Source organism: Pituophis catenifer, unplaced genomic scaffold, assembly GCF_029215685.1.
Source record: "Pituophis catenifer annectens isolate HBS135680 unplaced genomic scaffold, rPitCat1.0.hap2 SCAF_3, whole genome shotgun sequence".
NCBI lineage: Eukaryota > Metazoa > Chordata > Lepidosauria > Squamata > Colubridae > Pituophis > Pituophis catenifer.
The window spans coordinates 122,530,425-122,674,603 of NW_027256883.1; the positions used below are offsets into that span (position 1 = coordinate 122,530,425).

Genomic DNA, 144,179 nt, shown 5'->3' on the forward strand with positions numbered 1-144,179 from the left:
TAGTCACTATGTTGAAGAATGAAATAAGATTGGTTTGGCATGATCTGTTTTTAACAAACCCATGCTGACTGTTAGTTATTACTTTACTCGAATCTAGATGTTGGCTGTTCTGTTTTTTTATTATCTTTTCCAGTAACTTCCCAGGATGTTAAGCTGATTGGTCTGTAGCTTCCTGGCTCTGGTTTTTTGTTTTTTTCCTTTTCTAAAATGGGAACCTCATCAGCTCTTTTCCAGTCCTCTGGTAGCTCCCTGGTGCTTCAGTATTTTTGAAAGATGTGGATACTGGTTCTGAGATGACATCTGCCAGCTCCTTTAGAACACTGGGATGTAATCCATCAGGTCCCAGTGATTTGTATTCATCAAGATCAGACAGGTGTGTTCTCTCTCTCTCTCTCTCTCTCTCTCTCTTTTTTTTTTTTTTTTTGCTTATTTTAACATTTATTTCTAGTCTGTCTTTTATAATTATGTTTTTGGTAGGTTGGGCTATAGTTTCTTTTTGCGTGAAGACTGATGCAAAGAATGAGTTAAGCAGTTCTGCTTTCTCTCTGACTCTTAATAGGATGCCTGAATATAACAACTTTAGAAAAATGAAAAGCATGATGATTTATTGCAGGATGGATAAAGTAAGTCCTAGTCCAGTCTTGCAAGAATAACTTCAGTATTCAGTGTGAGAAGGACTTTGAGCCATAGCGTTAGTAAACATTGCAAAATTTATTCCAGGAACTGTCAAAAAAGGCTTTTTAACTGATATATTTGTATATGCATATGTATAGATAAATAGATAGATAGATAGATAGATAGATAGATAGATAGATAGATAGAGACAGACAGACAGACAGACAGACAGGACAGACAGACAGGACAGACGGATAGATATAGAGAGTGCAATAGCTCAGTGGTTATAGACTCTGAGCTTCTCACCTGGAGGGCTGACAGCCCGGGATTAGAGACCTGAGCTTTGTGCAATGGGTTGAGCTCTCGGTATTTGCCCCACTTAGCAGTTCAAAGCATGCAAATGTAAGCGGATTAATAGGTATCACTTTAGTGGGAAGGTAACGGCATTCCATGCACCTTTGACCTATACCCATGCTGGTCACATGACCACAGAAATTGTTTTCAGACAATGCTGCCTCCTTCAGCCAAGAAAGGGAAATGAGCATCATTGGCAGATATGACTGACAGGGAAATATTTACCTTTATATAAATTTCAATCAGCACACAGGGAAGTGAATGCTACCTGTGAATAAAAGTGTTGTGAAAGAACTTTGTAGGCATAAGCTACAGGACCTCAATTCGTCTTAGCTGATATCTGTGAGAATTTACATATCTAGACAGAAAATAAGAAATGAAAATGATTTTTACAGATGAGTTTTATTCATTTAATGAACTCAACACTTCATACTAAAATATCATTTTCAATGATATATTGTCATGGCTTTAAGAAGGGCTGATGATTGGTAATTCTCATTAATCAAATATTTGGGCTAAAAATTTATACATAAAGGTATACAATATTGACTTCTGGTACGTTTTGAAAAATGTATATCATAATAGTAAAAGATGATGTATGTTTTTGTTGAAAACTGCATTATCACTTTATTAATAATACTAAGTACTAAAATGTAGCTTTTAGAAAGGAGGCTTTTTATCTTCAAGATCTATTGTGAACAGTTGCAGACAATCCAGAGTTCACAATGAAGTTTCATGCAGAGTTACTAAAGAGAATTATCCATTATTAAAGAGAATTATCCATGATTTCTAATGTTCATACGCTGGTTAAAATGGGCTGCTGAATTCATTGTCTTAGACCTACAAAATAAAATGTGAGTTTGCAAGTTATATTTTAAAGAACTATGTTTTATACCTCTTCCTCTGTAGCAGAATTCACCCTTGATACTTTTGCAATATTAAACTGATTCCACACATGGGCAATATGAATGAAATATCAGGCTTGATTACAGGTAGTCCTCGATTTACAACCACAAATGAGCCCAACATTTCTGTTGTTAAGTGAGACATTTTTAAGTGAGTTTTGCCCCATTTTACGACTTTTCTTGCCATAGTTGTTCAGTGAATTGATGCAGTTGATTAGTTAATAACTAATAATCTGTCTTCCCCATTGATTTTGCTGATCAGAAGGTCGCAAAAGGGGATAACATGACCTTGTGACAAAGCAAAGGTCATTAATATGGACCAAGTTGCCAAGCATCTGAATTTTGACTATGTAATCATGGGGATGCCACAAAGGTTGTAACTGTGAAAACAGTCATAAGTTACATTTTTCAGTGCTGTTGTAACTTTGAATAGTCACTAAATAAACTGTTGCAAATTAAGGACTACCTGTATCTCTATCCATTACATCAAGTGAACAAAATGGAGGCTTGTTCTAGAGTAGATTGTAGAGCATTCTGTCACTAAGCAATTGTTTCCTTCTTTTCTTCATCTCTAAAATTACTGTTGATACAATAAAACCTCAAACATTTTAGGAATCTTGATGCTAATCGGGATTTTTAAAATATATTTTAGGATCTAAATTCTGGCAGGCAGCGTGAACCAGAAGAATAACATTTAGGATAAGTAAAGAACTTTACTGGACTGAATCCAAATTTAGTTTTGCTCAGAGTAGACCCTCTGAAATACCATTGGATAAATTGGACGAGTCATTACTAAATGAAACGTCTTTGATTGCAATGGACTATTGGCTCCAACCCAAGAATTTTACAGTGATAAATTCAGGCTGAATTCAGACTAAATTTGCTGTACTGGAGCTATTGAAATCAGTGAGAATATCCACTGAGGATAAATCAGTGGTAGGTTGTCCCCGGTTCGGACCGGTTCTATTAGAACCGGTAGTAAAACTGGCAGGAGGCTCTGCCCACTGACCCTGACGTCATCAGAAGCGATCTGCGCATCTGCAGAAGCTGCGCATGCGTGATCCAGTTGTGAACCAGTAGTAAAGGTAAGTAGAACCCATCCCTGGGATAAATTCGAGATTCTACTCACTACAGCCCCAGAAGAGAAATCTGCCAGGACTGAGGAAGAGAGAAATTATGGCAGTTCTTGTACCTCTCTGACCCAATCCTTGTTGTTTTAAAATACACCACTTACCACACAGAGAGAGAGACTTCTCCCCCTATTATTCTAAATGAAAGGAAACTGATTTAAATCATGGGATCCCTATGGATTTCCCTGGTTTAGAACAATTTCAGAAAGCCAAGTTGGTTTAGAATTCCATTTTATCCAGAGACATTTCTTTCGGTTTGTTAAATATTTCAGGTGTTTTTCAACCCATGAATACCCTTAAAATATATAAAAACTGTGTGAATTCATCCAGCCTTTCTCCTTTTCTATTATCTAAAGGAAACCTCTTGGTTCAAGATGATTGAGAAGCCATCTTCTTCCCTTTATGAGGCATATCAATGAAATAATTGTATATCAAATTTATTTTAATTTGGGTATGACCATCCATCTTTCTAAAAGAGTGATTCTCTCCAAAGTGGGATAAGGAAAGACACCTAGTAAGACAGTGATGGAAACTGTAAGGGAAAAGTATAAATATTAATGCAATACAGATAGGGGTGGGCTTCAAAAATTTTAGCAAGGGGTTCTCTGCTCAGTTGCTGGGTCGGCATGCCCATGGTGGGCATGGCCTAGTTGGCCTCCTGCACCACAGTGGGGAAGGGCGTTTTTGCCCTCCCCATGCTCTGGAGGCTTTCCTCAAGCCTCTGGGAGGATGAAAACAGCCATTTCTGGCCTTCCTGAACTGTTTTTCGTGGAGGAACCCTGCACTTACCTCGCATCTAAAAAGGGCCATGTGAGGACTCCTGGGAGGGGAGGGAGGGGCGGGGCCAACCAGGAGTGGGATTTAGGGGTTCTCCGAACTACACAGAATCTTAGCTAGAGGTTCTCCCAAACCCCTGCAAACCCCCAGCAGCCCACCTCTGAATACAGATAGTCCATTTTTCCATTTATGGAAGTCTAAATGGCCTGGAATATGAGTGTGGCTGATAGTCTCTTTTACATTGAAATTCAACTGTATTTCCATCTCTACAATATACTTTATTCCACTCCTTCCACCTCAGCTGTATATTGTGGCAGTTCAAATCTTCTTCCATTGTTATACAAGGAACTGCAAAAGCTGCCTAAATTGGATAAACTGAGAACTAACTTATATTGCTTTGGTCTTAAAAGAAAATGCTTCCCTCAGCTAATATTTTAAGAAATGACTCTTTCCAGTAAAAAAAAAACAAAACAAAACCCTACTATGATTGTCTCATCAGGAAAATTTGTGCAACCTTTTCTCTATGTCGTTTTTTCCTTCATCCTTATTTCTCTTTCCAGTTCTAAGCTTAAGGTTCAGAAACATCTGCCATTCAAATGCAAGGATATCATTCAATAGATAAAGAAATACTATTTCACTTTGTTACTATAGACGGTATAGCAGATTGCACCTCTGAAATACAATTCACAATTCAGTAGATATGATTTTGGTCCAATACTGAACGCCCATGACCACCCCTCACTTCCTGCTGGACGTCAGGAACGTTAACGTCTTAAGACAAAAAGTGGCACTAGACTGCAGGTTGTGAGAAGGGCTCCCATCTACCTAGCAGCCTCTCAAGAAAACTCAAGGAACCTTGAAAGACCTTGAGGACCCAGTTTGTGGGGGCAATAAGCTGACTTTGTATAAATATACAAAAGGATGAAGGCTATTGCTTAACGCATTGTAAGCCGCCCTGAGTCTCCGGAGAAGGGCGGCATATAAATCAAATAATAATAATAATAATAAAAAGAGAAGATGATTTGATTCAGATTTTGATTGTAAGAGGTAGAATGTCTAGCCAGGAATGTTTTAGGATTTAGATGTCCATTTTCTGGATGCTGCTGAGTTGCTTCGAAGTCACTGTACATATTAGGGAGATACAATGAAGGAATAACGAATAAATTCATTGCATGCATGCCTCAGGCAGCTTCACAAGATATAATTTTAAAAAGTATCTTGTGATCTCTAATGAGAACGTAAAACCTCACTAGTATCTTTGAAGAGATTTTCAACAGAGAGAACTTCATAATTTCTGGTTTGTCCATAGAAACAAACCCGTTTCTGTTTTTAAAAAAAATATTAAAAAGTTTTATACTTTTTCCACCAAAATTGCCAGTCATACTATACATACTACATCTATGGGCTAGGACTGAAGAGATTTATATTCCCTTTTTTCCATAAAACATGTTAGGTTAACCTTGATTCAATAGCTGGATATTGAAGCAGGATACAAATATAAGCAGAACCAAAAAACTACCACCACCCCAATATAACCCCACAGTATCTTTTTCTAAGCGACTCCATTCAGATAATGGTGTTGTCATAATATCATATGTCATATCTCAATGTGATTTAGTATAACAAGATAGCTCCTGATTTCAGAATTCTTTGTTTTTGAGAAGACCTGTGAAGTTACAGTTTTTGTGTTCAGGGTTAAGCAGGAAACTTGGAATGTTTTAGGAAGCTGCTGCCAAAGCTCAAATACTGGCCTACCTTCTGGCTAACTTATTTTTTCTTTGATTGTTGTTCCTTGCCTCTTTGATGTTATTTTTTTATTATGCTCAATTTTTATACAAAAATATTTTGGCATCAGAATTGTTAGGCATACCCATATCTCTGTTTAATTTCCCATTTACCACCTTTGGATAAGTCATAGTTGATTGACAATTTCTCGACAACATAGATTTTCAAAGTGCTTAAATATTTTGTGGCTTTTGACAAATTTTATAGAGACTGGTATGTGCCCATTGTGTTTCGCATGTGTCTATAAACCAAGCAAGACATGAGGCTGTTGTGTTTCCATTAATCACAGATTGAGACAGTCCTAACTTTTACTGTCTTTTCCTTTCCCTCTTTAAAACTGTCATTTCATTCCTGCAGCTACTTGCATGCAGCCTTTTTTGGTGTTCAGGCCTTCTGCCTCTCATTTCAGTACTATTCCCTCCATTCCTCATTTAATCAAAGTTAAACTCCTCAACTTATCTTTTTTCCCCCATTGTTGCAATCATTCTATTCACGTGCCATAAAAAAAAAAGTCAGTCTGCTCAACCACTTTTACCGATAATTTCTTGTTCTGTATCAAAGTGGTATTTGCTGATTTCTCCTATTACTCCAAGTGCTATGCAGTCTATCTGTGATGCTTCAATAGACAGAGAACCTTCACTTTTCCCAAAGAACTATTAGTTATCTTCCACAGCCATTTCACTTTGAGCTACCTGACTAGCTTCAGAAGGAAAAGTTCTCTGTAAAGTGGGCTACATGTTACCTAAGCCCAAGAAAACAAATCAAACAATGAGGTAATGAGTGATGAGGAAAATGCAAATCCCAAACACCAGGTAGGAGACCCGGGGGGGGGGGGGGGAACATGGACAGACATAAAGTTCTCAAATGCTTATATACAAACGCTCAAAGTTTGGCTAACAAACAGGGTGAATTACAAGCACTACTGCTAGCTCTAATAAAGTATAGTGTCACTATTATTATTTCATAATAAATCATTCATTTTCAATAAAGCAATTTACCACTCATAAAAAAATAAAGCAAATTCTATTTTAGAAAGAAACTAAAAACAAAGAAACTAAAAAAAAGCTGCTTACCTTAACAGAGAGGAGGTGGGCTCCAACCATTAGCAGTGCATTTAGAAAACTTTTTTCGGAAATATGCAATTGAATAACATACTATCTCGATTGCATCGTTATACATATATTGAGATTGCCTAGGTTGAAAGATCCCATGCTTCACTTCTGGAGAGGGACACTGAATTTCTATAGGGAAAGATGAACAGGGATACATAGTCAGTAAGTCACTGCCTATGAGATTAATATATTGCAAAATGAGGAGAGATACTCATGCTATAAGCCTTGCAGTGGACGTACAGAATGTGTTTTGTTTATGATCTTTACATATTATGCAGAGAAGGAAGGAACAGTAGATCATTTACTCAGCTCATGCAAGAAATCACACAAATGATTATAAACAACAAAATAACACAGTCGTCAAAATGATTCACTGAATTGTCAAAATTATCAGGTTCCAGAAACAAAAAAATGGATGGGAACATAGAGTTGGAAAAGTAATTGAAAATAAACAGGTTAAAATATTGCAGGATTTCCGAATACAAACAGATAATGTCTCAGCTCATAACACACCAGGTTTAACAGTGGTTGAAAATAAGAAAGTGTGGAATATTGATGGCAATATCAAAGGATAATAGAATCCAAAACAAGAATTGGAAAAGATCACAGTGTTAAGATCTGAAAATCAAAGTTGAAATATTTGATTTTTATCCTGCTTTATTGCTTTCTAAGTAATTCAAAGGGCCAAAATGCATAATATTCCTTCATACTCCTAACCTCAAAACAACCATATGATGTAGGTTGAGCTGAGATAAACTAATTGGTCCAAAGTCACCCAGCTGGCTTACATTATGGCATAATATTACCATGGTGGTCTTGGTCATTATTGGCATACTAGGTGTCATATCCCAAAATCTTGGATGGCATTTAAAACATCTGCACATTCACAAAATTTCCATCCATCTAGAAAAAGCCACACTACTTGGATTTACATGCTCCCCTAATACATTATGACATCTTAGGTTCTTGGGAAAAACTTGATACGAATGAAAGTAAACACTAGCTAAAAAACTGACAGCTGTGATTTCACATTGGTGTGTATTAGTAGCTAAAACAGTCCAATAGCATCTACTTAAAAACAAGCTCTTTCTGACTGAGTAGAAAGGAAACTACTCAAATAGCAGAGGAACAAAAGATCAATCTCCTAATTGATAAGATGATTATGGAAAACTGCAGGAAAAGGAAGTTGTCTAACTTGAACATAGCTTTGGTTGATTACAAGGAGGTATTCAACTCCCTTCCACATGATTGGATAATCAAGCGTCAAGAAATAATAGCAATCAGTAGAAACATCAGAAGGCTTGTGCAAGGATCTAAAGCACAATGGAAGACACAGTTGTTGGTCAATGGTGATAGGCTGGGAGAGGTAATATCAAGACAGAAATCCTTCAAGGAGATTCGGTATCATCACTACTATTTGTCAATGCACCAATTTTTCTTTCAACGATACTAAACAAGTCAGGGCATGGCTATAAAACATCAAAAACATCTGACAGACTATCTCACCTCTTTTACATGAACAATCTGAGGCTATATGGAAAAACATCATCTGAAATAGAATTGTTGAACACTATCTGTTGGCCAACTGATTTTCTGTTGCTTCATTCATCCCATGCTTCCAAAAATAGCTTGTTTTGCTGCCTTATGGGACTATCATCTATATTGTCCCTAAAGAAAACAAATGCTTTTTTTCTAAACTTTGAGTTAGACACAATCTGTCACATGTTTCCCATGTCCTAGAAATGTTACATGACACATTCACTCCTATTTGGGCCTACATTTATTGCTGAGTAAGACTATGTATGGTTGATTACAGACCCAAATAAATGTTTGTCCCAAATGATCATAGATTCAGAGGAAAACTGAACCAGCATTTTTAATTGTTAAATAAAAAAAAGATGATTCTTCTAAGACAATACTTGTTATTCATGTTGTCTGTAAGTATCTCTGGTGAAAATGAAATCAAATACAAACATACAAAGGCTTCTTTCCTAAACCACCAGAATTTTTTCAGATTGATTGGAACTGCAATCCTATGCATCCAGTATGTAATAAGATTTCAGGGTAACCATGACCATTAGAAACATACATACCTGTACATTGAAGTTTTGGACTCCATCCATACATAGTACATATGGCATCTGGTCTGTCAACGTATGTGTATCCTTCATTACAGGAGAATTGTATTCTCTCATCTTCCTTATAAATTGCCTTTGGAGATAATATGGTTCCATGTTCAATATAGTCTGCTTTGCAAGTTATTTCTACTATAAAACGCAAGCAAAAGTTCTTTTCATTAATATTCTCTATAATCATTGAAATAATAATTTTAAAAAGCTAAATAACAAATCTAAATGATTAGAGAAGGAAGAAGTCTATCTGTAATGCTAATCTCATTTTTCATCCTAACAGATTGAATAAATGACTCTTTTATCATACTTACTGGGAATGGACAATAATCAATCCTAATGCGGTCTACTATTCAGTTATTTTCACAATCAAATGAAATGCCTTCAACCTCATCCAATGTTTTCATGTTACTGTTGATATTGGGAAGTTTCAATGAAGTGGGAAGAGTGCTGAGCACTGAGATATTGTATTTTTCTGTCTATAAGATCCTCCATGTAGAAGACGCCCCCATGTTTCATGTAGTTTCTTGTAGCAAGCACTTTAGAAGCCATCACTGTGCAGAAGCCATCTTGTTAGAGTGAGTAATACAACAAGAACAGGAAATGCATCACAGGAACAATAGAGATGAAACCTAGAGTGGCAATGTGATATAGGAAACAACTACAATAGAGAGGAATGGTAGAGTTGCATATAAGAGAGAGGCTCATCCAGCATGTGTGGCCTTCTCTCTGCCTCCTGTGTATAAGACACCCCTCCATTTTCAAGTAAATATTTTAAAGAAAAAGTAGTGTCTTATACACAGGAAAATCTGGTAACCTGCAAAGCAAGAACAGTAGGCTAGACCTCTCTTCCCATCAACACTGATTAGAACTATTCCAGAGGAAGAAGGAGAACCAGTGTAACACAATGAAAACTTTAAGGACATTGGGTTCACTTAAAACCTTATTTTCTTAAGGACATTTGGATTAAAATTATTTTAAAGTTAAAGGGGGTTTTCAGAACAGCAAAACACTTGATGATTGAGCTTCATTGTGGATTAAACAAAATATTAAAATAATAATTTTAAAAATTTAAAGTCACTAGGAAAACGCTTGACAGGAATGTGATATAAGTTTTAAATGAATTAAAAGGACAGTCAAATTTGAAATATTATTTTTACAAATTTCTTCTTTAAAAAACCCTAAATGAGTGTTTCTCAAATTTGAAGTTGAAGGCAACTTGAAGTTGTGTGGGATTCAGTCCTTAGAATTCTGGGAGTTGAAATCCACTCATCCTCAACTTGCCAAGTTTGAGAAACACTGAAATAAATAAACCATACATACTTTAAAGGGGATGCAGATAGCTTAGAGTTGTAGTGAAGACAGAACTGGACTAAGGTGACCTAAGTTTGATTATGATGTTAGGTTTCTTGGTTTTAGCATTTTTTCATTATACAGAGATGTCTCTTTATATTTTGGTTGTGAGCCACTCAGCGCTTGGTACACAATCGGCAGCTATTTAAATGAAATAAATAAATATATGTCTGGGCACCAATCAGGAAGTGAGATTCTTTTCATTTCTGGAAGAAGGCAGTTGTAATAAATTATCCTCTGCCTTTTCTTCCACTCTCTAAAGCTATTCATTTCATACTGTAACATTCAACATTTCCAGCTATTTAGCAACTTTTAGACCTACTGTTTCTTCAGTTCAAAATTTAGGAAACATTAGGCTCCCCAATCTATAATTTGTATCCATAATTACAATAGCCCTACATATTTTGCTAACAGAAAGTAATACTGTCTGTGTTGTTTTTATGCTTTCTGACATGTGTATCTACCTGCCTATGAATGGCCTATAACTTTGGTTATTCCTTTTTATTTGAAAAGCAGATGTTCCACACTTTGTTAAAACACGTTTCTTGCACACATCCCATATGTATTTAGAAACTTTTCAAGGTGAATGAGTGAAATTGCAATTGTACAATTTTGTTTATTCTCTTCTGATGGAACATCTTCCTTTCATGTCTGCCTGTATCCTGTTGCAACTACATAAAAATTTTAAATATGTGCAAAATCTGCTAAACTGTGCTGGGTGAAATTTGTCCTTTAGAGAAAGACAAGCAGGCAGACAGGCAGGCAGGCAGGAAAAGGAAGGAAGGAAGGAAGGAAGGAAGGAAGGAAGGAAGGAAGGAAGGAAGGAAGGAAGGAAAAAAAAGAAAGGAAGGAAGGAAGGAAAGAAAGAAAGAAAGAAAGAAAGAAAGAAAGAAAGAAAGAAAGAAAGAAAGAAAGAAAGAGAAAAATTCATGTAAAATAATGTGAAAATGTACACTTGTGCAGTTAAATATATTGGCCCTAATCAGTAATATATGCAACCTCTACTTACAGACACATTTTGGTGAAGGTGACCATCTATTTTTTGTGCATTCAACCACCTTTCCTCCATAATCTGTTTCAAGTGTAAATCCACTGTCACACTGTATTCGAATTAGATCCCCGTCATGGTATATATTTTTTATAGGTCGGAAAGAACCATTTAATACTCTTGGAGAGTTGCATGTAATTTCTGGAAAAAATAAATCATCTGTTGTATTGAACAAGAAAATATATATAGGAGCAACATGATAGAGAAATGCCATGAATGCACAAACAAACAAACATCTCCATGAAGTTCTTCCTATGCCTGTATAGAAATTACTGGTTCTGGGAGATGTAAAACTACAAGAATTGTGAAATCCACTAATCTACTAGTCCCAAAATCAGAGGCAAAGCAATGTTTTCTAGCAGTAACAAAAAAAAAAAAAGTTCCTATATTCTTGTTAGTAACTGAGTTGCAATTTCTATTGTTACTGCTGTATGGATAGTATGGTAATAGATTATGAATTCTTTAAAAATATAAGTGTAGTAACTCAGCTGTGGGATTTGGTTTTGGCAAAAGCAATTACTGTAGCATTCGATGATATAAACCACAGGTGCCCAACTCATAGCGTCACATGACGTATCTTGACACTTTTTCCCTTCACGGAGCTGGGGTGGGCGTGGCCTGCACGTGACGCATCCAGCCCATGGGCCACCGGTTTGACATCCCTGCCATGCAGATATATTATCCTGCACTTATGAGTGAACAATCTTTTTGAAAAATTCTCAAGGATGAATGTGCTGGTTTTGCACTAATTTAGCCACAGTTTGTAAAATTAAACTTTTTGAATCACCTTCACAATTAGGAATTACAGGTGGTTTCCCATTACAATGGATTACAGAAGCTAATTGGGAAGCATTTGCTGCAAGGACATATCCTGTTTTACAGGTGAGCTCAATAGAATGACCACGTTGCACAAATGTATTTTCAGATGCATCCATTCCATCTTTAACTTCTATCTTCTGCCTTTCCAGTTCAGCCTTGGGAATCATACAGGGATCTCAGATGAAAAAGAAAATAAATCTGTTAGAGAAGAAGTCAGGGTCCAAATGTGTCATATTATCTTGTTGCCAAGGTCTACCAATAGAATTTAGCTTTCATCTACTAACCAGTTCATCTCAGATGTAGAACTAAGTCCATAGATAAAGGAGAGCTGCTGTAGGCAAGACCAATTGAAACATTTTTATGTGAGAAAGAAAGAAAGCAGTGAATGTATCCTAATGATTGAAAATGCTGAGGGAAATTGGATGAAGACTTGGATTTCTTTTCTGCTTACCGAGGCAAATGGGCACTTTTGTCCATGTTCCATTGTCACAGAAAGATCTGTTCTGACCTTCCATGGCATAATATTTTTGGCATCTGAATTCTACTGAAGAGCCAGATCTGTATTGCTTCTCAGATAAAGTAGAAATGTCTCCATTCTCAGTCCTGGGTGGACCACTGCAGTTTTGCCCTCTTTCTATTAAATATGAAAGCATGAAGGGTAAAGACTTTGGCCATATTCCAACCTAAAGCTTTGAGATTATCTGTATTTCTTGATTGATTGCAAAAGATGCCAATAAATCTGTTTTAATGAATATCCATTCAAGTTGTATGTGTTTATTGTATTTTTGAAATATACACAGAAAAAACAGCAATATACGTAGATCTATGGAACAGATAATCTAAGGAATGACTAATATAAAAGCATCTTAAAAATGGATAAGTTAACAATTCCTCCTCTAAGAATTAACATATTAAATTGATATAAATCACCAAAATATATTTCACATATGTTACTAATATTTTAAATTACACAAAAACATAATCTGTTCTTGTCATGAATCTATGAAAAAAATTATACAGTGTCATTTTTTCTTAGCAGAAAAAATAGCCTTTTCTAAAATGAATAATTATACATTTCTTGAATTCAGTTTTTGATATTTAAATAGTAGCAATTTTCCAAATTTACTTGGCTGGTCCACATATATGATATAGCCTTGCCGTTCCCCAAAAATGGTTAGATTTCTGGAATTAGAAGATGATTCAAAATAGCAAAATATCATAAGTTTCTTTAAATAAAACAATCAATTTAACTGTCTCAACTTTTTTTTCTTGCTGCAGAAAATAATATATATTTCAACTAGCAGTTATCATTAATATTAGCCAAATTAATCATTATATTTTTTCAGATTCTTTAATCTTAAAGAGAAAAAAATCTTTTCTTTAACATCCATTTTAAAACTTTAAACTTTTCTTTAAAAATATTAATAAAATCACTAAATTCTTATGTTTTTTAAATTTCCTCTTAACATAGATACTTTCAAATATACTTTCAATAATATTTTACAAGATTAAGGGATTACTCAAGCATTACATATACAGAAATAAAACACATTTTCAAACCCACTTTACAAATATAGAGTTACATTAAAACTTTCTTTCAGTTACATATACCCTGTTTTCCCGAAAATAAGACATCCTGTGATAATAAGCCCAATCGGGCTTTTGAGTGCATGAGCTAAAATAAGCCTCCCCCTGAAAATAAGCCCTCCTTGAAAATATTTAAATGCAGAGCTGGAAATAAGATAAGATGGCAAGAGGAGCCCCATTTTGCTCCACGTGCCCCAAAATAATAAGACCTCCCCGAAAATTAGGCAAAGCGCTTATTTTGGGGTTCAAAAAAATATAAGATAGGGTCTTATTTTTGGGAAAACACAGTAGCAGACTGGTAAACACCCATCCTAATTCCAATAAACTCATTAAATTTATGTCACTCCTTCCAGCTTATCTTCATAGATTAAAATCTTTTTGTTTCTCTGAGATATCTACCAAGTAATTATAAACTTCTCTTTTTCTCAAGGGGTTCTCAATCTCATTTATATTCATGAAGAAAAAGTCTGGAACTTGTCCTCTCCAAAGTTGTAAATTAGCTTGAAATTCTTCTTTCAATTGCACTGGGAAGTTTACAGTTAAATCATCATCATCATAAAGATTGGTGGCAGATTTTTATTCCAAAATTGCACTTGGGTCCTTTGCATTGTCAGCTACTCGTGAAATTGCCTCAATGGTTCAGCAACTTTCTACACATGATAGCATCTCTGAATTTCTCATCTTTCTTCCAACTACTTAAGTCGGTTTTTATAACATCTTTAGAACAGACTTGATCTATAAAGTGATGTTTCTACTGACTCCTGTTATTTCTAGGCACTGGATTATCTAGTCATGAGGCAGAGAGTTGAATGCCTTTTTGTAGTCAATTCATGCTACGTTCAGGTTCATCTTCCTTCTCTTGCAGTTTTCCAAAACATTTTGTCAATTAGGAATTGATCTTTTTCTCATCTGCGGTTTCCTTTCTGCTCAGGCAGAAATACAGTTGGCATTTTTGTCTACTTATCAAATCCTTACCAAGGACCTGGGATAGGCAGATTTGGATAGATGATGATGATGATGATGATGATGATGATGATGATGATGATGAATTAAGAGTTAATCTTCAATTCTATTCAGTCTGGGACTGCTAAGAAATGAAGTATTCTAAAGTATTCTAAATTCTAAAAATCAATGGAGAAGCCAGATTAACAACTGTGATACTAATTTAACAACTGCAATGACTTACTTGGCAAGAAAAACATAAAATGGGGCAAAATTCACTTTAAAACTGTCTCACTTAACAAGAGAAATGTTGGGCTCAATTGTCCTAAGTTGATATGTATATAATAACTGTATGATGACTGTATCTAATAAAGTCATCCAGCCAATTTCAAACAAAAGCGATTTTTCATCATGCAAAATATGGTTCTCCCCTAATTATATATCAACATATTTTTATATAACCCTTGCAATTTTTGAAACAAATTCCTATTCCTATCGATCTTATGCATATCTTCAATCACACAAAAGAATAATTCTTAGCTGAAATTCAAGATTTTGGATTGAACCTTAGAGGCAATTCATATCTTTGGGAAAATGCCAGAACATTCTTCTCCAAGTAGATGTATTTAAGATTTTTGTTTTAAATTACAGCTACTATGTGATTTAGAAGCATATTTATTGCTATATTAATTTCTTTAATTAGTTCTAATTTCAAAGGAATCAATCATATTTTGAGCACGCTTACCAGAGATACATAAAGGCAACTCCATGTAACCGTCAACACACTTTCTGACAGATGGAGCCACAAGGACATATCCTTCATTGCACTGAAATTGCAGGCTATGATTACTTTGAATAAACTGAGTTTTTCTCTGACCTCCAAACACAAATAATTTTTTTGCTGCTAGCTGTTGCCTTGTGATACGGCATGGTGCTAAAAAACAGAAAATAAGCAAGATCTTCTCAACGGAGGTAACTTGTCCATTGGTTTCCCTCTATTCCATGGTTGCACAGTGGCTAAAATGCAGTATTGCAGGCTAATTCTGCCAACTGCCAGAGTTCAATTCTAACCAGCTCAAGGTTGACTCAGCCTTGACTCAGTTGGTAATATGAGAACTCAGATTGTTGGGGGCAATATGCTGACTCTGTAAACCACTTAGAGAGGGCTGTAAAGCATTGTGAAGCAGTATATAAGTGCTATTGCTATTGCTAATACCATTAAAACATTTTCGGAGCTATCCAATAAATATTATAAATCCTTCATTCAATCAGTCCCATCCTATTAATTGTAATGAGAGAAAAATTAAACTTGGGGACCTGGAGGAACAGCCACTATTGAGACAACAATTCAGATAAAAGAAATCTGAGTCCTGGCCAGAAATGTTGACTCCATAGCAACAGAGATCACTTTTCTACCTTACGGATCATTGAATTTGAATCCAGATGTAACTAGATTTCTGGATTTCAAATGAAAGAAGCTGCAATTCTACATTTTCTTCCAGTTAAAGGAAGCATGATGGCTTACCCAAGCATTTTGGTGGATGTGGTGTCCATTCTTGTTCCTTACACTGAATCCATTCAGGTCCTTCCAAGACATAGCCAGGGTTGCACCTGTATTGTACTCGATCGTTTTCCAGGTACTTGACCTTCTCAGTAATCACAATTTCTCCAAAGTCAATTTCATCTGGTTCTTCACATACTGAAATTATATTTACATAAAATTATCTTACTTGCTTAAACAAGTTTATTTTGCTATTTAATTTATTTATTTTATTTTTAATTTGTATACCGCCCTTCTCCCTGAGGACTCAGGGCGGTGAACAGCCAAGTAAAAACATCAAATACAAATATTAAAATACAGTTAAAAATATATATAAATTTGGCCCCATTAATTAAAAACAATAAACAAAACAATTAAAAACACTTAAAAAATTAGGCCAGCCCGGCTTGCTGGAAAAAGAAGGTTTTAAGGGCACGGCGGAAGGCACTGAGGTCATGGATTCTCCTTATCTCTGGGGGCAACTGATTCCAGAGGGTAGGTGCCTCCACAGAGAAGGCCCTCCGCCTGGGGGTCACCAGCCTGCACTGTTTGGCTGATGGCACCCCGAGGAGGCCCTCTCTGTGGGAGCGCACGGGTCGATGGGAGGTCGTCGGTGGCAGCAGGCGGTCTCGAAAATAGCTAGGCCCTATGCCATGGAGCACTTTAAAGGTGATAACCAACACCTTGAAGCGCACCCGGAAGACCACCGGGAGCCAGTGCAGCTCACGCAGGAGCGGTGTTACATGGGAGCGCCATACTGCTCCCGTCACTACCCACGCTGCTGTGTTCTGGACCAGTTGGAGCCTCCGGGTGCTCTTCAAGGGGAGCCCCATGTAGAGAGTGTTGCAGTAGTCAAGGCGAGAGGTGACGAGGGCATGAGTGACTGTGCACAGGGAATCCCGATCAAGAAAGGGCCGCAACTGGCGAATCAGGCAAACCTGACAAAAGGTCCCTCTGGTTACAGCCGTCAGATGTTCCTCCAAGGACAGCTGCGTATCCAGGAGGACTCCCAGATTGCGAGCCCTCTCTGTGGGGGCCAAAAACTCTCATGAATGTGTCATGAACTGTGTGATAACAAACTTCCTGCTCTAAATCAAGTTACATAATTATTTCCCACTTTTGCCTTTACCAGAAACTAATACCTGCTGGGCACTTAATCTTCACTACAGGTAGTCCTCAATTTAGTGATCATTTGGACTTGCCAGGAACTTACCTGGAGAGGTGCTTATGACCCAGATTCCAACAGTCACCCTTCTCCGTGGTCATAAATGCACTTTGGTGCTGCAGAGATGAGCTGCATTTATGGCTGTTTGCTGCATCCCATGGTCACTTGACCTTGTTTTCTGACAGTTTTGTTGAAAACCAGTATTTACTTCCAATTTCCAGCAAAACATATCAACGTTGACCTACTTAACAACAATAGATTTGCTTATCTTACAGTGATTGCTGGAATCATGGTATTTACTTAATGGCCACCATGAAATGGGTATGGATAATCTAATCAGTCACGTGACCAATCCACTTTTTGGCCATAACAAGTTTTGACCATGATGAGCAGAGTCCAAGTGGATTGTAACTTTTGGGCTGTTTTTTGGGCTGCTTTTTGGGCCATTTTGGATGTTCAGTAGTAATAAAGAAATAGAGAAGGAAATTGAGTCAAAAGCCTCAACAAGGTACAATTTACATTTCTATTTATTTACTACTACTGAACATCCAAAACGGCCTGAAAAAGAGCCAGAAAACAGCCCAGAAAACAGTGACAGTGGCAGTGGCAATGGCCAGAGCCTTAGACTTATCTTTGTGTAGCAACAGCAATAGTGATTCTCTGGTGCCTCATCTCTTGCTGGGTCTTGCTTCCTGACAGTCAGGGTTTTAAAAAATATTTTTGCAGCAGAAAATGGTGGGTGGCTATTTCTGGCCTTTGTTGGTGCAGCTGGGCGTGACTCTGCTCTGAGACACTGGCCTGCCACCCCTGCTGCTGCCTCTTTGCCGGTGCAAGCGGCCTACCACCACCGCCTCTTTGCTAGTGCAAGTGGCCTGCCCCTCTCCCTCTTTGCTGGCATGAGAGGCCTGCAGCTGCTGCCGGAGCAAATGGCCTGCAGACACCGCCTATTTGCGGTGAGTGGCCTGCCACCACCTCTTTGCTGGTGTGGCCTGCCTGCCACTGCCACCCCTTTGCCAGTGCAAGCAGTCTGCCACTGCCACCTCTTTGCTGATGCAAGTGGCCTGCCGCCACCGCCTCTTTGCCGGTGTGAGCAGCCTGTGGCCTGCCACCTCTTTGCCAGAGTGAACAGCCTGCAGCCGCTGCCTCTTTGCCAGAGCAAATGGAGCAGAAGACCTCCAAGGTTACTTCCACCTCAATAGAGTACTCTATACTCTATTCTGTATTCTGTTCTGAAGTAAACTTTTACATCAGCTTTAATGTAGCATTATTAGACATGGGGATCACTTGGTTATTATTGTTTCATGGTCTTTATTAATTGAAACAAAATCCCTCAAAAGGGTGTGAATTTACAATACTGAAACAAAGTATTTTGCTGTTCACAAATCAGTTTGTAAATATAAATCTGCGATAATCTTAAATTATCTGCCATTACAAATTTCCCGAAAGCCACAGATGGAAAATGGAACTCTTTGGTTTTGCTAAAAATAACTGTTCCTTTAATGAATGCCATAAAAGAGGTTTCACTTAGTAACCCCTTGATTTCTCTTCTTCTTAACTTACCATTTTGAGAAGAGAAGCTTGGCCAGAGAAGAAAAGCAGCAACTAGGAGGAAACAGCTCTTCATGGCTCTTCAGGCAATGTTTGAACTACCAAACCTCAGTTCAGCAATTTGGATATCTCAGCACATTTCTTCCAGCTTGTTGCAATATTTTCAGGATCAGACTCAATAAATCATTTAAGAATTAAGAGTTCAAATATATCTCTCTTTATTTACATAAGGCATTCTATATTCACTGAATATTCACAGATAGAAGCAAGGAATGGGTGCGTGCAGCTCCTTATATATACAATGGGTGGAGCTAGATATGGGAGTGGTGAAGTATGAATACATTAAGAAGTGAAGAATAAATTAACCCCTGATATCCCGTTCATATACTATTTACATAATGGAGAATAAGGCATTTACTTGTGACAAATCCCCCTCTAAATGCCGATTCGATATGCTACACCAATTACATTCAGATTCAGAACAATACAAAACATATAATTTAGAAGTCAGGTATTTATGTTGTTTAGATGGCAAAGGTTTTGTTAATATGTCAGCCAATTGTTCTGATGTCTCACAATGCACCGCTTTAATAAATCCATCCTGAGATAACTGTCTCACATGTTTAAATTTTATGTCTATATGTCTGGACCTTTGTCCAATGGCGTCAGATCTAGATATTTCGATAGCTGCTTTATTATCTTCATGCATGATAAAAGGCAAGGTGGGTTTTTTCCAAATGTCAGAAATTAAGTCATTAAACCATACAAGGTTATTTGCTGCTTTAGATAGACAAACATATTCTGCTTCTGTTGTTGAAGTGGCCACTAAATCTTGTTTGCCAGTGTACCAGTAAACTGGACAACCGTTAAGAAGGAATATATAACCAGATGTACTTTTTCTGCATGAAGTGTCTCCAGCCCAATCCGCGTAACCCAATCTGCGTAACATGTGAGGTTTGGCTCTTTGACATTATTAGGCTCTAATATCAAACAAAAATCTAAGGTATTCTTTAAATATCTTAATATCCTTTTGACAGCTTCCCAATGGTACATTGTTGATTTGCTGACATGTCTGGACAATAAATTGAGGGGTAAAGCGATATCAGGTCTGGTCCAATTGGAAATGTAAAGAAGGGAACCTATGACTGATCTATAGAATGTGTTATCTTTGAACTCAGGGGATGATTCATCTGCATTCCTTAGAAAGTCAGTCTGCATAGGAGTGTCACAGGGTTTAGCATTGCTTAGATTACATTTGTTCAAGAGCTCTATGATCTTATCTCTCTGAGAAAGCTTGAATCCTCTTCTAGTTTTACTAATTTGAACACCAAGATACTTATTTACTTTGCCTAAAGATTTCAGTGAAAAATGTTCATTTAGCTTTGTTACAAATGTTTCTCTTCTTTCTTTATGTTTACCTATGTACAAAATGTCATCCACATAGATCAATACAAATTCTATGAAATCATCGCCCTTTTTAACAAAGAAACAGTTATCAGCAGTAGTAGCACTGAAATCCATAGTTTTAAGTACTTTTACTAAACAATCATACCATCGTTTACCAGATTGTTTTAACCCGTATAAACTTTTGTTTAATAACCAAGTCTCATTCTTGTTTGTATATTGACTGTGAGGTGCTCTTACATATATTTCCTTATCTAATTTTGCGTGTAAATACGCAGTCTGTATGTCATATTGGAATACATCGAGATTGAGTGCTGATGCTACAACTAGAGCTGTTTTGACACTCTCAGTTCTTACAGTGGGGGAATATGTGTCAGTATAATCCTCGGGATATTTCTGTGCATAACCTTGTGCAACTAATCTAGCCTTGTATAGAGTATTGCCTCCCTCTAAATTTTTAATTTTATATATCCACCTAGTGCCAATAATAGTTTTGTCCTTTGGTGCAATTGCAGGTGTAAATACATCTAATCCTCGTAAACTTTCCATCTCTTTTGTCATTGCTGATTCCCATTTTTCTTTTTCTTTAGGAGGAAGTTTTAACACTTCCTCATATGTATTAGGTGTCGTTGATTCTCCATTCATATGCATTATATAATCCTTGTACTTATTTGGCATTTGATTTCTGGTATTTCTAATTGTTTTTTCAGGTTTACTATTATTATCATGCAAATATCTTGCTTCCTTTTTTGTTAATGTATCTGTCTTTATTTTGTGTTGACTGTTTGTCCATGTTTTGGTTTTGTTTCTACTTTTGTTGTCATTTTGCTTTTCTATAGTTCTTTTCTCTTGGGGTTTTGTACCTGTGTTGTTGCTTGGGAATATTTCATTAAGATGTATTTTAGACCAGTTGGCCTGTTCATGGAACACAGCTGTTCTGGAAACTATAAATTTGTTATTATTATCAATGAATCTGTATCCTTTTGTACCTGTCTCATATCCCATAAATCTAAGTCTTCTAGACACATTTTCTCCTTTTCTTCTTAATTGTTTAGGTATGTGTACGTCTGCAGTGACTCCAAATATGTGCATGTGTGCTAATTTTGGTTTCCTATTATACATCACTTCATATGGTGTCTTATTTATAATGCTGGACCAAGTTCTATTTTGTGTGTAATTGGAATATTGTAGGGCTTCTGACCAGAATTGTTTGCTTAAGCCAGCATCTTCCAATGTGCATCTAATCATGGTTTGTAATGTTGAGTTTTTTCTCTCTACAATTCCGTTCTGGAATGCAGAAAATGGGCTAGATGTGTAATGTAACATTCCTTTGTCCTTCAGCCATTGGGAGAATTCCTTAGACATGAATTCACATCCCCTATCTGTCATGATTTGTTTTATTTTGATATTGTGTTGTGTTTCTACGCATTTGTAAAATTCTTTAAATTTCTGAAAAGTTTCATCTTTATGTTTTAATGTGTAAACAAATCCATAACGACTATAATCGTCCACAATGGTTAAGAAGTAACGTTTTTTATAAGTGATTGATGGAGTTAGTGGACCAACCAGGTCCATGTGTACCAAATCAAAAATTTTGTTGGTTGACCTTGTTGATTTTCTAGGCCTGGGACTAGTTTTTAGTTTTGTAGACTTACATACTGAGCATTCCAAATAGTTTTCACAATTTTTTATTTTAACACCTTCTGCGTGTTCAGTCATCTTTTGTACTACAGGAAAACTGGCATGTCCTAACTTCCTATGTAAAACATGAGCACACTCATCATGAATTGGCTTACCTATTTTTGGTTTTTTCTCATTATGTGTATCCTTGTGATTATGAGCTACTTTACATTCATCATTGTCACTGTTACTAATGTTTCCATTATCTAGTTCAATACAATCTTCCATATTTGAGTCAATGTTGTGTAACCATTTCTCCTTTGTTATTAAATAAGGTAGGCCTCCTTTAATCATTACTGTACCTATATCTATTTTATTTTTCTCCAAAGTCGCTTTTCCTTTTGAAAACACAATATTAATATCAGAATCTCTGCTTAGTTTTATGGCACTTAGTATGTTATGAGGTATTTCAGGTATTAGTAATACCCCCTCTATTTTTCCTAGGCCAGGTAAGGTTACATTCCCTCTACCTATTACTTGGACTTTTTCTTGGTTAGCTACCTTTATTACAAATTTATCTTCCACAAATGAAGATAATATACTTTTATTATTAGTGGTATGATTAGTTGCTCCAGAATCAATAAGCCAATTATTGTTCTCAGTTTGTTGTATGTTAGTGTTGTCTTGTTTGTTCAGTCCATTCAGTGAACCAGATTTTCTATCCTTTGAATTATCTCTGCCCCCTCTGTGCTCTTTATAATTTGGTGGGCTTCTATATCTATGTCTATCAATGGAAGACTGTCTATAGTTGTATTTATTTCTATGTTCTGACCTATGTCTTTCTTTTGGAATTTTGGGACAATCTCTCCTACACATCCTTGGATCCACAGTTGTGGCATCTAAATGTTTCATGATATCTTTCTTGAAAAGCTACCTTTCTATATGGTTTGTGTTCTATGTGGTTGTTAGAGCGACTCCTCCTTGAATTGTCTTCAGCTATTAACTTATTGGATAGACTTTCTATGGATAAGTATCCTAGATTGATTGTGTCTAAATGAGACATATAATTATCCCATGATGGGTCAAGTGAGTTGATGATAACACTTTTCATCGTTTGGTCTGAAATCACCTCCCCCCTTAAATGCAGTTCAGCTCTAATTTTGTTTAAAGATATTAAATGTTCACTTATGGAAACCCCTGGTTTTATCCTAGAAGAAAAGAAATCTTTAGACATTCTTGTGGTAGTAGCTACACTATCACTGTGAAATAAATTGAACATGCATTGAATAATTTCTGAGACGGTCAGATTTTGCTTAATGCTGTGATACATTGCAGGAGATACACTAGAAATTAATAAGAAAAATGCTCTATGGTGTAAGCAGTCTAACTTTAGAGTCCAAGGTCTTTTTGGGGGATTAGTGATAAAAAACAGTAAGTTTTCTTTCATAAAGACAACCTGGAGCTGCTGATACCATTCTTGTAAATTAATGCCATCTATTCTCAGCTTTGGGAAGTCACTGGGCAAGTTTCCGACATTATTGGGTCCATTACTTACAACCGGGGGTAGTCCGTGGTCTCGTAAATGCTGGAAATTACAAAACGGCGTGGGAATGCTCGCAACGAGTCTGCACGATCCTTTCAGCAACTCATGTCTTCCTGGACTGTCTGCGTAGTCTTGCGCATGCGCGTTGCTCATTTCATTCCTGGAGTCGTCGTGAGAGGTTCTCGTCGTTGCGGCTCGCTCGCTCTGCTCCTCCTCAGATGAATCGGTCTCCGGCTCGATCTTGGGAGTCCTGACGATAGCGGTTGTTCTTTTTCTTCTCTTGAGAGCGTTGGTCCTTGCATCGATCTGCGGTGTGGGGTGGTATCTGCAGGGCTCTCTGGGTTCAGGCGTCGGTGTTCTCGTCGTCTGGATGGGAGCGGGTAGATTTTGAAGCGTTGGCTTGCTCGTTTGCTTTCTAGTTGATTTTTTGGTAATCTTTAGTTTCGGTCCAAATGCAGCAAAAAGCGTTTTCATTGCTGACTTTATTTGTGTGTCTGTTGAATCACCTTCACTTTCCGATTCTGATCCTTCTGAGGTGTTTGACTTTTCTTTTTCATTTTCATTATCTAGTAATGTCTTTCGCGCCAGAAATTTTGAATCAAGTTTTCTGATTGGCTCTGCTTCGCTCACCCTGGAGGTCTGTTGAAACCAAGATGGCTGCCATTCGAAATTTTGCGTGGGATCACCGTTTTTCTTCTTCACAGCGTTTTTGTCTGTAATCGTATCACTCACTATTTTTGAATCTTTTGGCTTTTCAGTAGCGATGTGCTTCTCTCTCGCTGCTCCGCTGTTTTTCAGCATATCTTGGAGGTTTGCGATGAGGCTTTCATCGTTCTTCTGGCTTTTTAACAGTTTTAATATCTCTGACCTGAGTTCGTTGTTTTCTATTTTGTTTTCCTCTCGGTCATCATTTTCATTTATTATTTCTTCGTCTTCAGTGGTGTATTCTTCAGATTCTCTCGAAATCGCATTTGTGGACTCATCGATTATTTCTTGATCCATTTCTATTTCTTTGCTGTATGCCCTGGTGTTGGGCCTATCTCTCTTAGACATATTTAAGTTTTTATTGAGTCAATTCAACCATCCTCTGCTACCAGCTTGTTGCAATATTTTCAGGATCAGACTCAATAAATCATTTAAGAATTAAGAGTTCAAATATATCTCTCTTTATTTACATAAGGCATTCTATATTCACTGAATATTCACAGATAGAAGCAAGGAATGGGTGCGTGCAGCTCCTTATATATACAATGGGTGGAGCTAGATATGGGAGTGGTGAAGTATGAATACATTAAGAAGTGAAGAATAAATTAACCCCTGATATCCCGTTCATATACTATTTACATAATGGAGAATAAGGCATTTACTTGTGACACAGCTACTACCGTCCCTTCATCATTTTATGTTTATTTGTTGTCAAGGAACTTGGGAGGCAGAAATATTACTGGAATAATATAGCAACAAAGAAATGAAGCAAATAATTCAGTTTTTCTGGCAGTGCTTCAAACTGTTCAGAAGGAAAAATTGTCACTTGCTTTCCAGGGTTGATAAGTAGCAGAAGCTAACAGCAAAATTATTATGCAAATAGTTTTCTCATTCTTCCAGCTCTTAACACTGTATTTTTATTGTAAAGCACCCAGAATGACTCAGATGAAATAGGCAGTGTAGAAATTTGATGATTAATTAAATTACATTTTATATTCGACATACCTATTTTGCATTTATTCTGTCAATTATTATAGGAACCACAAGTTTGCAGCTATCCAATACTTTCCTTAAATGATTCTGAAGTTTAACAATCTTTAGCCAAATGTAGTTAACCATTAGCCAATCATATCAAGGAGAGTGTTTGTACACTTTGGTACCTGTTTTTTTCCCCACTAGATACTGCAGATCTAGGATAGGGTTGCACTTCTACGAATATTCAGAAGGGCAAAATAGTATCAACCCCCAGGTTGATAGAAGAACAGAGAAAATAACATTACCTCGTATCAGAAGGATGCAAAATCTACTCTTCTTCTCTTACTAACCAGGAAAATTCCCATGTACAAGGGAAAATGTGACTACATTTTATTTCCTTTTGGGGGGAGAGGTCTTTTAAAGAAAACATGGTGTCACTATTTTATAATATATTTTTCTTAAATTCAAAAGTCTCATTATTTTTACAAGTTTGTATAAGAAGTATTTTTTGCTGCTAATTCCATCTAACTTGTCCAAAGAAAACAATATATTTATATTAAATGTCTTATACATTTTGAATTGAGTCCTCAATATCGTGTATCATTAGTGGAAACACCTTTTATCTCCACCCAGGATCTATAAGATTCTATAACTGTAGCTAGTACAATAAATGTAGTACTAACCACCATGGCATTGGTTTCTCAGTCAGGTTTAATTTACAGGAGTAGAATCACCTTTAATATGAACTTTTCTGCATATTTTCCCCCTCTAGCCCCATGCAAACATCATCAAGCCACAAAATTAGCTAATGCAATATCAAAATACAACTGACATAAACCACAACTTATGCCACATATGTCAGGAGGGTGTTGTTCAGATGAAATAAATTGTTTACATAAAGGTTTGCATAATGGCATGCATTTGATATCACAGATTCTTTCCCTTTCTGCAGAAACTCTTCTGTCTTTGCCCATGATCAGCAACTACAAATTCTCTTCAGGGAACTTCTTACTCTTTGCACTTTGCATGTCCAAAGAATCTGCCCAGAACCACAGTTATCATCCATTTTTGTATCATGTAAAAGAGCTGAAGAAGCATCATGAGCTTTAACAGCTTTCAGAAGAAAAGCAATCCCTTCTTATAATGCTCTCTGGCTAGCCATCTTCATCACAGTTTTGGGTAATAGCGTGAGAAGTTAGAAGACTTTTTATTTTTTTTATTTTTTTTATTTTTGTCAAGCATATATAAGATTACAGATAAAAGTATAAACATGATTATGAATACATGAAATGTATAAACATTATGAATACATTAAATGGATACAAATAAAAAGGGACATTAGGACAGGAACGGCAGGCACGTTGGTGCATTCATGCACGCCCCTTACAGAGTTCTTAGGATCAATTAAATTTATAAATTTAGCTATCAAATTTATACATCATTGATCAATGATGTATAAAAGCGAATATCTCTTCAATGGTAGTTTTTACACTCTGACAATGTTAGCAGAGGCTGACAAAAGCTAAGTGATAATATATTTTAAGTTCTGGAGATTGTGATGTCTGGCTCTTCTTTTATAGCTACACCTGGAACTTGTATCTTTAGAATAGTTTGCATATGTATAAGTATAAGTGTAAGTGTAAGTATAAGTATAAGTATATCTATATCTGTATCTATCTGTGTACATATACACAACACACACTTACGACCACATAGAGCCCAACATTTCTGTTGGTGAGACATTTGTTAAGTGAGTTTTGCCCGTTTTACACCCTTTCTTGGTACTGTTATTAAGTGAATCACTGCAGTTGTTACATTAGTAGCATGGTTGTTAAATGAATCTGGCTTCCCCATTGACTTTGCTATGAGTCAGTTTCCAAACATCTGAATTTTGATCACATGACCAAGGGGATACTGCATTGGTCATAAATGTGAAAAACCATCGTAAGTCACTTCTTTCAGTGCCATTGTAACTTTGAATGGTCACTAAATAAACTGTTTTAAATTGAGGATTACATGTGTGTGTGTGTGTATCTATATGAATACACAAAAATAAATGATAGAAACAGAGATGAGCACCACCGCCTAGAGTCAGGATCAACTAGCACATATATGCAAGGGGAACCTTTACCTTTAAGTGGTTTACAGAGTCAGCATATTGCCCCCAACAATCTGCATCCTCATTTTACTGACCTCAGAAAGTTGGAAGGCTGAGTCAACCTTGAGCTGGTGAATTTTAAACTGCCAAATTGCTGGCAGTGGCAGTCAGTAGAAGTAGCCTGCATTACTGATTTCTAACCAAGTGAGCCACCACAGCTCATCAAATATGAGTGATTTCAGTGATTAGTAAATCACTCTTTTCAAAAAGGAAGTTTAGAAGCAAATGTTCATATTCATTATGATATATTAATTATTTTAATTAGTTACAATCCTAGAGGAATCCATCATATTGACAACATGCTTACCAGAGATACATAATGGCAACTCCATGTAACCGTTAGCACATTTTCTGACTGATGGAGCCACAAGCACATGTCCTTCATCGCATTGAAATTCAAGGCTATCATTACTTTGAATAAACTTTGTTTTTCTTTGGCCTCCAAACACAAACAAGTTTTTGGTTGCTAGTGATATGGCATGGCGCTAAAAAAAGAAAATAAGATAGATATTCTTTTTTATTTTTATTTTATTCAAAAGATTACAATACAAAATAGAAAGGAAATTTTTTAATAAAAATAAAACAAAATTAGACAAGAACATTAAAAAGAAAAGCATATTATCTTTCCCCCATTGAATATTGCCAAATATATTGCAGCAATAATAACTCGCCCCTCTTGCAAAACAAATCCAAAATTTATAAACTTGTACATCTATTTGCAATCTAATTTGACCTGTCATACACTATCTCTATGAAGAAAAAAATGGTTAACAGGTTAAGCAATAGCAAAGTTCAAGTTCAAGGCCCTTTGTTAATGATCTGTTATTGCATTTTACTCATAGAAAGTCTACAACAGTTTTTATATACCACAAATCACCAAAGAGCCTTGGTACTACAGTGGTTTAAAGCACCCTGTTATTAACACAGCTGCCTGCAATTTACTGCTGGTTCGAATCTCTCCAAGGCTCAAGGTTGACTCAGCCTTCCATCCTTTCTAAGGTAGGTTAAATGAGGACCCAGTTTGTGGGGGCAATAAGCTGACTTTGTATAAATATACAAAAGTATGAAGGCTATTGCTTAATGCACTGTAAGCCGCCCTGAGTCTCCGGAGAAGGGCGGCATATAAATCAAATTAAAAAAAAAAAATCATCATCTCTGGATCATATACCCTTGTTTGATTCTTAATAATAAAACTATTGGTGGACTTCTCCCAAGATGGCATGTTAAGTGGCTGGTGACTCTTTTTTCCCACTGATGAACAGCTGATTTTACCTCCAAAGCCAGTTATTTGGTGGCTTTGCTCCCTATTTTTTGAAGAGTAGAGTAGGAGAAGAGGAAGGACCCAACATGACCCTCTGATGATTGTGTACCTGCAGAGAAGAGGGATTCAATTCTCAATAAGGAGAGTCCAGAAAGTTGGGTCTCTTACCATATTTTCCTTTCAGTTGTTTGTTTTTCCTAACCAGGCCTGGGTTTTAATTGCACTTTTTAAAACTTTACCAACTTTTGATTTATGACTAATTGATTGCTGACCTATTTGATAATCCCTTCATGCACTTTTAACTTTTAAATTTTTTTCTGTTTTTTTCACTGTTTACTATCAAACTCCAAACCACTTTCATTTTTGCTGTAAGGAGAAAATACATTGTTTGGCAGTGAAAGTCATCTGATTGGATTTACATTTATATAGGATTATGATTTTTTTCTTTCTAGCTCTTTAAACAATATAAAGAGCTCTGGTCTTTATTTTTTAAATATTGATGGAAAAAATATCCGTTTTTTCAGCACTTTTGATTTTGGGAACAAAACTTTATCTCAATCTTTCTCTGTGGAGGCTGGATTATGATTTATCTGCTTCTTTTGTCCTTGGAAAGTACAGTGATTTTTTTTCAAAATGTCTCTAAAAGGAGATCAAATTTTCTGGGAAGCACTTGAAAAAAAGAATGCTGCCCAACTTATAGGTTGAAAATATAAATTAAAATATTGATGGGTCAACAATTGCTTTGAACCAAACCGAGGATGATATCCAAAAGCAAGAAATAACAAATGTATTTCATTTGCAACTTGATGTATTGGAATATGATCTCTTGCTGCCAGATCATATTCCAAGAAAGTGCTTGGTCTGAAAAGTATAGATCTGCCAGAATAGATTGAAAGGAATATGAGTACAAGAAATTCTGAGATAATGGAATTGGTGAAGGATAGACTGGACATTCATGGCAAGATGAATGCTGTGTTTTTAAGGAGAATTTTTAAACTGTGGATGCTGCAGAGATATTTACAACAGAGACTTATGAACTTTGGAAATGAGATGCAATTGTTGGGAAACTTCCCTATAAAAATTCTAAGAATAAATAAGGTAGATCTTCTCAAGTGAAGTAATTTGTCCATTGGTTTCCCTCTATTCCACCCCCAAGAAAATCAGCCTGGTTTACAAAACGCAATGGCTCGTAGGAGCATGCACAAACAGATGGTGTTCTTTATTTCAAGCTAAGAACAAACAGCTCAACTCAGAATCTTCTGCAAAGACATTATGAGTTTACTGAATTGTAATGGAAAAAAATTGAGACAGCTGGAGTGTTCCATTTGCTGTTGAAATGTAATGCAAAACTTCTCAGCATTTTTAAGTATGGAAGATTGGCCCCTGGCTCCTTAGAGATGATAGATAGATAGATAGATAGATAGATAGATAGATAGATAGATAGATAGATAGATAGATAGGCAGGCAGGCAGGCAGGCAGGCAGGCAGGCAGGCAGATAGGTAGGTAGGTAGGTAGGTAGGTAGATGATGGATGGATAGATGATGGATGGATAGAGATAGATAGATAGATGATAGATAGATAGATAGATAGATAGATAGATAGATAGACAGACAGACAGACAGACAGACAGACAGACAGACAGACAGATATTATTCTTATTGCTCATTTTAATGAGCTTATTGTTGTTAATAGTGAGGCAATCCTGTGTCATATGAGTCAGTGTCCTTCCACCTATTTAACTCTTCTACTATTATAGGTTTGATCAGCAAAGCCTTTAAAACATTTTCTGAGCTATCCAAAAATATTATAAAGTCCTTTGTTGAATTAATTCCATCCTAATATCTGTAATGAGCCTGAGAAATAAACTTGGGGAACTGGAGGAACAGCCAGAAATCTTGATCTCATAGCGACAGAATTCACTTTTCTACCTTATTAATCACTGAATTTCTGTCCAGATGTAACCTTACCCCCAGTTATTCAGCATTCCACATAAGTGAACATAAGCTTCCCATTGAATATCATGTAATTATATTCACTGACTTGCTTGCTTATTCAACAATTTAGATCAGTTTATTTTTTCCAGCTTTCAAATAAAAAAAAAAATCTGACACCAGGAAAATGTGTGGCTCCAGTGTAGAGGGAAAATGTGGATCCAAATCCAAGCTAATTCTCAAGGAATTTGGCAGCTGTAATTTTTCTCCTATTGGAAGATTTTTACATTTTCTCCCAGTTCTGCACTAGTCAAAGAAAGCATGATGGCTTACCCAAACATTTTGGTGGATGAGGTGTCCATTCTTGCCCCTGACACTGAATCCATTCAGGTCCCTCCAAGACATAGCCAGGGTAGCACCTGTATTGCACTCAGTCATTTTCCAGGTACTTGGTTTTCTCAGCGCTCACAATTTCCCCAAAGTCAATCTCATTTGGTTCTTCACATGCTGAAATTATATTTACATTAAATTATCTTACCTGCTTCAACAAGTTCACTGTTCCTATTACCATATTTTTACATCTATAAGACACCACCATGTATAGGATGCCCCCTCCCCCATTTTTTGTACCCAAAATTCAAAAATCAATATCAAAATAGAAGACATTTATTTTGCAGAGTAAGACATTCACTTACCAGTACTGGTATTTTTGTTTTGTTTTGTTTTCTGACATTTTTATGGGCTCAGAACGCTCCAACATTACCGCTCCCTGTCGCATCTGGGCACTGGCTACATGCTCTCCATAGCATCAGCTGATGTCAGTTACATAAGGCTCATGACTGGAAGAAACCTGTTAGCTTTTTTCTGCAATCGGAAGTTTCACTTGTGAGGCTAGTTTGCAGAGATAAGGTATCGGCAGTTTCGCAACCACGATTCTCCTCTCAACCCCCGTGTATAAGATGCCCCTTCATTTTTAGGTAAATATTTTTAAGAAAAAGTATCATCTTATACATTGAAAAATATGGTAACTCTTATGAACGACTCATGAATTGTGAGATAACAAACTTCCTGCTCTAAACCAAGTTACATAATCATGTCCCAGTTTTATCTTAATTGGAAACTAATACCTGCTAGGCACTTAATCCTCACTACAAGTAGTCCTTGATTTAGTGATTGTTTGAAGTTTCCAGGAATTTACCTGGGGAGGTAGTTATGACCCAGATTTGAAGTTTCAACAGTCATCTTTCACCATGGTCACATGAATACACTTTGGTGCTGGACAACTGGGCTGCATTTATGGTCATTTACAGCATTCCTGGTTACACAACCTTGTTTTCTAACAATTTTGCCCAAAAACCAGCATTTACTTCCAGTTTTCAACAAAACTGCATCAATAGTGAACCATTAGATCACTTAACAACTGTGGATTTGCTTAATGACCATGGTAATTTGTTTATGGCCACAACAAAAATGTTTATAAAAAATCTGATCAGTCCTGTGACCGACCCTCTTTAGGACTGTAACAAGTTATAACCATGATGGACAGAATCCAAGTGAGTCATAACTCAAGGACTATGTATAATATGTAACCTTCCCTTTCTGATGTTTAACCTGAGCAATGCTGGGTATGGGGAGCAATTTAGTTTATTAACCAATTGATTAAAAAGAAGAAACAAGAAAGCTCAGCCCTAGCAACTTGCTGGCAACCATCCAAAACAGTGATAAATAAATTACTGGCTCAAAGTTTTGATTAGTATGAATATAAGCAAATGCAGTCAAAGCTCCTGTGTCTTGTAAAGCAGTGGTGAGTTGCCCTGGTTTGCACCGGTTCTACAGAACCAGTAGTAAAACCGGCGGGAGTCTCTGCCCACCTACCCTGACGTCATCAAAATGCTTCTGCATATGCAGAAGAGAGCGCACGTGCGCGAGCGAAGAGAGAGAGAAAGTGCGGCCCTGTTGCGAACCGGTAGTAAAGGTAAGTAGAATCCACCCCTGTTGTAAAGTGAATATTATCTTACCTGTCTTCTCCTAAAGGATATTCTTACCATAAATTCAGATATTTATTAATTGATTTTATTTTTATCCTGATGTAAACCTAATTGAGATGCATCTCTAAAATTTCAAACTTCTGATTTATGAAGACTCATCTCCTTTACATAAAATGTTACACAAATTGCAGAGGGTCCCTGCATGATCGATGCTCTTATGGAGATATTATGTGCTGTAGCGGCAGAGCAGAGCATTAATAGAGGGCATCATAAAACAATCACCTCGTCTATAGGGAAGTATAGAGAAAAAGAACCTAGTCTAGTTAACCTAGTCTCTGATGGAGACTAGGAACCTAGTCTCTGATGGACTTGGGGGAAAGTATAGATAGCTGCAGTACTGACAACATGTTCTTCTACATATACACAGGGGAAAAAAAACTTGGGTCTGAAAGCTTCAGCAGGATTTATTGCTAGGAAAAGTCCTCTATTTCTGTAATCTCTGATTTTAGTACATTAGCATCTGAGTGGTTGAATGATGTGGAAATATATTCAATAAATATATTCCGTTTTTACACCTGTTCATTTCAACATTTAGGGATCCTTTTGTTTATAAGTAAAATAAACCATTAAACACAAATACTTCAATGAAATCAAAGAGTAAACTTTTACATCAGTTTTAAAGTAGCATTATTAGACATGGCAATCACTTGGTTATTATGGTATCAAGTTATTTGTTAACTGAAAGAAAATCCCCCCAAACAGGTGTGAATTTACAATACTGATGCTATTTGCTATTTTTGCAACAATCAGTTGCTGAAAAATTTTGCATATGATAAGGGGATTGTAATTATGAGTTTATGACATTCTTAAAGAATCTGGCATTACAAATTTCAAGAAAGCCACAAATGAAAAATAGAACTCTTTGCTTTTGCTAAAAGTAACCGTTCCTTTAATGACTGCAGCAGAAACTGTTTCCCTTAGCAACCCCTGATTTCTCATCTTCTTAACTTACCATTTTGAGAAGAGCAACCTGGCCAGAGAATAAAAGCAACTACCAGGAGCAGCCAGTTCTTCATAGTTCTTCAGGCAATGTCTGAACTACCAAACCTCTGCTCAGCAGTTTCATTATTTCATCTGATTTCTCCCAGCTACTACCTGTCACTTCCTCACTTTTGTTTGTTGGGTTGCTTTTTGTTCATGAAGAGGAAGTATTATCTGAATAAGAATATGGTCTTTGCAGCTAAGAGAGGACCTCACAAGAATTTTGGGAAGTTTGTGTTGCAATGTTATAACAAACAAATCAAGCAATATTTCAGCTTTTCCAGCAGTGATTCAAAATCTTCAAAAGAAAAAAAAAATCACCACTTGTTCCAGGGTTGATCAATTTTAAAACATTCCAAGGTCTTCACTTGTAGATTATTAGACATGAGAGTTATGAAAAATGCTTGTAAATGCAAACTCTCTTCTTATTCTTGCAGGGCTTAACACTGCAATTTTATGTAAATCACCCAGAGTGATTCAGGTGAAGTGGGCAGAATAGAAATTTGATAACTAATTAAATTAGTTATTGACATATCTATTTTGCATTTATTATGTCAATAGTTATAGGAATAATTACAGAAAGTTTCAGATATCCAATACTTTTCTTAAATTCCTCTAGATTTTTACAGTCTTCAGCCAAATGTAGTTAACCATTAGTCAATTATATCAGGGAAAGTGTTTGTACAGTTTAGGACTTATTTTTTTCTCCCCAGATTTTACAGATCTAGGATTAGGTTCCATTTATACAAATACTCCGAAGGTCAAAATAGTATCAGCTCCCAGGGCTAGAAGAAGAAAAAAAATAAGACATTGCTTCCTTATCAGAAGGATACAATATCTACCCTTCTCCTCTTACCAACCAGGAAAATTTCTTTTTAGAAAGGAAAATGTGATTTTACAAAAGGAAAGAAATTTCCTTTATTCCTTTTTAGTCTTTTAGAGAAAATATAAGTAGATTTCATTATAGAAAGATTTAATTTTTAAGATATTTAAATCCTCAAAATGGTAAATAAATAAAGCTTGCTGCTGTTTTTAACATATTTATTTCAGAAAATATATCTGTTTCTCACAAGACAAATTAACAATGTGTGTCTGTATATCTAAATACACATAATATAAAAACAGATGAGAATCTGTATATCAGTATTATTTAAATGCTGGTAAAGTTCACCTACTAAAACCTTCTTCTTCATTTATATGAATCTGTAGAATTGGAGGTGGGAAAAATGGCATAGGTTATACTATTCTGTAATTCAGCTTTTGTAAAGTCATCTTTCGGATGAGAATGGAATAAAACATTCACTGCAGGAGTTCTACAGAGTCCTAGTTTTATTTTACAAATAAAATTGTGCTTAGAGCTCACCATTATTTCAAGCGAATATTTGGCAGAATGCTCACACGTGCTTAATAGGAATAACAGCAAGTACCTTATATGTAGACTATATTATCTATAATTACAGAAGAGAAATGCATATATTGATATAGGACATTTAATAAATGTTCCAGGAGATTCATTAATTAGAAAAAGGCATTATAACATTTTGGTCCATTGATAAAAATCTAACATCCAAAGCTGGTTATTTCTTTATGTAACCAAAACGGCACAAAATAAAGATGATTTAATACATTTGAAAGCACTTCAGTGAATTCAGTTATTATTAAAACAAAGAGAAAGCAGTAAATAAAGATACAAATCGATGATACAAAGGATCAATGCATCTAGGACCTATTTGTTGTAAGTTGTAGCTTCTGTGCTGTATATCTCAGATTTATAAACCATGGATTGCCTTGAGTTTATTATACAGGAGTGACTAATCTTTTAAAGTTGAATCTTTCTCCAGTAGGATTCTGCATATGGCATCTATATAATAAGCTATCAAAATCATGCTAATAGAATTAGAAAGAGCAGGCTGGTACTCTCATTTTTCTAGAGTGTTTGGAGAAAAAAGAGGAGAAGGGTGAACTGTCTTTCACCCAGTTGATGGATGAATATCTGTAAAATAAACAATGCATACACAATTATTTAGGAATAGACACTTTGGAACTTAAATTCAGTAAGAATGATTCTAGCTGCTGTATTGCCCTTTATAACAGTGAAGTGGGAGAGAACTAGAAGTTTCACCATGGTAAAACTTCCTTCTATTTTGAAAACAGAAATAGCAAAATAAGGAACAACCATGCTGAAAAAGGAGATATTGCTGAATGCAAATGCAAATGAAATGAAAATGAAAACAATTAACAAATTTGGAATTATTTCTATATCCTACTATTATCCTATTACTCTTCTATATTAAGCTATACTTTTTTTTATGTAAAGTTTTTTTTTATTTTTTTTACACAAACACACACACAAACATACAATGTATTTTTGCTGAACAGAGTATTTGGCCGGTTAACAAATTTAAACAATTTTTAGTCCTTTCAACTAAAATTACAATTTCTATACCTCCTTTTTGCCATAATATTTATTTTCATCTATTTTTTTACCAATATTATCCTTCATTTTCATCTCTGATCTTAACTAAATTCCATTTTCCCTTCTATTCTATATTAAATCCCTTCCTATTATCATCTATTTTTATATCTATCATCAAATTAATTAATTATGTGGTGTTACAGTTATTTAATTTTTGTAGTAATAATAAAACCCACTTATTTTATAACATACATTTCCTTTACTAATACAATCCAACATTTTAATATAAATAAATTATGTAGATATCTTTTTCATTTATATATTTGAACCAGAAGGAAAAGATATATGTGTGTGTGTGTGTGTTTTCATGGGTTTTCACAGGTACAGGTATGCAAGTCTTGGCATATTCGGGTCTTTTCCCATGTAAGATTGAGAGTATCTTGGTGACATTTCGATGAGGTCCCACTCATCATCAGGCTGGTGTCTTCGGCTTTGTGCTTGTGTGAAGAAAGCGTGATCGGAGATGCCGTCTCTCTATAAATACTGGTGGGGAGGTGTGGAGTGTTGGCTTTGTTGTTGTAAGCAGGTTGGTTGGCTGTGTTGTTATATCTTGATTAGTTGATGGAGTTGATGTTTGCAGATTAGTTGGCTGTTTTGTAACATCCTGTGTGGGCGAGGTCCTAGCTGTGTGCCCATTAGTCTTTTGTGTTTTAACGTCTTGTCGGCAGCTCCGATCATGCTTTGCTCGCACAGGCATGAAGCCAAAGGCACCAGCCTGAAGATGACGAGTAGGACCTCGTTGAAACGTCACCAAGATACTCTCAATCTTACATGGGAAAAGATCCAAATACACAAAACTTGTGTGTGTGTGTGTGTGTGTGTGTGTGTGTGTGTGTGTATTCCAATTAGTTCCATTTTCATATATCAAATAATTTTCCCCATATCTTCCTCCAAGCCACATCTTAATCATTTCTACTTTCACCATGATATGCAATTAAAAATATTTCATTTATTAGTTTCCTTAAATTTAAAAATATTCTAGCTATTTATCCTCTAATCATATAGCTTTCTCCATATATTGTTCCAAATCATCACTTAATCATTTATACATGTACCACCGTAAACCATTAAAAATATTTCAATTATTACTCCAATTATTTTTCAGTTCATTTTCACCATCATATGATTTAACATTATTTCTTATTACAATTCATATTTCAATTCTAGTCATATACATCATATTCCTCTTTCATTTCTTTGCTTTTCTCCCTTTTCATTTTTATTTTTACCTTTTTCTTTCCCCTTTTTTCTTTTTGTGCCTTAAAATCCTGATCTCTCCTGTTTTGCCCTATATTTCCCATTGTTCCCCCTCTCTTTTCTCTCTCTTTTTTTTTTTTTTGGTTTCACCACTGTTTAGCCCACTGTTTATCCCAGTATTATCATTTTGTATTTCAAAGTCCAGAACTCTTCTATTTTGCCCTATATTTCCTGTTATTTTCACCCTTTTTCTCTCTTTTTTATTTTTTCACTGTAAATCCCAGTGTAATCATTTAAGTTCTTTATATTCTTTCTGCTCCACCCTTCCTTCCTTATTTGTCTCTTTCCATCCTCTTTATTTTTTTCATTGTTAATCCCAATATAATCTCTAAAAACCTCCTTTTTATTATTGCTATCCACATGTTCAGTTACTTTTTATATTTAATACATTGTCTTTGTCTTCTTTATTTTCAGCTTGCATACGTTCCATCTCAGCTTTTGTGTCCTTGGATTTTAATCCTCCATGTAACATTGTAGTTATTTCTCTTATTTCCATTTTCCATGACAAGTACATCAATTTAATCATTTCTCTAAATTCCTGCGCCATTTTATTCTTTTTGAGTTCCAATTTTAAAAATTCCGTTGTATTCCTTTTCTCCCCCTTTATTCCCAAAGTCAAGCCACTTGCAGACAGAGGAAACCTCCCCAAAAGTTCTCACGGCTGTTATCTGTAAAGTTCACAATTTTCCAGAACAAAGACCAAGTTGCTATATTCCTTTTTTTACTCCAGAAGGTGTCTCTCTGCAATCCACAATTTCTGATTGTCTAACAAATATCCATTTTGTTTCAATCTATATTAGCAATCTTACCTAGCTTCTCTTTTTCTTTTTAACTTTAAAAATATCAAATCAGTTTTATAGTCCAGTCTGAATTTAAACAGCTCTTTTCACTTCTTTTTTTTCTTTTGTTTATACAACACTTCTGTTATAAGGGTTTATTGTCCATTCTCTTTTGTTTTTCTTAAGATTCAAAAAAGAAAGGGGGAAAAAGGATTTATTTGTTTCTTTCCGATCCTTTAACCAATCTTGGGGTAATTTCTCTCATTTTTAAAATTTTCCAGATTATTTTCCAAGTAATTTTGTTCAAAAGTCAATTTTCCATTGGGTTTTTGTCCCTTTAAAATTGTGCTTCAAGATCTTCTTTTCTTCCTCCCATGCTCATTAGCTGCTGTTTTATTGCTAGGGGTCTTCAAGTTAAACATTTTTTCCCTTATTGTTGTTTCAACTATGGATTGGCTGTCACTCACCCGGCTTCAAAAAACTCCATTCCATTCACCACTCCTGCTCAGTGCGTAGTCCGGTTGCCCCAGCTTCATGACACCTGCAATGGCTGACACCCCCCGCCACTGAGTCATAGACAGTTTCTCTGACCTTCGAGGAACTTGCCTGTTCCTCTTGGTCTTCCGAGGTGCCTCTCCTTCTTCCCTGTCCCTGCAGGATGGTTCTGGTCCAAAGACCCCTCAGCAGTGGTTCGTCAGTCCGAGTTTTCACGGAGCTCATCAGAGCCCACTAATTTCCCGACTGTCCCGCCGTGATGCTTCCAGTCGAATCCTATATTAAGCTATGCTGAGGGGCACATGACATGGACTTTGTATTTTGTTAGCAACATAGTTATATTGTATTTTAAAATACGTTGTATTTTACTTGGTATTTTAAACATAGTTATTTTGTATTTTAATTTGACCTACTTCTGTGTCTTTTAAAATGGCATGATAAGGTGATACGGTTTTATAAAACCATTAGACTGGAATATATGAAAATTTCTTATCCTATGGCTGTATAGATTGATTGGATAGCTTCTAACATTCCTAAACTGAAAAGATAAGCTACAGAAGGATGGCTGGAGACTATATCCTGATAAGAAAAAAATTCTTAGTGTCAACTGGCATCTGGTTATCTAACTTCAAACAATCTTTGTAGTTGATTTACTGTGCACTTTTATGCTGTCCAATCAACTTCTCTCTTGCATTTTCTTTGTTGTGTTAACTATACAAAGGAATGTAATATAGGTCTCGGGGTTCTCCCTTTTCATAGGGAGATCTCACTTTACCAGGGTTCCCTAATAAACTGCTTTTAAATTATCTTCCGACTCGGTTGCTTATTGGGAAGGTAAACCAAAGCAGAACCTAGGACCAGATTTGGCTATCAATATTGTATCTCTTTTCTCTTCTAGTAAGTAACCTTTTCAGTTTCCGGAGGATACTTTCTCCCCTTCTTCCTATCAACTGTCATGATCTTTCTTTTCCCCACCGTGGTTATTTTCAACTAAATATTTTTTTGATCAGACCATTGAATAAGCCCTACATTAATCCAGACCTCTGCACAGAGGTAACCACTTTTTCATTCTGTAAATTCTGTTAAAACTTAAAATAAATCCTTCCTCAGATTCTAGCGGAAGAAGAAAAAGAGGACTCCCATATTGTTAAGACTCAATTTTGAGTCAATTTTGCCAAAGCAAAATTATTTCCTCAATTTAATTGCTGAACCATCATAAATAAAGTTTCAATGAGTAAAAGCTAATTAACTAGGCAGTTAGTTTTGATAGTTTTGTTCCCATTTTAAAAATAACTCTCTCTGGTCAATTAAAATATTAGTGCTTGGGAAAAGGAGCTACGTATATTATTTCAAGAAAGCAAAGAAAACCAGAGCTGAATTTTAGTTGTGCAACTGGAGGGAGTAGGCCAGATTAGGGAATGGAAGATGAATTGGATGGAATGTGTACTGCTCTCCAATAGTCAGAAATACATAGAAGGGATCTAAGTGATGTTTACCTGCAGAAACACAATTCAGAGTGGGAAACCAGTCATTATTTCTGCATGTGGCTATTGGTAAATGGTGTTCAGGATAATACCCCATATCGCAATTAAATGAAATCTCATCACCGTCTATGAAAGTACTCCCATAGTTATAAGTCACATGACCATGTGGCAAGTTTTTAGGAGGAATGCACTGTTCTAAAAAGAAAACAGATACATATATATATATAATATAATTGTTATTTAAAAATTTAAACACGACAACAAAAACTAACAAACTAATATAAAGTAAGGAAGAAAAAAATAAAAGAAATGTAAAAATTGCAAAAAAGGAAAAAACAAGAAAAATAGAAAGGAAAGAAAAAAGATACAATAAAAATAATTTGATTGAAATTTTTGTGGAAATTGAAAAAATGCTCAGGGTTTTTGGACTTTCTGGTAATTAACCAAGTGTAGCTTTTTTTACTACTCCAATTTCTAAAAATTGATAAATAAATGCAATATAACACATTCTTTTTTATTTTTCTTGTTAGATATCAGATAATAGAAAATATATAAGAAATCTAAAATATGTAATTCCTTGCAAAATTGTATTTAAAAATGTATAAAACTGGTTCATAAATTAACAAAGCAAAGATGTTTGAAGACTTCCTAAATTTGTTTTAAGAAGTTGCAAAAGAATTTTGCCTTTGAATTCTCTTCAGCCCTACCAATGCATTATAGAATGCTACTGGTAGTAGTTTTTAAAATAGATTAATGCTAATTATATTTTAAAATAAAGTTAATATTGTTGGGGCTTTCCAAACTCATAAAAGTGAAACTTAAACAATGATGCACTTACTATAACATCGTGGTTCTGGATCCCAGCCAAAATTAGTGCATTTGATTCTATCCCAATGTTTTTTATTTCTTGGCAGAAAACCATGATTACATTTGTAACCAATTATTTGTCCCACTTTTTTGGGAAAAGAGACATCACTATAATATATGTTGGACCAGGATAGTGCTCCATTCTCTATATGAGGAAAGTCACACTGTTTTCCTTTGAAGAAAGTAAAGACAAACAATTAATCCATTCCAAAACATCAACCTATTCCACCCATTTTCATCATTATTAGAAAGTTCTCTTGTGTGTCATTTCAAAATACTAGCTTAAAATAATAATCATCAAAATGGATTACCCAACTTTATACTCCATAATAAAAACTTAGTCTACTGATTGCAGGTGAACTTCTAAATACATTTAGGATTTCTGTCTTAAAGCTGAAGCCATAATGGGTTTGAATCAATCTTTGTTTTCACAAATGGAAGCATTCTGCAAGGAACACTCTGCAAGGACAATTCTACTCAGGGAATACTACTAGCAAGTAGTATTTGTCTGTTTCCCCTACTTTCATCTGGAAGTCCTCTCTCAAAAGCCAGAAAACTGAATAAAAATTCCTCCATGAATGGAAATCGTACTTAGGATCGGAATCCCTCACTCACCAATCTATCCATATTAAGGCTACCAAAACTGATTAATGACAATCTATCTATGGCAGCCATCATATTTAAAAAATATTTTTACTAGTTCAACATATTTTTTTTATTTAAACAGTTGAAACCTAGGGTATTTTATCAAATTCAACAACATGCAAAGTAATTTCCAAACTTCAGGAAATTTCTCACAAGGCTAAAAAGCTGATTTGAATAACTGCAATAACAAAAGATTTTTTTTCTGCATAAGTGATCAAAACTAATCACTTCTATACTTTGGAAATTCTGCAAGGTTGCATATTTGTCAATCTTACTGTGCATATTCTATCTCTCTACTAAAGACAGTAAAAGGAAAAATACAGTAGGACATAATACTAAACTTGACTGGAGCCATGATTATCAGAATTAATGAAAAATTAAGGTCCAATTAGGATGTCATATTTCTTGTTCAAGAAGCTGTTGTTTTTTATTGAGATTTGCATCAGATGTCTATATCAATTCAAAATGCTATCTTATAGGGATCACAAAAACCACTTTCCCAATTTAGACAGAGAAAATTTGTATCACAGGAGAGACTGAGGTTTTGCAGAGGGGTACTATGGCGTGAAATTGGGGGGAGGAGAGAACAGAAGTAGGAGCAGTTTTGTTTGTGGGATGCCATCAGGAACATTGGAAATTATGATCATGTTATCATGGCTCGTTGCAACATCATACTTGAGAGCCAGGCACCAGGCACTCGGATTGTGATCATGTGACTACAGGGATACCATAATACCTGCAACTTCACAGATCATAAATCCCTCTTGTTCAGTGCTGTTTTAATATTGAACAGTCACTGAACGAGTGGTTGTTACTCAAGAGCTATCTAAATTCATAAAGAAATTTTGTCACAAATATTTTAAAATGCCCGAAAATACCCTGTTTCCTTATTCTGACAAAAACTAGACTTGAATAAGTGTTTTATTTCTGGAACTTTGCAACACTTAGGAAAGGGGAATGATGTTACAGTTGTTTTACCTGTTTATATTCCTCTTTTTAGTCCTGTAGTTATAATGTCTTTACCTTACTACACAGCATCCTGCATTAATTGCTGTTTTGTAGCTTTTTTCAGCACTATTTTTTTTTGAAGCCTACATGATTCCTTTATGATAAAGGGTCAACTTTAAATTAACTCAACTCAGTGTTCAAATTGAGCACTTTTCAAATTAGCTAGAGAGCATGTGAGAGAAAATATGGATCTGAAAAACAGGAAGGAATATGAAGTCAGGCTAGAATCTTCACTGGTTGCCATATGCTGGCTAATGAATTCTGGGTGTTTATTTATTTATTTATTTTATGCAATTTATATGCCGCTCTATCTCCGAGGACTCAGGGCGGCTCACAAAGGTAAAATGCATAATTCCTTATTAAAACGATATAAAATTAAAATCCAATTTAAAACAGTTTAAAATTCATTAAAAAAAAACCATCAGTCCAGGCTACTGAACCACCAGGTCTTCAACTCACGGCGGAATGAGCAAAGGTCAGGGGCCATCCGGAGCTCCAATGGAAGTTGGTTCCAGAGGGTGAGTGCACCCACAGAGAAAGCTCTCCGCCTGGGGGTCACCAGCCGACACTGTCTGGCCGACGGCACCCTGAGGGGGCCCTGTCTGTGGGAATGCACCGGGCGATTGGGGATTGTCACTGGCTGCAGGGGGTCTGACAGATATCCCGGGCCTAGGTCATGAAGGGCTTTATAGGTGATAACCAGCACGTTGAACCTCACCTGAAGGGCAACCGGTAACCAATGCAAGCTGCACTAGAGGGGTGTAACATGGGAGTGTCGGGACGCTCCCATCACAACCCGCGCGGCTGCATTCTGCACCAGCTGAAGCCTTCAAGTGGTTTTCACGGGCAGACCTAGGTAGAGAGCATTGCAGTAGTCAAGACAGGAGGTGACCAGCGCATGAGTAACGGTGCGTAGGGCATCTTGGTGCAACTGTCACACAAGGCGAACCTGGGCAAATGCCCCCTGGTCACGGTCGTCACATGGTCTTCCAGAGACAACTGTGAATCCAGGAGGACCCCCAAGTTGCGAGCCCTATCCACAGGGGGTAACACCTCACCCCTGATGGTCAACGATGGAACATCTTGATCAGAACAAGATGCCAGTACCCACAGCCACTCGGTCTTGGCAGGGGTGAGTCGAAGCCTGTTCCTCCCCATCCAGGTCCATACCACTTCCAGGCAACAGGACATCACGTCGAGGGCATCACTGGGCTGGTTTGGAATGGATATAAAAAGCTGGGTATCATCAGGGTACTGATGATACCGCACCCCAAAACCACGGATGATCTTCCCAAGTGGCTTCATATAGATGTTGAACAGGAGAGGCGAGAGGACTGACCCCTGGGGCACCCCACAAGTGAAGGGCCTCATAGCCGACCTCTGCCCCCCTGCCAACACCGCTTGCGTACAGCCCGAGCGATAGGAGGAGAACCACCGTAGAACGGTGCCTCCCACTCCCAACCCCTCGAGCCATCACAGCAAGATACCATGGTTGATGGTATCAAACGCCGCCGAAAGATCCAAGAGGACCAGAACAGAGGAATATCCCCTGTCCCGAGCCCTCCAAAGATCATCCACCAGTGCGACCAATGCCGTCTCCGTGCTGTACCCCGGCCTGAAACCCGATTGGTATGGATCCAGGTAGTCTGTATCCTCCAGGGCCAATGTGGAGTTGAAGTCCACATGCCTTAAAGTTGCCATGATTGAGAAACACTGCCATATGGAATAGCATGTCATTTCTATTTTATCCATAATTAAATGAAAATAACAGTAAAAGACTAACTTTGAGTACTGCAGAAATATAGGTGTGTACAATTGAATATATTATCAGTCCTTTAAGATTTGGCATTGAATTAAAAAAATATGCACAGCCGCAGTATTGTGAAAACTACTTACTGACACATTTTGGATATGGCGACCAGCCATCTTTGGTGCATTTAGAGGAATTTTTATGACTTTCAAGCATATATCCTGGTTTACATGTTGTGTAGATTATATCTTCAATGTTGTAACGAGTCCACAGAGGAAAAAAGCTACCATTTTCTATTTGTGGAGCAGTGCAAATGACTTGTATTGAAAAATAGAAATATTGTTATGAAGTTATTATGTTCCTCTATTTTCTATCAGCATTCTATAGTTGCGGGTATCCTATATGATACCTATGCTCTGACAAAATTATGAGGACAATCTGTGGTTCCAATGCAGCTACATGTAATTGGAAAACAACATCTAGAAAGGTAATTAAATTTTTGCCCTGCTGCTTTCTTGGGCTGCTTCCCTGGCTTATTTTTGGACCAAGGTCATAAAATATATGTTTTTTCCCCCTCTCGGAGGATATAAAACAAATTGAACAAGTGATTTTGCTCACAAAAACATTGTTGAAAGATAATAATGCAGTTCCTCATTTAACGTCTTTGCAATTTGTTTTCCAAATTGTTATTACAGTTATGTTGCTTAAACTGGCATATGAAAAATGGTAAAGGTCTCCTAACAATTAGTTAAAAGCAAGGAATTCAGCAAATGTAGTCAGTTAACCTGAATAAGATTGTGGTTATTATTTTCAGTATGTTCAAATATCTATGTATGTATTTGATTAGAACTGATGCCAGGAAACTATATCTTTACTGAATACCACTTTTAGTTTTCCTAAAAAAAAATTCTCTCAAAATGTTTTATTGGCATCATACTATTTTAATACCTGGTGAAGAGGAATTCAATACTAGTGGTAACAGTCTCCTGGAAGTGGTAGAAGCAGTAATAGAAGTCTCTGCACCATTAGAAGGACACAATACATAACACATAAATCATTATGCAGGTTCTTTCCATTGATTATTAATGAATGTTGGTATCTTATTTCTTTCTCGTGCACCAAGTTCTAGTTTGGAATTGTAGCTATAGTTATAATTTATAATTATAAGTTTATAATTCCCCTGATTATAGTCAAAAATAATTTCATTGAAAAATAATTTCATTTTCTCCAGCTTGATTTAAACTAAGTTTGTGTTTAGAAATCACAATTGCCCTTCTATGAAATAGAAAGCTAACCCTATTATGACAGATTTTTGGAAACAGCAGATCCTAATTTTATAAAGAGTTGTTCAGGACCAGATGTTGTGTTCTTCTATTGTGTTTCTAAAAGGTAAATGGCCCAAAATTCTCCTCGATAAAACCAGTTATCATGTGAACTCAAGAAAATCTAAACAACAAATCATTTTCATTACACTATTCCTTATCTATGCGGAAAATATATTATATAAAAATATATTATCCTGTTACTTCTGAAAATCTTGGATAACTTTTATATCATTCTGCTCCTTTTAGAAGCAAATCATTACAGGTAGTCCTCGACTTACAACAGTTCACTTAATAACTGTTTGAAGTTACAACGGCAATGAAAAAGATGACTTATGATCATTTTTCACATAACCGTTGCAGCATCTCCATGGTCATATGATCAAAATTGGATGCTTGCTAACCAATTCATAATTAGGATGGTTGTGATCCCCTTTTGTGACCTTCTGACAAGCAAAATCAATGGGGAAGCCAGATTCACTTAACAACTGAGTTATTAACTTAACAACTGCAATGATTCACTTAACAGCTGTGGGAAGAAAAATCTTAAAATGGGGCAAAACTCACTTAACAAATTTCTCACTTAGCCAAATAAATTTTGGGCTCAATTATGGATGTAAGTTGAGGACTACCTGTATATAACTCTCAAAGTAGTAAAGTCTCTGCGGCTGCTGTGAAAACACACCAAATAATTCTCGAATGCCATACACATCTGTTAGAGCTTTGATGTGTTTAATTAATCTAGGTTTAGATCAGGACCTTTAATTGTAAAAAAAGAATATATAGATCACACCCAGTAATATAAAGTTAAATGGGAGAAGAACATAAAAAGCAGGATTGGGTCTGATAACAGTGAGACATCTGAGAAACAAATAGGTCAAGATATGGCAAACGGGAAACATTTTTAAATAGGATATGAATAACCCTAGGTCATATGTAAGGTATGTGGTGGTCCAAATATATAATCTAAATAGAAAGAAAACAACAATCCAGGGAAATGAAAAACACGAAAAAGAAAAAAAAATAGTGATTAATTTGTTAAGGTTAAAAAAAAGCCAAATGAAATTGATTCACAATAATAGTACATTTACCAGAAGGATTACAGGAAGGTAAAGTTAAATTCCCATCAACACACTTTCTGATAGAAGGAGATACAATGAAATATCCTTTCCTGCATGTAAATTCTATTGTATGCCCATTTCTTATCCATTCTGAATGTCGTTGTCCACCATTCAAAAGAAGATTTCTGTCACCCAGCTGCTGTTTTGTGAGAATACAGGGTGCTAAAAGAAAGTGAGAAAAAAATATAGATTGCCTTTGGGTTGGAAGCTGATATTCCTTTATTTTAATTATATTTCTTTACCTAATTATAAATTTATGTATGTACTTAAAAGTTATAGTATGTAAGAATGGCCAGCAGTGCCTCTGTTTTCATTCATTCATTATTTATTTATGCTAATTATCTGCTTTTCTTTATGACAGGTAGGTTTCACGTAGTATGGAAAATGATTCCCACAAAGTGGTCCTATTATAAGAATAGGGTAATTGGTTCCAGCTCAATGAAAATAGACAATTAAAATTTCAAAGCATAAATATTACAAAGTTATGAAATATTGTATAACCATAAAAAAAACCTATATCCAAAGTGTACCTGCTGTCTCCAGTATTCTGCTGTAGTTCTTCAAATGAACCTCTTATTTTTGAGCTTTCCTTGAACAGAATCTTTCTTTTCTCTATTTTGTATATACAATGGTTAGCATCTAAAATTCAACAGCTCTCCATATGTATTAGCCTCAACTGCCAATGTGCTAGTCTCAATTGTGTGCATGCTAGCCTTGCATTAACTGAATTTTAACTATGCAGTCTGATATCAATTTATAATTCACATTATTTGAACTCCTACCAATTGTGATCTACCTGTATGTCCAACTGGTAGCTCTCTCTCTTTCACTTTTGCTAAAAACTTTCCCACCTTCTTTATAGGGGACTGTTCAATTATTCCTCTACTTACATTACTCTCAAGCCAGGGTGAAATTCAGCAGGTTCTGAAAGGTTCTGGAGATCCGGTAGTGGAAATTTTGAGTAGTTCGGAGAACTGGCAAATACCACCTCTGGCTGGCCCCAGAGTGGGGTAGGAATGGGGATTTTGCAGTATCCTTCCTCTGCCACATCCATCAAGCCACACCATGCCCACCAAGCCACGCCCACAGAACCAGTAGTAAAAAAAATGTGAATTTCACCACTGTCTCAAGCTACATTGAAGCAATCATTTCATCACATAGCCCACTTACCAAAACACTTTGGTGGAGGTATCCAACCTTCTGCTTTACATGTTATCCAGTCAGACCCTTCCAGATCATATCCAGGGTGGCACTTATACTGTATTCTGTCATTTTCCAGATATTCCTTTTGTTTATTCATTTCAGTCTTTCCAAAATCAATTTCAGGTGGGCTGCAGACTGAAGTTACAGTTAGCAGCATGCAGACAATTGTATTTATTGTTTTTTTTTTCTTGGCAGCACAACAAATGCAGCATGATTTTCTTAAGTTAGATTCCAATTTTACATATTATTCCTTCTCCTAAAGTTCATTCATATTCCTGTGCTATCATTTTTCCTCAGAATAGCCACCTTTTTAAAGTAGCATCTAAATAATGACCCTGTTAGCTCACTGCATTCCAGTGTTTCTAATATTGACCACTCTGGGAGAATGGTATTGCTTTTAGTACTGATTAAACTAATAAAGATACGATATAAATAAATAAACAGATAAATATGTTTTGTTTTTGATAAAGAATGCAGTTGTTATTGTAACCATTAGCATGGGATTGCCAATATGTTATATGCTTATGAAGAATACATTTCTATGTATAGTAACACCAAATGTAAATGGCATGTCACAGCATTCTAAGAAGTATAATATTCTGCTGAACAACTTCATAAACATCTAACTGTGTACTAAACCACTGTTCTACAGTAACTGGAAAATTAATAATATAGCTGCCAGAATTTTACAATTTTAAATTTAAAAAATGCAAAACTGATTTTTTTCCCCCTGCAAATCTAATTCTTATAGGAATTTGTTCTACAATTCTGAAATAATTCATAGAATACTTTTTGTCATATATATATGAAAAAGTTATATTTTCATATAGCTATGTCCATATTAAAAATATTGAGAACTCACCATGGTCAGAAGTACATATTCCTAGAAGAAATGATACAACGCACAGCAGCCAATCCATCATTAGGCTTATAGTAATTTAATAATTATTTTCAGAATGAGATCTTCTATTTGTTCTAATTTTTCCAACAAATAATATCTTAAATATTCTTCTTCTCCTTTTACTTCACCAATTGTTTCCCTGTGTGTATGTTTTACTGTTTAGTACATAAAGTCCCCTTATTTTATATACTGTAACATAACTAGAATTTATTTCAGCTGTAAAATCCACTTAAAATTATCTGCTAAATTGATATATTAGTTCTGATTTACATTTTCAGTAATAAGGATTAACACAAGCAGACTTTTTGAATAATAGAATCCTATATGAAACTGTTTGGCAAAGAATATATTTAAAAATAGCCAATTCAGTAAAAGGTCATGAAGACAGAAGCAAGAAAAAAATTGATTTAAAGATCACAAGATTCAGTTATGGATCTTGGATCTGTGTTTTAAAAAGCAACCGGATTACCTTCTAACAAAAGGCAGACTGCCAAATTCAACAAAGAGCCTGTATCCAAATCTCAATTCTGAAATCTGCATGGGGAAAGGGGTAGTGACTACTGAAATGTTTAGGAAATATTAATTCAATGCTTTTCCCTGAAAAGGATCCTGCTAAAACTTTCACTGTAGTTAAAAGCTAAAATCTTCTCAAATCCTCATTCTTTCTCAGTGCTTTTACCACCTAGGAAATGTATTCATTTCTATTTTAAATAAAACAATCTATTGAAGAGTTCTAATATTATTTGTCCTGCTTTAGGAGCATTTCTTGAGTATTTCTAAATTAATTTAATTCTATACTTTGAATCAACTGAACCCTTCAGTCTGTACAAAAAGGATAAAATGTAATGAGACTGCAATTTTCTGAAAGAAGACAAAGCATTTTTCATCATATCATTGTGATGGCACCACATCAGAATGTTCAGAAGACTGACGGGTTTTTATATTTAACCTTATAGATACTATTTCTTCCAGGAGAAATAAATATTTTCTTTTGCTTTGCCGATTTGAAAATTACTGCTACTTTTTCTTTACTGAGGTAGAAACGCTTTCTTGATTCTTCTGCCAATCAGCTTTAGGAAAACCTTTGCAACCTAGAGTTAAGACTGCAAAACTAGAGGTTCCAGGTCATCACACATTATAATCTGGTACAAACATACCTCACAATCACTTTAACATTGTTTTCCCCTTCTTCCCACAGATATTACCAATGACTTATGAATTTGGGGCAGTGGTGTCCTAGAGTTGGCTTGCCCTGACTGGCAAGAGCTAATTATTTGGTTTCATAACTTTGTGAGCAGGTTAAAAACAATGCTTAGTGCATTGAACAACTGTTAGTCATCTAGTGACTTAGCACAGCACAGCAATGTGTTATCTTTACCAGCACACTAATGGTTTGGTGTTTGTTTATTACTGATAGCATGGCAGATTTTGTTTTCCTGCCTGTTTCATAATTTAAAAATTGCTTGGGACATGATTATCTTGTTTACTAATTAAATGGTTATATATTTTTTTTACTTTTTGTATATATTTTACAAATCATCCACTCATGGGAAACTACCAAATGTTGGATGCTTCCACATGGAGGGCTTCCAGTGCAATTAATCAGAAGACATTCACTTACTCTTTCCTTCCTGTCTAACAGATTTTCTGTGGGATAGGGAAAAGAAAAATGGCATGAAAAACAATGAGAAGCTACTAAGGGTAACAATTCCATGAATGAGACAAGTGATTGCATAATAAAACGCCCTTCTTCAATCCACTTTTTTTGCTGGTCCACTTTGCTCTGACTACAACTGAAATGGAGAAAATGAAGGATGAAATGTGATGTCATATGTGCAGCTTTTTGCCTTTTCCCACTCCTGGTATCCTTAAAATATGATTCATACTGTTGGAGTCTATTCTGGAGCTTGAAGATGAAGAGAAGATAATTCACTTTGCATCTATCCTGGTTGTCAGAAACAGTTCCTTTTTATCCCCTCAGTGGGTTTTACCTTTTACTTTATTACTGCAAGGGAATAAATAACCGTTATTCTATTTTGAAGAATTCTTCCTCCCCCACCCATTTCCATCTGGTTGCTAAGCAACTACTTTAGTAAATAACTGACAATCTTCTCAGAAGATGCTCATTGGCTGCCCCCACATGTGCAAAGCACAACTGTTGAAAAACTAGGTGAGGCATTTCCAAATTTCATAATCTGTTATGGTGACCGATACTGGTTGCAATTATAAGTAGTAGCATTTTTAAAATATTGATTTTATCTAACTTTCCTCAAAACTCAGACATCGCAAGTTTGACATGGCATTGATAAGAACTGGATCCCTGAATATGAGTGAGGGACTTTTACCTTTGTAATGGGTCTTCTTTGCCCTCCCGAAAATATGAATCACCAAGTAATTCAGGCAAAGTAAGCAGTCTTTATTCAAGGGGAGTTTTTTTGTACAATACAGAAACAAATGATACATACAAAATATATGTGATACATCAGGAATCAAGTGATCAAAGAATAAAAGACATTGATAATATGTGAGATTCAAACAATAAAGAATATTGATTCTACCTAACTTTCCACAAGTGACAAATTTATGGCTTACATTATTTCATCCCAGCAGGTTTGCTTCTTCCTTATATCTTCTTTAACATTAACATGTTAGAACAACTTAAGCAGTATGTAATTAGAATAACAATATACAGGATGCTTTTAAACATATTTCCCTTTATACAAATCCCAGCTTTCTAAAAATGAGAGTTTTTAACAAGGATAAAAACTCATGCGATGTTCTATGTATTGTATATAATTTGAATTAAACAGATTATAGCAAACACAGTCATCCTCACATTTTCTTGATGAATTGTAGCTTCTTTAATTACCACCTGGTAGCCTTAGAATTCTTTTCAGTACAATATGACCTGCTCTGTCAGTTGCTATCCTAGTAAACTCCTAAAAGTTTTAAAGCAATTAATTTAACATTCTTTGTTTTACAACTAAAGGCCTTGTTTTTAATTAATGGCTGAAAAAATAATTACACAAGTTATCTGTCACATGCACATTTTTAAAATAGAAACCACAGGCCAGAATGCTGAAAGGACAGTTTATATAGCAGTGCTGTAACACATAGCCCCATTAAACTAATGGGAGGCCACTACAGATTATATTGATAAGCTGGCAGGACTAAATCAATCTTTGGAAAAGTGTGTAAGTCCCAAACGTTCTTGGTTCATGGTGCCCATAGTATCTCAGTAGGTTTTTCACAATGCCCCTCAATTCATGAACTGGCTTTGATACCTTGCAGCATCATGGCACACAGTTTGGGAACTATGAGTTTAACAGAAACAATGAATTCACATAGGAGTGCTGTGGAATATTTTAAATTTTCAAGGAAACACAGTGATGCTCGATTAGCAGTTTCTGCGCTGTAGATGTTGAATATCATTGTGTTTCCCTTTAAAATATCCTGGTTCCTGTGAGTTTGCTATGGCAACCTGAAATGCCAGTTTGAAACAGCAGTTCTAGGTACTAGGATTCTTACAATGGTCTACAGTTGAAAGGTGGATTGGCAGAGTAATGTACTGTGATCCCTCCTTCAGATGGGATTTCAAGATGGCACACAATGTAAATCAATAAGGGGTGGGAATTATGATTAAATAGGAAACCTGATTAGTATTTGTTCTTCTGAACAGATGAAAACATATCACTTACTGTATTTTTCGGAGTATAAGACCTTTTTCCCCCTAAAAGGGGGTGAAACTTTAGGTGCATCTTATACACCGAATGTAGTCCCACCCACCCACTGGCCCCCACCCTTTGGTCTCTGCCTCGCAGCAGTTACCTCCTTGCAAGCAAACAGCAAGAAAAAACAGCTACTTTCAGCTTCAGCACAGCCTAATAAGCACAAGTTGATTGGATCGGCCTCCCGACTCTCAGCTGATTTGCTCTGAGCTGTTTTGCGCAGGGCTCTGCTGCTTGTTGCAAAGAGGTAAATTGCTGGAGCAGATTTTTTTCCCTTGTGCTAATCAAGCTATGCTGAAAAAGAAAATGAAAGTAGAGCAGGCTGTTTGCTGTTTGGTCCAACGAGGCAAAATTGCTCAGAGGCAGAGGGAGATTTATTTTTCTTCTTTTCCTCACCAAAAAAGGTAGGTGCGTCTTATACTCCGGTGTGTCTTATACTCCGAAAAATATGGTAAGTTTCACTTCTGAGGATTCTAAAGACCAAAGAGCTCACAAATAATCACCAATTACAGGAGATGTCAGCAGACAGGATAAGAATCAACACAATTTGCCGCTTCATTCTTTCTTTCTGATTTTTAAAAGTACCTTAAAGACAGGCAATTATACGCCAACATGCAAGGAAAAAGTTATGTGAATATGTGTGGATTTTTAATAGGCGAATTAAAAAATACTTAACTCTATTATACACATCTGGGATACACCCATCGTCCCTTTACACATTGTTTCATAAATGGTGATGATAATGGATGCTTATGGAATCCTGGTTTACACACAAACTCCATCCAATAATCAGATGATCTCATAGAGGTTGACTTGGTAATCCACCTCAGTTGAATATTGTTGCGGTCCATATCAACATCATCAGCTCTACAAGTTTCTGAAGAATAAATAAATGTACTTATATATTAAATTGATATAGCACACTAAAAATATTGCCGAATAATTAGAACAGAATAATTAATAAAGTTAAATTTTTTATTTAGGTCTTATGTTAAATAATGCACAGTGAACTTTTAAGTATAACATAGATAAATTGAAGGGGTAATAATCATATCAAACATGTTAATTTCATCAGACTAATAGAAATGCTATACCATGAGAGTCTTAGATTTTGGATACTGATTATAATGGTCTTAGACTCTGATCTTCTAAAAAAACTTAACTATTGAGCAAAAATTCCTAACTACCCTGCTGCAAATAAATAAATATATCCATTTATACTACAGAATGACAATTATTGTAACTATGTCCCAATTTTGAACTTGTAATTATTTATTTGCACATTTGTATACGTGTGTGTGTATATACATACAATGCATGCTCCGAGTAAGCGATCCTGCAGCTATTGACAAATAAAATCCAAAAATAAATACTAGATCCATCCGGAAAATTAAAAACAAATAATAAAATATATCCCAAATTATTTAAAAGCATTGCAAGCATCAAAATCTAGTACTCATAATATTATTTTAAAAAATAGAAAATGCATGAAGAATATATGGCATATTAAGATGTGATAGCAAAATGGGCATGACAATTATGGGAGAAATATAAAAATATGTTTTAAAATATAAAGTACACTAAAGTATAAAAATATGTCTTAAGGACAATAAAAATGAGGCTGACTATACTGAGTGGGGAAGAGAATTCTAAGGTATTGGTGCCGCTATAGAAAAATCCCTATCTAAAACACCCTTCTTTGCAGGGAAGCAAAAATATCAGAGAAAATAGCCATTTTTATGCTTTTTTTGGGTTATGATTAGTGTTTTTCTTAGAAGGATATTTTGCCAACACTACAGGATTTCTCAGTTTTAAACTGTATACTTACGAACACATCTCGGAACACCTCTCCAATGGCCATTCTCACACTTTGCAATTGGAGTGCCCTCCATTTCATACAGCCTGTAGCACTGATATATCACAGTTTCACCTGATAAGAATTCCTGTCTTCTGTTGTTTAGAAGCATTGCGTTACCAATAGCAGGTGGAGGACCACAACTTGCTGGAATCTCTACAATTAAAATATTTAATAAATGGATATAGTAGACTGACTAACAAGTCAGCCCTGGGTATAATTGTACTATATAAAAGCATGGAATAAACAGAATGATTGTTTTTTACTCTGAAAGCCAATTTCAAAAGACTTTCTGCTATTTATCATTGGATTCTATATTATATTCAGTGACTGTTATTGCTCCTGTTCAATTATTATGAGAGAGCACAGCCAAGTAATATCCTAATCATCATTATTAGACAAAAATATATTTTATTTCATTATAAACAGTGATAAATTCTAATAACCATAAGAAAATTTCCACAAAGTCATAAAACAATGAGCAAAAATTCTTGTTATTAAAATCAATCTTAATAAATTAGTTCCAATCCAGGCTGGTCATGAAGTAGACTGATTTCCTCTTTATATTGCAAGCAGTTTCTTTTGTGCCATTATGTCTCAAAATGCTTCCAGTTTTTGGTTTAAAAATACTCCAAAGGATACAATAATCTATCATATCTCAAAAAGTGAATCTTTCCAGAAGCTCTCCATTTCTAATACTTCTGATCTCCCACTTTACCCAGCATTTATCTTTGGAAGGTTAAGTAATAAGTTACAATTCCTATCTACCATTCCCCATTTTTTGTCCATCTCTGTTATTAATTCTGTATGATATTAGGATATATTTTTCTGATGAGGACCCATCACTTAGTTACAGAATTAGTTTCTGTTCCGAGAATCTTGGGTTAACAAGGTCACAGATTATAGGCTAGAAACACATCTGCTTGAGAATTAAAATAGATGTGCTACAGAAAACATGCAATTCTTTGGGTGTATGTGTAAATGTACATCTTTTTTGAATTAATATTGCCAGGTATAATATACGTTTGCCTCTGCATATTTTTTCCTAAAATCAAGATTTATTTTATTGTTTTAAGTAATTTTTACTTTAAAAAATAAAAATTAAAAAAGTATTTTTTTTAAAAAATGTAACTAATTAATAATATTAAATTAACATAATTAATTACACTTGTGAAAATTGAAACATTGAAGAGTTAGGATATTTTCATAAGATATAACAAGACTATTTTTCTTGACAATATACAAAGTTGATGTTATCAAGAGTTCCTAGATAAAGATAAAATTTCACACTTTCGAAGATGTATGATCCTAAGAAATCCACAATACTCGTAGCCCATTGATATTTTATTAGCATGAAACAATAATATTGTAATATGTACTTTAAAAATATGCTTCTCACATATTGAAAATATGTATCACATTGGGCTGGATTCAAATTTAGTGGAATTCTTTCAATAATTGGGATTCTACTGTAAAGTCCACCAGTAAACATTAAATGGAAATCGAGTTTGGTTTAGTAGTTACAATGATAGCCTAGAAAACAGGAGCCTGTGAGTTCTAGGCCTGCCTTAGGCATGAATGACAACTGAATGCTTTGTGCCAGTTATTCTTTCTTAGGCCAACACATCTCATAGGAGGAAAGAGTATCAGATATGTTTGCCATCTTGAGTTAGTATGTATATTTATATATAAATTTGTCCATGATATACAGTATGTGTATATATGCATGATAATCTGAGTTTGAGATGACTGAGTTTGAAATATTTTATTGTTTACTTGTTCATTTTTTTAAAAAAGCATACACAGATCTATCTCACCTAAGGTTTAATGACCTTCTCAAAATTCATTTTTTAATACATTACAGAGTTTGTATCTTACCTGGCTCAGTAAGTAGATTGACCAAGTCATCATATGGAACTTGCATCTGCTGGGATACTGAAAGAGCAATGCGGATTGCAAAAAGGAGGTAGTAAATTTCAATTGTATTAAGTTTTGCAGAGAGAAGAACTTAATTTCTATTAATGGAATAAGTTAATGATCTTTTTCTGCACTAATAAGCTCTGCCATTTCTTTGGGAGTAAAAATTCTTGCCTGTAAGTAATTCACTTTTTGCAAAATGTAGATGCAATGGCTACTTCGCATTCTCATTTATAGAACCATTTGTAAGTCCTTCTATGTATCACAAAGAAACATCAATTCATAGTAACTGATTCCTTCCTTCTCAATTTTTTTTTTCAGTTGGACTATTTTGCACCTACATTGAAATCAATGAATATAATTATTATGTAAAACTTAAGTTTCATTCATTTCAAGGTCTGGAACCCTTTCAATATTGGTTAAGCATTCTTTCTGTGAAACCACTTGCCTTTTTCTTTTATAGTGTAGTTTTTTTCCCCTCTAATTGTTTTGGAAAGGAGAAGATTGTAAGTCAGGAATAGTAATGGAGCTTTTTCATTTAGCATGATTCAGAGCTAGTAAATGTTGCATCAGCAGCTGTAATGGTGTGTTGGAAAGGCTTTGGGAGATTAGGCAGAAACTCAGCCAAGGGAATGGTCAGATAAGAGAAAGGGAGATTGCAAGATTGATGTTGGCACTACAGGATAAATCAGTTAGAAAAAACAACCAGATCAGCTGAATCTACTTTATTGTAATTGGCTACATTGGCAGAAACTTGTAAGTACAGGTAGTCCTTAATTTATGACCACAATTGGGATCAGAATTTCCATTGCTGAGCAAGGTCATTGTTGTGAGATGCATCCAATTTTATGATCTTTTTTCCATGGTTGCTAGGTGAATCACTGCAGGTGTTAAATAATCATGTAGTTGTTAAGTGAACCAGCCTTCCCACACTGAGTTTGCTTATTCTAAGAGGGCTGCTGGAAAGATCACAAATGGCAATCACATGATCCTGGGATGCTACAGCCATCATAAATACATGCCAGTTGCAAAGTGCCTGAATTTTGATCATGCAGCCATAGGGATGCTGCAATAGTCCTAAGTGCAAGGACCAGACGTAAATCACTTTTTCAGTGCTGTAGTACCATAGAACAGTCACTAAACAAATGGTTGTTAGTCAAGGGCTGTATGAAAATATAAACCTTCTCCATACCATCCACACTTGTCTCTTTTACAGCCAGAGAAGGGAGGATCTTTTCTGGGCCTCTTGCCTCTTGTACTATCTAGTTGTGGGCTAATCTGTCTCTTCCCTGACTATTCCCTTTGCGTGATCTTTTTGTCCAGCCTCCCAAGGCCTTTCTCACATACCATTATAGTTACATACTTGCCTGCCTACTGTTCTTAAGATATGAAGTATATTTGACCATGACCATGAAAGCTGCCTTATTGTTCAGACTTTTCCCCAGCACTTTTACAATGACTTCATACTTGTACACAACAAGTGTTGTGGTAGGGATCAAACAAGGAACCCCACGAGAAATGTTAATCTGTTAGCTAGCTCCAAAGCTGCACACCACAGCCCAACATTATGGTCAAAAGCAATATCTGGTTTTTCTATACATACTGAAACAATTATTCAAAAACTGAATAGGAAAAGAAAAAACAAACCACTCCCTACACATACACACAAAAAGATCCTGGCCCTTGACCACATGTGTGACATAGCACTTCACAAGTGCATTATTGTCCCACCAACTGTGTCACTTGTCTTCAGAGAAAATATTAAGTGCAGCCCTCAATCATGGATGCTATTAATATTCCTCAGTGGATAGCTGTTATAAGATTAACAATTCCATTGTAATGTGTTCAACTGGGAAACAATAGAAAAATATTGGTGACTACTTGAAGCTTCTTAATGCCTAGCAAAAGTTATTTTGCCATACATTTTTGCAAACTTTACCGACTTCTTCAAATGCACGGTTTTGTAACTGGAGGTTAGAGTATAATATGTGTGTTTGCCTTGTCAAAGTACAAAACTGGTGCTGAAACCCAGCCAAATAATTTTGGCACATGAAAAATTTTGCAACCAGTTTCCCCTGTCAACAACTATATACAAGTCCAAGAAATTATATAACAAATAATATGTTGGTCTTTCAAAATCTGTTAACTAAAATGACTTTCTCAATTGTACTAACAACTGAATTATTAATAATTGATTAATAAAAATCAGTGGATGATTATTGATGAGAACTGATAAGAATCTTCAACTAAGTCTTTCTGTTACTTACAACATAATATACCATCTGTATTTCATTTCCACCTAACCTCATTGTTTACGAATAATTTAATGATAAACCCACACATATTTGTCACAGGCAATTATTGCATCTCTTGAAGTGGAATACAGAATTCCAAATTTTAAAATAAGATAAAGGTGACTTTAGGGGCCACAACAGATGTACACATCCATCCTTAATGTAGAAGTTCCTGTGAATTCTGTAACTATTGCAAAATTCAGAAAGGGATATCAAGTACTATTATGTTATTACATTTCAGTACATAAGCTGAATAGACATGATTGAACATCTAACCACACTTACTTAGCCAATGGACATGAGCTGCAATATAAAGAACAATCCTATTATCTGATTTAGATACAAATATGATAAATCACAATTTTCTCATGACATGTTCTTGTTTTATAAGACTTAATTTAAAATAATTGATATTTTTCTCTAGTTTTCCTAAAAAGTACTAATAAAACTCTATTTGTCCTGCAAAAAAAAAGGACAACTTTTACTTCTCCTTGAATAAATCAAATTAAAAAAAAATAATAACTTACCCTTCTGAAGAATACAATTTGTCCATAATAGGACAAAAATTATATAGCCAAAACAGTGCATGTTGGTATTTCAGATTGTCAACATCGACACCATTCAGTTGGGGCTTTTTATCACTGACACCAATAACTGTCCTTGGGGAGGTTTTTCAGCTCTGGATCCACAAAACAGATTATTTACTTATTCATACTCCAAAGTCCACAAGACTTCTGTGTTTATTAGAAACCTGCATTATAAAGTATTAAGCAATATGCTTACCCAAGACAAATGTTCTTCAGAATTTGTCAAAGGAAAGGACAATGGTGAACAGACTTGAAATTCCTAACCTAATTCATTATACAACAAAACCCACATGGGATTTTCTGAGACCCACACATTAGTGTACAAACATATGAAATGATCTCTGCCAAGCAAGAGGGGGTGGGGATGTCATTTGAGCAAAGAATATTGAGAAAGACTGATTATCCTATATTTTGGAGAACTAATTCTTCGTTATATTTGAATGTTTACTGCTGCTTGGTAGATATAGTACACATACACATTCTAAATAGGAATCTTCTTCTGTTTTAAAAAGGGATCTGTTTTGCCTTTAAAGCTTCTCCCCACCTTTAGTTTAGGACTTCCCTTAAGTAAAAAAATAAATAAAAATAAAACAATGGAATAAGCCATAGCTGAGGGAGTAAAGCCAATTAGAGAATTATAAAGTGGGAGGGCCTAGCCAAGGTTTCCTACACAAAGGGGGAGGGGCAGAGTAATAAAATCATGTTGTAAGAAATAGTTTTAATATTATTTAGTACTATTCCTCCTCTTCCTCAGGGAAAAGTGGTAGGTTACCTAGAATTTTAGGCTTCATTTTTAGCATTTTAAAAGGTGATATTGGCATTTTTAGTCTAGTGCCCCCCCCCCCTTTTTTTTAATTTCCAAGGATTTTTTTTTTCTTAGTCCAGGCCATTTCTTTCAGCATGTGAGAACTTGTTTTTTCATCACTAAACAATAGAGAGTGTATAAATACAATTTTAAGTTTTAAGAAAGATAACAATCCCAGCTGGGAAAGAGAAATATAACCCATAAATATGCCACTTATGGAATGCTATGTAGAATAATGTTTTCTAGTGTTCTGACATGTAATCAATGTCTTTTATTCTTTGATCACTTGCCTTTTGACCTATTACGTAGAAAAATGTATATATCATTTGTTTTAATAATCATAATAATAATCAGAATAGAGCTGGAAGGGACTGTGGAGGTCTTCTAGTCCAACCCCCTACTCAAGCAGGAGACCCTATACCATTTCAGAGAAGTGGCTGCCCAATCTCTTCTTAAAAGCCTTCAGTGATGGAGCACCCACAACTTCTGAAGGCAAGCCATTCCTCTGATTTATTGTTCTCTGTTAGAAAGTTTCTCCTTAATTCCAGGTTGCTTTTCTCCTTAATTAGTTTCCATCAGTTGTTTGTCTTGCCTTTTGGTGCTTTGGAAAATAAGCTAACCTCCTTCTTCTTTATGGCAGCCCCTCAAATGCTGGAATACTGCTATCATGTCCTAGTCCTTTTTTTTCTCTAGTCTACCCTTACCTAATTCCTGCAAAGACTTGATCCTCCTTAATAAATCCTTTTGCTTTGCCTGAATTACTTGGTGATTTGCATTTTTGGGTGGGCAAAGAAGCCTATTTGGAAATGTAAATATGTTTCAAATTTAGGGATAAAGTTCATATTAGCTCCACAACAAACTTGAGGTCTCTTGAGTTTTGAGGAAACAATTCTATCAACTGATGGTGCAGTGGGTAAGGCTGAGGAAGGGACCAGCAGAATTCTTCACTCACACAAGTAAAGGAGATAGTGGTGTTTATGTTTCAGATACAGATAGTCCTCACTTAGTAACCACAATTGAGATTAGCATCTCTGCCACGGAATACGATCGCTAAACAGAAAATCATATGGATGGCAACTAGGCTTATGACCTTACTTCCCCTTTAGTCTTTAAACAATACCACTTTAAATGGTTACTAAGCAACAAAAATCATGATGTTCATTTATTATTTTAATTCTACCTTCTGTATTAATTCTGCTTGTCACAAGCTGGTTGTGAAGCACATGATTGGTGATTATGTGTCTGCTGGACTTCAAAAATTGTAATTATGAGGATTGATCACAAAGTTTTTTTTTTTCTAGAACTGTCATCACTTTGAATGGTTGCTGTGTGACACAATTGATAAGCGAGGACTTACCTGAAGTCAGTCTATTTCCTCCATTAGAAACCCTAGAGTTGAGGGCAAAAGTCAGGGTGAAGATGAAGAAGATTCTTTCTGTAACTGAGACAATGTAATGTGGTGGTACTGGGAACTGAGCAGACCTCCCATTACTGGAAAACTCTTAAGTTGTGCTTAAAAGACCAGTTCTGCGCTGTTTGCAATCACTGCAACATTGGGGGAAGGGGGGACAACTTTCCATCTTGGCAGCACTAAAACACCTGTTTTGTTTATCTCTGACATTACTACAGAATTACTACTACAGAGCCCATATTACTAGCAAAAAGTGATTGGCTCTCAAATAGCAAGATCCCTCCACAATTTGAAGCAGTCATTTGGCAGCAAGAGTGGTTAAAAAACACCAGATGGTACTTTTGAATGACCAGCTAGCTATTCTGTATGTTGGAGGATGATGGATTCTGCTACTTTCTCCATCTGATTACACCAACTGCTTTATCTTCTCACCCAGCAATTTTGCCAGCCAAGCAGGACCTACCCAAATCATGGATGCAGCAAGAAAGTGTTTTGAATAGCGTAGCAATAAGCTGAAGTCCTTATGTTTATTTTATCCTGGTCCAGTAGGAGTGGGCTCTGTCTTCTTACCTTTCCTTCAGCATGTACTGGTTTCAATGGGGTGAAAATAAAAGAATGAAGAGCCCTGGTGGCACAGTAGTTGGAATGTAGTATTGCAGGCAAACTTTGAGATGGATCCTGATGGAGCTCAGTTGATTCAGCCCTCCATCCTTCAGTAAAATGAGGGCCCAGATTGTTGAGGGCAATATGCAGACATTATAAATCACCCACAGAGTGCTGTAAAGCACAATGAGGCAGTATATAACTGTATGTGCTATTGCTAATACCTTCCACAATAAGCACAGCACTTCTCATGATGCAAAACCGCACCCCTAATAGGGACTGCTTTGTGGTGGGCAATGAATATGACTCACACAGCAGATGAGTTATTCATATTGAGTTGCTAAATTCAATCATAGCCAGGGACAATAGAACAACATGAAAAGTGCAACCCATTAAAAATCTTTGTTAGAGTCATCTATGTTGCTCACGAATTGAATCAGATTGTGAGGGATGGCCTTGGTATGAAGAGATTATCTGGAAAAGTGTGATTGCTCATTATTTCCAGTGATGTATAAAAGGGAGACAGATACCAGGTTGTCATTCATCTTGACATCTGATCTTCAAATATCCCCATCCAAAAAATACTATCTGTTGTTCAAGTAGTTGCTGAGGATGAAATAGCAAATCATTCAGATAGGTGTCTCCTTTATTCCTGGAAGTGGAGACTCGGTGTCACGGCAATCTCTCTACCTGAACTGTTGTTCTTGCAATGAACCTCTCAAATCCAATAGCCAAGGCTCTGCTCTTGACTTTTTTCATAATAGAGTCCTTAAATTTCTCTATGCACAATCATAGCAATTTGGGTTCCCACTGGAATTGTACAGTGGATAAAGGTACTTCATGGAAGGCCATTAAGATTTTTGTATGAGAAAGATTTTTGAATGAGGGGCCTAATATACACTTTTATTTTGTTAAGCAAATGTTTTTAACAGGCTTAAGCTCAGAGAATAAGCCTTCACCCTCAAAAGGCTTAATATATAAAATGTCAGTTGTTAAACCTGCTGTTACCGTGTCACATAAGAATACCTGAAGCATGTTGATTAATCTCAGATATGAAAAAGTCTTTTAAGGTGTATTATTAAGAAGAAAAATAAAAGAATAACTTGGAGGAATTTTGGTATTTTTTAAAAAAACTGAAGTGGGTAAATGCAAAGCTGTTTATTGTAATAAATATGAATATTTATTTATCTGAATCCAAATCAGAATTATTCTTCAAATGATGTTGCATGCTGAAGCCAACAGCTAATCCAATAAACCCGAGTAACTATATCTTCCAGCAGTAAAAAAAAAAAAAAAAGGTACTATAATGAAAGTTAATTTGCATGCTTCTTGCAACATGAAATGAGGCAGAGGAGTCACTCAAGGTGGTTTTTTTTTTCAATTTTCTTATCTAAAGAAAAACAAAATATGTTAAGCATTACTTACAAAGAGACACAGAGTATATAATTATAACCAGTACTTCTAAAACTTGGTTTAGAATATAAGATTAATTATTCATAAGTGAGAAAACAGCAGTACTGCTCAGCTCAAAAAAGAGATTATATAAACCATTGTAACTTCCAAATAACCTATTGCAAAATTTTGCATTTTCTGTCAACTGATCTCTCATCTAAAAAAAAAAGAGGAAGAATTTTATATCAATAAGGTTTTTTTTTCATATTCTTGAACAGACTGACACTATCTCCTGCTTTAATTTCATTTTATGTACCCATACTAGAATACCTTCCCTTTCTCTATTTTACAAGGTGCTTTATACAATTACAAGATACATTGTATAAATATCCATCAAGTCTTCTACATCAAGCTAAATCCTGTAAGAGATACTTAATTTAATAGAGTAGAACATATCTGTTTTTAATATTGCCAATAATTCAGGTTCAACGGAGCTTTGATAAATTAAAAAATAAAAAACTTCTATTTTTCTAATTATGGCAGAATGAAAGAAACCAAACAGGAAGTCCTTGGAAATTGATATTTTTGAGGTAGCAATAAATAAGTGCTTGAACACTTTGGATAAATATATTAAATATACATTGTCCCCAGGGGTCGGTTCTACTTACCTTTACTTCCGGTTCGCAACGGGAGCATGCGTGCGTGCTCCCTTTGCTCTCTCTTTCTCTCGTGCTTCTGCGCGTGCGCAGATCATCCCTTATGATGTCCGGCCGGGTAAGTGGAACCTCTCGCCAATTTTACTACCGGTTCGCAAGAACCAGACAGAACCAGGAGCAACCCACCACTGATTGTCCCAATATCATTTTTAGCCAATATACCCAAATCCTTAAAATACATTTGAATAAGGAAAACATAGGACTACATAAGTATGAAAATACGTTGCAGATAATGTTTTGCTTACCTTTGATTCCTAACACATTGTGGGTAAAATAGTTGTCCATTCTGGCATTGTACTCTAAATTCAGAGGGTGAATTTGATAGAGGTCCTGTAGAGTGATATGCTTTGCATACAAATTCAACAAATTCTCCATGAAGAAAATAAGGTCGATTGTCAAAACTCCATCTCAAAAGCAAATTATTTTTTGCCATCTCTTCCTGTGACAAGGTGCATGGCTCTTTAGAAAATAAACACAATATTATTATTTTTTACCATACCATGAAATTTAATAGAACATTTTCCTTAGATACCAGGATTCTTTTTATACTGCATCTGATAAAATGTAAATATTATTGAACTACAACTTCATAAATCAGAATTAATAAGAGCTTATTTTCACTCCATTAGATTGCTAATTTGAAGATAAAGTTAATATTCATTGTTCTGTTTCTTGTCTGGACTACCTCAAAGGGCTAACACCACTGCTGTGAGTCAGGCCTTAAAATAATCTAAGTGAGATCAGATCTATGATTTGCATCGTGGCTGTGAACTTCTGAGCTGCTTCCTGCTCCATATTTAGGAAGAGAAAGTTGAAGTCCCCCAAATAGAGTCTGGGGAACTCTAACACCAACATGCCTATTACATCGAGCAGCTCAGGCAGGGAATCTGAACAAGACAGTACAACAATTAAGTTGATCTCTAGAAATCAATCTTATCAGTGGGGCCTCACAGCTGATTATCTGTGGGGCAGTGCCTCTGAAAGTCAACAGCATCTCTCAGATGACAATAGTCATTCCATCACCAAGAGTGGCAACTGGAGCCATGCTTGAAACCCAGATAGTCTCATTTCTGAGATGGGAATATACTCCTCCATGCCCAAGCAGATTTCACTAATACATGGTAGATCAACCCTCTCATCCATTATCAAATCATGAATCAGGGAGACATTATTACAATCAGGGAGACATTATTACAAAACCCAGGTTACTGAAGCTTCAATAATTTAACATTCAAGCTGCATGCAGAATGAGAATCACATTTCTCAAGAGCAGTCTATTCTCACTGTTGTTATATACCAATTCTGAGCTTTCATTCCAGTGCTACAAAGGATGACTGCAACATCTAATTCATTGCCATGTAATACAATTGAGCAATTGGAAAACTTTACATTGAGGGCCCTCCATGAAGACAGCAATGCTTTTCTAAAATGTATTGAAACGCATTGAAGCTCCATGTTTATTTGGTATCTATTTGCATTGTGTTATAATGATAACACTACTATACAATACCTATACAAGCAGGTGGAGTAGTCCATTGGCTCCTTGAACAAAAGACTGTTATGGAACCTTGCAAAACATGATATTCATTGCAACTGTATTGTATTGTTGAACCATCTTCATAGTTTTCTGTTAATGAGCCCATAACAACCCCATTTTCTATGGAAGGTGGAGGGCCACAGTTAGCACTTAAGCCTGCAAAACACAGTAGAAAAAATAAAGGTAGCATAAGACAGTAATGTTTATGGATAAAATCAGTTTTAAAATTGAGAGAGGAAAGGTGCTTTTGCACAAATTTTCTCCTGCAATCCTTATTTTATAGAGTAGTAAACTATAAAATTGGGGTAAAATGCCTCCCCATTCAAAGTGAGAGGTAGAGTTATCATTCTGATTTTATATATATTATTATCAATGTTTTTTATATAAAAAAGTAACATTTAGATGCACATAACTGGTGAATCTCATTACTGTAATACAATGATTGAACTTTTAACCACCAAATGATATACTGGCAATCCATGTTTGCAATTGGTTCTGTCAACCAATTGCTTAAGCAATCTTTGCTTAAGCAAAATCACATTACTTGCTTGAAATTTTACTTTTTCTTTGCTTTGCAGCATAAGAAAGATATGGCCCCAAACAGCTGGATGAGCCCAAACAGCAAGGAAAGTTTTCAGAAATTGATTCCTGAGGAAGTCAGATAAAAGGGCAAATCCCTTTTCCGCATTCCCCCATCATTTCCAGCACTGGAAAAACGAGTAAGAACAGAATTGCTGTTTATATTTACATAAAAGAATAAGCATTCACACAGTGGGCAATATACATTGAAACAAATGCACTTGCATTGGCTGTTTGCCTAGAACACCATGCACCATGGATACCTTTTGTGACCACAGACCATGGCCATGGACCCCCAAGACATAACTCAAGATTTAAATCATAACATTTCTTTAAGTCTTCGCAGACCTCCTATGATAGTGCAGACCACCCAGAGATTTGCAGACCACAGGTTCAGAACCACTGGCCTAGCATGCTTGCAACTGCAAGCCACAAGCCCCTTAGGAGGCACGCAAACCTTTACTGTGAAACTGGTTAGGCATCCGCTGCCAACCAGCCCATGATTCTAATTAATTAATTAAGATCACAGAGCTGAGCTTATTATCTTGTGGTTAATACATTTTAGGGACATACTGCATGTCCCTAAGGAGAGGAAAGCAGCCCACTTATTTATGCAATCTCTTTGCTCTGCAAAGGGGCAGAAGAATGGTTAGGCACAGGACAATGCATAGTAACATTGTAATGGTGAACACATGAAAGAGAGGGTGGGGCTGCAAAAGTAATAAACATGGACATTGGTTGCATAATTAGAATAGAATAGAATAACAGAGTTGGAAGGGACCTTGGAAGTCTTCTAGTCCAACCCCCTGCTTAGGCAGGAAACCCTATACCATTTCAGACAAATGGTTATCCAATCTCTTTAAAACTTCCAGTGTTGGAACATTCACAACTTCTGGAGGCAAGTTGTTCCACTGATTAATTGTTCTAACTATCAGGAAATTTCTCCTTAGTTCTAGGTCTCCCATCCATTGTATCTTGTCTTGCCTTCTGTTGCTTTGGAAAATAAGTTGACTGCCTCTTCTTTGTGGCAGCCCCTGAGATACCGGAACACTGCTATCATGTCATCCCTAGTCCTTTTCATTAAACTAGACATACTCAATTCCAGCGACTGTTTCTTTATATGTTTTAGCCTCCAGTCCCCTAATCATCTTTGTTGCTCTTCTCTGTACTCTTTCTAGGGTCTAAACATCTTTTTTACATCATTACAAAACTGGATGCAGTAGTCCAAGTGTGGCCTTACCAAGGCATTATAAAGTGGTATTAACACTTCATGTGATCTTGATCCTATCTCTCTGTTTATGTAGCCTAGAACTGTGTTGGCTTCAGCACACTGCTGGCTCATATTTAAATAATTGTCCACTAGGATTCCAAGATCCCTCTCACAGTTACTATTATTGAGCCACGCACCATTTATACTGTACCTACACATTCTGTTTTTCTTGCCTAAATGTAGAACCTTACTTTTTTTTCACCATTGAATTTAATTTTGTTAGATAGTGCCCAATGTTCAAGTCTGTCAATATCCTTCTATATCTTAAGCCTATCTTCTGGAGTTTTGGCTATACCTGCAAGTTTGGTGTTGTCTGTTTGATGGGTTCCCCATCTATCCCCTCATCCAAATCATTGATGAAGATGTTGAAGAGTACTGTGCCTAAAACAGCTTTTTCATCATACTTTTTCATCACTGTCATAACTGTAAATAGTTGCTATCTGAGAATGTTGGAATTTGCCAAACTCCAGATAAAACTTTTGTTAAGAACAGCATCATTTTACCTTTGGAAATACACTGAGGGTATCTCAATTGTCCATCATTACATTGCACCAGCAATTTGGATTCTGACACTAAGGGTGGCAAAACATATCCTGGTTTACATACAAATTCAATAAAATCACCATGCATGAAATACCATTCTTCTTCAAGCTTCCATTTCATTTCTAGGTTGTAATTGCCAGCAATTTCTTCTCTAGCTAAACATGGCTCTGTAAGGCAAGAGTTAACAATAATGTATTAAGTTCTGTGATTAAAAAATTATTGATACTCAGTAGTTACCAAGGCACAAATCTAGTTGATTGTGGATATTGGGAGATGGGAAAGGGAAACATTCTTCATTTATGGTTAACAATGATTTGTTGCCTTTTATAGTCTCCTCCCTTAGAGAGTAAAGCTTTGTGGTAATCAACAGAATCATGATCCCCAGTATAAAAAAACAAACTGATTAATCCTTTCATGTATTATTCACATTGGAGTAGCTCAATCCATAACACAAAATGTATAATGGGCAGAGTTTATCTATTGTTAGCTATTTCTTATAAAATGAAGATATGTTAATTGGGATAACCAAACAGTATGTTCAGATACGTGTTGAATATTAATTATGCTGGTCAAATGTTGTGTTTTAATCACACTTAGAGCAATCAGTTTTCAAATGGTTTTGGAGAAGAAATTTTTGGAGAAAAACAACTATTATACTTTTAAAGAATAATTATCAGGTTTATAGAAACGTAATGCTGCATGTTTATTTAGCCTAATTTGTAAATAAACATTTCATAGAACAGTAATATGCTATAGTGGTCTTTCAATCTAATATCTTTCATCTGCAATATATAAGTAGGATTAGGCATCCAGGGATACACTGTTGATGCAGAATAATACAACATGTCATTTTATATAAAATAAAAAGATATATATGGCCATATGGGGGATGGGAACTTTTAATACAAAGTTCTGAGCTCATTCATCATATTTGGGGAAAATGTCCATGATAACCGGTTTTCAATATTCCTGTGGTACATATCTGCTGTCTAGAAATATTTCAGATTTTGAATGAAAGCTGGCAAATATGTTAAAATTTAAAAATATTATGATCTGGCATTACATCATTCATTTATTCAGGATTTCACAGAATTCTTCAATTTAATCATTTATATAAAATGTATCCTATTTATTCAAAGCTTACCTAAACAAGTTGGTGGCTCAGTCCAAGTTCCATGGATACAATGAACTGTACTGGATCCTTTCATTATATGTAAGGGACGACATGCATATTCCACTAAAGATCCAGGGCTGTAACTTGCCAACTGACCAATATCATTAACAGTAATACTATTTTTAACTACAGGAGGGGAATTGCAGTTCCCACCAGTTTCTACAGTCCGATAATCTTCTGTGGTCAATGCCCTGCCCACATCTGAGAAATAAAAATGATGGAAAGAGACGTACAACAATAACAATTTAATGATGTTCAACTATACTTTATCAAAATTATTACATACAGTAAATGGCATTTCAATCCTTTTGCATTTTTAAGTTACAAATTTCCTTTTTCTCTTTCTCAACATGTTAGCTTGAAGCTAACAAAGTCATAATTAGGAAAATTCAGAACTCAGCAAAAGGATGTGCTCAATTTTCTACTGCCTCTCTGTAGAAATCAGGGTCCAGTCATTTGCAAAGTGCGAAGATGTCTGACTGCCTTCGCAGCATTTATTGCTTTTATACAGTTTTTACAAGCAGAGAAAGGCAAACTAGTGACAGTGTTTTTATGGTAGTTACTACTCGCCCCCCTTAAGATGCCATCCTCCTGATGGTGAAAGCAAGGTGAGATAATACAGACCAGAGCCAGAATGAGATCATATAGGCATGCAAGATACATAGGCATCTGAGGTGCGGCAGTGTGCTACGCACAGCCTGATACCATGACCTTTAACCTCTACACCTCTCTGACATAGAAAAGGGACCGTTTTTAGTTCTGGGAATAAAGATATTCTTACAGAAATAATATCATCTGAATCTCTTGGATAGATAGAACTAGCTATCCAGAATGTCTGATATCTAGACTATTCTATTTTGGATGACTAAATATCCCTGAATGCATATCACATTTATATTTGAAGAGAAAATACACAACATAGGCATTACACTATATAGTAAAATTCCATCTTCCATTATATAATTATCTAACATCAATATTTAGAGTCAGACCTATGCACTTGGGAGGTGAAGTCCATTTCCCATTCTCACATCGGATTTCTCTAGTTCCATTAAGCTGGAAAGAACGCTCACACTGATAATGTATTACATCCCCCTGACGATAGGTTCTTAAATTGGTTAGCAATCTGGTATTTGGGGGCTGAGGTGGGGGAGGACATTTGTTTCTTCTTTCTGTAATCAGAATAATAAATAATAGCAAAATACCATTTTGTTTTAGTAAAAGTTTTACAGTATACTCTTTCAGAAAAGCCATGTCCAAGGGAAATCTGGACACAATAATCATTATTTTTATCTAGGAAAAAAAATCAAGACATCGCTTTTACTACACTTTTCAAAGATAATAAGCGAAGCAAAATCAAAGTAGCCATCACAGACCTCCAGGGAACCAAAATGTTAAACACACCTACTTGAAAAAAATAATTCTAAGGGTTAACATGCTGTATATAGAAAAGGAGCATTTGGTTTATGCTCTTCAGTTAATGATTCAGTATAATTTTTCCCTCCTAACTATTCTGCAACATATTTAAAGCAAATTACATAATTAGTGATTTTGGTGAAGTTCAGGGAAAAGGAATACATTGTATAATGAAAATATTAATGGAGGTTGTTCTACCAAATTGGAGGCTCACATATGGTTGGTAGACTTAACTCTATGGTTAAAGCTTAACTCTTGTCCAATAAACCAGATTGCTCTAACAACTTCTACTCTGTCCCCAGAGTTTTAACTGTTTGCAGGCTAGGCCTTTTGAGAAGCAAGTCCTTATTGATAATGGCAAAATGACTAAGGTGACCAGATTTTAACATTGGTAAAGCGGGACACCCACCATTTTGTGGGCGTGGCTTGGAGGTCATGTGACTGGGTGGGTGTGGCTAGCTGGTCATGTGACCGGGTGGCCATGGCTATGTGTATAGAAAAAAGTCATTTCTGACAGGTCCTCGCACTTTTGACTGGTCCTCACACTTATGACCATCCTCACATTTATGCCCGTGCAGCATTCTTAACAACCATGTCACTCATTTCACAACTGCTTCTCTTCACCATGGTGATAAGATAGGGCAAAAAACATAAAATGTGAGGACAGTCGTAAGTTTGAGGACTGGTCAAAAGTGCGAGGACCAGTCAAAAATAAATTTTTCAGCCCTCTGAGTAGTCCATATGCACAAAAGGACTAACCAGAGGGCTGAAAAAAGTCATTTCTGACAGGTCCTCGCACTTTTGACTGGTCCTCATACTGATGACCATCCTCACATTTATGCCCGTGCAGCATTCTTAACAACCATGTCACTCATTTCACAACTGCTTCTCTTCACCATGATGACAAGATAGGGCAAAAATGTAAAATGTGAGGACAGTCGTAAGTTCGAGGACTGGTCAAAAGTGTGAGGACCGGACCAGTCAAAAATAACTTTTTCAGCCCTCTGAGTAGTCCATATGCATAAAAGGATACAGCAATAGAGAGGGATGAAGGAAGGGAAGGGAAATTAGAGTAGGAGTGAGGGTAAGAGAGGGAGGAAGAGAGGAGGAGAAGGAGAAAGGAAGAGGAAGTAGGGAGGAGAAGAAGAGGGGGGAAGAGAAAGTAAGAAGGAAAGAAAAGAGAGAGGTGGTAGGTTTGAGGAGAAAGATTGCTGTACAAAAAAAAAAAGATGAAAGGGAAGAAAGCCAACCCCAAACAAATATAAAGATATTAAGATAACGAATGAATTGTTAAACTTTAAAGAATAAAAGAGAACAAATATGAATAAATAGCAATAATTAGAAACACACATACAAACATACAATGTATTTTCTTTGAACAGAATATTTGGCTGGTTCACAAATTTAAACAGTGTTTAGTCATTTCATTAAATTTACAATTTTTATATTTCCTTTTTGCCATATTTATTCCTCATCTATTTTTTAAAAAAACAATATTACCCTTCATCCTCATCTCTAATCTTAATCTTAATCAAATTCAATTTTTCCCTTATATTCTATATTATACCCCTTCCCATTGTCATCTATTTTTATATCCATCCTCACATTGGTTAATTATGTAATTATATAATACAGTTGTTTAATACAAATTCAACATTTTAATATAAATCAATTAGTTATATAACTGTCTTTTTTGTATATTAATCAATCTGAACATGAATATACCAATTATTTCCATGCTATCCAATTTCTTACAAATCAAATAATTATATTTACCAATAATAATAAACCGAATAATTTCCCCCATATATTCCTCCAAACCACAACTTAACCATTTCTGCTTTCAACACAATATACAATTAATAGTATCTCAATTATTACAATTCCCTAGTTAAATAGAGCTTTTTTTCTTTTGTGTTTTAAAATCTTGAACTCTCCTCTTTTGCCCTAAATTTCCCATTGTTTGCAGTTTTGCACCTACCTTTTTTGGTGAGGAAAAAGAAAAAGAAAAAGAAATCTCTTTCTGCCTCATTTTGCCATGTTGCACCCTGCTTTACTTTCAGTTTCGCTTTTAAAACATAGTTAGGGGGAAAAAATCTCCAGCATTCTGCAGCTAGCAACTACAGAGCCCTGAGCAAAACAGCTGAGAGCAAATCAGCTGAGAGTCGGGAAAGCCGCTCTAATCAACTTGTGCTAATTAACCTATGCTGAAGCTTTAAGGGGTTGTTTTTTCTATTTTTGCAGGCATTGGTCTACTCATTTGTTTTCTTTTAACACTGATCAGCTGTAGGACGGCCCTTTGAAGCCCTGCGGCAAGAGTTTAAACAGTTTTTTTCCCCTCTAGCCATAAGGTGGGACTCAGGAGGCAGCCGGGAGCAACCCACCACTGCGCTGTGCATTCTTTCTAAAAATCGGGACTTTTTTAAAACGCCGCGGGACGCGGGACAAATTGTTCAAAAGCGGGACTGTCCCGCCAAAAGTGGGACGTCTGGTCACCTTAAAAATGACCTACTTTTTAAATCCTGGAATCAAATCTGATTCTGAAGCTAGCAAAATATATTCCTGCCTGACTAATCTCAAAGTTGATTTAACATCTGCTCTGTTAGAAGGCAAATTTAAAAGGACATCCTATAAGGAGAGCACTTGCCTGTTTGAATTTTAAATATAGCATGGGACTGGGTTATTTGAGGGACTGTCCAGGGGTGGGCTCCTGGGGGTTCAGCAGGGTTCGGGTGATCCTCTAGCCAAGGATCTCTGGGGTTCAGTGAATCTCCAAATTCCACCCCTGGCAGGCCACCCCTCCCCTCCCCTCCCCTGAGTCTCCACATGGCCTATTCATCATTCCAGGTAACTGCAGGGGCTGCGCAGGGGGTCTGGGAGGGCAAAAAAGGGCCTGCTGGAGGTTCCAGAAGTCCAGAAACGGGCTTATTTCTGGCCTCTGGAGGGCCTCCGGATGCTGGGGGAAGCAGTTTTCACTTTCCCGGAGGCTCGAGAAGGTGAAAAGCCTCTGGAGGGTGAAAAACGCCCCATCCCCCATGCAGGCAGCCATCTAGGCCACACCCACCATGCCACACCCACCCAGCAACGGGGCAGTGAACCCATTGCTAAAGGATCTGAAGCCCACTCCTGGACTGTCTCTCCCCAATCACATCTACCCATCCCATCAGGACTGGCAAGAAAGGCATGTTGCAGATCCTATCCACAAAGCAAGTTCATCTGATGGGACCCAGTAGGAGAGCCTTTTCTGCTGTGGCACCCACCCTGTGAATGACCATTCCCCCTAAGATTGACCCTGGCCTTGCTGACTTTACTGAAGGGCCTGAAAACATGTGGCTGTGGGAATCCAGTAATGTGCAGTAGGTATGGAGCCTGCAAAGTGGCTCTGTTGCTAGGGAAATCGAATGAACTGTCTTGCAGATGGATTTCTAAATGACTTTCATTTTTTTTATTGTCTTTAATAGGTTTTTGTTAAGTATTTTTCTTGTTTTGTGTGCCAGAGTCATGTTTGTGAGATGGGCAATTACCGTATTTTTCGGAGTATAAGACGTACCTTTTCCCCCCAAAAAAGAGAGTGAAAATCTGGGTGCGTCTTATACTCCGAAAGTAGCCCCACCCAGCTTCTCAAATGGAGGTTTCAGAGGCTGAAAAAAGCATCAGAAACAAAGCTTCAGAAAAGAAGCCCCCAAACAGAGCTTCAGAGGCTTTTTTTCTGAAGCTCTGTTTCGGAGGTTTTCAGAGGCAGGAAAAAAAGTTTTTTCTGAAACAGAGTTTCAGAAGTTTCAGATGCAGAAAAAAAAAAAAGCAAAAAACAAAACAAAACACCAAGGCAGAGAGCTCACAACCAAGGAACCTGTTGCTAAAATTCAGCTGATTGGGAGTATTCTGGGAGGCTGATCCACCTGCCAATCAGCTTTTTTCTTATTTTCCTTCCCAAAAACTAAGGTGCGTCTTATATTCCAGTGTGCCTTATACTCCGAAAAATATGGTATACAAATTTACCAAACAAAGTTATAGGGATCTATGAATAGTACAAAAGAAGTACCTTCACATATTGGAAATTCTGGATACCAGCCAAAGTAATAACACTGAATTAACTCAGATCCTCTTAAAGTATAACCTTCCAAACAGATAATCTGAATTACATCTCCTTCTTCATAAGTGCTTTTCTTGGGATAAACTTTTCCATGTTCAACAGGATTTGGAGTTGAACACTCTAATTCTAAAAAGCAAGGCAAAATAAGAATGTACATGAATAAGTGATATATTTTTCATTGTTGACAGATAGCTCCTAGTTAGGAATGTTGTTTTTGGCCTAAAGCAAAGTCCTGTAAATTAACTTACTAGTACATTTGGGAACAAGCGACCACCCTTGAATCTGACACAGCACTTCTTCTGTTGTGTTTCCTCCGGCTGTAACATATCCATCCATGCATTCATATTTGAGCTTGTCATTCACATTGAACACTCTCTGCACTGTATGATACTGACCATATAACAGATCTGGAGCTAAGCAAGTCCCTGAAAACAAATGGCAGAAAAACCAAACAGGCATTGAAAAAAGGGAAGAGGAAAAATAGGTTGTGCAGAAAACAATACAAGATACAGATGTCATTATATTTGTTGTTGTTGATATTTTTAATTCACTGACACTTTAAGTTATTTTGAGAGAAGCCTAAATATGGAAGCAATGAGTTAGGCATAAATTAAGACAGGTATAGCAGAGTCAAAATAACTCAGAACACTTTTTTCCAGATTAATTGACTTCAGCTAATCAATTAAAGGTCAGATCTAATTCTATTGGTCTCTTGGGTTATTTGGCAGGTTCTGTGCAAGTAGCTCCAAGCCTGGCCAGAACTGCATCCTCAATCTTTGCAAGATTTTTTATCTTGGGGACAATGGGTGTTAAAGGATGAAAAGTTTTGCAACTTTCAGGAGGTGATGAAGGAAGGAAGGAAGGAAGGAAGGAAGGAAGGAAGGAAGGAAGGAAGGAAGGAAGGAAGGAAGGAAGGAAGGAAGGAAGGAAGGAAGGAAGGAAGGTTGGTTTTCCAGGTTTACTGCCAGCTTCCCACAAGGAAATTCATTGGGAAAGACAACAGGAAGTTGGAAGACTCTTCCAGTCTCATGATTTTTTTTATCCACCTCTGGTCATTCAGTTTTTTTTAACAAAATATCTTTGAAACAATGACCCAATGGGTCATGGGTTTAGTATTACCTAAAGGTTCTTTAGTGGCTTCCATACACTGTGGCTGAACTGACCATCCATCTTGAAGACATTGTATACTTGCATCCCTCTTGCCTTCTGGAGTTTGGTAGCCTGAATGGCAACTATATTTTAAGTTTTCCCAGATGTCGTAAGACAATTTTGTATCAGCAAAAACACCATTATCTAAAGTAGGTTGGACGCATTTCTCTTTAGTGCGTTAAAGAAAAAGAGGAGAAAAATGTTATATTTTTTCCTTTGTTCATAAAAATTAAACTCTTACATGGCAAGAATTATATTATAAAAAGGCGAAAGATTTATATGATCTGAAGAGAAACCAGAGTATAAGAGAATCCTGACGTTAGAAGGCCACGATCTACAGGCAGGTTGGCACGCTTATTTATGGGGCCCAAAGAATAAAAAGAACTCATATTTCCATAGACACAAATTAAGGGAGACCCTGATTCAAACATGGGAAGAAATTAGACAAAGATTTTATACGAAAGTACCGATTTGGCTCTCAATTATGGGGGCTTTGACTACCACTAATAAAAGGGATATCTTGAAATTTGGCACATACAAAGATATATTAGATGAAAATGGTATTCTTAGATCACGAGAAACACTAAGTAATCAAGGTTTTAATTTAGATTGGTGGAGCTACCTGCAGATAAGCTCTATACCAAAAAGATAGGGACCAATTTGGTATAGAGACGAAGTACAACAATTTAGATAAAATTATGTTGGGGATTGAAAAGAAAATGCTAGCGAGATTTTACAACCTCTTATTAGGCGAGGACAGAGCAGAAGGAATAGCTAGGAATCAACTAAGCATTTGGGAAAAAAATATTGGCTACAGACTAAATTTCAATGACTGGGAGGAGGCTTGGAATAGAAATTATAATCTTACTAAATCAGCAATTTACAGGGAGAACCACTATAAAATATTTCACAGATGGTATCTAGCCCCAGCTAGACTAGCAAAAATATTTCCCAGTGCCTCAGCAATTTGTTGGAAGTGTGGAAAGGAGGTCGGCACCTTCTTTCATATGTGGTGGTCCTGCCCGGAGACAAAAAAGTTTTGGACAAAAATACGAATTTGGCTATGAGAAATAGTGGATGAAGATATAAAACTTTCCCCCGAAATCTTTTTATTAGGAATGATGGGAGACGGACTCTCTAAGGACAAGATACAATTAATTATACATGTTATAACAGCGGCCAGATTAACCTTTGCAAAATACTGGAAGGATAAACAAACCCCTCCAGAGATGACAATAATAAATAAAATCCTAGAATGCGCAGAAATGGCAAAATTAACTAGTGTTCTTAAAGACGATGAGAATTCAAAATTTAAGGCAGTATGGGAAAGGTGGTACAAATGGTGGAATAATAGAACAAGACTATAAGGATATGTCTATTTCTAATAATGATAGATTTGAAGATACTTGATATGTACATAATGTAAATATGTAACTGCACGACACCTCAGATGTTAACTGAGATTTGATGTTTTCTTTTTAAAAAACTTTTTTAAAAATCAATAAAATATTATTAAAAAAAAAGAATTATATTATAAAAAGGACCCATAGTCACTTAACCAAATTCCATACATGAAGAAGCCATGTTAATAGCTTGAGAAATCTACAGAGTTTCCTTGCTTAATTACTCGATATTTAACAACTATTCAAAGTTACAACAAAACTCCCCCAAAAGGTACTTATCACCCATTCTGCCATATCCACCCATACTGTCAAGTGATTACATTTCAGATGCTTGGCATCTAGCTCACATTTGCAATCAGTTGCAGCATCCCATGGACACAACAGCAATCTGGAACTTTTTTGTCAGTTATTTAACTATCAAATTGTGTATACAGATTGCTCATTCTAGCTATACTTTATATATAACATTCACATTTTTTTATCATATGAAGAATACAACATTTCTTTTCTAACCAAACTAGAAAAATAAGGATGTAGACTTACTGTAACATTTGGGTACTGGTGTCCAGCCTTCATTGGTGCAATTTACCCTTCCATTTTGACTTCCAGTTTCAGCTGAATATCCAGCCAAGCAGGTATATGTGAGCTTTTCGCCTTTCTTCATTGGAAAATAATAATTTTTAAAACTATAATAATATAGTGCAATCCTTCCATTTTCTATATTGGGGAACTCACAAGCTTTGTCTAGAAGAAATATATTAATATTCAAGTAGGAAGAAATGAAAAATATACTCTTCAAACTACTTCATTTCAACCAAGGACAGTAGGCAAATGAAAAAAAAGACTGAAACTCATGTCTTTAAAATATGTTATCAGTGACTATGCTCAGAAGAATCCAGCTGAATACATCGTTTCTACTTCATGACTCAAATTTTGACAAAAACCCGCCTATATATATGTAGGTTTGTTCACTTTATAAGATCTAAACATTCTGGAAAGTGAAGTTTGTTAAAAGGATGTTAGAACCTAATGAATAAATACCAGTCCTTTAAAAAATCTTACAAAACAAGAATCTGTAAACAAAAAGAATTTAAACAGATGCTAGAAAAGGAACTAGAATTATTTTTCAAAATAAATAAAAAAGAGGACACTTCCTTACAGAACACTTGGGATACAGCAAAAGCATATATAAGAGGTCTGACCATAGCATATATAGGGAAAAAGAATAAAGAAAAGAAACAACAGGTAGATAATCTGTACCAAGAATTAAAAAATATAGAACATAAACTGCAACAATATCCGCATAGTAAAAAAATAAAAGAAGAATGGAAAATAATCAAACATAATTTAAATCTGATAAATCAAAAAGAATTAGCTTGGAAAATAAAAATGGCCAAACAGAATTACTTTGAGTTCGCGAACAAAACTGGGAGATGGCTGGCCTACAGACTGAAAAGAGATAAAGATAAAAGGATGATACACCAATTTAGAGATGCAAATGGAGAAATCCAATACAGTAGGAAAGTGAAAAAAGAAATTATTCAAACATTTTATGCAAACTTATATAAACAGGAAGAAGTAGAAGATGAAAAGATAAAACAATACATAAAAAGATCAGATATTCCAGTAAATACAGATGAACAGAGAGAAATGTTAAATAGGCCAATAACAAAGATGGAATTGGAAGCTGCTCTGAAAAAACAAAAAAATAACAAAACTCCAGGACCAGATGGCATACTGGAATTATACAAAACTGCACAAGATATATTAGGAGCGATCATGCTGGAACTATACAATGAGGCCTTAGAGAAGACAAAAATCCCATTAACTTGGACAGAAGCTATAATTACAATCATACCTAAAGACGATACTGATCACCAATTAATCCAAAACTATAGACCAATATCTCTATTGAACACAGATTATAAAGTATTTGCAATAATTATAGCGGAAAGAATTTAAAAAGTACTGAATAATTATATTCATATGGACCAAAATGGATTTCTGCCGGGTCGCCAAATTAAAAACAACATGAGAGTAATAATAAATGCACTTGAATATTACGAAGCACTTCCGGAAAACAAGCTTCGCTGGTTTTCCTTGATGCCCAAAAAGCATTTGACAATTTAAATTGGAAATTTTTAAAAGGGCAATTAGAGAGCATGCAATTCGGAACAAATTTCGACAAAATTATTGGAGAAATATATACCAAACAAACAGCAAAAGTAATTTTGAATGACGACATGACTGACCAATTTGATATAACAAAAGGGGTTAGACAAGGCTGCCCACTTTCTCCGCTCTGTATATTTTAACACTGGAAATTTTGCTAAAAAAAATTAGGGAAGACCAGGAAATTAAAGGGTTAAAAATAAGACGAGAGGAGTACAAGGTTCAGGCTTTTGCTGATGACCTTGTATTCATAGCGGAAGAGCCACTAGAAGTAGTGCCAAAGCTGTTTAAGAAAATTGAAGAATTTGGAGAGGTGGCCGGCCTAAAAATAAACAGGAATAAATCGAAACTATTATTAAAAAACCTTACGAAGTCCCAAGAGATAGAACTGGAGAACAAGATACAAATCCAAGCAACAAAAAAAAAATAAAAAATACTTAGGGATCTGGCTCTCACCAAAAACTTTATCAATAAGAGAAAATAATTATAAATTAGTGATACAGATAAAAGAAGATTTGGATAATTGGGAAAACCTACAGATCTCCTTAATGGGAAGAATCTCCACTATTAAAATGAACACCTTACCAAAACTGTTATATTTGTTCCAGGTTGCGCCAATAAAGTTAGAGAAAAAATTCTTTGAAACTTTAAATAAGATGATTTCTAAATTTATATGGCAGGGGAAATGACCACGAATAAAATTGAAGTTACTCCAGGACACCAAGAACAGAGGGGGAACAGCACTCCCAGATTGGGAACTTTACTATCAAGCGGCAGTGTTATCATGGGTCAAAGATTGGATGGATCTGAAAAACAGTGGAATATTAACAATAGAAGGCCACGATTTACAACTAGGCTGGCACTCCTTTTTATGGGACGAAAAACATAAAACACACACTTACTTCAAAAGACACACACTTAGGAACACATTACTATTAATCTGGCTCAAAATTAAAAAACAACAGTATACAAAAATCGCGACTTGGCTTTCACCATCAGAAGCATTAAGGCATCCAAACCTAATAGAACCCACAGATATAATTAGATACAAAGACTTAATTGATTACCAAGGGAAATTGAAAACTAAACAACAATTGGAAACAGACTTAAACAGAGAAATAGATTGGTGGACCTTCTCACAGATTCAATCGAAACATAAGGAATATATAAAGTCATATGAAATTTACAAAGAAAAACAAGAGTTAGATAAAATCATACTAGATTCAGAAGAGAAACTAATTAGTAAAATCTATAAATTCCTGTTGCGATATAAATTGGAGGAGGAAACAGTTAAGAATACGATGATTAAATGGATGCAAAACTTTAAATATACAATAGACTTGGAGAAATGGGAAGAACTTTGGCAACTGAACACAAAAATAACATTAGCGGTGGCATACAAGGAAAATCAGCTGAAGATGTTTTACAGGTGGCACATGTCGCCTACAAGACTAGCTAAAATACACCCGAATAATAGTGCGCTATGTTGGAAATGTAAAAACCCACAAGGTACCTTTTACCATCTATGATGGACATGCCCGGCAGCAAAGAAATTTTGGTCCAACATTAAGAAACGGCTGGAACAAATCACCAAACTACAAATAGAGAAGCCAGAAACTTTCCTGTTAGGAATTTTCACCAAAACATACCCTAAAGAAATAAAATATTTGCTGATACATATTCTAACGGCAGCGCGGATAACATATGCCAAGAACTGGAAACAGGAAAAAATTCCAATGAAAGAAGTAATGGACAAAATTACACAGTGTGCCGAAATGGATATGCTAACAAAGGAGTTAAAGGAAAAGGAAGAGACAGAGTACTATAAAATATGGAATAAGTGGTATCAATGGCATAACTCCACTAACAAAGGAATACATTTAGAAGAAGGATAGGATAAAAGTGTAAATATGTATATAAATAACTTCCTATGGGCAGACAAATCTGTAGAGGGAAACCTAAAATGAAAGGCATAATCCAAATATACAGTACATAGACTAATAAGGGGGAATTCTTAGGGGAAGAAGAGAATGGGGAGGGAGAAATAGAAAAAGAAAACTATCAGGTTAAGACCAAGGGAAATAAGTACAACTGTATTAACTGAAGAACCAATACGAAACAAAGCTTCAAAAGATTAATTTATTTACGTGTTGTTTGTTGTGTAAATGTTTTTATATATTTTTATATGTGTTTTAATAAAGTTTACAATTTTAAAAAAAAAAATCTTACAAAACAATGCAATTAAAATGCACGTTTGTAATGTGAGGCTTATTGTATAATGATGTTATATCCCGATAAATATGATCTTCTATTTACCATGTTTCCCTCACTCACACACACACACAAAACTTGGTTAAGATTAAATTGTTATCCAAAATCTTTTGATTGCTAGTACAACTTTCAGCCTCTCAGGATGCATGCAATTATACATTTTTACATATATTCTTAAAAATAAAGATGTACTCAGAAGGGGATGATACACACATCCCCTTTTAAGCTAGGACATCAGTATCTACTGCCTTACAATTCTTGAAAAAGTAGTGACATTTTAAGCACAACATATATTTGATTTTTACCTTCAGCAAGAAGTTTCCTTATTGCAGCAAACATTATTAGAAATGAAAACATCCACCTTTTATACCCCATCCCGAGTGCTTTCCTGGCAAGTTTGTATTATCCCACTTTTGGTAGTTTACTCCATTTTTGAAGTCAGTTCAGTTAATAATTTATAGGAGAGTATGACAGACCGGAAGGTTTCAGAAGATAAATTGAAAGATTATTTTTTAAACAGCTACTCAGTCTAGGTAATGACTGAGGCCTCAGATTCAATCAAAAATGACTCAGATTTAATCTTAATTAACTCACTTTCATCAAATTGGGACATTCATATTATACTTTCTTCTGTATTTATTCCTAGACTGGCATAAAATACTTTTATTGAAATCCATATCATTTTTACTTCTTTGGCTTTGCCAGCTATATGAAGTTTGACAGGTAAAAACTGTTCTTCTTTTCACTATGACTTTATTCCCCAAATAGAATTATGTATATCTACATCTAAGTTGTAGGAAGGCAGTATCTCCTTTAGGATATTTCACAATATACCATTCCAAGTTCTACAAATGTAACATTAAAAGTGTGGGAAAATATTTAATTACTAATTCATAATAATTAAACGTTAATTAATCAGATTGATTCAAATGTGAAAAAAATCTGCAACACTTATGTGATTTGTTAAAAGGTCTTTCATGTGACTGGATAGCTCTAGGCTAGGTTTTTAAACACCTATATATAATAATCTGCACTTTGTTAAACAGTATCTCCCCAACACTGAAGTGATTCATGCCTTAATAATCTCACTTGGATTATTGTAACCCACTATATATATAAGGCTATCATTCAAGGTCGGGCTTCAGGCCTGGGTACAGCACGGAAACGGCATTGGTCGCGTTGGTTGATGATCTCTGAAGGGCTCGGGACAGGGGTTGTTCCTCTGTCCTGGTCCCGTTAGATCTCTCAGCGGCTTTTGATACCATCGACCATGGTATCATGCTGCACCGGTTGGAAGAGTTGGGGGTAGGGGGCACTGTGTTGCAGTGGTTCTCCTCCTTTCTCTCCGACCGGTCACAGTCTGTGTTGGCAGGGGGGCAGAGGTCGACCCAGAGGCGCCTTATATGTGGGGTGCCACAGGGATTGGTCCTCTCGCCCCTTCTGTTCAACATTTATGTGAAGCCGCTGGGTGAGATCATCCGTGGTTTCGGGGTGAAGTACCATCAGTACGCTGATGACACTCAGCTGTACATCTCCACCCCAGACCACCCCAATGATACCCTTGAAGTGATGTCCCAGTGCCTGGAGGCCATGCGGATCTGGATGGGGAGAAACAGACTCAGGCTCAACCCATCCAAGACCGAGTGGCTGTGGTTTCCGGAGTCCCGATAGTCAGTTGGTGCCATCACTGACTATTGGGGACGAGTCATTACCCCCCATGGAGAGGGCTCGCAACTTGGGGTCCTCCTGGATTCACGGCTGTCTTTAGAAGAGCACTTGATGGCTATGACCGGGAGGACTTTTCATCAGGTTCGCCTGATTCACCAGTTGCGTCCCTTTCTAGATCGGGACTCCTTACGCACGGTCACTCATGTCCTCGTCACTTCCCGCCTGGACTACTGCAATGCTCTCTACATGGGGCTCCCCTTGAGGAGCACCCGGAGGCTCCAAGTGCAGAGTGCAGCCGCGCAGGTGGTTATGGGACCGACGTGGCCGCGCAGGTGGTTATGGGACCGACGTGGCGTTCCCATGTAACACCTCTCCTACGCGAGCTGCACTGGCTCCCGGTGGTCTTCCGGGTGCGCTTCAAGGTTTTGGTTACCACCTTTAAAGCGCTCCATGGCTTAGGACCTGGATACTTACAGGACCACCTGCTGCCACCAGTAGCCTCTCACTGGCCAGTACGGTCTCACAGAAAGGGGCTCCTCCGGGAGTGTCGACCGGCGGCCCCCAGGGGGAGAGCCTTCTCTGTGGGGGCACCTGCTATCTGGAATGAGCTCCCCCCTGGAGATACAGAGGATCCTGGATCTACAGACCTTCCACCGCACCCTCAAGACTTTTTTATTTCAACAGGCTGGCCTGGCCTAACTTTTTCCCTTTTAACTTTTTAAATTGTAAATTTTAAATTTCTCTTAAGTATTGGGGGTGTTTTAATTTGCCCCGGGCCAAATTATTTAATGTGGTTTTATACTTTTAAATTTTGTAATCTATGTTTTTTATTTTTTGGCTGTTCACCGCCCTGAGTCCTTGGGGAGTAGGGCGGTATATAAATTTAATAAAATAAATAAAATAATAAAATAAGGTGACATACTTTAACCAGTGAAGGATGGGGTTCCTAGTTAAACTGAAAGCTAAACAGGACTAAATAGCACTATTCCTAAAAATACTATGGTACAAGTTCATTGTAAACATTGACATTCAATTGCCCCTTAAACTATTTATGAATGTAAAGTAAAACAAATTGGGCTGGAATTGTTCAAAATCTCAGATGGTTCAATTTTTCCGCAGTTGCCAGCAGTAGAACATTTTCTAATTATAGAACTCTTCTGAAGGGATGTTAACTGCCTCCTCCCCATCATATATATAAATTTTTTAAAGTAAAATCATATTTACCAAGACAATTGCAAATAAGCATAACTTATAGATTAGCTATTACTTTGTTTCTGTTAAAATGAAATTTGCATTATTTTTGTATCCATTATTGAGTGTTGCTTTATTGTAGTAGCCTTGTTTTGTTTTCTTCTGGGCTCCTCTAGGATGAAGAAAATAAATAGGTCAAATCCTTGGGCTGATGCATTTTATTGAAAGGAAGCTTTGCAAATCAACTATTAAAAAAATAAAAGAAGTGTTTACTAAAAGGTTTGTTAGCCATACTCATTGACAGACAATACTACCACCAAACAGACCAAGGCATTTAAACATGTAGGAATTACTTTTAAATCTTTTGTGGTTGAAGGAAAATCAAAAGCTTATTTGAAGTCAATTTAGGAAAGGATTCTACCAACTTGTGTGTTCGTTCTATCTATCTATCTATCTATCTATCTATCTATCTATCTATCTATCTAATCTATCTATCTATCTCATTATATAAATGTTTGGGGTTTTAAATTTGTCGGGGCCAAAATTATTTGATTTTATTCTATTTTTTAAATTTTGTATTGTATGTGTTTTTATTGTTTGGCTGTGCACCGCCCTGAATCCTTCGGGAGTAGGGCGGTATAGAAATCTAATAAAATGAAATGAAAAAAAAATGAAAATGTGTGTGGATAGATAGATAGATAGATAATGTGTTTGTGTTAAAAACAATAAAAATCAAAGCATCTGATACAATTAAAAAGCCATAATAAACAAATGTTTTGAGTCTGTTACTAAGTTATGGGGAATGAGGTTTACTTAAACTCCAGTCAGTTTGTTTCACAATATGGGTCCAGCCACAGAAAAAGGAATATGTAGGCATCAAATATATCAGTGGAAGAAGATACAAAAGATGACAATAAAACTAGTAATTGAAGAGTGTGAGATGAACTGAATATGAATAGACTTGCAACTACTGATAGGGTTTTTTTTTTCATACTTTTGATGTTTCCATTTAGTAGTCATATCTTGTGAAAGAACTTATCATGAAGTAACAATAGGAAACTTAGGGTTCATAGTGGTAAAGCAAAACTAAGAATTCTACGGATAAGAAAAGCTACTTTCCATTTGTAAACCAGAAAATAATTTTATTAAGTAAAAACAAAATATAAAAAAATATTATTTTTAAAGTGTTGCAAAGAGGAAAAATGAATAATTTTTTGGGAAGTAATCCTATCAGAGCTTTAATTATTTTTTTCTGGTGTTGTCTTTCAATAATCCTGTTCAGTTCTTTAGAATGCAATTTCCCACAGACAAACCCTCAGTCTTAATCAAGTTTTACATGCTCATTTTATGCTATTAAGCTGTTAATATGTTTCAAATTTCTCTCTAAAACAACAAAAAAAACCACTTTACATTAACTAACAACCGTAGTTTTTCCGTTTTATTGTATAAAATAACAATCTATATTGTACACAGTATAAAATATATACTTTTCTTAGCTCTAAGTTATATAAAAGTAATATTTGAGATTTTATTAATTCAACAGATAAATGTCAATAAGAAGTTTAGTTTAACTGACAGATGAGTTCAAACACAGGTAAACAAGCTTTATGAAACAAATGCATAATATGTACATCGATAAAGAAGTCCAGGCCATTTCTTTCTGAAAATGTCATAATTGTAAACTCTTCCATGTTTTAATTGCAGGAAATTCCAAGTGTGTATACTACCATCTCAATGGCTTGCAATGGATCAACTATCTCTCTTATATTATCTTTCCTTAAATCCCAATCCGGCCTCTGCCTATAGGATGAAAAAAAAAATCCATAAAAATAAAAGTATAATTTGAAACAGAACATTTAAAGTTACAACAATTTAGACTTACCTTGAAACTATTTTTGTTTTTACAGGAATGGAACTCTGTCCATTTGTGTATGCAACTTTTTTTTGTTTGGCACGCATTCTTTGGACATCCATTTGATGTTTACGGGCTGTAAGTTTAAACAATCTCCGAAGGCTAGCAACTGTTTTATGATTGTTTCGAATCTCCTAAAAAAATAAACCAGAGTTGTTAAAATATAGTATTTTGTTCAATGAAACCTCATAGCTGTACATCTTTGAAAATCCTTTCAAATTTTCAATTGGACCAATTTAGTCAGTATGCCTCATTTACACCAAGTACTTCATTTTAAAGCTAGTCTCAGCTATATTACACAAAATTCAGGATTTACTCTACAGAAAAGGACAATTTCAAACACTTAAAATAAGACATATTTTGTTAAAACACAGAATTGTATAGAATGGGAAGAGCTAGTAATTTTTCAAAAAACATCCCCTAAAGTAGTATGGTCTATCAATTGTGAATAGTTTGAACTAAGTTGTACTTTTAAAGGCTGTTAAATATTGTGGGATCCAGTCAACCTGATTTATAATCTATATACTAAAAGGCAAAGTTCAGTAGAAATTGTCTACATTCAACTATATTCCCCAAAGAGGGAATGGGACAACTTGCCATAGCCAACTTTCTACAGCCAATTCACCATGGCCATCTCACCACAGCCAACCTGCTATGGGCCAACTCGTCATGGCCAACTCCCCGTGGGACAACTTGCCGCAAGACAATTTAACAATTACATTTAATTATTTAAAATAAATAAAAATATTTTAATTTTTGCCATTCACATTTCATTCTGTCCTTCCTTTTGCATCCTTTCTTTAATTATTCTATTCCACCATTTCTTTGATATTAGTGTAACTCTTGTCCTGCACCAAGTTGTCCTGTGGTGAATGGTCATGACAAGTTGCTGTGGTGAATTGTCAGAGCCCCCCCAAAGAAGCAACTTCCTATCTTCAGCATAGCTAAGAGAAGCAAATCCCATTATTAGAATCTAATAGCCAGGATTTACTTTTAACTATAAGGTAGTCCTAATTTAGTGACTGCCTCATTTAGTGCCTGAACAGTTACAGTCAATGAAATGATGAAAAAATAGCTTTGCAACCAGCCCTCAAATTTACAACCTCCACAGGTCTGAAAGCAAAGGAAAGCTGAAGTAAGCACATTCATGGTTTCACTTAGCAACTGCTTTGTTTAACAACCAAGTTATCAGTCCCAATTGTGGTTGCTAAATGAGGATTAGCTGTACTTAAGATGAATCAGCGACATCCTATATGAAACCATTATATATAAGCAAGTATTAGTTGGCCAGATATATGTGAAATAATAACATAGTAAACTTGTTATTTTGCCTACTCAGAAAATACATTTTAATTTAAAACAACCAATTTCACTGTGTGAGAGAGAGCAAGTAGGAATATTTGCTCACTATTCAGTTCTAAAATACTTTATTTTAGAATGTCTGTTTTTAAAAAACTTCCAGCAACTACACTGCTACCTCTTAAGTACTAGTTTCTGTATCTGAACCTGAAGGCTAGTTCTATTTTTTGGCATGCAGGTCCAAACAAGGAAAAAGAATTTGCATTCCAATTTTTGAATACATATACAACTCCAAGGTCCCTTTCAACTCTGTTATTCTATTCTATTCTATTCTATTCTATTCTATTCTATTCTATTCTATTCTATTCTATTCTATTCTATTCTATTCTATTCTATTCTATTTATATTTGAATATATACTTTGGCAATTCCTACAGAATGAAGACACAAAAAGTTAACAAAGAAAACCTACAGAAGCTCTTCTTGAGTCCTTTGAGAGATGAGCAAATAAGCAGCAGGTCTTGGTAAAAATGCTACCACTTTTTTCTGAAGTTTTGTCCCCAGGTCTTTCCCGGTACATCTGAAGTAAATCCAACAGTGTTTCTACTGAATTTTCCACTGAATAAACAGCATCAATAGTCCTTTCATACTAAACAGATGAGAAGAGTTGTAAGTTAATTCTCAAAAAAAATCCTAGGATTGTTCATCATTTGTGAAATCATTATGGAAACTGTAGAATGACAAACAAATGTCAATGATTACAGCATCAAAACTCATTCGTGTCTATTTGTTAGTTAAGTATAAACAATATAAGCAGAATCAACTAAGTTTATTCTAGCAAATATTTTAAATTCCAGATTGTACTTAGGCAGGACAATGACTATTATAATATATATTCGTATGAATTAACTATAACTTATGAATTGAGAGGACAGCAAGTGTCTTCTTTTACTAGCAAAAATAAGAACTTGCCCTCCCCGACCTCTAGGATATATAAATGTCTTACTACTTAAATGTTTTGAAAATTAACCTGAAGATTTTTTATTGCCTAATGAAATTCAATTTCTTTTCTAATGCTTAAACAGGGCTTTCTTTTCTTAACTTTCTCTCAAAATACAGTTTTTCCAAACCATATCTTGACAGTATAGGGAACTGCAACAGTGCTTCTAGATTGGTACTTTTTCATCATCTGCAAATCCACCCCCCCCCCCAAATACAAGACTAGATTCAACTAACACTCACTAAAGGTACATTATCATAAATTATTTGATAAGCAGTTCCAGTAACTATGTGGGACTAAGTAACGTCCTTAATTTAAAATATACTTTCCCTAATTTTTTGTAATGAAGTGTTTTGTACAAGGACTTTTAAACTATTTGGCAGATTGATACAAGCTACAAGAATAATGAGTAATTTTTTTTGCAATTTGAATCATTGCACATTACGTAAAATTCTAATCAATTTTAGACTGAAATATTTTTTTGAAAACCAGTATCACTGGTACTTTTCACAGCATAAATTATTTGGCAGTTTAGAATTGTGCTAAATTAAACTTGAAATAAGCTTCAATAGTGTAAATGAGTTTAGCTCTCATTTGCAATATAACCTGAAATTTAAATTCTGGCGCTTATTATAAATGAGAAAATAATAACAGTTGTAAACTTTGTAATACAAACTTACAAAAATAAGCTTAATTATTTTTAATTAAGCTTAAAGCTTAATTTCAACAAACATGAAAATAAATGAATACCTTTGATAAATTAAGCAAGACTTGGACAGAATATTTAATAACATCCATACTAGGGACACTTCTATTGCAGCTCCGTATCAAAGTAAAAATAATGCAGACTGCTTTACTTTGGGCCATATTTTCACAGCAAACAGGAGACAATCTTGAAACAACCTCTGACAAGAGAAAAATAGGAAAAATATTACATCTTTTCAAACTAATACCTAAATATATTGCAGAAAGAAATATAAATTCAGTGACCAATCTATTCCTCATATAACTGAAACCCCAGAACTGATTGCACATGTCAACTCTTAGTCTAGTGCTATAATATTCTATTTATTGCATCTTACAAAATTCAAATGCAACATTATTTAGAATTTAGAGTTACTACATTCTACATTGCTAGTCATACCATTATTTAAACCCCAGATTTCTATAGCCTGAGGACTTCTCAACTGCACAAATTTCAGCCTCACATGTGGAAGATGATCAGAAAACTATCAATAAGTCAAGATAAGTTATCAAAACATAAATATTCCCTCCCTTCCACACATATGAATCAAATTGCACCATATATTGCAATTGATTATGGGAACAACCCAGTGGTGAAATATTTCTTTCAGACACATTAATTTTGGCCCAGCTATCTCTCTGATTTTTTTTTATTTGAGACACCAATGCTTTTAAAGACGATAAAAAGAACTAGTTTTTAGTTTTTCCTGTTTTTCACTTTGTACATAGAAGAATGTTTGTATACTGATATTTAAAAATATGACTGCCCTTGAATCAAATTACTAACCTAGATCTTTTAGAGCTGCTAGAATATAAGAAAAATGTTTATATTTAAGAAGATAATCAATGGCAACTGCAGTTCTATTATAAAGCTTCTTCTCTTCTTTGCTTTCTTTATTGGCAATGATCAAACTGTCTCGCAGAGATCTGGTTTCTGGAGTATCAGTCTTCTTCCTCCAAGAATATCCTCTCCACAGTGCCTTATAAGGGGAGAAGGGAAAGTTACATGTTTAAGGAATAAAAGAGGCAGAAACTTCCCAGAAGATAGCTTTATTTAATAAGCTATATATAGCTTATTAAAAATAAATTCCACTATTTTTTCAGGCAATTGTTTTTCTCAAAAAAAAATTCTGAAAGTCACTTGATGAAAATTTGCAAATAGACAGTTTTAGGGAATGAGCTATTCATAAAACATTTCCAATTGCTCCAATGAGCAATATGCAAGATTTTAAATTTAGTTCACAGAATATCCTAGAGAAAGATAATTGTTTTCATGTTTGCAGTTTTTAGAGTAAGTTGTCTGAAACAGAATGAGCAATCATTTGACTATTTTTTATTCTTTTAAAATATTCATATAGCTGCCCATCTTAAAACTTACAATAGCTTACAAACAATAAAGCAATATAAACAATTATAAAAACCAACAATAACAATAAAAACAGAAAAACCCTATGCCTCAGCCCCATTTCTTTTATGCGCCGATATTCTCATCCTAACCTGGGCTTGCCCTATTCTATTGCCTTGAGAAAGAGCCAGGTTTTAAGTACTCTCTGGGAGAATAGAAGGATAGGGGTCTGTTAGACCTCAGTGTCAACTCACTAAACTTTCCTAATCTGCTCCCGAGTTGCCATAGGCAGGGGGATGGGGAATCGAGCCTCACAGCTGCATTGAGGAATTTGCCCCTCAGTCAAAACAACGTACATCCTAGCAGGCCAAAGTCAAAGTCATCTCCACAGAAACCAGGAACAGCCGGAGGGAGTGACTTCTATGACCCACAAAATTGCTTTGTTGACTGATGACACACCTTGGGAGGGAGGGGGAAACAGGGTCAAAGGCAAGGCGCAAACTGAGTGGGGTCAAAGCTGGCTTCAGCTAGGTCCGTACCGACATGGCGCTCCTAATAAATAACTGGATTTTCCGTGAAAACTGGCTTGAGGCTCCTGCTTTTATTAGGGCATTGGTAAGAACCCTGACACTCAGAAGAGAGGAGCTATTATAGAAATGGTACACTTCTGAAGTCCAACAAGATGGCAATATTTAAGTTAAATGAAACTTTGGGAAATACACTGCAGAGAGGGGAACCTCCCTCCCAAATATGCAGCTGGGTTTCATCAAATATAGGTCACATCAGCCCTCTTATTCATAATTAAATTATGAACAACAGAAACTTCATTACAAGCGATTTCGTTTATCTGGATCACTGCATGCCTAAGAAAAAAAATTCCAAAAGAAAATATTTGGGTTTGAAAATAAATTTGTTTGTCTTTTATGCACATTTCTAAACAGTATCATTTTTCTGAAAATTTACTTACCTGAAATTTAGTTATTCCAGTATTAACATTTTGGGGGGTTATGTCTTTTGGAATTCCACCTGTATTTGTATTTCTGTGGCTAATCCATCTTCTCACCATTCTTTGTATTGTAATAATTTTCTTACGATATTGCAGGTATTTCCTCCTCTGCCAGTTTCCTCGATACCATCTCTGTTTTAAAGGGATATAAATGAAACTTGAGCTCATAGCCTCATAATATAAAATTATGAAAGCAGCAGCCTAACATAGGTGAGGGACAGCTATAAAAGGATATTCCATATCTTAAAGGTAGTGGACTTACATAATTTTGCTTTTAATTTGTAGTTAAATTGTATCCAAGGAAATCTACAAGAGCCATAGTGGCACAGTTAGAATGCAGTACTGCAGGCTACTTCTGCTGATCACCAGCTGCCGCAGTTTGGCAGTTTGAATGTCACCAGGCTCAAGGTTGACTCAACCAGCCATCCTTCCGAGGTGGGTAAATTGAGGGCCCAGATTGTTGGGGGCAATATGCTGACTTTATAAACCACTTAGAGAGGGCTATCACTGTGAAGCAGTATATAAGTCTAAGTGCTATTGCTATTTATTCAAGCTTATTCTATTGTCACTGGAAACAATTAATGCTGGAGAAAACTGAATTTTTAAATACCTGTATTTTTATTGTACTTCTTTTCATTCTGGAAAACCTCTGCCGTTCAATGAAACCTCTCACTGTAGCTTGCAAAAGAACTATTCTCTTATGTGTTTGCAAGTAAACCGTTGAATGATGTTTCATAGTCGGGTAAGATCGGTAATGTTGTTGTATTAAAACTACAGCTTTCCAATATTTCTGGTATTGTTCTCCAACTTCATTTGTATAGCACTGACTCTTTGATTCAATAGCTTCAGTTCTATCATTCACAGCTATATGACACAACTGCCTGTTTCTTGCTGCACGCATTTTCTTTGTTTTTTTGCGTGCTATCATTCCACGATAGGCAGATTGAATAGTTATCACAGCCCAGCATATCAATTTGTAATGCTTTTGCTGTACATACATCCGATAAAGAGATTGGATGACAGTTGCCGAAATATGCATGATGTCCAATTCTGGCTGTATTTTTGTTCCTCTGCAAGTGACCTGGCTTATTATAGATTTCTGAATTTCCTGATGTGTATTTTTTTGTTTCTCCTTTAGATGTGATCGATAGTACTTCTGCATGGTGATAGTAGCATATCTCAGTTTCCGGTAAGCTAGTTTAACTTTATACATTTTAAATGTTGCTTGAATCACTGTTGCTGCTAAATGCTGGCATCTGATTTCTTTCCGTATTTTAAAGCCTCTATAGACAGACTGCAAAAAAATAATTTTTGTACGAACAGAAGCATATTCTTTAGTTTGTCTTCTCATCACAACCAATGCTCTGTACTTTCTCTGAAGAGATATAGCAGCCGCTTTTAAGGCAAGGTAATTTTTACGTGATCTTTGCATTTTAAAATTCCGCTGAAGTAAGATAGCAGCTTCCTGTCTTTTTTGGTTTCTTACCTTCATCCTGCGAAAAGCTTTCTGAATGCAGATGGTAGCTTTCTTAATGGAAGAATATTGCTGGGCTGCCATTTTGCTCTCTTGGTTGGCTCTGAATCTTGCCTGGATGAGTCTGACTGCCCATTGAATATTTTTGTAGGATTTCCATTGCCTGTGTTTTCTATAGTTACTTTGTAAGACTACTGCAGCTTCATGCTTTTTCTTTAACATATGCCTCACTTTCATTCCTCTATAAGCAGCCTGAAGAATTAGAGCAGAGCGACACTGTTTTAAGTACAAATCTCTGGTTTGCTTAGCTGTTTGATATGCTCTATAACGATGCTGTATTACAACACAAGCAGACTTAATTGTTCTGTATTGAGTATAGGTTGTGTGCATTCGAAAGGTTGCTTGGATAACTGCAGCAGCCAGATGCATTTGCTTTACACATCTCCTAACAAGCAGGCCTCTGATAGTAGATTGTATTACAATCACTGCTCTACGCAAATTAAGGAACTTCTCACGTTGCCGTTTTGAGAGTACTGTTGCTCGATACTTTCTCTGAAGAGATATAGCAACCACTTTTAAGGCAAGGTAATTTTTACGTGCTCTTTGCATTTTAAATTTCCGCTGAAGCAAGATAGCAGCTTCCTGTCTTCTTTGGTTTCTTGCCTTCATCCTGCGAAAAGCTTTCTGAATGCAGATGGTAGCTTTCTTAATGGAAGAATATTGCTGGGCTGCCATTTTGCTCTCTTGGTTGGCTCTGAATCTTGCCTGGATGAGTCTGACTGCCCATTGAATATTTTTGTAGGATTTCCATTGCCTGTGTTTTCTATAGTTACCTTGTATGACTACTGCAGCTTCATGCTTTTTCTTTAACATATGCCTAACTTTCATTCCTCTATAAGCAGCCTGAAGAATTAGAGCAGAGCGACACTGTTTTAAGTACAAATCTCTGGTTTGCTTAGCTGTTTGGTATGCTCTATAACGATGCTGTATTACAACACAAGCAGACTTCATTGTTCTATATTGAGTGTAGGTTGTGTGCATTCGAAAGGTTGCTTGGATAACTGTAGCAGCCAGATGCATTTGCTTTACACATCTCCTAACAAGCAGGCCTCTGATAGTAGATTGTATTATAATCACTGCTCTACGCAAATTAAGGAACTTCTCACGTTGCCGTTTTGAGAGTACTGTTGCTCGATACTTTCTCTGAAGAGATATAGCAACCACTTTTAAGGCAAGGTAATTTTTACGTGCTCTTTGCATTTTAAAATTCCGCTGAAGCAAGATAGCAGCTTCCTGTCTTCTTTGGTTTCTTGCCTTCATCCTGCGAAAAGCTTTCTGAATGCAGATGGTAGCTTTCTTAATGGAAGAATATTGCTGGGCTGCCATTTTGCTCTCTTGGTTGGCTCTGAATCTTGCCTGGATGAGTCTGACTGCCCATTGAATATTTTTGTAGGATTTCCATTGCCTGTGTTTTCTATAATTACTTTGTATGACTACTGCAGCTTCATGCTTTTTCTTTAACATATGCCTCACTTTCATTCCTCTATAAGCAGCCTGAAGAATTAGAGCAGAGTGACGCTGTTTTAAGTACAAATCTCTGGTTTGCTTAACTGTTTGGTATGCTCTATAATGGTGCTGTATTACAATACAAGCAGACTTAATTGTTCTGTATTGAGTGTAAGTTATGTGCATTCGAAAGGTTGCTTGGATAACTGCAGCAGCTAGATGCATTTGCTTTACATATCTCCTAACAAGCAGGCCTCTGATGGTAGACTGTATTACAATCACTGCTCTACGCAAATTAAGGAACTTCTCACGTTGCTGTTTTGAGAGTACTGTTGCTCGATACCTGCTCTGAATTGTCACAGCAGCTGATTTAAGAAAAATAAATTTACGCCTCTGAACAAAAGCTTTAAAATTCCTTTGAATGATGATAGCAGCCATGTGCATCTTTTTCAAAAGGACTCTAGTTTTCATACCTCGGAAAGCCGCCTGGATTTGGAGAGCAGAAACCTTCATCATTTTGTATTTATACATCTGAGCATTTGTATCTCTGGAAGCACGATACCATCGCTGAATTACTTTTGTTGCTGCAACTAGCTTTAAATAAGCTTTCCGTTCTCTGTACATTCGATAATATGACTGAATAACTAGTATGCACTGGTGACTACTTCTCAATTCCTGTCTAATTTTCGTGCTTCTGTAAGCTGCTTGAAGGATGAGAGATGACTTTCTAAGTGCCAGATATTTTTTCCGATCTTTCTGTCCTCTGCAGAAAGCTCTGTATCGTGCTTGAATTATAGTAGCTGAACTTTTCAAGGTCCTATATTGAACATTACATCGATGCATTTTAAACATGGCTTGGATACAAATAGCTGCTTGATTCATGCGCTGGATTTTTCGCCTTTCTCTCAAACCTCGGTAAATTGCCTGCATTTTAACAGTTGTTTCCTTTAAAGCAAGGTATTTTTGTCGTGTGTTACGGGCTTGAGTAACAGCATGATACCATCTCTGAATTGTAATTGCAGCTTTCTTGAAATGTTTAAATTTAGCTTGATTCACATGCATCCTATAATAGGACTGAATAGTCACTGCAGCCTGATGCTGTGTTTCTATTTGCTTCCTCACAATAATTCCTCTCCAAGTTGCCTGGAATAATAAAATGCTATTGTAAAGAACAATATATTCCTGTTGTTGTTTTTTACTTGAGATGTAAGCCCGATAATGTTGCTGTATAGTAAGAGCAGCACATCTCACCAGCCTGAATTTTTTCATAGCTTTATACTTTCTGTAGGCAGATTGAATAGTAATTGCAGCAGCATGCTGCCTCTGAAGCCATTTTCTCACTTGCCAACCACGCAAAACTGCCTGTAAGGAAATCACAGCTGCTTTTGTCTCCTGGAATGTTGTTCTTATTTTGGATCCACTTTTAGAAGTCCTGTACCATTTCTGAATCACAATGGAAGCTTGAATCAAACTTTGATATTTCATTCTAGCAGCATAAGCCCTGTACGTAGCCTGGATTTTAGTAGCAGCCATGTGTTGGTGTCTTAGCATTCTTCGTACTTTAAAGCCCCTGTAGCTTGCTTGCAAACATAAAGTTGCCTTTTTGATTTGCAAAAATTTCTGTCTCTGAAAGGTTTCTTCTCTATGTGCACGATAGTATGTTTGAATGACAGATGCTGCTCCACACATTTTTAAAAACCGCTGCCTCTCTCTCTTCATTCTGTACCAAGCTTGAAGGACAATTACAGCCTCTTGACATCTCTAAATAACAAGAAGAAAACACAAGTTATACATTTGTTTGTTCAAGGTTTTGTTTTATAAAGTATGAGGACCAACAAATGTTATATTAGTAAAACCTTTATTTACTTGAACTTGAAATCTAATGGCTTCAGGAATTAAAACTTAATATCTTAACTACCTTAAGTAAAAAATGGATTCATTTTGATCAAGTGGTTTTATACAAAGTCAATTATACCTGGATTGCAATTCTTTCAGTTTCTTCTTGCTTTGCCTTTTTTAATTTCTGAAGTTCCAGAACAGCCAAATATCTTCTCCAGTGCTTTTGAAGTATAACTACAGCATTAGATTTTTGCTTCTTGGTCTGAAAAAAATAATAATATAAACAATCCTCTTTCCTTCCATTAGCAGTAGTCTGAGTTGACAATAAAGAGCAAAATAGAATGCAACTGAATACCTCAGCAAATATTTTCAATCTGTATTTTCTCCAAGCAGATTGAATCAACTGAGCTGCTCGAATCTCTTTAGAAAGACTTATAAGTCTTGAACACAGAAATGACACATAAATAATGACTACCTAAAAAGAAAGAACATATAAACAGAAACTTACTATATGTTGTGAGGAAATAAAACAACTTTGAATTTTAATGATCCTACTGCTTACCTTCTCGTCAGGTATTGTATTAGACATGTCTGAATGCTGAATCATAGCTGGAACACCTCCCAGATCAGAAACTGCAGCATTGATCAATTGAAAATTTCTCTTTTCATTATCAAGGAGTTCTTTATAAAGCACAGAAGTACTTATATCTTTGTAAACAGAAACATGAAAAATGGAATATATTAAAGAAGAAATAGTAACTCATAATTCCAGCCTGCTTTGAAGCCAGCTCTGTTTCTAATGAACTCACTTTGATCAAAAGTTCCATTTATTAGATTTAGAGAAGCATCAGATTCAGAAGAAGAATTCATCCCAAGAGTGCCACTTCTGGTACATTCTACTGTTTGAGTAGTGTGTTTACATATAGCCTCCAAAGGTACATAACATGGGTGATAATGATGAATCAAATAACATAATACTCTTCCGTCTGAAAAGGACACTGTGAAATTTTCCACCTAGAATAAAGGAACATAAAAACAATGGTAGCTCTGTGATGGTTGTAAAAATCTAAATCTATAAATCTGAAAGTAAATAAATCTATGTTAAAACAGTTCTTGAAGGAGTTATTCTGAGATAAATAACTTCCGTGGGATGTATTCCTCTGGATATTTTTTTTACAAAGATCTTTTATTTTAAAAAAGTAATCTACCTTTTCTTACGTACTAGCCTAAAATTATTTTTTTCAGGCAGTTTAGGATTGGGAGACAAGCAAGCTGATAGGAAAGAAACAAGGCTGTATGAATAGTAAATTGTGGCAGAAAGGCTAGGTCAGCTGATGGGAAGGAGGAAGGAAGGGCAAATTCATTTTACTTCTACAAATATTGTCTGTTCAATTTTAACTATGAAAGAAAATTTGTTGTAAGTGGGTAGTCTTAAATGACAGCTAGGAAGATTTGTGCATTTTCTAAAAATAAATAAAAAATAAAAAACGTAATACCAAATGGTTTGGAAATTCTTGTGTCAGGTTTCTAGAGAATATTACTCTGAGATATTATTCCACAACTAGATGATGCCGTGGATTTGGGGAGGGGGGAGGACACAGTGAGACAGATCTTATCCTTGACTTTTGCTAAACTAAACTGAAGCATCAACTTTGTATTTAAGCTCTTCTTATTTAAAGATTTCAGATTTATCTTTAGTGTTTTTTAACAACTTATTGGAACTAAAACAGAATATATGAACATATTATAAGGCTATTTAAAAATTTAGATCAAGTTAAATAATTAACTTACCTTAAGAGAATACACATTTAGTAGTAGAAAATTTAATGTTTTTAAAAAGAATCAGTGTCACATAATCTCTTAACGAAAGTAATGTACAGACAAATGATTTAATGTAACAATATGGAATATATTTTTGAATAACATAGTATTATCTTTTATATATTAAGCCCAATCATACTGCCAGGCCATTATATTTATACCTTTTTTTCTGTGCCATAGGTTGCTTAAATCATCATCACCATCATCTTCCACCCACCAGCAAGCAACTATTCATATGATGCCATTTAGCATCAATGAAGTATACCAAGAAGAGACAAGGCAGTAGCAAATGCTATACTGTTATAAATAAATTATCATAATCAACTCTTACTTTAATATTTTAGTTTTCACAGCAGTAATAATCCACATAACAAATACTGTATATGATCAAAACATAAATATACTTGTCTCAACATTTCAATTCACGTTTATTACATTTGGTTAAGTTTAATAATTATCATACTCAGAACAGTGTGCTTTGTGAAATTGTTTAAGGAAATAATTATTTACCTTAATATTGTAAAATCCACAGACAACATTCACCCAGTCCATCAGCAGTTTTACATTTTCACCAAAGCTTTCATATGAATAAGTCCTGTTGGTGTCATTTCCCATGCTGTTAACACATTCCACATCAGGTCTTTTTAATTTTGTAACTTGCATGTTTTTTAAGAAAGCAATTTCTGCTTTTAACTGATCCACGTCAAGAGAAATATTCACCTAAACAAGGTCCAACCACAATTTTATTCATAACACATTCCTTATATAGTGAAATAATTAAACTGAGAGTATTACTGATGGAATTTTAAAAATCATTCTGAGTAATGTTTAGGATGTTAAAACATACCAACTCTTAACAAATTGCTAAGACAAATTATCAAAACTAAAATGGCAACAGGTTTTGGATATTACACATTTTCAAAAATGTTGATTTTGTTCAGGTTGTGAAAAGAGCCTACAGAAAGTTCTAATAATTCAGAGAGGCTATGAAAATAATGTCTTAATCTAGGAAACCAGTCCTATATAGCTATATGTGTATACATATATGTGTATACATATGTATACATTATTTAAAAATTAATCAGGACTCTGCAGTGCTTTGTTCTCAATTCTAAAAAGATGCTCCGAAATATGAAAGAGCACTACAGTTGACTCTACCTGTAATGCTTTAAAGCAATTGTTTTTTCCCCCTTGGAATTATGCAGCTACCTTTCACAGTTGCCATATGGTTATAAGATATGGTTGCTTTAAAAAGTTGCACACAGTGCTGAAAAATGATTGAAAATTAAGATCTAAATAACGATAGCACTCAATTTCTTGATAATTTATATGTATATTTTAAAGGTTTCAAATCTTAATATCTATAGTTGCTACTTTGTATGACAGCTTTTCATGAATGCCCTCCAAATGTAAATAAATATACCCTCATCGGTGCTGTCATCTATTTTGAATTTTTCCCCTCAAATTCTATGTATAGCACATCTACTTTTATACATCGGCTTTATGCATGAAGCAGACGTAATACCATGTTAAGTTTCATGCACAGACTATTTATTGTTTGCTGAAATTCTGAAGATAGAGAATATACTTTTTTATTTTATGCTCTAAAGATAAATTAAACCAATGATTATGCAGTACCTGAAAAGCGAACACTATTTTCCATAACAAAGCAAATGTTTTCTCTCTATGTCGATCTACAATATCCTTTGTGTCAATGGTTGAACCTATAAACCAATGAAACAGATTAATGAAAAGCAAAATCAACAGACTTATAGGATACCACTCCACATTACTGTCTGGTACTTACCATGTTCATCTTTCAACTGAATTCCCTGATTATTCAATGCCTCAAAAGCAAGTTTAACATTATGCATCTTCTGAAGTCTGCTGATTGCGGGCACTCTTAATTTTTCAGAAAGAGTCCAATCTGATGACAGCAGTTCTAAAGTTCTCCTTAAATACATTAATATTTCATATTAAAAAGTAATTAATTTCTTCATGCAATATATTTTTATAATTTTAATGACAAAATTCAGCAAAAACTTACACAAGACGAATGCCACATTGTAAGTCTGTAGCTAAATTTGTAACAGCAAAGTCAAATTCATCAAGCGGAGTCTGTACGTGATTAACAGGGAAACCCATGAAGCCAAGGTGACGTGAAAGATCACCTTCTCCACTTAAAAAGTCACGGGAAAATGCTAGTAATATTTCTTTACTAGACTAGGAAAAAAAAAAGGGGGGGGAGGGAATCAGTACACATATACAATAATTTATTATCCTACATAATTAAGTCACTGAACTATAATATAAATATTACTGCTAGCTGTATACTTTGTTTTTAATATTATGGACATCAATTACAATCATTAATGAAACTGCCAGTTACATATTATCAAAAACTTGTAATAAACCCATTGTTGATTAAATTTTAATCAGCCCTGAAAAATTCTTGTACCGGATATCTATTATTTTTAAAAAATATTCTAAAGAAATAAGCATGGCTTGTGTCTTTCAAACACACAAATGCATACAGATTATAGGCAAACATAATTCAAGACAAGTTTAAGTGAGAATACCTTAAATTCTGCATTTTTGAAGAATAAGCAAGGGTCGTGTTCAATAATTCGAGACACTTTGGCACGATCAAGGAAACAAACCAGTAGTAGAAGTTTTTTCAGTGTAAATTTGGACAATGCTTCTTCATGACCTATAAATGCAATATTTTATATAGAGATGCTTCTTGTAACTATTTTTTTACCTTTGTTCTTTCAGTCAATCTGGATTTGTACATGGATTTTTTAAAACATTTTTGGAAATGTTTGCCATTTCCTTCTTAGGATAAAGACAATGACTGACCCAAGGACACCTGGCTAGATTCATGGCTAAGGCAGCACTAAAACTCATAATCTTCCAGTTTCTAACCTGGTGCCTTTAACCACTATACCAAACTTGCTCTCAATTTTGAAATACTACTATTATAATAGCGAAGAAAAAGTTTACCATCTCGATAAAGGTGAGGCACAGTTGGGTGTCGGTATTCAGCTGCTATATCTGGGTTCCACAACAAGCGATTTAGTATAAATACTGCCAAACCCATCACATCACTGTTACTTTCCAAAGCAATCAGTTCACCAAAGATTGTCTGACAAAGATAAAAGGGTGAAAATAATTCAAAATATGAATAAAACTATTGTAGCAATAGGATGACATTCAAATTTTTGCAACAATTTGGAACTTGAACATATTCACTAAGTCTGCATTGCTATATTATCCTCACAGAATATTTTAGGAAGCAATAGAACAATGTATGGGAAAGGAAGAAAACAATATACTATATTATTATGTTAATGCAGCTGTTCTCATCACTGAAAATCAACTTAATGAGCCACAAAATACTGCGCTTGTTTTGGCCACTGATGCCTATTTAAGCATTATGTTCTCAAGCAGAAGAATTTTGCATTAAAGAATATCATATCCTGATATCTGATCTTGAACAGTTCCTTATAACACAATAATCATTAGACTTTACAGAATAGCATATTGCTTACAGAATAATCATTACAAAGTACAAACTCACTTCTAGGCCGATGCGCAACCACAGTGGATTGTAACATAAAAGCCAGTTGAGGATTTTCTGTCGTTCTCCTGAAAGAAAGACAAACGCAAAAGAATTATGTAGTGAAAGCATTTCTTAATATTGTTACAGAAAGATATTGATCACATCAGTAGCAGAGGCACGATCAATTTATTCATCAATTTTCTTAAGCCAACCCTGCCCCCTCCTAAAACAGCAGTCCCCAACCTTTTGGACACCAGGGACCAGTTCCATGAAGAAATATTTTTCCTGTATCCCGCGGATGGAGCTTCATTTGTTTGCACAGCCTGGTTGTTGGCATGCCGTGGACGGGTGCCAGTCCATGAACTGGAGATTGGGGACCCCTGCTCTAAAACAGTTATATTCTTACCAATATCCTTCCACAGGTGTCTGTCTTTTCGAACTAGCAAACGTTTCACTTCAATTTCAATCTCCAGCCTTTTTATTGCTTTCACCATTTCATCACAGGTAAACAAGCGGCAAGCTGACCTACGAAGTTTGTTTAATTTGCATCGAGTTGTATATGATCTTAATGATGCTTCTTCTTTTGTTGGTGCTTTAGGAACACTGGTTTTATAAGTCTCTGTTCCCAGGATGAGACATGCTGTATTAACTAATAAAGAGAAAATGGTTGTGAGTTTAAAACTTACTTTAAATCTCATCTTAAAAATAATTGAATTACCATTAGAAGGATGGCCAGATGGCTAAAGTTTGCTGAGCACAAATGACACCAAATCCTAAGAAAGTCCAGCAATCAAGAGAAAAGACTTTTAATCTGATTGCTAGGCTGACTTCAGATAATAGTACCAGGTCCAACACAACTATATTTCTAGCTGATTGTAATAAATGTGCAGATGCATGAAAGAACTATAATGAAAAGTTTTTGTGCATATATACACACAGCTAATTTCTGGAACACAGGACAGTTCTTAACTACTCTTAACCCTTGAAATAATAAGATGCCATTGATCAACTTTACCTTGTGAAATGTCTGTTTTCAGAGTAAAATCATCAGGAGTAAGTACAAAATTCAACCACCATGTAAAACCTCGTTGTTGTTTTTCTTTCCACTGCTCATCATAAAACATATTCTTTGCTGCAAAAGGCATTGGATGCCTAGGAATATCTTTTAAAATAATTAAAAGTTATATTATTGTTTTTGCTGAAACATTGAAATCCTTATCACCTAATGAGAATATATCAAAGCTCCATTTCTAACTGTAAATGGAGACTAGGAGTACTGAGCAAAGGATTGGAAATTGACATTTCTTGAAGTACATAAACCCTTCCACTGTAACTGGCTCTTCTATCTAGTGTGACTGCTTTGCATGCTTCTCGGCCTTTTGGCTACAATCAAATGTAATGCACAAAAAGTTGTGGAGACAAACTCGCAAAGGAGCAGTACAAGCCTTTCAAATCACATGGTTGCTTTAACACTGATAAATGTTGATTTGCTTATGTTAAATAAGATTGTGAAGTGTCTCTTTCCAATGTTTTGTACAGTACCACAAAATATGAGATAACGGAACAGATGAACAATTGTAATGGAACAATTGTTTTAAGATTTCACATAATTCTCCATTATTCTCCAAAAATTTTCAAGCTTGAGGTGAATTCTGTTTAAATTCTTCCTTTTTTATTACACTTAGCTTTCTTGTTCAAACTGTGTATGCAACCAATAGTTCTACATATGGAACTCATCAGGTTGTACACTATGTCTACGCTCATATGAATATATATTATTGTAAGCAGGAATTACCCATTTTGGATTGAAAATGGCATCTTTAGCACATCTTTCACTCTCCCAAATCAGTCTTCACTCTACTTCTTCGTGGGTCTAAATCACTACACAATAATTTTTTGATCTCTGCCATATCATTCACGGAGTTCAGAGGATGAGCACCAAAAAATTCCAGCATCAGTAACATGGAACAATCTCCCCCTTCCACAAGCCATGAAAACCTGGCTTTTTTCAGAAGCCCTGAGATAGTCTAAAGTTGGAGCCCAGAAAGGTTTTTTATATACCATATTTTTCGCACTATAAAGATGCACTTTCCCGCCCCAAAAAAGTGAGTGGAAATATCTGTGCATCTTAGCGAGTGTTGCTGAAGCCCCGCCCACCCACCCCCACCCTTCAGCCGTTTTTGGCCTCCATGAGCCCCATTTTCAGCCTCTGCACATCCTGTTTTTGGCCCTTTCAGGCAGCGAGCAGTGGCAATTGCCGCTGCCTGGAACGGGCCGAAAATGGGACGTGGGGAGGCGGCGGCGATCCCCACACCTGGAACAGCTGATTGGCAGTATGCCGGGAGGCGGATCCAACCGTCAATCAGCTGCTCCTGCTAAATCAGGCTGCGATAACATGCTGAAGCTGACCAGGCTGTTTGCTGCAAGGATGCTAGCCAGATAAATACTGATGGATGCTGGAAGGCTGCCTACGCTATAGAAGAACCTACTGGAGCAGAAGTTAAATTCCATATATCAGAATTACCATCTAGGCAAGGAAATAAGGAGGCTAATTATGTGGCAATTTATTAACTCATCAATTCATGCTGAAGACTATGAAACTTGGTATGTAATGTTAGTTTAATAAGACAAATTAAAATTAATGCCACATATTTCCCAAAAAAGAACTATTCTTCATTAAATATTTGAACCACTGTGAAAATATTATTAAATTTATTTGGCACCTATCTCCCAGTTCAAGGGGTTCTGAACAGCTTACAGTGAGATAAAATATACAAATATTCAAAGTTATAAATATAAAAACAGATTAAAATTACAAAAAAAAAAAAATTAAATGGGTTTGAAATGGAGATGTGGTGTTGCCTTCTCTGTTGAGCACCAACCACTCCAGTCAACAGCTTCTCCTTCAGGACCTCATGCCAGTCACCACAGCTGTTTTAAGGCTTTTCCTAAAAGGCTAAAAAACAGGGTGTGGCTCTTTATCTCCTGTAGTACGAAAATGAAAAGAATGCAAACCATATAATTCTACTAACTTTTGCTATTTTTACTATTTTACTCAATGTATTTTAGATAAACTTTATGAAAATTATTTCAAATGATATATTTTTTAAAAAATCCTCTTTCTTTCAAAGTGCAAAATGCCAGGAATTTATGTTTACCTGTTTTTAAAGGCTTCACAAAAGTCAGTTGAGACTGTGCAACAGGAACAATATTTTTTGTCCTTTTAAAATTCTTAGATTTTTGTGATGCAGAACCTGGGGGGTAAAAATTCATGTAAACATGAAATTGAAGCAAAAGATCAATAATTTATATAAGCAAATTATTCTATCACTTTATAATCACAAAAGACAGAATGCGAACCAAAGATTGCCTCACTCTGAGCTTCATAAAATACTATTTTTTCTAACAGAATACCAATTGAAAATTAAATGCTTTTTTTTTTTTACATTACCATGTCTCTTCTTTTGCTTATCTCCATTCTGAGATTTGGAAACTGATAATTTCAAAGCACTCTTGCTTCCATTTCCGTCACAGGATTTCAAAGTTCTTTTTCTTCTTAAATTTTCTGCATATTCTTCTCTTCCATTCTTAACATCCTCTAAATATTCTCCACTTTTTCTTTTACGATTATGAGATGATTCCAAATAAATGAATCCGGCTTTATCTTTGATACATTTAGTTTCATTTGAAACACTTTCTATAACTGGAAGTCTTGGCAATGTGTCCAGGTCTGCATTTTTAGGGACAATGTCCACACAATGCTCGATTGCACTAGAAAGACTTTTTTTAGATTTTAGTTTTAACATCTTTGTTTCTTTTCCTTCAGGATTAGGTTTAGTTTTGATAACAGTGCTAGAAAGCAAAGGCTTTTTTTTGTTCTGAAGGCAGCAAACTTGATCACTTGCCTTGGATTTGACATTTTGTTCAATCTTATCATAGCAATGTGTTGTAGGATTTCTTTCATTTATATTGTTGGGAGCTTTGGTGGAAAGCTGAGGTTCCATAAAAAAGGAAACTTGCACCTTTTCTTTCTGTTTCAAAAATTTTGCTGTTGACATACATGATTTCACATCTGAAGAAAAGGATACTGTTTTACATTCTGAGTTTGGCTGAATAACCATTTGATTTTCTCTTAAAAACTGATCAGGCGAAAGAATAGGTATTGCTATAGCTGCATCTTCTGTCACTTCATAACTATTGTTTATAAAAGAATCAGGACTTAAAATCTTCCTATGATTCAAAGATATATTCAATTGTTCTGGTCTACCAATGGATTTTGCATTCATTTCTGCTGAGTTAATAATATTATGTTGGCATACTTTCTTTTTTTCCAAAACATTATCATATAGAGTTGTAACAGTAGGGGTTTCTGTTACATTATTTAATAACTTAAGACATGCTGGTGCTTCTGGAACAGAATATGTAGTTGATAGGGGAGTATAAATGACATGTTGGTTTTTCTGACTGATGGGACTAATAGGGGAAAGAGATAGGTTATGTTCGGAAATGATTAAGGAATTTCCATTAGGTGAAATTCTGTTTGAATTCACTTCCAGATTCTCACAAGACTGAAGAGGGCTTCTATTTTTCTCTATTTTTTCAGACATCTGAAATGTTTTATTTATATTTTTAATGACTGGCACTCTTTTTCGTGATTGCTGTGCAGGTGTTCTTCTTTTAATAGTATCCCAAAGATTTTTCTGAAATGACATTAAATACACATAGGCAAGTATTATACTTTTCCTTATTTTCCCTATAAAATTAAAAGCTCATACTTCCTGACATATTTAGAAATAAATATAAAGGAACACTGATTCTCATTTTTAAAATTGGCATCAGGATTGCAACATTTTAACTCTACTATGTTTGTATCTCTACTGCATATTTTATTTACAATAGCTATTTTTTCATTTTGTTGAATCCAATGTTGGGGGAAATTCAAGATGCTTAAAACCAAGGGAGATATATTCAAAATTTTAGAGGACAGACAAGAATACGTATATAGCAGGTGTAAGTGTTGTGGAGACTTTAAATATTTATAAAACTCATAGACCTATGACATTTCTGCGTCGTTAATTACATTGGTATATGATTTTGTGCTTTCAATAAAACCAAACATGCCTTTTCAAATATTCTAACAATTTATGCAGAAAAGCTTATTACATAAATGGATATCCTGCCTGCAAATGAAGAGACTGACTTTATTAAAAATCAGAACAAGAAAGATTTTAAAGAGCTGTTGGAAGAAAAATCTGGTCCTGTTTCAAACTGGGAGAAGGACATTGTAGTAATGAACTGGAGGCAGGCTGCATTTTGGAAAGGAGGTCTCTATTTATTTGGTAGCCAGGAACCAATTACAGCAGTATGTTTCTGGGGTGGCTGATAAAAAGGGTTGAGAGAGAGTAGGTGGGCTTTTATACATTCTTTGGACTTTGTGATTGAGATGCATGTTCCTGTGCAAGAACATGCCCTTTAATATTTTAATGGCTGTTGCCAAATTCCTATGGGGTCATGGTCCAGCTTTCTGAATGGATACAAAATATCCATTCGTAAAGCCTAGCCTCTTCAGGCTTCTGCTTGAGACTGTTTTCCTATAGCAGGAAGAGTGGGGCTGCTTTCTGCCTTTAAGATGTTTCTCCTCCTTTAGGGAAAATATTCTATTCTGCCTCTTTTTAATATTAAGAATAAAGAATATTTTATTCAGGATGGGGGGTGGGCTTTCCTACAGAGCATCTTACCTTTTTCTTTATAGGTTGCTCAGCATTCCCCAGCAAAACTGCTTGATGTTTTACAACATCATTTACAATAAAAGTTATGAGCTCTCGAACTTTGCCGCCTTCTAGTGGTGTCCATGTTATTAATATATAGATCCTCTCTCCAGGCTGCAAAAGAAAAACATGAAACAAGCAGTTGGCATAGTGTCTGTGACAAATACATGATGAATATATCCAGTTACAAGTGCAATCTTGTATGAACCTAATTTCCTTGAATGCTAAAAATTATATTCCAGGAGTATATTTAATTGTATCATTCTCCAGAAAAGTAGGGCTCACTAATAGATCAAATTTTGCTTTGTGTACAATCTCCAAATTTGCTTTGAAACTTAGGAGCTTTCCATAGCAGAACTGTGGCTTTCATAGTGTAGCCCTAAATATAGTCAAATTATAGCTCTTTAAAATATTGTACGAGAATAAAATCATGCTTATATATTTTGCGGGTATGGCACAATGTTTCCCAATAGGTAGCAACAAAATGTCAAAATCAATCACTTGGAATAGAGTTGGAAGAAACCTTGGAGGTCTTCTAGCCCAGGGGTCTCCAACCTTGGCAACTTTAAGCCTTGTGGACTTCAACTCCCAGAATTGGAGCTTTGCTGGCTGAGGAATTCTGGGAGTTGAAATCCACAAGGCTTAAAGTTGCCAAGGTTGGAGACCCCTGTTCTAGCTTAACCCCTTGCTCAAGCAGGAGACTTTGTATCATTTCAGATAGGTGGCTGTCCAGACTTTTCTTAAAAACCTCCAGTGATGAAGCCCCTACAATTTCTGAAAGCAAGCTGTTCCACTGGTTAATTGTTCTTACTGTTAGGAATAGGGTGGGTTTGATTTGAATCAACTCAACTCGATTTAAATCAAAATTTTTAAAGACCAACTGTCATATCTGTCCCGCAGCGGCTCCTCCTCTGACCTGTTGTTGACTCACCCAATATTGCAGAATATATAGCCCCATGCTACATAAGTCCATTTCATGATGAATAAACTAAATTATTAATGTATCTTAAATAGAAAACTATCTTTAGATAGATTTTTACTCCAAAATCATTTTATTAAAATAAATGATAAAAATTTTTAAAAATACAATTTAAATTTTAAAAATCCATCATTCCTAGTCCTTCTTTTCTTAAGACTGCCCATATGCAATTCCTGCAACTGTTCTTCATATGTTCTTGTCTCCATGCCTTTAATCATCTTAGTTGCTCTTATTTGCACTTTTTCCAAAGTCCCAACATCTTTTTTTAATGTGGTGACCAAAATGATGCAGTATTCCAGGTGTGGCCTTATAAAGGCTTTATAAAGCAGTCCTAATACTTCACGTTCTTTTGATTTTATGCCTCTATTTATACAACCAAAACCCTGCTGGCTCATGTTTAAGTGATTGTCCACTAGGACTCCTCTCACAGTTACTGTTTTTGAGCCAGGATTCACCTACTCTGTACTTACATCTTTAGTTTTTCCTGCCTAGGTGTAAAACCTTGCTTTTCTCCACATTAAATTTCATATTATTGGAAAGGGCTCATTGTTCAAGTCTGTCAGGATCTTTTTGGATCCTGAACTTGTCTTCTGGGGTGTTGGCTATTCCTGCCAGCTTAGTGTCATCTGCAAATTTGATAAGTTCTGATTTCTATGCCACTCAATTCCAAAAACAAAAAAGGCCTTCTGAAACAAGATCTTGACAACTTTGTCACAATTAATATCTTTATAATACCACGTATTCATATAAATTCAGACCAAGACTGTGCTCTATAAATAATATTTGTAACAACATTAGTTTACAAAAAGAAAAAAAAACCCACTAAAAGCACACTTAATTCTTAATAACCTATACAAGCCTCCAAAGTTCAAATAATTTACCAGCCACTAACATATACATTTGTGAAAAGGTTGATAGCAGTTTAAAAAGCTTCTGATCTGTTCCCCCCACCATGCCTTTTAACAGCCTTATCTAGAATGTGTCCTTAAAGGCAATTGAACCCTGAAAGGCAGCCTGGAATCAACACTTAAAAGATTTGGGAATTTTGACACCTATGCCCATGCTCTTTTCACCATGCCCTGGCCAGGAAGAATTTTTTTGATAAAGGAGATAACAAGGATATTTCCTATAACTATAGAAAGCCACGTTTCCTTTTTTTTTCTTTCTCCCAGTCATAAAACCATATATTTTCCTCACAGCATGTCTTTCACCAAAGGTTTAAAATCATATCAAAAACTTGCTGGTGGGCCAGTCTGTTGCCAGTTGCCCCCAAAGCAGCCATACTCCACGTCTTGATTTTGGGGATGGTTATACTTTCCCAGGAAAACTGCTAATGCTCTTCCAGCTCAAGAAAGGAACCCAGGGAAATTCTCCCAACAAGGGCAAAGAGAAAAAGGAAAGGAAGGAAAAGAGGATTATTCTATAAGCAAATTGAAATTGATTTTCTTCATCTTGAAGTGAAGATCAAGGTTACAGAAAGACCATATGTATAGCAGTTTTCTTGACAATATTATATGCAGAAATGGTATTATGACATTGCCTTCTTCACATTTTTTTCAACTTCCCAACTTTTCTCCCATTGTAGTGAGATTTTCTGACAGATTTCTATCCATGCAAAAACTGCTTAGCTTTTGGAGATTCATCATTGTAACTATGTACTGCATTCTAGCTAGAAAAATAGATAGACCTACTTTTGACTCTTACTCTCAATATCTGATATTATAAGTTAAGTTGTATAGTAAAAACCACTTTGGTGTAAATGGTTTAGTCATCAGGCTAGAGACTGGGAAACCATGAATTCTAGTCAATAGGCACTAAGATAGCTTGGGTCAGTCACTCTTGTTCAGCCTAGGAAAAGACAATGGTAAACTTCTGAAATCTTGCCAATAAAACTGCACGCACTGTATCCATCCATTCTGCCCAAGTAGTGGGCAGGAATCAATACTGAGTTGAAGGCAACCCCTCCCCACACACACCAAATTGCATGTTTATGTTAACTGTTAAATGTTCATGTTAACTGTTAGTCTCTGTAAAGTATTTTATTTTAATAATCATAATTATATATATTCTTTACACCACAATTATCTCTTAGTCAACACAAATCCATGATTCACTGAGACTGGAAACTATGGGAAATTGGCAAATTGCACCTCTGCTATCAACTGACAATAGTAAAACCAAGTACCTGAGCAAAAATTATCAAGAACCTATTCAATCACCTTCCCCATATCCACAAATAGGCTGTCCAGACACAGCAAAAGGCAAGTCAACAGATACTAATTAAGACTGACATTTTGATACACTGAAGCACTAGAACCAGCTCATATATATACTCCCGCCTTCTCTAAGTCCACACCAAGGACCAGTAGCCCTATAAAAGTAGCCCATTTTCTCTGCAGCCTACCACCAAGAACAAGCCTCTTTGCTTTGGGGAATAAATGGATCTCCTTTTCACCTGCCAGATACCTTGCATCTTATTTTTATTCCGGCTTGGAAAAGGGATCCGAAAAATTCTTTTAACAAGCCCTAATATAAGAAGTAATATTTTAATATTTGTATTATCTGTATTTTATCTTGGCTGTTCACCGCCCTGAGTCCTTCGGGAGTAGGGCGGTATAGAAATTTGATTAAATAAATAAAAAAAATAAATAAGTACAGGTAGTCCTTGATTTACAACCACAACTGAGCCCCAAAATTTAGTTTAAAATTTAGTAACAAACTTCCCGATTGACTTTGCTTGTCAGGAGGTCACAAAAGGTGATCACATGATCTTGGGACACAGCAACAGTCCTAAATATGAATCAGTTGCCATCATCTGAATTTTGATCAGATGATAATGGGGATGCTGGAAAGGTCATAAGTGTGAAAAGCTGTGGTAAGTCACTTTTTTTCAATGCCATTCTAACTTTGAACAGTCACTAAACAGACCGTTGTAAGTCGAGGACTACCTGTATTCATGAAGTTTACATCCAGCAAAAAACCATCCTCATAGAAGGAGCCTCGTTTGGGGAGGCTATACATTAGTGTTAATGTTAATTACCTATTAACCATTAACATACCCCAAGGTTCCCTTTCCTAGAAACAGTAAACAAGAAGTTAATTTACCACACCCTTTAAAAATAAGTAGGATTTTGGGAGAGCATCAGCAGACGGCATCCATAAACTAAAGATTATTCAGTACCTGATCAATTGAAATTTATGGAGCAAAACCTACAAATAAGTGCGGAGTATTGCTACATTTGTCGTTGACATTTAACCGTTCCTGCATACCGGGCAATCTTTCAGGCTACCAATGCTACATGAACATTAACAACCGTCCGCCTTCGGCTTAGACTTCAGCATTAGCATTTGAGCCGACCCCTCCCAGACCACATCGCCGCCTCGCCTTCCCCTGCTTAAAAAAAAAAAAGCACCTGAAGGAGGAAACCGTCCTGCTGCACCGTGAAGCCTTTGGAGGCGGGCGGCGGGCGGTAGACGGCCCCGTGGATAGCCTCTGCGTTGGGGTTCTCCACGGCCAGGCGGCGAACGCACGAAGTACCGACGCGGACGGAGCCGAAACTGAGGAAGGGAGGCCGGGAGAAGTGGCCGAGTAATAGCACGGCGTCGTTTCCATCCTCGCAGCCTGGGGAGGCAGCGCTGCGCTTGCTCCGCTCCGGAGGACACGGTTCCTGAAGCCCGGCTGGTCCCACAGCCTGCCTTCTTTCGTCCATACGGGGAAAACGACCGTCGTCAACGTGTCCCGTTGACAACCAGAAGGCTCTTCGCCCGTCCGAAATGAATTCACAAATTCCTTACCCCTCCCCCCGCAAAAAAAATCGGATTCGCAACCGCCGTTCGAGAATTCAAACAAGCAGCCTCCGCCAATCAGGTGAGATTGACAAAAAAAAAAAAACCCGCAGCCAGTTGTCACGTAACATTTTTTTTTCCTCCAATCGCCAAGCGGCTCTGAACATTCGACCAATAACTTGAGATGTTTGGTTTTGTTTTTTGCCATCCTGGTTTCATGCCTTTTTCCCACTTCAATGCTGCCGAACTCATCATGTAATGCACCAATAACAAAGCGAGCGCTCAATTTAAAACCGTCTCTCTCTCGAGAAAATGACTTGTCTTGTTTCGGTTGTTCCAATTGTGTTTTTTCAAGAGGCAACTGGACTTTCTGGTTTTTTTCTCTGAAGACGTTTTGCTTCTTATCCAAGAAGCTTCTCCAGCTCTGACTGGATCCCACCATTCCCCACCATCCATTCAAGAGCTGAAGAAGCTTCCTGGATGAGAATGTCTTCAAAGAAAAAAACAAAGTCCAGTTGCCTCTAGAAAAAGCACCCTTGGGACAACCACGTCTTAGATGACAAAGAATCTCCATATAAACACTCTTCTTTTGGTTGTTTATTGCGCTCAAGTCCGCCTTCTGCTCCAGCTTCATCCTGAAATAAGTTCGGAAATCGTTTTTTCCCCCGTCTGAATTGCCAGTGAAGAGCCACCAATGCCGTCTGGGAAAGATCTTTTTTCTTGAAAGCCTCCCGAAATTTTATTTATGTTAGTAAATAAATAAACCTTGGAAATATTCGTGGTGATTTGGAATCCGTGCTCAAATGTTTGGCCCCTCCCTTTTTTAAAAAAACTTGGTTCTCTTTGAACGTTTATCAAAGTCATTTATTTCTGGGACTAGAGAATAGAAACGTATCTTGTCAAAATACCCATAAGGCCAATTTACTGTGACTTAACACAAAACATACCAGTCACTTATCGTTAACATAAATCAGGGGTCCCGGCGGGACAGCGGTCCGTTCTGAACCGGGCGGGCGAACGCCTTCGCAGCTCCATTTGCGCAAATAAGAGCTGCGAGCGCGCTCGCCCGCTGCCTTCGCGGAACCATTCCCTCTCTCATCTCTCCGCCCCACCCCGCCGCCGCTGCTGTCGCCGCCGATTCGCCAAGTCGGAAAAGGTTGGGCACCGCTGTTATTACAGTAGTACTCGCTTCTGGGGCGGCTGACGGTTTTGCAGTGAACATTCCGCAAACGCCCATTGGGAGCCGGAGGGCAAAGAGAAAAAAAAAATTCCCCGCGTATTCGCCATCCCTCCGTTTTTCCTCTTGCTCCGCCTCCTTTTTCCACCCACGTGCCATAGAGCCGGAACGACAAACCTGCCCAGCTTCCTGTCAAAAAAACTCGGTCTGAGTGACGTCACCCTTTACTCACCCACCCTCCCCCCTCCTGCATGGAACCCGGAAGTGATGGCGAAACCTGAGGGGGGTTAACGGTGCGCGACGGTGGGGTTTTTTTTTTTTGTTTTTGGTGTTTTTTTTTTGAGGGGGGGAGGTGTATTTTTTTTTCTTTCCTCTTTTTTGCCACGGCTGCCTTTCGGAATCTGGAGGCCGGCCTGGCGACGGCAAATGGGGAAGAAGCGCGTTTTCCCAGAGCGCGCGCCTGGGACCGTTATTTGCCCCTTTCCTCGGCGAGGGGAGGAAGGTAGGTAAGAGGCTCCTCCCCTCGTTGGAGGCCGGGTGGGTTCAGGGGGTTTCCGAGGGGCGCAGTTTTACTCTCGCCATCCCGGTCGGGGGTGGGGGTGGTTTGAAGAGGGAGGCGACAGTCCGACGTGCCTGAGGCTCGGCTTTAATTTGCTGGCCGCTTCTGAGCGAATCTGACCTGTTAGATCTAGTTTAAACCTAGTTTTATCAGCCTTGAAGGCCGGATCATGATTAAAGGTTGTTGTGGGTGAAGGAAAGGGGGACGCTGTCACTACCTCGTTGAGAAAGGAAAGGCACCTGGCAATTTCTTCTGCCGCCCACCCTGCGACAGAGGTCGGGGAAGCAGCGATGGAGAGGGTTCCCCTCATATGGAAGTCCCCTGAAGCCCGTTCCCCCCCCCCTTTCCAGTTGTGTTGCATCGGTATGCAGGCTAAACAAAATGTTTTTACGCTCCTGCCGCCTTTCTCCTTGCTCAATCTCTGCTAGCACAATGGAAGGAAGGATTAGGCCCAGGAAGGATAAAACTTAAAACAGTCCCGCTAGCCTTTTTTTTTTTTCCCCCTCCTGTCCAAGTTGCTTCCTAGAGCAGGGGTCACCAGCCTTTCGGACCTCAGGGACCACTAAAATCATAATTTTAAATCCTGCAGACCACTAATATGATTTTTTTAAAAAAAGATAAATATAATATAAAAAATGCAAATAATTTTTCTGCGGAACACCAGTGGTCCACAGACCACAAGTTTGTGACAGCTGTCCTAGAGGACTGTGATGGAAGTTGCTTCCTCTCTGATCTGCTCCTTACACTAATAATGTGACAGTTGGGCCGGGTATTATGTTCATCACCCACTGAAAGAGCAAAGGAGCAGCTACTTGCAGATAAGGCTGATTTTGCTTGTTTAAGGCCACCTATCACATCTCACTTGCTCATCTAAGCATAGCAGGGAAGATAGGACCAATAATATCTAGGGTGAGGATGATGGTGAACATGTTCCCATTCCTTTATGTGGCTAAGGCTATGTTTCTGGAATCGTGCAGACAAAAGGCATTAGATAAAACACTGAAAAGGAGAAAAAACGAGCAGTTATGTGAGGGGCAGGTAATAATAACAGTTGAGCAGTCATGGTAACATGCTGTCTGGGTGGTATTCTAGACCTAGAGCAATAGCATTTAAGCAAAAGAGCAAAAGAACCTGAATAGAGGAAATAACAATTGCAGCCTGGAAAAAAGAAACAGCTGTTTTTATACACTGAGTCTTCCTTATCAGGAATGACTAAGTTGGTTCACATAACACACTAAATTATAAGGTAGTTTCTTTGGTTCTGGGTTGTGTGAACCCAGCCCTTGTTTGTAAAGCATAGTTATTACTTTGATATTATTATGGGCCATCAAATCATTGCAGCTGTTAGCATAGACACAGATTTTATCCATGATCTCTTCTTAACCAGGTATTTCAGGTTTTCCAAGGATGCAGTCATTGCCACTTCAGTTGAGTTCATCCATGTTGCTGCTGGTCATCTTCTTTTTCTCTTTCCTTCCATCTTTCCCAGCATTAGAGTTTTCTCCAGAGAGTTAGATCTTCATGTAATGTGTACATGAGTAGAATAATTTGATAATTATTATTGGTAATTTGTGCCTCAAGGGATAAGTCTGCGTTGATTTGTTTGATGAGTCATGTGTAAACCCACTAATTGTGGTTTAATAATTTAATATGTATTAAATCATAGTTTAGCAAGATATGTGATGCTATTCACATTTACTGCTTATTAGCTCTCTTGCAACTTTCTCTCTTGGTGATAAATCACATGCACTCCATTTTATTGCTTGCATATGTTAATTTTTAAGTACAAGAAAAAGGATTAGAATTAAGTCATATACTCATTTGCATCTGTCTTGGGCAATTATAACTAGTCAAACAGATCAGTGAGTAGAGATGACTGCTTTTTAAGTGACCAACTGTTTATTCTGCAGTGAATAAAAATAAATATCTTTGTGCATTCAAGCCCTGGTCATTTCATGCCTGACTGTTTCAATGCACTCCACATGGGGTTACCCTTGAAGAGTATTTGGAAGGTACAATCAGTGCAGGATGCAGCACCACAAGCAGTTCTTGGGACCCCTAATTCCAGTGTAACATTGGCTGCCAGCTTGCTTCCAGTTGCAGTTCAACAGGTTGGTTATCATCTTTAAAGCCCTTCATGGCTCGGCCCGTTTTCTGAAGAGCCATCCTATCCCAATGGGATTGGCTCACCCTACTAGTACTGATAGAGCAGGCAGGCTGCAGACCCCACTAGTCAAGAATTTTTGACTGATGAGGTCCAGGAGAAGAGCCTTTTCTGCTATGGTTCCTGCCTCATACACTTCAAGGTGAGATCTGCACCCACTCTTTTGATCTTCCATAAGAGCCTGAAAATCTGGTTCTGCCAGTTGACCTGGGGCTCCAGTGGGGTATCCCATTTTGGAGGTAGCTATTGGGTTAGGAAAGAACTCACCTCTCCCCATGTGCTTCATGTTCCCCTCCTCCCCATCTTTTAACAGTATTGTTTTTATTTATTGTCCTACTGCTTTAATATTTGTAAGCAGCCCAGAGTAATATTACTCTGATGAGATGAATGGCACACAAATTGATCACCTTGCAGTCCAAGGTACATTGAATAATGTTACTAGTGGCAACATTTGAAAGAGATGATGCAGCTGGAGACGGATCTAAATGCTTCCTGGTACAATAGCTTTTCTTGGCTATTTTTCTGATTACTTCTGTTGACAAATAAAGGAATAAGTACTATTTACAATTTGATATCATGCATGTGACTTAAATGTTTTGGTTCAATTCAAGGTGAATTTTTGCTTTCTAGAAAGAGAGGGAGGATGCCAATTCGTAGGACCTCATCAAATGTGGAAGTAAATTAACTGGTGTTAAACTGGAATGAATCAATTTTTTTCATTAGTTTCAAAGAAAACTATTTGATCCATTTGCAGGTCATAACTTCAAGTATCACTGAAGCAACTATTCGTTTGGAAAAGTTTGGCTTATTGATAACAGTTCTGATTTTAACGTGGCACAATTGCAATGAAGAAGAGAAGAAGGCTTAATGTAAATGTAGATGACAAAATACATCTTGGTCACCCAAGGGAGCAAACTGATAAGATTCCTGTAACAGACTCTGAACAGGAAGCTCATGTTGATCCTGCAGAAGTTGCTACTGCAGACCAGCTCGTATATTCCAAAGAACTTTCTCTGCTGCCTGATCAAAGAAAGCTTTTAACTTCTTTGCAATACAATAAAAATCTACTTAAATATTTAAATGATGATCGACAGAAGCAGACGTCTTTTTGTGATCTTCTTATAATTGTTGATGGAAAAGAATTTAGCTCCCATAAAGTAGTAGTTGCTGTTGGGAGCAGTTACTTTCATGCTTATTTGAGCAAAAATCCAAATACAAATGTTATTACCTTGGATCATGTAACACATTCAGTTTTCCATCATCTGCTTGAGTTTCTTTACACATCACAGTTTTTCTTAAATAAAAATGAAATACCTTTAATTTTAGAAGCAGCAAAATTTTTAGATATTATTGATGCAGTTAAATTGCTAAATAGTGAAAATGTTTCCATTTCACAAACTGAAAAGAAAACAAAAAACCCATCTCGGATAGAAAAGACAATTGAACAAACACCTAAAATAGCCAACAATCATCAATGCACTTTATGCAATCGTAATTTTTGTTACAAGAAATCATTAGAAAATCATTTGTCCAAAGCACACAAATCTTCTGCACGGGAAAAAGAACATGGGCTAAAAATGGTTGAGAAGTCAGGGATTTGTACTAGACGATCAGTGCGAAATCGTAAATGCCCAGCCAAGTTTGATCAGAGTGACAATGAAAGTGGCAATGCATCAGATACCAATTTAGATACAATTGCTGCTAATAAGGAGAGCAATGAATCCGAGAACAGTGGAAGTGAATACAACACTGATGGGCAGGAAGAGGACACTTTGGGAGATGATACAGAGTCTGAACAACACAGTGAAAAAGAATGTGGTGGAGAGGTCCATGAGCCAGAAGGTCCAGCAGGAAATATTTCTGAAGATAATCTTTCCACATGTATTCCACCTATTCTTCAGAACAGCAGCAAAAAATGTTTGCAGTGTCCTAAGTGTGATAAAATATTTGATCGACCAGGTAAATCAGAATATGTTTTGTCTTTTACCTTTGCAGGGTGGCTGAGAAAGGTTTAAAAGCAATCAAAAAGTCAATCTTGGGTTAACATCCAGGGCCAGATTCAATGTATAGAATTGCGATTAGATCTGAAATATATCCATGGTGCACTTAACAGTACATGCAAAACTTTAGGCATCCCTTGTAAAAATGCTTCACTGAATCCTTAAATCAACAGAAGCTGACACAATATCTCTGTACCATTCAAGGCAGCATACATAATGCTCCTTCCTATTTTACCCACAGTAACAATCCTGCAGTTAATTGAGCTGAGGAAGACCCATCTGGCTATCAGATTGCTAGTTGGAAGAGGTTAGATTTTTTTTACAGCTTTTCCTGCTTTATAAGAGTCATTTTTCAAACGCTCAGAAAGCAATTAGAGAAACTCCTAGCTGCTGAAATAACAGACAGTCACAGCCTGGGAAGTTAGATTATTTAATGACCACATGTGTACAGTTGTCTTGACCTAATTGAACTGTAGGTCTAGTAAATGAATCACTTCATTAGGCCTTATTAACAAATACAATAAAAATGAACTGTAAGGTATCTACATTGTGTCACATTAAATGTTATCTTATTTTGAATCTGCCTACAAGTAGATTTCAAGAACACTGCGTGCTCTCACACATATGCCCAAATTGCAGGCAAACAGTATTCAGATTAATAGGTAATGTTAAATTAGAAAGACCTCAGAAATATAGACAAATATATATTTGTCTATATAATTCAAATATAGACAAATATTTCAAATATTTGTCTATATTTGTCTATATTGAAATACTTCAAATATTTCATCTCCACTCAAATTCTACCTGTGCCATTTGGGGCCTTCAATCAATGTAGGAATGTGTCCCTACATTTTGTGAAAATATATTAGTATTGTGATATACACTATAAGCATTACTAAATTCTATGCATTGTGAAACCTAATTAACTTCACTGGTATATAAACTCCATGCAAAGTAAAATGCATATAGCTCCTTTCAAACACTGCAGCAGACTTGCACATTTTTGGTACTATTTAGTTGTAGAAATTTTTGGCTGTTATACTACTGAATTGTATAATTTTTTACCCATCACCATTGGTTGTACTAACGGATTGTTCGGAACTACAATTGAACAGTAACTGGAGAGCCTACAGATTATTGGCCTGCCCTTTAAATTATTGCTTCTCAACTGGTATGTGGTAACTTTGGTAACCTTATCAATTTATTATTGTATCAATAGAAGCATAGCAAGAGAAGAAAGAGAGAAGAAAAAGTCTAGCCTTGATTCTGGATACCCTTTTGCCCAATATGCAATTTTAGGCTTGCTGTTCAATTGAACCTTTATTTTATTTATTTAATTTTTATAACTGCCCTTCTCAATCAATAACTCTAGGCAGTTTAACAATTCAAAAAATATGCTACAATTAAAATATTTTTGAACAATACAAAAACATGAAATCATTTGCCTTTTATGGCTGCCAAAGCTCATGTACCTGGTAATATCAAATATAAACACCTACATGAAGACTAACCAAACTGCATTCTCCTATGGATGATCAAACATTTGAACAATTCAAGATAAAAATAAAGTTGCATTGGCTTATCATCGTATTGTGGTATGGCCTTAGAATCTTAGTTTATTTAAAGTTAAATTAAATCTTAATATAGTTCTAGACACATTTATACAATCATATTCAGATAATGATCTTCAATCCTTAGTCGCTTTGTGTTCCAGGACTATAGGAATAGGAATGTGTAAGATTATAGTAAGAAAAAGAATCCCAGACATTCTTTAGCAACTTGTTTTAAGACAAGAATGGTTCCACCTTTATGAAAATAATGTTGTGTATACACAACAGTAACAACTCACTGTGTATTCCAGCCCTTTATATAAGTCTCCTTTGTATAGATTGAGAGCTAGTGTTAAATGATACAGTAGGATGGCAGTTTCCGTATTTTTCGGAGTATAAGAATGGCAGTTTTTCCTCCCTAAAAGGGGGTGAAAATTTAGGTGCATCTTATACACCGAATGTAGCCCCGCCCACCCACTGGCCCCCATCCTTTGGCCTCTGCCTCTCAGCAGTTACCTCCTTGCAGCAAGCAGCAAGAAAAAACAGCTCCTTTCAGCTTCAGCACAGCCTAATTTGCACAAGTTGATTGGATCAGCCTCCCAACTCAGTTGTTTTGCGTGGGCCTCTGCTCTTGCTGCAAGGGGGTAAATTGCTGGAGCAGATTTTTTTTTTCCTTGTGCTAATCAAGCTATGCTGAAAACGAAAATGAAAGTAAAGCAGGCTGTTTGCTGGGCAAACGAGGCAAAATTGCTGGGAGGCAGAGGCAGATTTCTTGTTTTCCTCGCCAAAAAAGGTAGGTGTGTCTTATACTCCAAAAAATACGGTATATATCATCACATTCCTATCACTATATGCTATATGAAAAAAGGTGATGTTCCAGCCAGTAATTAGAAAGGCTTCTTTAAAAAATAATACATTATAAAATAATCTGTATTAAAACTTTCTCACAGACTTCATATAGCACATACTATTATTGTGATAATATTAGAGGTTAATATTTATCAGCTGTTTTTCATTTTAAAATATATATCTTTTATTTTGTAGGAAAATTTGAAAGCCATGCTCGAGTACATACGGGTGAAAAGCCTTTTGAATGTGATATTTGCCAGCAGCGTTATTCAACCAAATCTAACTTAACAGTACACAGAAAAAAACACAACAGTGAATTGGAATTTCATAAAAAGGAACACAAATGTTCATATTGTAACAAACTGCACGCCACCAAAAAGACCCTGATAAAGCATGTAAAAAGGCAAGTATCATTGAATCATATTACATTTTGGGTAATACAGAATGATCATTTGGTTTCCTTTTATTATAAAATTATATAACTGAATGCTGCAGGATATTAGGTATAAACAATAATCCAGTTAAATACATGGCAACTTATTTTAAATGTGTAGGATGTTAAAAGCATGCATAACATACATGATCCTTTCCCAATCATACCCTGCCTGGAGTCGATGAAAATCTAGAGGACTTCAGGCTGGGTAAAATTGTGTATATTTATAAAGTAGTATATCAGTAGTGTAGGCACCTTGAATCAAATCAGGATAATGCTCTCCACCAAACATGTACACATGTGAAATGAGATATCAGTATGTTCAGTAGTATTACATATTCTTTTTAATGTATGTCCTGCTATTTGGTGAATATTGAAAGGTGGTTTAAGTAAATTGGGGCAAAAAGTGCTTAAAGAGGATGACTAAAAGCACATTAAAAAAACAGTTAACATTTGTGCTGATGCCGAATTATAAATTTCAGCTTGGGTTATATACATAATTTTTCAAATGGGAATATAGATTAAGAAATTTCAAATATTTTGCTTTCTTTATACGCAGTACAGGATAATATTTCTTTTTAATAATTATACAATTAGGCCAGCAAGCAGTAACAAAATGCAAACTAGTGATTTTCTTGTTGTGTTATATTTATTAAATAAATAATGTCTTAGTAGATTTCCTCCTCAGATTTCATCCTGAAAATGTACAAGAGTTTCTGTCTACCAGGAAGAAAAAAAGTGAAGGATGGAAATGTGAGGTATGTTTTTGGTTTCACTGAAATTATTTGATTCTTCTGCTTTTTTTTATCTATGACTTGAATTCAGATCAGAGGCTGTGCATTTATTTACTGAAGTTCTTGAATTTTCTGTTTTAACTGCTATTTAGAATTATTGTAAATTGTTTTAGAATGTTTGTCAAGGAGCTGCAGTAGGAAAAGAATCTCTGAAATTCTTGAGCATGGACAAAAGCTTTGCTCCATGCTCTTCATTATGTTGCTGTTTTTATGCTGTGAGAGTAATATGTAGATATTGTTTGAGTACATGGACCTAATAAGTAATAAGTGCCTAAAACAATTTATGTTAAAGTTACTAAATCATAACGTTAGGGATAAATGGGAAATCCTACATTTCATTATGTGCTTTAGTGTGTAAATAGTGCATGGTGCAGTTGGGTTCAGGATAATAAAAATAAAAAGTACTGTAATATGATTTAGTGGTTTATTGATGCATGGTCTTTTTTGGTCAATGGTTTAATAAGGTAACTTTAATGGAGAAAATAGTATGTAGCAATCCACACTGTATATGCTAAAGTTATGATAAAACTTGAAATTAACAAGATTAACAGAGAAGCAAATAGTCATAACTATGCAATTGGATAGTACAGTTATTTCTAGAAAGCTGCCATATGTATGCATACATATACAACTATCAGTAGATAAGCCAACCCTCAAATTTTTAACCAAAAGATTATGAAAAATGCATTATCTATGGATAAACCAATCCACATTTTTCATTGTATTGTGGTTAAAATATTTGAGAGTCAATTTATTTACAGATAGATTCATGTGAGTATATACAAGAATTACAGGTACTTTTAAAATATTACTGTATATATCTATGGATAAGCCTATACTTGGATAAGGCAAACCCAACTTTTTGGTACATTTTGGCACCTAAAATTCTCAGCTTATTTGCAAATGTAAATGTAATATGCTGATTTATAATTCATTCCTTTGAGTGATAAGATTGGATTTGTGTATATATTTTCACAGATAACTTGACTTTTTTCAGAAAGCTCAAGATTGTGTATTTTACTTAATCATTGCATATTGTTGTTGCTACAGATTTGCAATAAGTCTTTCACACGAAGACCTCACTTGGAAGAACACAGAATTCTTCACACTCAGAATAAGCCTTTCAAATGTACCTATTGTGAAGAGCATTTTAAATCCCGCTTTACGAGATTGAAACATCAAGAAAAGTTCCATTTAGGTAAGAAAATATTCAGTGCATATATGTTTTCAATTCATTAGCTGAATTGAATTCTGTATACCAATTTCCCAAATCTCTATTCACAGTGTTTGAACAATTCTTTAAACTGCTTGAAGATATGAGGTTCAATTTTTGGACAAATTAATTAAACGAATCCTTCTTTAGAGGTGTTTGAGTAAAAACCCCAGAAAATTTCAGTTAATCTAGTTATAGTTAGGGATTTACAATACATGTTTTGTAGCTCACAGGGTATTTTTCCCATCCTCCACTTCAGCTTATCTATTTGATTTCACCACTTCATTCTGAAGTTGGTGGAAGGCCAATTTTCCATGAACCTGACCAATTACTTGATTTTTAACACTAGTTTAAAATTACAAAAACTGTTTTTCAATGCATTCTGAAAAATGCAAAAAAATAAAAGCCCAACAACAGAAGAGAGGTGGGGAAACTTATCAGGGTCACTTCCTGTTTGTTTAAAAAAAAGCTTTAGTAGCTTTGTGAGCTACTAAACCTTTGGACATATTGTTTTCCCACTTTTCTTGAAACAGTAAACTTTGACCAGAAATGATTAAAAATTTTCTCCTAAACCATTTTCTTCATTGCTGAGAACTAAGTAACATATGAAACATTGACCTGTTTATATTTCATTATTTGTTTAATCGCATGTAATAAATTTGTGCATTTACTGAATAATCAGACAAGTAAAAGAACATTGACATTTTTTTGTCAATTTTGTCATTAAAATCTATTAGGAAAAAAATTGCTGCAATTCTATTTAATGCATCTGTCAGCACTTCAACCTGCATTTACTCTAGTGCTGACATAAGAAGGAGAAGAGGGACCAGCTGGCAAGAGGACGCTTGACACTTCACCTACTTATTTTCCTTGAAGATAATATCCCCTAGGAGATGAGAGGGAGGGGGGGCATTCCTGGGAGCTTAGGTAGTAGATATGGGGAGAGTGATTTGGGAGAAGGCCAATGAGACGCAGAGATTTGGGGAACGGAAAGGGAGGGTTTGGGGTCAGGAAACCAGAGCTGGCTACGCCACGATCGGGGCCAGATTGTCGTGCTTAATAAAATGAAAGATTTCTTCAAAGACTATCTGTTTGGAAATGCAATTTATTTTATTTGAAGACGATATCGAAACCTGACAGCATCAGCACAACTATATTACATTTGAAATAGAAATATTAGATGACATTTATTTTTTGAAGTACCTCTCAATATAAAAAAATAACAGAGAAGGACTTAGAGTTATTGGCCTTCTACAATACATGTAACTTGGAAGATATAACTGCACTTCCTAGCATTTTTCCACTCTCCTTGTTTTTGGAGCTTTAAAAGCTGTAGTTGTGATGTTGACATAGAAACATCAGATTTGCTTGGATTCACAGGCTACAGAAGAGGGGATAACCATTTCCAATTTTTTCTCTATTGTAATGTCTTCTACTTATCCCTTCATCATGGTACTAGAATACCTGTTTCAAGAATGGTAATTTTCATAAAGAAAAATATAAACTCTGCTTTCCAGCAGGACTTTGATATTTTTAAGACAAATGATACTGGAAAGTACCATCATACATTCTGCAATTTGGTAAATCTACTGGCCCTTAGAAAATCAAGCAGAATTGAATCAAAGAATGTGGGATTTGCACTATGAAGCTTAAGGGATGTTTTCCCTAGCTTTTCAAATAATATTTAAGAAAGTGACCACTTACCCAGTGCATGAATAGCTATCGTATTTCTAATTTTGTTTAAGGATAAATGGATTTTATAAAGATAAATCATGCCTCTGCTTTTCAAGAGCCATCTTCAATCTGGCATTTCTTTTCTGCAAGTCACTATTGGTAATTTGGTACATTTTGAAGGAAATTGTTCATTTAATAAACATCTGTTAAAACAATTGCTTTCTCCTTTCCAAGAAGACTTCAAGAGGCAGCATGGCTGTTTTTCCTAATATAATGCTAAACGATTATTTGAGTCATACAATCAAGTTTTAAAAATCTTAGTGGCAGATCATCCCACTTTGGCTATGTCAGACCTATAGTTTTAGATATTGGCAAAAAATATAGAAAACAATCACATGGCAGACAATTCATAGATAAACTGGTCCAGGGAGTCACTCTTGGTAGTTATGACGCCATAATTTAATGGCTTACCAAGTTGTCCATAAAAATGTAGTATCAATATGTTTATGCTTAAGTTTTACAAAAAATAAGAGAATGCAAAAAAATACAAATCTGTACAAAATATTTTCCTTTTTGGTAGTTAAGTTTTGGTAAACTTGTGTCAGAATTATCAATAGCAACTTCTGGGGAAGAAATGATGGACTGTTTAAAAATGAAATATTAATGTGCTTGTGGTTAGGTTTTTCAAAATAAGAGAGTATTTTGTTCAGTTTTGTATTTTTGTGTTCCAAAATATGTGTTTGTTAATTATTCGAATCACTTGCTCAAATTGCATAAATGTAAAATTGAATCCCTGTGTCTTTTTAGGACCTTTTCCATGTGATATTTGTGGTCGTCAGTTTAATGACACTGGAAATCTGAAGCGCCATATTGAATGCACTCATGGCGGAAAGAGAAAATGGACTTGCTTTATTTGTGGAAAATCAGTTAGAGAAAGGTATGCTGAATACACATGCTGTGTTTTATATAAATTAAACAGAAAGTAGATCAATGAATTCACCAATATTTTAAAAAAAATATTGTAAAGGTAGTTGATCAGCACCTATATGTTTCTCAGAATATTTCATACCATTTACTTCCCAAGTCTTTACTCATCAATCATCATTTGTATCTACTGAGCCGAGGGAAACTCGAATGACTTTTAGGGTTTCAGGTGTATGTTTTTATTTGATGTACATACCTTCTTTATTTTGTATAACTCAAGGCAGAATGCATAATGCTCCTTCCTCCTATGATCTTCACAACAACCTTTGAAATAGGTTGGGCTAAAAAAGAGAGACTGCCTAAAATCATCCAGCCAGTTTCTGTACCTAAGGGAAGACCAGAGTTCAGGATCTCCCAGTTTCTAATCCAGCATTTACTGCACCAAACTGGCTCTCCATTTTTATATCAGTGAATTTTTTGTCTTTCTCCTATTTAGGTTATATCAAATGAGTGTTGTACAGCACTTTGAATTAAAAAAGAAAGAGTGCTTTGCAGTTTAGAAGACACTCATTAATATGTCAGCAACCTGTTCTGGGATTATACAGTTGAAGAATGATCCTGAAGAAAGATGCATTTTATTTTGGGAAACGCTATCCAAATCATCATTTTCTTCTTTGTATCGAAGGCTTTGCCTACTTAATAAAGATAGACTTGACTATTGGTACATACTAAGAAAGGCTAAAAGACAGAACCCAAATAAAGACTCTTCAGATCAGCAGAGGCTTGATTCTCAATAGAATTAGACAAGAATATGGACAGGCAGAGGCCTAGCCTTTGATCAATGTGTTAAACGGCCTTTTTCAGATTCTTCCTCTTCTCACATTTTATGTGCTATAGGCACACTTACTAAGTTTATTTTATATGCCATGTATTTACATATTCAACTATATAGCATAGCAGAATTCTCAACTTTGTGACTCCATGGGACTTAAAATGATAAATAAGGTAGTGTTCTCCTGTACTTCTATCAATATGAACAGTGATTTTATTAGGAATGGGATTGAACAACAGATTGATTTTTAAAATTAAAATTTAATCTATTCACCAAATAAAATGACAGAATCTTATAACTTTAAATTTTTTAAATAAAAATACTTATCTTCATTAACACAGACACTTCTACAGTGACCCCAGAGACTGGATGTACAGTACATGGTGTCCCAAAGTATTGCACTAAAACTTTTAGAATGTCCTGGGTGCTACATACTATGATGGCAGAAATGCCAGAACCATACATGTATTTCTGAAAAAAAAGCCAAATCCGGTGATCATTGGCAATGGATTGACAGTGTCTGGTAACAGTTTGTCCATTATCAATAGATGTCAGTTATACTTTGCAGAAAATCAGATTGTGGCCATTTTAAATGTATTAGAATGAAATGTATTATTGTATCGTAAAAGCATTAGGAAATAATTTCCTCCTTATATTTGAATTTCTTCCTTACAGAACAACTTTAAAAGAACATTTGAGAATTCACAGTGGAGAAAAACCACATCTATGTAGCATTTGTGGGCAGAGTTTTCGTCATGGAAGCTCCTATAGGTAATACTTTCTATTCTGTTATGCCACAATCAGTTATGCTTTGAAATGACATTGTTATACAATTTATAGCTAGCTTGTCATTAAAGAGTAGAATTAAAATTCAGTACTAATTACTACAATAAGAGAAATCCCTATGGAAGTTATTTTTAGATTTTAGCAAAAAATGGACTATTGATGAGCAATCTTTACCAAAGTTTGCTCATCTGAATGGTCATCTATTTCCAAGTAGACAAGTACAAAATTTAAATATAATTTTTACCCATCTACTTGGAAATAAGACAACTAGATTCCATGACCCATTTTTTCCAAAATTTAAAACTATTTAGACTTAATAAAATCAGTAGCGGCATACAGTATCTACTCAGAAATACTATAGCAACCTCTCAGAGTAGATGGTGTCATTATTGAGTTATACTAATTTAGATTTTCAGATTTAAGTTATAGTTAATATAAGTTATGTAACCTTAGTGTAAGTTATACTAATTTAGATTTTCAAATTTGAATATCATGGCACATTAAGCATGCAGATGCTAATCTTGTATTCCTGTTAATACTGGCTTCATCTGCGAGTCCACCATGATGATAAGAGATATGAATGTGAAGAATGTGGAAAAACATTTATTCGCCATGATCACCTTACAAAACACAAAAAGATACATTCAGGTAAGGAGTGGCATTGACATTACCTTTTTCAATCAAAGAATCTAGGAACATAGCGTTCGTTTATATTTCACAAAATAATGGCTTATTGAAAGAAAGGATATCTGTTTTCACCATGACTGGTTAGAGATGAAGAGGATGTATGCCAATATATGTGGCCAGACTGTTATTCCATGAATGAAAAGGCTCCTACTCATGGAAAACACTGAGGTATACTAGAATGCAACTGTTTTCTCATGGAGGAACTGCACATTTTAAAGTTATTTTTTCAACAGCCAAGGGTCACAGAAGGGAGATCAGTGGTGGAATCAGGACACAGTAATCTCAATTCCATCCCTTCCCGCCCCCCCCCCCCCCACACACACACACCTACCTTCGGGATAATAAATTTAATTTTAAAAGACATGTTAAGCCTATCCGCAGTTTATTTATTATTATATTTTTTGACAAATCCTACTTTTTCCCCCTGCTCCCAGTCTTGGTGACACATATATCATCACATACTGGCGAGCCGTGGACATTGATCCCTAATTTATTTATTTTATTTATATCCTGCTTTACTTTATACAGCTCAAGGTGACCTCCTCTCCCCCCCCCCCCAATAATCTTGTATAGGTAGGTTAGACTGAGCGAGAGTGACTGGCCCAAAATCAGAAATAGTTGGATGTCTCTGACATTTTTTGGGATGCTTCCTGGAACTTTTATTAAATTAATTCAGTATATTTAATTGCTTCACCTTAGGAGAGAAAGCCCATCAATGTGAGGAATGTGGAAAATGCTTTGGCCGAAGAGATCATCTCACTGTTCATTATAAAAGTGTTCATCTAGGAGAAAAAGTGTGGCAAAAGTAAGTTTAATTTAATATTGAAATATATTCAATATTGATATATTGTTGTAACATATCCAACATCTGAGGATATGTTAGATTGATTTGTACCAAATAGAACCAGGGTCAGGTTCTGGTTAAATCATGGTTTAATTGATCCAAAAATAGTCTTATATGAATGCATTCTTTTTACCCCTTGAATACTAATGTTGAAAAAATATAGTGTATTATGGTATGATAAGATATAATTTTCAATTATTATAAAAATATGAAAATATAATTTAGATATCACATATAAAGCAAAATATGCATACCTACAGGTGGGACATTTCAAGTCAGGGAAAACTTCATTGGGAGAAAAGGTTTCAATAATACATGACATCTGTTTCTTCATATCCAAAACAGTGAGAAGCAAACAGAGAAGATACTAATTATAGATCTAAATGCCTTATCTAATTTGATTTTCTATGGGGTTTTTTACTTTAGATGTATGAATTTTTATCCTAAACGGGTGTGTATTAGACAGCTGAAAGGGGACATGAAATTGAAAACAACAAGGCCAAGGAAAATAAGATATAGAAAGTGTACTTCAATATTTAATTAATAATAACACTCATTCTTCTCCAACTGTTGTGATAGGTAGCCTTTGAGTCATGAAGTTCCTAAATCAGCATAGAATAGCTGGATTTTGCATTAATCCTTTACCTTTGTACTGGAGAATATGAATGTTTACAACCCTATATACAACCCTATATATGATTAACAGAATAGCAGAGTTGAAAGGGACCTTGGAGGTCTTCTACTCCAACCCCCTGCTCAAGCAGGAAACCCTATATCATTTCAGAAAATGAAAAATGAAAAACATAACAGAGTGGTTTACTCCTAGGCAGTGTTATATATAGTACATAGAATCACAGCATCATTAAGGGTCTTTTTCTTTCTTTAAAATGTTCCATTTACAAGAGATAGAACCAGAACTAGTAAATGTTTAAGGACCAGCTCTGCCAGCGCCATTGCTGCCACCATGCTGCTAGCCATCAAAATCTGATTAATACATGTGGCTCAGCTCTGCCTTCAAGTTGACTCACAGATTTGCCCCAAAATTTTAACAACTGGCTACTGTGACTCCAGCCCCATCACTGGATAGAACTGAATTTCTTGATGGGTTACACATTTATTTGTGTTAACACTCCTTGTGAAGGCATTGAAATTGTCCACAAGCAAACAATTAAATGCACATATATTTCTAAGAAACAATTTAAAAACAGGGGAAAATGAGAATAAGCCTATAATAGTAACTTAGTTTATGTAAGCCTGAAAACATTCCTTGGTAAAAAAATCTATTTTCTAATATATTTTATTTACTTGCTTTTCTTCAAAGGTACAAAGCAACATTTCATCAATGTGAAGTCTGCAAGAAAGTTTTTAAGGGGAAATCAAGTTTAGAAATGCATTTTAGGACACATTCAGGTAAACAATCAGAGTAGCCTAAAAACTCAGTTGTGATCTCTTCTATTTTTAAAAACTTGCTTGCAGCAGAAGAGAATGCTTGCATTTCTTTGTTTTTCAGTTTCCTCTATTTTGGGTAGTGAAAATAATTAATCCAGAACATTTTGAGCATTGTTCTTAATTCTCACAGTTCAACGATTTGCTAAAGAATCTCTTGGATTCTTAATCTATCCCAATTCCCTTCCTTGCTTTATGCTATATTCCATGTTGTTGGACTCTCCAAGTTTCCCCAGTTAACTAAATATTTTTCCCAATCCAATGCTTTCATTAAAGAATGTTGTCAAAATGTTTTAAAACAGTTCTTTTGGCCCACCTTCCTGCAAGTTGAGTGGCTGATACTATTCAGCATGAATTTCTATCCCCTCTGTCATCATTAAGATAAGAAGCTATTTTGACTTCTCATTCATAACCCTAATGCAAGACACAAAACAATCAAGCACACTAAATCACACAATCAAGCAAACACTAACAAAACTAATAAACTGTGTGATTATTGAGGTGTGAATTTTAAAGTTATTTTTTATTTGATGAACTTTTGAGGGGGGAAAAAATCCTCTTGAAGTAAAACTACAAAATTAAAACCTCACTTCCCACCCATCCTTGCCTCCCCATGCCCTACAATGCTTTCTGTTAAACTAAGTAGCTCAGCACATTTTTTATCTAAGTCTGGCAATCAGCGTGCATCAGCTTGTCTGAATGTATTGCAAGTCACAGAGTATCAATTAATGACGTTGTATATCAGTTTTGCATATCTCAATGCTTTGTTCTCACCTGAAACAAAGTTTGGAATAAATGGAAGGTTTCCTGTATTTTTAAAATTAATTATGTATTTTTTAAAAAATGAAATAATAAACTTTAAAATGACTTGCGTTTTTTTCTCAGTGTCAGATGTTCTGTATTCTATAGAAATTATTTGAAAAAATGTTTTGCTATATAACAAAGATTAAAAATGATAGATAAGATATAAAAGATAGCACATTTATTCTATTAATATTGACTTTTTAATGCAGGTGAGAAACCATACAAATGCCAAATTTGTAACCAGTCCTTCAGGATTAAGAAGACATTAACTAAACACATGGTTATTCATTCAGATGCTCGCCCTTTCAACTGTCAATACTGCAATTCAACATTTAAACGAAAAGATAAACTAAAATACCATACTGATCACGTACATGGAGGGAAGTCTGCAGATGAACTGCAAAATTCATTGTCAGATGAAAAAATTGTGTCATTACCAGCTCAGTACACATCAGATGATAAGGCTTTTCAAGGTGATTCTAAACCATTTGTGGATCAGAACACAACTTATCAAGTGGATACCAAGGCAATGCTACAGAATGTACCATCAGACACATGTGTGCCAGTGACACTGATATCTGTTCGAATGCGTGAAACTCAGTCTGATCTTGTACAACCGCAGCCTCCTGTTACAACTTCATCTCACTCAGTTCTTCCTTCACAACCCCCTCCAACAGATTATCAGCAAACAACAGATCTGGAATTTCTTGAAAAATATACTCTTACTCCACAACCAGCAAATATAGTTCATCCAGTTAAACCTGAACAAATATTGGATCCTAGAGAACAAACTTACCTTGGAACGTTACTGGGTCTTGATTCAGCTCCTGTACAGAACATTTCAAATAATGAACATTAATGATCATGTCTGTGAAATGTGATATTTCATTAGTCTTCAGCTGTTAGGCATTTTGAAGGCTAACAGTATTATATAAGCTGTTGTCTATTTCATTAAATGAATGGGGTATTATGTTGAAATAGGTGTGTGTGTGTGTATGGAGAGAGAGAGGAAGAGAGGGGAAATGAAATGCAGAGAATAGAGATTGTGACAAGTGTCTTCTTGTCAGGGATCCTAGCATTCTTTTGTATGACAGAAGACAAAAAAATACTGGATATATGAAAATAATTATACAAACTATTTAGTTAACTAATTTAGATTTTAAAATCATTTAAATGAAATAAGTTCAATTTTTGTTTAATCACTAAATGGAGACCAAATTCCATTATCACACTCTTAAAAGAGCCACATTTTTATTCAGATTTGGTCAAAAATGTGAAAAAGAAGCAGCTGCTTTTAATGAACAGTGTAAAAGTGCTGTGCTTATCTGAGATCAAAAACACTTATTCTAAATCATTTTTAAGACATGCACAGCTGTTGTAAAGAAAATTATTTATAATTTCTCTAATGAATTTTTTTCTGACTGCAGTATATGCTATTCTGTGTGAATGTGGGCGTATAGAGAGACCAAGAGAGAGAATTAATATTCCGTTCATTACATGAAGAAAGCTACAGTGCAAAAAATTTATAACACAGTTGGCCTTTATGGTGTCTGTTTGTTTGCTACAACAAACTAAAACAAGTGTTCTACTGAAAATTCTCTTAACAATTGAAAAGTTAATATATCTATATTTTCTTTGACTTCAGTTATTTTAAAGCTGTTGAGCATGAAAAATTATTGTTGACATTTTAATGCAGTGGTTTAGCTTTCAAAATCATGTATTTTTCTTAAAAATTGTAATTTTTTAAAAATAAATTCTTGAAGAGTAAAAAATATAGATTTAATCAATTATGGATTGAAGTCCCCTCCCCATATGTTTTCACTGTGCACATATCTCATTTTGTATGTTATAAAAAGCTTTACAGTTAAAACTATATTTGTATTTCTTTTGTCACAATTTTAAAACCATTTCTATTTCAATATAAGGTGAAATAAATCAAGGTAGCAATACTGCTTCCTAGACAATGTCTTTGGTATCAGAAGGAGTCATTGCTGTTAGCAATCTAAAATACATCCAGGGATCAACCATGTAAGCCTGGCTTTTGTTTGTGGCTTCCTTAATCTTGCTTTTTTATGGAGCGTTTTGGGGAAAATAATAATAATTTAAATGTAATTCGTTGTAAATAAAACCTGCACAAATGAAGTCTTGTGGAATTGAAATACTAATTTCAATTGCTTTTATTATAAAAAGGGAAAGGAACTTTGTTGAGCATGAGGAAAAAAATCCATATAATTAAAAACTAAACATAAAATAATACTGGTTAGTGCTTAAATCAGGTCTATACAGATTAGAGTCCTATTGCAACCTAATACTATCTACATACAAGGATTTAATTTAAAGATTATTTCCAAACTGGTGTGTTGCAAGACATACTTTAAATATAATAAACTTTCTAACTTTGGTAATAGTTCTTAGAAACTTAAAAGCATGCACATGCTTTTATTATATCACTAATTTAGGAATCTAAATGTACATCATATATTTTTTTACACATTAAATAGATAATTATGTTAGTTTACCTTTTAAACTGTAGTAGCAAGGTTTATTGCATTAAGTAATGGCCATAGCTACACAGGCAAAGATCTTTGTTTTCACCTAAAGTCAAAATTACAAACTCGCACAGTTTTACTGCTACTAAGAGCACCCAAAGGCAGAAGAGAATCTTAGTTCCAGTAGAATTTTTGTTGTTGTCCCAAAGCAAATCACTAAAATTTCAGTGTTGCAATATATTTTATGATATCAATTTTTTCACCGTAAGGAATGTTGATTTTTAATTATTTATATAGGCAGGACTTCCTCCAAGAGGCTAAAAAATAAGATTGGAAGAAGTTTCATGTAGCCATCTGGGTGTGTGATGTGATTCCTTTGAAGCATGGTGGAAGAACCGTAGATGAAGGCCAAGCAGTTTCAGGAGAGGTTTGGTTTGTGACAGCCATAATAATAGCAATACTCCTTAGACTTATATACCACTTCACAGTCCTTCACAGCTCTCAGCAGTTTACAGAGTCAGCATATTGCCCCAACAATCTAGGTCCTCATTTTACTGATCTCAGGATGTAAGTCTGAGTCAACCTTGAGCTGGTCAGGATCGAACTGGAGTGAGCAGTGAGTTAGCTTGCACTGCTGGATTCTAACTACTGCGTCACCACGGCTTTTAATGAGTTTATTGTTCTTTTGGACTCTTCGACATAAGCATGGAATAGCAATACAGCAGGGGTGTCAAACTTGATTTCATTGTGTGTTTGACCTTGGGGGACATGGCCAGCTCAACGTCACTCATGTCGGGGGCACTTGTGGTGGCCTGGGCAGGACTGGGGGGATCCACTGTCTCCAGCGGAGGCAGGCAACACCAGAGAGAGTGCCAAATGATGGCCTCCGGCAGCCATCTTTCAGCGAAAATGGAGCTTGAGAGAGCTCGGTTTTCACTGGCAGAGGGCTGCAGGAGGCTATTGCAGCAGAAACCGGAGCTTTAGTTTGACACTAGACACCTGGCTTCCGTAGAGGCAACTGCCATTCTCCACAATTACAGGTAGTCCTCGACTTACAACAGTTCATTTAGTCACCATTCAAAGTTACAACAGCACTGAAAAAAGTGACATGCCTATTTTTCACATGACCATCACAGCATCCCTAAGGTCATGTGATCAGATGCTTGGCAACTGACTTATATTTATGACAGTTGCAGTGTCCTGGGGTCATGTGATCACCTTTTGCGACCTTCTGATAAGTAAAGTCAGGAGGGAAGCCAGTTGACTTAACAACTGTGTTGTTAACTTAACAACTGTAGTCATTCACTTAACAACTGGGGCAAGAAAGGTTGTAAAATGGGACAAATTTCATTTAACAAATATCTAAACAACAGAAATTTTGGCCTCAATTTTTATTGTAAACTAGCTGTACCTGGCCACGCGTTGATGTGGCCCAGTCTTGTGGGTATACAATATTTTTTGTCCGAGTGCCAATAATGTCCCTCTGTAGGTCACGCCTACTTTGTCTCCGTCCCACCAGTCTTTTCACTCAGTCGATTGGATTCAGACCTGAGTTGCCTTTCTCTACGTTTCTTTTTGGACTTTAACGTCGCTTAATCAATTGCTTTCTTGGATTTTTACCTATTTGGTGCTTGTATTGGGAGAGCTGCGCATCATGGGATTGGCGGAGGCCTCTGCCTGGGTTGCCGTCAGTGAGTTTGCATTCCTGGGGCTCCGGAGGTTTGTCTTCGGATGCCTCCGAGGATACTTTGCCGCGGGTGTAAGAACTGGTTTCCCGGCTTGCCGGTATAACCGCCTTCACCTTCACAGCTCTCCACACCACAGGCGGCATCGGGGTCCCTGCCAAAGGTACGGCATACTCCGTTAGTCAGGAGGACGCTTCGCGGCGGTTGACATTTCCCACCATTTTGCTTGTGGGTTTGGCGGCAGTGGCGCTGAGGGGAAAAGACCCGGCTCGCGCTTACCATTGTGGTGCTGTGAAGTTAAAGTCCAAAAAGAAACGTAGAGAAAGGCAACTCAGGTCTGAATCCAATCAACCGAATGAAAAGACTGGTGGGACGGAGGCAAAGTAGGCATGACCTGAGCTACAGAGGGATACGGCACAGCTCAATTCCAATGCAATGTCGCACAAAATAATTAAATCAAAATGAAAATAAATCAAAATCTATGAAAATTCTATTTAACAATGCAATCGGAAACATTGAAATGGAATCGTAAAATATTTAGTATAGCGTGTGTTGCTTTTACGTCCAACAGATGGTGCTGTTTTTCAAGAAAGCATGTTTTTACCTGTCACAGGTGTGACATCTATATAATATAGGTATATAAAAACATGCACGTATTCGAATGCAACGTTGTGTCAAAATTTCAAAGCAATTGGTGAAGAACTTTCAGAGATTTACAATTTTGAACAAATGAACATTTACATTTTTATTTATATAGATTGAGGATTACCTGTAACAAGTCAAGTTGCAAACCTCCGTCCATAGTTCTTCAGGCACTCTATCTGTCAGATCTAATTCCTTAAATCTATTTGTCACCTCTACTGTATATTCATCAGGGATATGATTTAGTTCATACCTGAGTGGCCTAGTGCTTTCCCCTACTTTCTTCAATTTAAGCCTAAATTTTGCAACGAGAAACTCATGATCTGAGCCACAGTCAGCTCCTGGTCTTGTTTTTAATGACTGTATAGAGTTCTCCATCTTTGGCTGCAGAGCACATAGTCAATCTGATTTCTATGTTGACCGTCTGGTGATGTCCATGTGTACAGTCGTCTCTTGGGTTGTTGGAAAAGAGTGTTTGCTATGATCATCGTATTCTCTTGACAAAATTCTATCAGCCTGTGCCCTGTTTCATTTTGTACTCCAAGGCCAAACTTGCCTGTTATTCTGGTTATCTTTTGGCTTCCTACTTTAGCATTCTAATCCCCCATGATGATAAGGACATCATTTTTTGGTATTAATTCTATATGGTGCTGTAGGGCTTCATAGAACTGGTCAATTTCATCCTCTTCAGCACCAGTGGTTGGGGGATAGATCTGGACTACTGTGATATTGAATGGTTTGCCTTGGATTCGAACTGAGATCATCCTGTCATTTTGGGGATTGTATCCCAGTATTGTTTTTCCTACTCTTTTATTGATTGTGAAGGCTACTCCATTTCTTCTGAGGGTTTCTTGCCCGCAGTAGTATACCTGATGGTCATCTGAATTAAATTCACCCATTCCTGTCCATTTTAGTTTGCTGATTCCTAAGATGTCGATGTTCAGTCTTATCATCTCTTGTTTGACCACGTCCAGCTTGCCTTGATTCATGGATCTTACATTCCAGGTTCCTATGGAGTGAAAATCTTTACAGCATCAGACTTTCCTTTCACCACCAGATGCATCCACAGCTGAGCGTCCTTTTGGCTTTGGCTCAGTCGCTTCACTCTTTCTGGCGCTACCAGAACTAGCCCTCTGCTCTTCCCCAGTAGACACCTTCCGACCTGAGGGGCTCATCTTCCGGCATCATATCTTTTTTCCTTTTGGTACTGTCCATGGGATTTTCATGGCAAAGATACTGGAGTGGGTGGCCATTTCCTTCTTCAGTGGATCACATTTTGTCAGAACTTGCTGCTATGACTTGTCCATCTTGGGTGGCCCTGCATGGCATAGCTCATAGCTTCATTGAGCTACGCAAGCCCCTTCACCACAACAAGGCAGTAATCCATGAAGGGGAGAAATGTTGTAGTAGGGTGCAATAATAGAATTTTGAAAGGCTCTCCAACTTTCTGTGTGTCCCATTTTATCAACTTGGGGTTATTTTGAGTTTGTGTGTTTCTAGATTTTGACATGAAAAAGTTTTGATCTGACTGTTTGTTATCTCTTTTCATTAATTATTGAGTAAATAGGCCAAGATATGATGACTTATGACCATGATATTCTTTCAGGACATCAGAATGTGCTGTTTGCATTCAGCCTCAGCTATTCCACTGCCAACAGCAATATAACCAGCCAGCTGTTAGTTAACTCTCCAAACATAACTGGAACCTGCAAAAGAAGTTAAGGTATCTTGTAGGCTTGTTTCTGATATTAATACAAATATCAGAACATTCCTTGCAAGCCGTACTATTACTGCAAACTGTACTGTATGTTCCTACAGTCCCATTGAAAATGCAAATTTTAAGATGCTTGGAACTTTAGAAGCCATTATTATGAGGTGCATTATAATATTATTAATGTGGTTTTTAAAATGTTAACAATTCTGCCAACTAATTGCTAATATATACTGTAAACATAACTGTATGAAATGGATTATGCGCCCACTAGGAGGTGCAATTTAACAGTTTATTGCAATACTGAATACTCCGCTATTGCTACATTCCTAAATCACAGAAAACTAAAGTCAGTATGGTATGATGGAAGCAACCACAATGGGGAGTTATTGTCTTATTTTTGGTTCATGGGCAGCATTATATGTTGTGATGGATAACTTGTTAATATTGTACACGTATATTTGTACACAGCAGCATACAAATATAAGTACAAATATATAAACAAACATGACAAATATCCACAAATATCTTTTAACTAGGGTAACTTGTATTACATATAATTATGGTAACAAACCTGAGAATCTTTAATGAAAGATGTCAGTCATACTCTAAATCAGCTACTTTTTTTAAAAGAAAGTAAGAATTGAAACTTTTTGTACAACTCCAATTTACCTCACTCATCACAATAATGAGAAATTATGTACAGTATCTGCAAGTGTGTTTAAATATATATCTACATAGTTTATATATGCAACAGAAATCTGGAGTCTTAATTTCATCACCAGAATGAATTTTCCTGGTAACCTCAAGTAACATACTTTGACATGGCTCACTCTTTCTTAAAAAGAAATTATTATGATTATCATGATATAAAATGAAAATGAAAATAAAGATAGTAGAGAAATGGGAAAAGAAAAAAGTAGTTCCTGAAAAGAAAAAAGTAGCTGAGCTTCCGGTTTCTGGCTGAGCAGTTTCCGGCTGAGCAGCTCTCTGGTGCACATGTGCACGCTGGTCACCTGGTCTTCCAGGTTCTGGCGCACACGCACGTGCAAAGACCAGCGTGCATGTGTGCCAGGGAGCTGCTCTTCTGGTTACTGGCACTTCACGTGTGCAAAGACCAGCTGGCCGGCACATGTGCATGCCAGAACCCAGAAGAGCAACAGGTGACGGCTGGCATGCCCGGAGAGATGGCTCTGCGTGCCACTTCCAGCACACCTGCCATAGGTTCGCCATCACTGTTCTATACCAATGACAAAAAGCTATCTCACAGAATTTATCATCTTACAGGCTAGTCTGGAAACATTTCACTAATTTGTAATGTTTGACCCTATTTTTTAAATGTATTTTCCCTCTAAGAACATGGCCTGCTAAAAGGGCAAAAAAACCTATGAAATTGTCCAGAAACATACATATCAGTGGTTGGTTCCTCCTGGTTCCGCCCAGTTCCGCCAAACTGGTAGCAGTGATGATATGACGTCACTGAACTGATTCTGCTCCCCCTGCACCCCCGTCCCCCACCCCCCTGCATTGTTCTTACTTTTTATTTGCCCCCACCCCCAATCTATTGCTGTCTCCTGAGTCCCAGCTGATCGGCTAGAGGGAAAAAAACTGTTTAAACTCTTGCCACGGGGCTTCAAAGGGCCGCCCTACAGCTGATCAGTGTTAAAAGAAAACAAATGAGTAGACCGGTGCCTGCAAAAATAAATGGGTAGACCAGTGCCTCCAAAAACAAATGAGTAGACCAGTGCCTGCAAAAATAAATGGGTAGACCAGTGCCTCCAAAAACAAATGAGTAGACCAGTGCCTGCAAAAATAAATGGGTAGACCAGTACCTCCAAAAACAAATGAGTAGACCGGTGCCTCCAAAAACAAATGAGTAGACCGGTACAGCTCTGCAAGCAGTTAAAAGCTTGGTAGACCAGTACCTGTGCTAAATCCTAAAGATTTGTCACATGACCATCAAGCCACGCCCACAAAATAAACCATGCCCATAGAACCGGTAGTAAAAAATTTTAGAGCCCACCCCTGATAAATATCCTCCCGTTTATTATAAACTGTTTGGCATTTACTGAGCCAGTGCATTATAGTAATTAAATATTAGATTTCTTTCAAGGAAACATATGTTCAAGTCTATACTTGGCTATGATGTTATGATTTCATTTTAACCAATCACTCTATTTTAGCCCAAACAATTATAAATAAGGAATAGGGCTTCTATTATATTTTTAAAAAGTCATCTCAAATCTTTAGACAATAATTTGGTTTATTAATAGAGGAAATGTGCATTTTTGTTAAAGTTTTTATTAGTTCTTCTTTGCCATATCTTGGCTCTTCTTCATCCTAATGAGGTTCATATTTCACATGTACCCTAATCATGATCATCATCATCATTTCCTATGTGCCTTTAACAAAGCATAATAAAAATCAAAGAAAAACCCAGCATACTGTAAACTAGTTCACAATTTAACAACCAATCAATTGTAAAACCAATATATACAGCTAAAATAAATCAAATACAAAACCATGCATATTTAAAGGGATGTCCTATGATACTATGTAACATGCATACATCCTTAAATAGATTCGGACATTGAGCAGGTCAGGCACAAGCAACTAGAAACACTTGTGGATAGACCCAAGGAGATATTTTAATTTGCATCACCTACATTACATCTGCATCTCAGGTGACTATCTTCCTTCCTCCTCCTCCTCTTTAGCCAGTGGTTCCACTGTATCAAAAGACCACTGTCCTCCTTCTAAACACAGAAGGACTTTCCATATCTCAAAAGGAACTACTCCTCTTATGATCCAGCAGAGTTGGGAAGAGATTTATCTCTATCTTGGAAAAAGATAAGAGATTTGATGAGGAGGAGCTTTAGGTAACATTAGAGGTCTCGAGGTTCTGGGGACTAGAAGGAAGAACTTGGATGTCTTCATGCAGTACACTGATTTGGGTTTCCACCTCTTTGTTTTAAAATTGGGTTAGCATATTTATTTCACTTTATATTTAGTTAAATGTATGCCAAACTTAGCAAATGTGCTTCATAAAGTATCAATTAAGCATTAACATAATGGATATTGGAACAAATTTTAAAAATTGCACAACTGGCTTTCTCAGAGCTATTTTTTAACTTGAACCAAGGTGAGTCAGGCATCTTGAGAACTAAATAAAGAGAAGAAGGTGGTGGACTGCTGCTTCTCACTTCTCTGTGTGTGTTGTAAATATGAAACAAAACTAGTGAGAGATACATACCATTTCAGGTTAGGGGAATGTGAGTCTGGCAATGTAACCTCCTCCATTTCTCCTTTTAGGGTAAATCCAAAATTATGGTGCTTGGCTTTGACATTTAAAAATATTTTTTTTTAATTTATGATGTTTCCACTTTTTAAAAAATGTTCAATGCTTATTACATGGATTTATGCGAAAGCACACTGTCACTTAGCAAATTTGTTTACTGCAAAAAAAAAAAAAATCTGCAGGCATTCTGGTTTGAAAGTCAGACTGATTAACAGTGTGACTCTAATTTACATTCTTCAAAACAGTATTTATTTGCAGTTTGAGCACCCCTCAAGGTTTGAGTACAAATAACGAATGTTAGAATGCTAAATGATCCATTACCATGACAGGAATTTCTATGATAATTCACCTTTGGAAACCTGATATTCTTGAACTCTTAGAATCACCTGATTTAATCAAAATATTTTTTTCATCATAGCACAATACATGTGTGCATAAATGGTGGCTGATTTCCATAAAATTGCTCCTAATCATTTTATGGCCAGATGTTGTAGGTAAACATCTCCACTCTACATCAAATTAATATGTCAGCCTGAACATTAATAGAAATCAAGTCTTTAACATTATGCACAGCATAGATTCTCCCCTCCTAAAATGTAATCCTAAACATGCTCAATAGTCAGTATATCTCCTAGAATTTAATGGAACTTACATACATTCCATATCTTTTTCCCGTTTCAAGCTGTTGGATGATTACACTGAGATACACCATTGTAAATAGTTAAAATAACCAACCATGCCTAGTGCATCTCTTGATTCAATGTATTTCAAATGATTCTTGTGAAGATTTTTTAAAAATGGGAGGGGACTTATATATGCATTCTTAAAAAAGAAAAAAAATCTGGAAAGGTAAGATTCTTTGTTTCTTCTCTTCATGGAAAAAAATATGGGAAATCTCTATGCAAATAGGAAACAGGTGGATAACAGAAAATAACTCAGTATGATATCTAAGGAAATTATTAACCAAACGTAAATGTGAAAAAGACTAGTGATAGGAAATACAAATTGCAAAGCATGGGAGAAAATGTAGTTACTTATAACTTGGGTTTGAAACTGACATTGATGGAAGAGATTTCCATTCCTTTTCAGCATAGCACTGAAAAAAATAAGAGTAATATGTTGCTGTTCAGAGAAGGAATCAAAATAGAAAACAAGAAACAATCAATAGATTATACTAAAGCAAATGCATATTTTATTTGAATAATTTTGCATTGAAGAGAACCTACCTACTACCTACTTCCAAATACATTTCTGTAAATTTGGACATTATAGGAAGACAGCCATGTTAATCTGTGGTAGCAAAGCATCAGGAGTCTGGTAGCATTTTTTTCCCCCAACTAACCATTTTTATTAATTACTCTATGCATTTGATAAAGTGAGCCACAGGTCACAACAGTTTAAGCCTTTTTAAAAAATATTAGAAAAGTTGCTGTCAGATTTCTATCAATTTAAAGAATGGCAGCAAGATGTCCTTGGGTGATTGAAGATGCCACAAGTAAGAATAGAAACCAAGATACTGTACATGTGGGGATAAGAGCAGAAACATATTTACAGAAAGTTTTAAAGATAATTCTGCATTTACTTATTTGTATTACATATGTATTTATAACCTACTTTTCAGGATATCCATCCTCTCAAAGGGATCACAAGTTAAAATAAATGATTAAGAATAAACAAATTGATAGGAATCTTCTTAAAGAATGGGCCCCTGGAGGACAGAAGAATCTAGTTAAGCAGGCTTTTGTTATGGTCCTTACTTCTGATCAGTTATTGTTTCAAGAGTTTGTGTAATGAAAAACAAGCCATAATAATTGGGTGTGCATATAATTGTAAACTATAAATCATGGTTTAAAGTCACAGATGGTTGCTTTATCCAGGGTGCTAAAAACATCAGACATGGTTCCTTCAAAAGGTATAATGATAGTGGAACTATACAGCTCAAACTTATTTTTTCTTGTGTTGCTTAGAACCTTGGCCATTCAGAAGTTATTCATGAAAAAAGAGTAGCTGAGGAAAAAAAGTAGAACCAGTCAGATGTTCATGGAATGCAGTAGAACAGATAATAATTTGTCTTTTTAATTTAGATTTATTTACAAATCATGACTTCCTTTTAATAGTGAAATACTTTTAAATTGGTAATTATAATTAAATTAACAGCACAATTACCTGATTTAAAAACAGCAAAATCTCTTTTGACACAATTAGATGCCCTACAGACAGTTGAAAAACAGCATGATGCAGAAAATCTGAAGTTATATTGTGCAAAACAGAAGTTTGTATGATTCCATAAACTACAATAGAGAAATAACTAGGTAATTATGAGACTTGCTGATGAAATGCTCATCAAAATCCATATTTCCAGAAGTGAGCATCAGGAAAGATGAGGGACTAGAGACCAACTTTTATGAGGAAAGGATGAAGAAACTACACCTCTGTTTAGCCTAGAAAACAGTCAGTTAAGAGGCACTATGATTTTAGATTTATATACTATAATTTTAATTTCATGAAGGGTTGCCACAAACTTGATTGCCATTATCCCTAACACCTTAACAGTGAAAGTGAGGATTATCAATGGGACAGTGACTCTTCCATCAAGGATACATCAAGTCCTATAAGGATTTTATGTAGCTGTCACAAATAGTTTGGGATCAATAAGATCTGTTCTCATTTTCTGTCTTTCCATTAACATTGCAAAGCAAGTTTTGTTTTCTAAGCAATGTTGCATTCCTCAGTGTAAATAAATAAGCTAAGATTCTTGCTCCATGCTATCATCTTTTTTTACTGACATGTAGCCAAAAAGCAGCAATGAAACCATAAAGCAAAGTAAGGTCAACAGAGACTTACCAAATTAACTTGTCAAATTCCCTGAAACTAATAGTCCCTAGGCAACTCAGGTGTTCCTAGCCATAATGAACCTCTCTCAAGTACCTTTGGAGAAAGACGAGAAGCTAATCCAATCAAGCATATGTAAGACCCCAAATTAAGATTACATTACAATGATAAGAGCAGAGAAATGTAATTATAGTTTATAGGAGTTCAGTACCACTTTTTCAGATG

At 36.0% G+C, this 144,179-nt stretch overlaps 5 protein-coding genes across 6 annotated transcripts; 1 reads left to right on the top strand and 4 right to left on the bottom strand.

The window, feature by feature from the left end:
• Positions 1-9,215: 9,215 nt before the first annotated feature.
• On the bottom strand, positions 9,216-18,885 carry LOC139315040 (complement factor H-related protein 2-like). The gene is made up of 7 exons (XM_070941063.1): positions 18,822-18,885; positions 16,082-16,255; positions 15,302-15,490; positions 12,479-12,661; positions 11,996-12,202; positions 11,170-11,349; positions 9,216-9,376 (listed from the first exon to the last, which is right to left on the bottom strand). Exons 1-7 carry the CDS (start codon positions 18,883-18,885, stop codon positions 9,216-9,218), a joined length of 1,158 nt encoding a protein of 385 aa, XP_070797164.1.
• A 33,657-nt stretch (positions 18,886-52,542) lies between these two features.
• LOC139314953 (complement factor H-related protein 2-like) lies at positions 52,543-59,167 on the bottom strand. The gene is made up of 4 exons (XM_070940976.1): positions 59,066-59,167; positions 56,206-56,262; positions 54,301-54,483; positions 52,543-53,349 (listed from the first exon to the last, which is right to left on the bottom strand). The coding sequence occupies exons 1-4, from the start codon at positions 59,124-59,126 to the stop codon at positions 53,153-53,155; spliced, it is 498 nt and encodes a 165-aa protein (XP_070797077.1). The 5' UTR covers positions 59,127-59,167; the 3' UTR covers positions 52,543-53,152.
• A 4,039-nt stretch (positions 59,168-63,206) lies between these two features.
• On the bottom strand, positions 63,207-82,081 carry F13B (coagulation factor XIII B chain). The gene is made up of 11 exons (XM_070940973.1): positions 81,965-82,081; positions 77,760-77,960; positions 75,784-75,981; positions 74,913-75,089; positions 74,614-74,790; positions 70,148-70,327; positions 69,126-69,356; positions 67,942-68,148; positions 65,563-65,745; positions 64,298-64,511; positions 63,207-63,334 (listed from the first exon to the last, which is right to left on the bottom strand). The coding sequence occupies exons 1-11, from the start codon at positions 82,032-82,034 to the stop codon at positions 63,331-63,333; spliced, it is 1,842 nt and encodes a 613-aa protein (XP_070797074.1). The 5' UTR covers positions 82,035-82,081; the 3' UTR covers positions 63,207-63,330.
• A 3,936-nt stretch (positions 82,082-86,017) lies between these two features.
• On the bottom strand, positions 86,018-112,482 carry ASPM (assembly factor for spindle microtubules). Its single transcript, XM_070939307.1, has 24 exons — positions 112,186-112,482; positions 107,764-107,907; positions 105,477-106,725; positions 105,184-105,279; positions 103,041-103,187; positions 102,432-102,674; positions 102,044-102,111; positions 101,467-101,608; positions 101,043-101,173; positions 100,511-100,686; positions 100,271-100,416; positions 100,102-100,187; positions 98,974-99,183; positions 97,452-97,656; positions 97,205-97,350; positions 96,998-97,117; positions 96,779-96,904; positions 92,434-96,564; positions 91,785-91,955; positions 90,260-90,452; positions 89,479-89,633; positions 88,201-88,377; positions 86,401-86,564; positions 86,018-86,318 (listed from the first exon to the last, which is right to left on the bottom strand). The coding sequence occupies exons 1-24, from the start codon at positions 112,480-112,482 to the stop codon at positions 86,213-86,215; spliced, it is 8,829 nt and encodes a 2,942-aa protein (XP_070795408.1). The 3' UTR covers positions 86,018-86,212.
• A 1,611-nt stretch (positions 112,483-114,093) lies between these two features.
• On the top strand, positions 114,094-133,263 carry ZBTB41 (zinc finger and BTB domain containing 41). Of its 2 annotated transcripts, XM_070939308.1 has the most exons (12): positions 114,094-114,237; positions 116,237-116,405; positions 117,213-118,417; positions 121,056-121,263; positions 121,982-122,051; positions 123,138-123,285; positions 125,782-125,911; positions 127,406-127,500; positions 128,057-128,164; positions 128,903-129,008; positions 130,369-130,457; positions 131,507-133,263. In XM_070939308.1, the coding sequence occupies exons 3-12, from the start codon at positions 117,304-117,306 to the stop codon at positions 132,154-132,156; spliced, it is 2,718 nt and encodes a 905-aa protein (XP_070795409.1). In that variant the 5' UTR covers positions 114,094-114,237; positions 116,237-116,405; positions 117,213-117,303; the 3' UTR covers positions 132,157-133,263. The 2 variants fall into 2 exon arrangements, with proteins under 2 accessions (XP_070795409.1, XP_070795410.1); XM_070939309.1 differs by lacking the exon at positions 116,237-116,405.
• The last annotated feature ends 10,916 nt before the right edge of the window (positions 133,264-144,179 follow it).

Excerpts from the sequence above, each read along its gene's own strand:
- LOC139315040 (XM_070941063.1), bottom strand. The coding sequence starts at position 18,885 with ATGAAGAGCTGTTTCCTCCTAGTTGCTGCTTTTCTTCTCTGGCCAAGC. Across the intron at positions 12,662-15,301 it reads GTTGCCTTTATGTATCTCTG|AAAGAGGGCAAAACTGCAGT; the intron begins GTAAGCGTGCTC and ends CATATTTAATAG. Across the intron at positions 11,350-11,995 it reads TGTAATTCCTAATTGTGAAG|AAATTACATGCAACTCTCCA; the intron begins GTGATTCAAAAA and ends TATTTTTTCCAG.
- LOC139314953 (XM_070940976.1), bottom strand. The coding sequence starts at position 59,126 with ATGCACTGTTTTGGCTATATAATTTTTGTCCTATTATGGACAAATTGT. Across the intron at positions 56,263-59,065 it reads AAATTGTATTCTTCAGAAGG|TATCCCAGCAGATGCAAGTT; the intron begins GTAAGTTATTAT and ends TTGCTCTTTCAG. Across the intron at positions 54,484-56,205 it reads CAATCTACTTACTGAGCCAG|AGATTCCAGCAAGTTGTGGT; the intron begins GTAAGATACAAA and ends TTTTAATTGTAG.
- F13B (XM_070940973.1), bottom strand. The coding sequence starts at position 82,034 with ATGGGGTATAAAAGGTGGATGTTTTCATTTCTAATAATGTTTGCTGCA. Across the intron at positions 77,961-81,964 it reads AAGGAAACTTCTTGCTGAAG|ACAAAGCTTGTGAGTTCCCC; the intron begins GTAAAAATCAAA and ends TATTTCTTCTAG. Across the intron at positions 65,746-67,941 it reads CCCTCAGTGTATTTCCAAAG|GCTTAAGTGCTAACTGTGGC; the intron begins GTAAAATGATGC and ends TGTGTTTTGCAG.
- ZBTB41 (XM_070939308.1), top strand. The coding sequence starts at position 117,304 with ATGAAGAAGAGAAGAAGGCTTAATGTAAATGTAGATGACAAAATACAT. Across the intron at positions 125,912-127,405 it reads GGAAAATCAGTTAGAGAAAG|AACAACTTTAAAAGAACATT; the intron begins GTATGCTGAATA and ends TCTTCCTTACAG. Across the intron at positions 128,165-128,902 it reads ACACAAAAAGATACATTCAG|GAGAGAAAGCCCATCAATGT; the intron begins GTAAGGAGTGGC and ends GCTTCACCTTAG.
- ASPM (XM_070939307.1), bottom strand. The coding sequence starts at position 112,482 with ATGGACGAAAGAAGGCAGGCTGTGGGACCAGCCGGGCTTCAGGAACCG. Across the intron at positions 102,112-102,431 it reads ACACCTGTGGAAGGATATTG|GAGAACGACAGAAAATCCTC; the intron begins GTAAGAATATAA and ends TCTTTCTTTCAG. Across the intron at positions 97,118-97,204 it reads ATACAATACCTGACGAGAAG|GTAGTCATTATTTATGTGTC; the intron begins GTAAGCAGTAGG and ends CTTTCTTTTTAG.